Raw genomic sequence first — 144179 nt, 5'->3', positions numbered from 1 at the left:
TTTATATCTTGAATACATAGTTAGCATAGCAACAATAATGAAAAAAATCGGACTTATTTGCATTTGTAATTGATATGGTCATGAAACCCATTTGAAAAACTTTTGTTGTAGGGTGGAGTGAGTCACGTGCGTTTTATCTGAAGTTATGTGCTGCTAAGGAAAAGACAGGATGTTTGCACTTTAAATGAACTTTGGCCCATTGCTCTGATCCATGCAAATGTGTGTGAGAAATTCTCACTCATAAAGTTGATTATATTCCTACTGTGAGCATTTGGCAATACTTACTCGCTCTTCATCTGCAGCACCTGCTCCATGCTAACGATGCCTGCCATGCTGAAGTTTTCGCTGTACTGGCTCATCTTAATAGACTCCAGCCATTCAGACACAGACCTGAAGGGAGAGCCGTCAGAGCCACTGGTGCTTGGAAGCCGGATAGAAACTCTAAGAGAAACACAAGAGAAAGTGAGCAGACCACATCAGGATTTTTTTTTTTCTGTTTGTGTATCTGTTCTTATTACAGGAGACAGGCTTTGAAACAAAAAACCCGTTTGTTCAGACACAGAATCTGATAAAATCCTGTTTGCATGAATGCATGGATATAGTATGACGTTAAAAAAAAGCCAATTTAGTTTCATCTTAACTTTGCCACCACCCAGTTTCTCTTTGCTATCAGATCTAATTCCATAGCTGAATCACTTCTTTAAGACATTATGTACGTCTCCAGAACCCCAGCACTCTTGTTTTTTTTAATGCTCATTCTGTGAGTTTTTAGAAGAATATTTTATGAATACTGAACTTACCGGGGGTCAAAGTCCGCGATGGTTTTGAGAGATTCAGGACTCTTTAGGAGTTTGTCAAGTAGGCTGAGGATATCCTGGAAACGAGGTCTTTTTGAACGATCCTGCAACCAACACTGTAGCATGAGCTGGTACACAGCAGAAGGACAATCCATCGGAGCAGGCAGGCGGAACGCTTCATTAATGGCCTTCATCACCTTTAGCGAGATGTTGTCGAGGGAAAAAAGGTTTTGCTAGGATGAAATCTCAGATAATTGTAAGGACACTCAGTTACTGTTCAAAACTAGTGATTTATGACTGTGTGTACCTCGTGGTTGCTCATGTCCCAGTAGGGCCTCTCTCCAAACGCCATTACCTCCCACATGACTATGCCAAAGCTCCAAACATCACTGGCCGAGGTGAACTTCCTGTAAGCAATAGCCTCTGGAGCTGTCCAGCGAATGGGAATTTTTCCTCCCTGTAAAAGAAACCACAAAAACGCTTCAGACTGAATGTTTCTCTTTAAGAAATGTCAAGGAAATAATAATTATAAAGTCTAGCTGTTAAAATAAAGACAACTGCAGTGAAGACCTGCTTGTACAAACAGTCTTCCGAAAATATTTCATTAAATTGCTAGGTGAACTCTACACATACACTAGTGGTGTAAGTGCCCTCTGGATCATCCTCCAGAACCCGGGACAGACCGAAGTCGGAAACTTTGCACTCCAGGTTGGAGTTGACCAGGATGTTTCGAGCAGCCAGGTCTCTGTGTACATAGCTCATGTCTGAGAGGTACTTCATGCCTGCCGCAATGCCACGGAGCATGCCAACTAACTGGAAGGATGACATTTCACCATCGTGGTCCTAAACAATAAGATAAAAAGGTTTGATAAGAAAAGAAAGGCACCATAAATGTATTTCTGTTCTAGGGTATTTCCAGTTTCACAATCTTACCCTCAGATATTTGTCCAATGCACCATTTTCCATGTACTCAGTAATGATCATAGCATGTTTGACTGAAACACATAAAAGAAAACAGTCACGCATTGACCTCCAGAAGGAAAAAAAATTAAAAATCTGTTGAGGAAATCAAAATGTCTGATGTCTTACATTTGGTAACCACACCCTCCAAGCGAATAATGTTTTGGTGAGAGAACTGGCCCATGATGCTGGCCTCACTTAGGAAGTCCTGCCTCTGTTTCTCAGTGTAACCTGGCTTCAGCGTCTTAATGGCCACCGCTGCCTCTTTTCGTCCAGGAGCTTTCAGGATGCCTCGGAAAACCTCTCCAAACTCACCTACAGCAGGGCAGCCCCCATTCATTATACATATGGGTATCAGATAAGACTTTCCGCACTACTGATTTCACCGTTTTCCACAGAGGGGCATTATGTTACATTCTTTGAAGCCATCTCAGATACCATAGAGAGGAAATGGTAAACAAGGCACGTGTTTGAAAGCACCTGGAGGTGCAGCCTACCACGAAACTCTAGAGTGGTCAGTATTTGGTTCTGGGGGAGGGAAAATGTATGTGTGTGTGTGTTATGAGGGCCTGGGAATCAGCTGTCACACACAAAGTAAAAAGTGAAAGAGGGCCGTGGGAAGGCCTGCGGGGGAGCTCACAGGGGAAAGGTGACCACGCTGCCCTAATCTTCTCCTCTCAGGGTAAAGGAGGCCTGACCATTTAGGTATATCCAATAAATACACAGAGTTTAGTTTAAATTTACTGCTGTTTTTGTGGAGGGGCTCGTATAAATAAACCCTTGATTAATTGGTCTGTTTTTCCACCATTAGCACTGAGTTCAAACTAAAGCAAAAACAGGGTCATGTAGCAGGGTTAAAAAAATAATGGCAGATGCTCTCGTGGGAGGAACACACTTCCGTAAAAACTCTATTCAAAATATGTCTAAACATGCAGAGCATGAATCTGATAAGCAAATTCTTTTATGTTGCAATTCTCACTTCAGGCAGTGTGTGTGTGTGTGTGTGTGTGTGTGTGTGCGCTACAGTGCTTGAACATCTCAAAATAAATAATGGATAAATCTACGGTTTTCTGGGATATTGCCCAGCAGTGTACCAACCTGCTCCAATGACTTTCTGCTTGGTGATGTGACTCGGATGAATCTCGCTGGCAAACTTAAGCACAGCCGTGTTGGGGTCTTCGTATGTATGAGGATCAACGTAAGTCTTAAGAGGCTTCAGTTGCTCTGGAGGGGAGAAGATTTACTGAGATTAGTAAAGAGATAAAGAAAGAGGAACAATAGGGTTGGGGAAAAAAAAGCTTTCAAGTTTTTAATATTAACCTGAGCTGGAGAAATAAGCGTCCTCCGGTCCTTGCCTTGTGTGTGATTTTTTTCGGCTGCAGAAATAAAGACTTAATGAGTGAAGCATTTCTTTTCATACTTTAAACTTAAAAGAGGGCTGGCTTCAGGGCCGGCTCCATTCAGTCGAGGAGAGCTTTGATAAAAAAATAAAAATAAAAAAAATCTACCAAGTGGTGACAGGGGTCTAGGGTTATCAGAGACAACTACCGACGCTTTGGGTCACCTTCACATAGCCACTCCAGTCTTACACCTAAAAGGACCAACCTCCTCTTATCTGGCACAATGTCCGGCCCCGATTAATTTCTTTTCAAAATGTGTGTCTAGTTAAAGCACTTATTGAGCAGTTGTATTCAACACCACATTCTTTACTCTGAGTGGTAAGGAATAGATCCAGATAAAGAAAGTACTATGAAAAGGATGATTCTGAATGGGTTTGGACATCTTGGATCATGCAGAGAAAAGAAGAGGGGGTCAAGAAAGAGCCAAGTGAAAGAAACAAAGCAACAGTGTAAGGAAAAGAAATTGTTTCTGACCGTTTGCACAGGAGCAGGACTACCAGCACGATGAAGAGTATGGCACCTCCTCCTGCCACTGCTCCAAGAATCACTGCTGTGTTTCCAACTAATAAAAAAAAACAGAAATAATTTAAAAAAAAAAGACATTTGTGGAGGACCAACATTAACATAAAAATGCAAATTAAGTTTTGAAAACACTGAAAATTCCATTGGTTTAACCTTCTGGCAGTGTTGAAAACTCCTCCTCGACACTATTGCTGCCCACGTTGCTTTCATGGCTAAGAGCTTGAACTTGAAAAAGATAAACTGTGGATGGAGAAAGATCTTTGATGTCAACAAAGTTCTTATCCAGAACCAGCACAGTGTACGTTTTACCGGTCTTCGCCTCATCCTTATCCTGCAAAAGTACAAAAGTGTGTTAAAAGGACAAGCGCACTGATAATCAAAATTATAATCTGAAATTGTTTTGCTCCTGACCTTCTCGCAGTACATGAGCTTATAGCGGAAGTTGCTGGGATTGGCTCGGCGAGACACGGACCAAGACAATGACAGGGTCTTAGAGCTCCTTTCTACCAAATGCATTCCAGTTACACTTGGAGGGCCTGTGTGAGACATTTAAAAAAAAAACAATGACTGAACCAATATATTAACACCAAATCTTTTCATAGTCTAATGAGAAAAAGGCAGCAAACCATTCTGTTAATTAACCAAATCATTGTAACTTCTTGTTTTAGAAACAGTTACTAGTTTCACAGAAAGAAAGGGTGTAAAAAAATTTATAAGATTTTCCAACAAAGTTCTTTTTTAAGTCTGTTACTATTATTCCATATGACTGGATATTAAAATACATGCAACAAAATAACGCTAGCTTTAATTCTATGTTACTGAGAATACTTTACATCTGTGAAAGGTACTGCAAAATCATGAAAAGTCCACAGACAACAATTATTACGAGCTTCAGATGATACAAGATGCATATGTGTTATCGTCATCACCACCACCACTTCTACAATGCTGACCTATGTATTGCAGGGCAGTTCTGATGGTGCTGGTGGCTCTCTGAGAGCTGAGCTGGGAAACACCATTCCGAGCCTCCACTGTGAATGTGTAGTTCAGATGTGGCTCCAGTTCACCAACGATCACAGAGGTCTCCTTTATGTCAATATTGCTGGGATCGTAACGTACTTTATCTCCGCATGGCTGACACACACTGCCCTCGCAGCGTTCGCATTCCACGTTATAAGTAATATCAGAGCGTCCTCCTGTATCTCCTGGTGGACTCCAGGACAATTCCAGCTTCCCAGTGGCCATCTGAGTTGTGGTAGCGGTCAATGATTTAGGAGAGGAAGGTAAGCCTGTAAATTATAGAATTATGGTTAAAAAAAAATAAAACATCACCCATTTAGTGAAGCTCTAACTAATAAAAATATTAGGAACAAAATGTGAATATGGCAAATAAAAGGGGCAGACAAAGGGACCGGCAGCAAGGTCAGTTAAAGATAATTTGTTGGGGTGCAATGCTGTAAAGTCTCACCTGAGCACGCAACTGTCAGAGGGTCCTCTGGAGCTCGATAAAACCCCTCCAAGCAGGGACAGCTCAGAGCGCCAGGACTCGAGATGTGGGTGTTCTCTGGACATGGCTTACAGGCTTCATTGGACACTGAGGCCTTAAAAAAGCCTGCCTTACACTCTGTAAAAAGACCAAACCATACAAAACTTGGATAAGGAATAGAGCAATAATCCTCCTTTGAGACACAACATAATATATAACTTCTCAAATTCAATCTCTTTTGAAGTCTCTCCTCCCTCTCTCTAGATTTGCTTTTGGATGAAAAGTACAAGAGTGTATAAATGAGACAAAGTATGACTACAGCAAACATTCAAACCATCCCCCGTTTTCTGCTCAAACACGACCAGTCATCCCACATTCCAGGCTTCAATATTAGACAAGTAAGGTGAGAGAGCAAACAGAATAAAGCCAGCAGACGTGTCTATCAACACAGATTTGCAGATGTCAAAGTTTCTGCACAGTCAAACTATTTATTTTCTCAGTACAACTAAAGAAAACTAATCATGACCTGACATAACATGACACAGATGGTCAATTGTACATTTTACAAACTCAAACTTAGTCGTACAGTACAACCATACGTTAAACCGTACAAACAGGAAGAGAGAGAAAAGTCTCTGGTATTCAGTCTAAAACATTCCATCAAGTTCAGGTCATGTCCTTCCTCTGTCCACTTCCACAACTGTATCCCCTCCTGCACACACTCCTTCCTCTACTGTACCACTTACAGGAAAACTCAGTTTAAACAGTTCTCTGACTGTCAAGTTTGCAGAAGCCAAGCCAGAAATCAGCAACCGTATCGCTACACAATAACAAGAAATCATGGTTGAGTCATTTCTGTGTGCATATGAGTGTATGGCAGTGGAACACCTCAAAGATAAAACAGGAGTTGGCTTCGACATGACGGCAATTTAAAGAAACTCGACTAAAAAAAAAAAAGTGGTAGCACCAAGAGAAAAAGCGCTGAAAGAAATAAGCATTGTTTTAAAAAAAAAAAAAAAAAAAGAAAAAAAAAAGAAAAGAAAAAAGTAGAATAAGCAGCTTACACCAAATTACAGTTTCCACTTCCAAGTGCTTTTTGTTTAAACAGCAAACAATATTAATTACAAAGTATGCCATCACTTCCTCCTCCAAAGCATGGTGTCAACTGTGACTTTGTTCTGGGTTGGGCCACTTGCTCAAACAGGAGCAGAGCTATACTTTACCTCCACTATACGAGGACGTGCGTTCTCCAATTTCAAAAGATAATTCTCAGCATGAAAAGAATTCAGCCTGGCAACCTAAAGCCAGTCAAGGTGTTAGTTTGCAGCTCCTCCTTTTAAGTCCAGTCGTTGTCTTGTTTTTTGTGCCAGCTGTTCCTGAGACTTTATTGCAACTTGTTAAGGTGACCCTGTGTGGAGGTGGGGATGGAGAGAGACAGAGGGGTTGACGGAGATGGATAGAAAGGATAACGATCCCTGCTGGGACTGAAGTAAAAACTGTGGTTGGGGGAGTAGGTGGTTGAAAGAAGAAAAAGACCCGACTTATTCACCACCAAGGGGGCAGAACAGCTGCTGCTGTGAACCCCAATTCACACAGCTGCAGCTTCTACCTCTCTAGCCGTAATCCCTTGAATTCTTGGGTCCCCCTTGCTTGCTTGCAAGGGTCTGGCATGGGCATTCAGCAGCCTTTTCAGCCCTGACAACAGGCACAGACCGTCGCTCTATTCAGCTTGAAGGAAAACACTTGTTGCAAATAGTGGAGATGCCACATGCCACATGAATACGTGGGCTGCCTTCTTAACAATGTGGAACAAAAGCCTGATTTTTTTTTTCTGTGAGCAGGTATGAAGGGTTTAAGGTGGAGTTTTTAACCCATTTATTAAAATTCACTGACAAAAGAAAGAATATCTTGAGCTTTCCTTAAAAATGGGCAGTCTAGGAATTAAATTTGAAATAACATTCCTTTCAAGTCCAAAATCTCAGGTCTATGACCTGGCATAACTCTTCTCATAACTATTCACTTTCAAATCTACAAGTCTGAGCGGGGCTTTGTCTTTGTGCACTGGACACAACAGGAAGCAGGAAGCTTTGCTTCCTTCCGAGGGCAGCCAATCAAAGCATGAATACGCTCAGGAGTAGAATGTTAGCCAGACTGGAGATATGGAAATAGGATGAATTTATTGGCAAAAACAGAAGAAGAGGGCAGAGGAAAGTACAGAGGAATGACTTTTGAGAAACACAAATGACTTTTTGTGTAAAATAGTGTAAGAAATTACAGAAATTGCACCCAAATTCCACTCCAAGGTACACATCTAAAAGAGCTCATTCCTAAAAAGGTTTAAGTATCATAAGGTAATACGTTTAGGACTCTAAACGTATAAAGTTGATTCAATTATAAATATGGGAACGGCAGCAGGACATTAAGCTTCACCACGAACAAAGGGTCTATGTGACTGCGATTACCATTTAAAGTGACCACTTGGTTGATAACAACTGTAACAATACCAAGCCAAGGTCTACGTGGCCGCGATTACCATTTAAAGTGACCACTTGGTTGATAACTGTAACAATACCAAGACAAGGTGTACGTGACCATGATTAACATTTAAAGACAATCAGCTAGACAACAAGGTGTAGCCCAGCCATTTGGGAGACATTCAATTCTTACACTCAACACACATTCAAAGCGGAACTTCATTTAAATTACCAAAAGGGAAAACTGTATATAATGCTTGAGCAGGATTTGCTCTGGGTTCTTTCTGACTCCGATGAACCCAAAGTACTTGATGTATTTTGTCATTGCTATGCTGGAATAAACTTCTTGTTCTTCATTAAGATCTTCAACCTCATCGTTTTATTTTTACACTACACATTTTGTTATTTCTTACATTGGCGAGCCACCCAGCGAGGATTCCAAAAAAAAAAAAAAAAAAAAAAAGTGGGGAAAGGTAAGAAAAGCGGAATTTTCTTATTTTACGCTGTTTTTGATTCAGGGAACTCCCTCGTTTAAAAAAACCTAGAAAAGAAATGTTTTAGTGTAGAATAGAACATAGAGTAGAGTTTACTGATCATAAGCAGGAGGAGTTATTATTATTATTATTATTATTATTATTATTATTGTTAAGCCTATTCTGTACATTTCTGTTTAAGATTCTAAAGGAACTGAATTAACCCTAACGCAGTGTGGTGACAGAGTTGTATGTGAATCGTTGTTTCTAAAGTAACTGAAGCAAAGTGCTTAAGCTGATAGGTTTCTAAAGGAACTGAAACTTGTTGTGTGGTGGTTATAATTCTGTTAAGATTCTAAAGTAACTGAATCAGCCCGACGCAGTGTGGCAGTTGAATTATAGCTAAAAGTGTTTCTAAAGTAAGTGAAACAGTGATAGTGTAAAGAGCCCGACGCACCGCGGCTCTGTAGAGTTTAAAGCAATAACCCGAGGTAATTGCTTTAAACTCTACAGAGCCGCGGTGCGTCGGGCTCTTTACACTATCACTGTTTCACTTACTTTAGAAACACTTTTAGCTATAATTCAACTGCCACACTGCGTCGGGCTGATTCAGTTACTTTAGAATCTTAACAGAATTATAACCACCACACAACAAGTTTCAGTTCCTTTAGAAACTGCAGGCAGTTCTTGCATCGTACAAAGTCACTAGAAAGACTTTAAATGCATTAAAGGCTGAAAATGAGCAACTGCAATCTAGACTAGATGAAGGGATTATCTCTAAAAGAGATTACCAGATTAATGGAATACTCTGGAAAGAAGAAAAGATTAGGATGCAGACTGAAATTGCACGCCTTAAAACTAACAACAGCATGCTTAGTTCATCTGTGGAAACATTGTTCAAAGATTTAGAGGAAGCAAAGTCTGCTTGTCAATTCCTGTTAAAAAATAGCGCAACTGAAACTAGCATCAGTAAGACATCTGTATGTGGCATGTGGAGTAATCAGGTTCCTGAAATGTTAGACAGTGATGAGAACTCAGAAAGAGATTCTCATTCAGTCAGCAGTCAATACTCTGACTGTACAGTTAAGTTCCCCATGGCTCCAGTTCACTTGACTACAACTATGCGTGCTAATGAAGGAGCGGAGGAACCAGTGACCTCTACTATGGTCAGAGGGTTTAAACCCAATGAGCTCGAAGCTGTGATTAAAAGTATTGGTAAATTTGATCCTGCCAAACAAGATCCATTAGACTTTCTAAAGGTTTTCGAGCTATATGTTGACATTTACAGATTTACAGATGGTGATGCGTGTGTGTTGTTAACTGTGTGTTTGCCTGACACTTTGTCTGGAGCGTTAAATCAGAAAGTCAAAACTAGAACTGCCAATAAGTTAGAGAGGAAACAGGCACTGCTTGAAGTCCTAGGTGTAATGTCAGTTGACTGGGATAAAATATCGGATGTGCACATGAGGAAAGGGGAGCACCCCATGGCATTTTCAGAGCGATTATTGGAGACATTTAAAACTTTCAGTGGCAATCCTGACATCACACCGAATGATGTCAGTTTTAAATCTGCTTTGATTAACAAATGTGATTCACTCACCCGTTCTGCTGTGTCAATGTTTGTAACCCATCTCTCTGATTATAACGACATCATTGCTAAAATGACACAGTTTTTCAACAACAATGCTAACGCAAAGAGATCCCATCCTGTGTCAGCAGTAGGTGTCAAAAATCTCAATAAGAATAGAGCCAGCCAGGTTTCCTGGAAAAACGAGAACTACACTACTGAAGATAGAAAGGAAAGACTACCCTCTCGTAACCCTGATAACCCCCTGGTGTGTTATTCATGTGGCAAGGAGGGACATATTTCAAGGGAATGCAAATTTTCCCTTAAGAAAACAGGCCGCAAAACAGATTTAAACCAGTTACAGGCTACAGTAAACAGATTGAGAAAGGAGCTCAAAAATCTGTGTAACTCGTTGCCTGCTGTTTTTCACCAAGCCACTCAACAAATTTGGCAAAGTCAGAAAAACAAAATGCATTCTGGTCAGAATGTGCACCATCACAAATTTGAAAGTAGTGAAGACGTTGTGGTAAAGAATTTCCAAAATGAGGGCCCATGGTCTGCTCACTGTGAGAGACTAGGCAGTGATTCACATCATAAGCTCTGCCACAAAACTAAAAACCAACAACCTGGTAAGAGATCATTCCACATAGATCCATTAATATCATAAAAATCTGATGTCAGTCATATGGTCCATGTAAATAGTCATTTATGTTGTATGTGTTTGTAATGTTTTTGTGTGCTGTGTTAAAAAAAAGGGGGGGGGGGGGTATAAATTCATTATGTTTTCAAGTGTTTTTCAGGTCAAAAAGAAATAAAGATGTGGGGATGGACAAGAAAGGCAGCTCTCGTGACAGCAGTGCCCAGCCCAACGCTGTCCCAAAGTGCTTATCTACAATGGATCCATGTTCCGGTCTTGGTGAACCTTACAGCATGATCTCCAAACCCAGATGAACAGGGTAACAGGAATGTATAAGGTCTTCTTGACAACAGTGTTCCTAAGGTATCACAGTGCTGTTGCAAACAGTTCATCACCTCTTCAGAGAACATCTTCAAGTCGTTCCTAAGGTATCACAGTGCTGTTGCAACCAGTTCATCACCTCCTCAGAGAATATCTTCAAGTAAATTATCTCAAGGATTGGAAAGGATTTGGAAAATTGTTTGAAAGGACTCTAAGCATGGACAATTTGGGAATATTACAGAAGAATGTATTAAAGAATGGACATTAAGGACTTTTAGGTTTATCACACAGTTACTATCAAGAGAATGGCGAGGACTGGACATAGAACGCTGGGACAGAACTACATTGGTTTAATTTGCACATTTGATGCCTTGGAAACCATTATCTGGGGCACCCCACACTAATTATGAGGCTCGTGAAATTAATCTAACACGTCCACAATAATTTTACAAGAGTAATAGTTTCAAACAGGAAAACATGTCACCACAACTCTTGATCACTTTTTTTTTTATCTTTGTTAATAATAACCAAATGTTAACACTTTGTCCGAGTAATGATGCTTTACTTTGTATTCGGTTTGTTTCATTTCAATTTGGTTCATAGGAAAATTACTTTCCATATGTAAATTTCACCCTACAGACAATGTAATTGATCCAGAGGAACAACTAGGTTTTGTGGAAGATATCCCAGAATTTGATTTTGAGTTACCAAAGTTGGATAATATGCTAATGTCACTAATGCAGAGAAAAGACGACCATATTGTTAAAGCTCAACAAGGTCTTGTGGGAAAAGATAATGTTTTGACTAAACAAATGCATGGTGGTGATTTGGTTATTGCCTATTCTGATCTGATTTGGGATGTAACTTTCAAAACTGCTGTGTGTGTATGCATCTTTCTCATTCTTTGTCAATGCATGATGTTAGGTTGTATGTGTACCATATTGAAACGACAGATTGCAGATAATTCAATGATCAATGTGGGACGTTCCCGTTGGCTGTGATGGTTTCTGAATGTCTCTGCTCCAAACCCAAGTAATATTTTACATAGAACCAAATTTTAAGAAGAAAACCTGTGATAAGTTTGCCTTATGGAATGGAGCTAAAACCAGTGTGCGTGAGGTGAAGTTTCTATGACGGATAAGATTCTCTGAGGGCCGAAGGGGAACAACCTAAGGCAGGGCTTCACCGACACTGGGCACCTGCCGAAAAATGGGAGGTGTGATCTGTATTAAGGAAGTGATGTGATGCTTCAGGGCCAAAAGCATCAAAGGGGGGACTGTAAGAAATTACAGAAATTGCACCCAAATTCCACTCCAAGGTACACATCTAAAAGAGCTCATTCCTAAAAAGGTTTAAGTATCATAAGGTAATACGTTTAGGACTCTAAACGTATAAAGTTGATTCAATTATAAATATGGGAACGGCAGCAGGACATTAAGCTTCACCACGAACAAAGGGTCTATGTGACTGCGATTACCATTTAAAGTGACCACTTGGTTGATAACAACTGTAACAATACCAAGCCAAGGTCTACGTGGCCGCGATTACCATTTAAAGTGACCACTTGGTTGATAACAACTGTAACAATACCAAGACAAGGTGTACGTGACCATGATTAACATTTAAAGACAATCAGCTAGACAACAAGGTGTAGCCCAGCCATTTGTGAGACATTCAATTCTTACACTCAACACACATTCAAAGCGGAACTTCATTTAAATTACCAAAAGGGAAAACTGTATATAATGCTTGAGCAGGATTTGCTCTGGGTTCTTGTTGACTCCGATGAACCCAAAGTACTTGATGTATTTTGTCACTGCTATGCTGGAATAAACTTCTTGTTCTTCATTAAGATCTTCAACATCATCGTCTTATTTTTACACTACGCATTTTTTATTTCTTACAATAGACTTCCCTACAGGTCAGGGTAAGGGTGAGTTGCAAATCTGGTTTCAGACTCTCAGCCTGTTTGGCATCGGGGAGGATTAGGCCTTAAGAGGCTCTGAGTGACTGTTTGTTTATTGTGACAGTAGCTGAATCCTGTTCTCCGGTGGCCTATCAGGATCTGGGAGCTATGTGGGTTGATTTGGGCGGTCACGGTGAAGACGGATGAGCTGGTGACATTAACGGATGGATGCACGGACGGATGGCGGGTGGGAAAGGGGTGAATGAATGAGTGTATACATGCTGGCTGGACAACAGGAATCCCTCCAGGACAGGAGTTAAACGGGAGTGTTTCGCATAAGAAAAAAAAAAAGAGGGGAAACAAAAAGCCCAGTCATTCGAATCTACACTCGGGGGGCTTACATGTGGCCTAAGGCAGCAATGAGTTAAAGTGTCCTGCTTTACCAGGAGCTGATGGCCAAGTAAAACAAACAGAGCAGAGGAGTGAGTGAGGAGAGTGGCCAGGGGCTTGGTACATGGTGGGAGAAGGTTACATTCAGAAATACGGGCAGTGGGGGGAAAGAAACACAAATATACAGTGAAATGGACTGAATATATCGCTCTGGTAAAGAAAAAAAAAAATGTAGATTAGGACAATAAACAGAGAGATAAGAATTTGACTTTCCTCTCTGAGACAATGAAAATAAATACTGAACTCTGTTCCTTTTGAGTTCATTATCAGTTAGATTCTACTTTTATGGTAAAGGCAGAGAATTCCTGATTTCTGAAGTCTTAGATCATCCTTGAGGTTCACAATTGTATTGACTGTGCTATATTTCTTATCTTCTCTTCTGTCAGTATGGCCGGTTAGAGCAGTCAGTTGGTCAGTGAAGACAAAGCCATGGCTGTGGTGTGGGGGTCAGCTGTAACATGAAGCCAGAAGGAGGTAGGAGATTGAGGAAGGTGCTAGGTATGTTGAGAGCATTAGTCCAAAGGATTACCAGCCCAATGGACCAGCTGTAAGAGAATTACATCTACGCTTTACAATTCCACTCGGTCTTTCATCTCGTCGTTAACAAACACAATAAATGCTCTAATCCTTTTCTTTTCACACTTATTACTCCTTCTCACTGAGGGGAAGGAGTGAGAGAGAGGCAACAAGAAGAAGATGAGTGGGAGCAAAAGGCTCAGGTAGAAGGGCTGGAGGATTTAGTAATTAACAAAAGGACTTAACACCACCTAAAGAGATGACTGAATCACAGCAGAAATAAGACTTCATTAGAGCCATCTTTAAACAGATCTTTTAAATTCCTCAGATTTAGACAACAGGACAGGAAGATTGTGTACCTACAGGAAGATTGTGTACATATCTTCCTGTGCTAACAACAAAACAAGTAGCTGATTCACTATACACACTGTGGTTTAAAAGAGTTTGCCCTGTTTTCATGAGATTAAGTTTCATTGTTTACTTGGAAACATTTTTCAAAAGCCATTTGCTCGGATTTAAGCGTCTGCTTCAAATACTAGTGCAATTCAGAGTACCAGAGTAAAGGCCAAGCAAACAAATATGCAAAATTCCTAATTGAAAAATAAATCAGAGAATGAAAGCGGCGTACAGGTTCAACAATAGAAATCCCTGAGCCGACGAGTCTGAGGGTCAGGGAGGATTAGCGGGCCTCCGGTTTCCGCTGTAGCTCGTCCTGTTGGGGCCACGCGGCACTGACGTGGGGGCAGGAAAGTGCTGATCTCACACCCCAACCGCATAATGCACTCTATGCATACACACAGTCTACCCCCATTATATGGTTTCCCACACAGGAAACATGTCCCAAAAGGACTCACATTTTAAAACCCTAAACTAAATACTCTTTAATACCCTAAACAATACAAACACAACACACATTATTTTCAAGACACACTCAACTTGCAATGGCGTTTTTGTACAAAGCAGGAAGTGCCGATGAATCAACACTGCCAAATGTTATCAAAACTATCTGCTACTTCAATAGAGAAAAATCCGGACACTTTTTTCCTTCTTTCTGATGACTCATTTCAGGACAGAAAATTCTTCTCACCTTACACGTCATCCAAAGTAACTGAATCCAAATAAATATGCTTGTATTTACTTATTTATTTTTGTTATATTATATACATATACATATATATATATATATATATAAAAATTTCATCATGATGACTCTTTTGCTGTATTGCTGAACATAAATCAGAACGATCATTATGAACAAACATGTACTTTCATATGAGAACCTGCCACTCAGTTGGAGGGGGATCAAAGACTGCATTTGAGTTTTCCCTCATTATCCTGTCAAAAGAAGTTCAACATTGCCTCAATCTGAAATGTTTAAGCTGTGAGCTTGTCGTATATCAGAAATTGTGGATTTGTACGCAACACATGGGTAATTTCCACTTGCTTAATTGGAGAAGAGAACATTAGCCTGAAGGAAAGGTGGGAGTAATTATAGGTCAAAACAAGAGCAAAAACCTTAAGCATCAGATCACCATTGTGCACGACTTCTTTCCCAAGCACACTGAGTGAGAAGATGATTATATTTACATGCTAAAAGAAGCGCAGGCAAATCCTCAGATTTTAGCTCTCCTCCGAAGAACAAAATGCTATTCAGACTCATCTCTCCATCGTCTACGCGGATCCCTCACCTTTCACCTCCATAGATCGGTGAAACAATGTGCTCTCTGGGCCGGTAAACTCTGCAAACAGCCCAGCATGAGGGCTGCACTTAGGACCAGTTTCGGGTTCATTTCTTTATCCCTCTATTATGCTGCAGATCCACAGCTCTTCTCGCCACAGGGCTCCAGAAAAAACATTGTATAAAGACTTCAGGGAAATGGCGGAGTCAAACCGACTGAAGAACTCAATAAGTGAAACGTATTAAAGTTATAGTTAGATGTGTGCATCTCTAAGTCCGTAAAAATCACTCATGATTTAATTACGGTGTTGTATATTCCCTACATGTTAAGAGTATAATAGTTGATGCATAATTTACACTTTGCCTAAACATAAATAACTATAATCATCTGTTTGTCCTTGAGATGCAGATGGATACGCAAAGCTGTTTATTGCACAATATTTGACTTTTCCAGGGTAGACATAAATAATGTAAACAGGGCCAAATAAAACCAGATTTAAAAGTAAATGCCACGTGCAGGACCTGAACCTGCCCTCAAAAACCAGACAGACAAACAAAAACCAAGCAAACAACTGTATATGTCTTAACCCTGGTTCTCAAAACAGAGTTAAGAAAGCTTGGTCACCTTTGTCTGAGGTCATGCGACTTTTATAGGGCTTGTGGAAAAAACAAACAAACAAAAAAAAACAATAAAACTTTTAGCATTCCCACACAGCACATATAGCTCAGAAACTGTCTGGAAAAACGGACAAGTCTGTTTTAACTGTATTTGAATGGACTGCTTTAGTATTTTGCCGGTCAATGCTGAAACTCTCTTTTAAGATTTTCTGGCTTAAAATTGTCACAGAGAGAATAACATATCCAAGCGAGAAAAGTTTCTTTAAAATGGGATAAGAGTAGGGTAGAAGTAAGGGTAGGGGTAGGGAACCTCCACCCCCCCTTATGGAGGACCACTGAGACTGTTAATATCGATTCATGTTTGATTTACGTCATTATAAGGATGGGGAGTAATGAAATTTATATTTGAAGGTTAATATGGGTGAGTGGTGGGTGTAGGGCATAACAAATATGACAGAAGATGTGATGGTTGATGTAACCGAAGCAACAGTAGACGTAAAACATATTGGATGGATGGAAGAAAATACTGAGATTGTAATAAATGAAATAATCAAAATGTAAAGCACCATCATTCTGCTTTCTGTGTATGGTCTGTGTATGCCTATGTGATTTAGCTGCATAGGTTTGTATAAATGAAAACCACTAAAAAATAGTTTTAATCATAGAATTTATAGTAGTAACAAAATTATCCAAACATTATTTGCTGATAACCCAATAATAGAATAATATTTCCACCACAAAGCTGTGGACTGTGGAGTAAATGTGTGTGGATTTCATTCATCAAGGGAGTTTTTTTTTTAAACTTTCTGCAGCAAAATTTGTATCCATCAGTAAAAAAAGTTCTTTAAAATAAAATCAACACTGGTTCCTTTATGGAATTGTGGTCATGTCTTTTTTCCGTTTTAAACCGGTATGTTAATGTTACACGCCCTTCGGAAAAACCGATAAATCCTTAAGGGTTCTTCAGTTGGTTCCCCTGGGGGATCCATTATACTTTATATATACAGTATACACAAGAGTGTTTCTCTATTAAATACATTTCCTTTAGGATGCCAAAAACCTTCCATACAATTTTTTTCTTTTGTCTATTGTAATTTTTTCTTTTGCTCTTAAACTTCTGAAGTATTTCGCTGTAACGTCTTTCGAATAACCAAACAATTTTGCAAATTTATTACGTCAAACAAAATATGTCAACAATATTACTACGAAAACTGAGATGAAAGAAAATAATGGTTACAGTCTGCAAACAAACCTAGCACTTAGTGTTCTTACACTTATATCCGCACCCAAGTCGATTACAACCCGACAGCTCACTAAACCACGCATCAGAGTTTCCACTTAGTCACCATCCGCTTTAATTCCAGTAAAAAGAAGAAAAAGAGAAAAAAATAAATTAAAAGTTAAAGACCTTCTTTAAAAAGAAATACAAATAACAGCCTGAAAGATTGTGGATCATTATGCCTAAACCGCTTGCTTTATTCCTCCTTGTGCACCTACAATACGGCAGCCAACATCCTTCGGTGGCTTCCAGAAACTATAGTTATTTGTCCAACTGAGCATCAGAGGGCTTTATGGCCTGCGACAGGGCGTGGGCACACTCTAGTCCGCTTGTGCAATCTAAGCAGTAGGTTGGGCAGCAAGGCTTTGTGTGGTCAACTAAGGTATGTGTCTTGATGCCAGGGAGGATTATGAGCATGGAATAGTGTGTTTTATTGTTGGAAAAGTGTTAGTGTTAATACTAAAAGGAGTGTGGGTTCACCGCTACTCTGTTTGGGTTTATTCTACCATCTTGTTTGACTGAAGGCTGTCACACGCCTTTCTCCAATCTTGTTTTTAGTGCCCTCTGTTGCTTGCCCTTCCTCGTAGATCCATCACAGAGTGGCGGCACTGGCCTGCAGCTCTCCATGGGGAATTCCTCAGGCCTGCAGTAATCAGGGAGGCTTCTTGGTAAAACTAACAGGAATGTACCACAAAAGGTGGGGCCAAGTGGGACCGATAGCTGAAGCTGAACACTGAACTACATTGTTCTGCAACCTTAACATTCCATTCCACAACCTTTCCATCATTCCCTCCCTCTTGGTCTGTGTCAACCTCCATATCTCATGATAGACACCAGCACTATGTGCTTTTCTCCTTTAAATTAACTCCATGACTCTGCCCAAAGACAGAATTACTAATGGACATCTCCAAAATTGAGAAATATCTCAATTATCTGAGTAACTGTATTGTTAAAGCATTATTACCTGCCTCCGCACGAGTCACAGTTACAGGAAAAGCATTGTTAAATGCTAGGGTTTGCATACATTAGTAATGGAATCATTCTGAACAGGTCCTAGCATGCCAAGACTCCTGTGCACGTTTCTTTACTTACAGAACACCTGAATGTCAAACAGCTAAGCTCTTTCTAGAATACAGGACCATGAAAAAAAAAAAAAAAAACACACAAGGAAAGACAAGGAGAAATGCTCTGAAGCAGGTTTTAAGCCAATGAAAAGAACTCCTGCCTTGAGCAAAAGCAATTGCTTAAGTCTGACAAAGAATGCTGGGGTTAAATAGGTAAGAGCTACAACTGTAAAGAGAAAACTTGTCTCAATGCTTAGCATACTTTACTTGCAAATAGTGAACATATTTTTTACAAAATAGAGTTATAAAATTGATGTGTGGTGTATTCATGGACGAAATATGAAAATCTCAAAACAATGTGTATTTGAAATACATGTTTTTGTCTTTTGTGTTGTTGCAATATGTGGGGTTTTTTTTTATCGTCAACTTAGATTTACCTGAAAAAAAAAAAAGATATATAGAGTACAAAATAGAAAGAGTTATTAAAATTTTTCAGTGTGTATTGTACAACAGTAGAAAGCCTCGTTTCTGTCTAAAACAGCATAAATGAAAATCAGACTTCACAGCTGGCAGTTGAGAAGAGATTAAATTATTCAAAACCAAAGGTCTTACCATGGCATGTGTCGTCTACAACTTCATAACCAGGGCTGCATTGGCACTTGCCCACAGGCACCACCCATTCTCCATCCTGAGTGCAGTAAATGAGTGGCTGGTCCTCACTCACAGCATTTTCCACACAAGCCCCCACCACCTCACGCAGTGTCTTTTTCTCGTCCTGAGGCACCGCGACTGTCTCAGGGAATGTTGCCAAGCTCTTCACTGTGGCGGGACATGTTTTGTAATAAACCCTTACAGAGAAGATAGCTACACAAGCCCCAATGTCCTGGAAGGCCAAATAAAAGCCTTTGCGGGAAAGATTCTCCACCGGCTTTGTCTCTATATTGATCCTCATATTTCCTAAATCAGAGACTTCATCTGGTGCAATAGTTGACACCTTGCGAAACTGGCCCTTGCGGAAGCTAGTACCGATGTCAGCATCAGCTTCAGAAGTGTATAGGTTGAAGGTTTCTTTGCAGGTAAGGGAGTCTGCACTGAAAGAATTGCAGTCCCGCACGAAAAAGTGAATCTCCACAAACACCCGTGTGGCGGCGGGGTGACGCTGAATGAAGGTGGTACGTAGCCAGTTGTCCTGCTCTCGGGCTTCCACATTGCAAACGAAGTAGTTATAGCGGAAGGTGCCATTAACTGGCTGCTGGCTTATCTCCCACTGCAAGCAGAAAAAAGGGAAGAGTCAACTAAGAAATTTTCAAAACCAAGATTGCAGAGGAGTAACGGATGAGGGTAAAAATAACAAAAAAATGGTCTCAACATGGAATTTTAAGTACTACCGAGGACATTGGATCATTACCATCATTATCATCCTTTAGCAGGAAAAATAGAATTTCATTTCACCTACACTAAATAGACTGATGAAACTTGGAGTAACAAATTTTTCCAGAGGCAGTTTGTGGGATTTTTTTCCCCCTCCACATGTTGCCACTATGCCATTAATTACAGGAGAGGTGGGTTATTTTCACAGTGTGTGGCATCACAATAAAATGGTCCATACCATGAAAGTGCAGAACAAATGCTTGTATAAAATGTTGTTCCCTTCATCAACACAATTCATAGATATAAATCACCCTTATACTCTCTTTAAATGCCAGGCAGCTCATTAAGTGTGCAATTAAGCCTCTATAAGGCCTAACCTTGCTAACTGCTTGCCATGTAAAATCCTCCAAGAACCAGAGCTTTTTCCAAACAATTGCATTTGTTCTAAATTTCTGTTCAAGAGAGCATGTAGAGAATTTGTTAAGAAATACAAGACAAAACTTGTCTCAAAATCTTTAGGTATGAGAACAATTTGAATTTGTTCAATATGATGACACATAAAACATGGTGGCTAAAGGATATAGATATATAATCTTTATATAATCATATATAAAATTGAGAGTGATTGCTTGCCCTTCTTAGTACAAAAGATAACAGAGTTATAGTTAATACCTACAAGTCATATAGGGTGTAGGCTATCACAGGTGTTTCTTCATTAAGTCAGTAATTTGTTTTAAAAATAAAAAAAAAAACTTCCTTTATAATCTGATATGAATATTCCATGTCTTGTCTCATATAAAATCTTTTATTGACATATCCGGTACAACTCAAGCAGACCACATGCCCTGCCTTCTGAAGATCAGGTATAGAGACTAAAAACATTACTGTGATTTTTTATTTTAAAGATGATTTTGTTCTATAGATTGTTGTTCCCGGATGCATACACATTTCGTTTGATTCCTTGGAATGACTCGTAGATAAGATGTTAATTAGAATCTACAAACCATGAGGAAGGAATTTACCACTCAGATGTGCATGTATAACTTGACAGTAACCATTTAGACGTAGTATATGATCATGGCAGAGGTTTCCATGAGCATTTTGCTTCCTCAAATCTGTTAAAACTCACGTTTTAAAAGCACCACATGCGCTTGACTCTGAATGTTAATGACACCCTTATAGCTCTGTTCAACACAGGGCTTTAAAACCACAGCCAGTATGGAGCAGTAAAACTCCAGGCCTGCTTTCTTCTCTCAGGAGAAGTACAGACATGTCTGAGAAGGAGAGGAGCTATAGCTCAAAACACACACAACCCAATGCTTAAAAGCCCGGAGAAACCCTAAAGGAATAACATTAAATCCGAATAAACATCTATTAGTGTTTTGCCCCACGTTAAGGTGGTATCATATTAAATCAGTGCTACTCACTCCGTTCTGGTCGGGCCATGTCAGCCAGCCCAACTCTCCTCCAGATTCCACCATGTCCAAAAGCACCTCTGGGAGAATAAAGAAGAAAAAAATCAGTGGAATAAAAAAGGAGATAAATCCACAGCAGGTAACAGACAAATTTTAATATTAAAGGTTAAATGTTAAAATGCTTTATAGGAGAAAAAAGAAGAAAAAAAAACAGTGGAATAAAAAAGGAGATAAATCCACAGCAGGTAACAGACAATTTTTAATATTAAAGGTTAAATTTTATAAATATTTACTGTTTTTATTATTATTATTATTATTATTATTATTATTATTATTATTATTATTATAACGACTTATCTATTTTGTAGAGATTTTTGTGCTGTGATTTTTCTTTTCTTTTTTTTAATACAATAACATTTTTTTCTCAGACAAACAAGCAGTGTAGAAGTCAAGTCGAACTCTGGATAAAACTGGATTCAGACTTTAAACAGAAGGAACCGAGCGCACGCTTCTGACACCGAGCTCGATTCAATTCAACTCGTTTTTTTCTTTAGTAAACTCGATTGAGTCAATTACGCTTCACGTCTTAGCTCTAATATTTTACCCGGAGAAAAGAGCCGAATGTGGCAAAGTGACTCCTAATCATGTGAATCAACTAACATTTACTCAGAATTTTTTTTTTTTTTTTTAAACAATCCAAAATGTCAACTTACTTTCTTTATTTTGAAGAGAAATAAATACGCAGTTCATAAATACATTGAGAAAAAAAATTGGTTTTATCCACCGGTAATCCATTCTGTGTCCGGAGTCAGTAAATATCTGTGAGAAACTCCACGCGGAAACGAGCTGCTCTACCAGTTGCGCTTATCGGACACTCATTGAGAAACGCTCACAGAGAGCCACAAACTCCGCCCCTGGAATGTTAAGAACGTTTTTTTATGGTAAATGGGGTGTGGCCCCGGGAAAGTTCCACGCCCACGATCTGTCAAATTTAAACTACCTGTAGCCTGTAATTTGCACCATTAGCCGCTGGCCAAGTTCAAGGAAGGTAAAACTGAACAAGAACTTTGCTTGAGATCTATCTAGTGCAAATGTTGTAGCATCCCCCAACATTTCTGAGGGGAAAAAGAAAACTATCTATCTATCTATCTATCTATCTATCTATCTATCTATCTATCTATCTATCTATCTAACTGACTGTATTTCAATATCTATCTATCTATCTATCTATCTATCTATCTATCTATCTATCTATCTGTCTGTCTGTCTGTCTGTCTGTCTGTCTGTCTGTCTGTCTATCTATCTATCTATCTATCTATCTATCTATCTATCTATCTGACTGTATTTCTCTATCTATCTATCTGACTGTATTTCTATATCTATCTATCTATCTATCTATCTATCTATCTATCTATCTATCTATCTGTCTGTCTGTCTGTCTGTCTGTCTATCTATCTATCTGACTGTATTTCTATCTATCTATCTATCTATCTATCTATCTATCTATCTATCTATCTATCTATCTATCTATCTATCTATCGATCTGTCTGTCTATCTATCTATCTATCTATCTATCTATCTATCTATCTATCGATCTGTCTGTCTATCTATCTATCTATCTGTCTATCTATCTACATAAGATTTTTCATCAAAAGTTTTTTGAAATAAAAAGAAAACTGTGGGTCCTTGGAGAACTAGTGGGTAGGCATTGGGTCAGGGAACCAACTAATATCTCACCAGACAGAACAACCCAACAGAACACCTGTGGGACATTTTTAGAATATTTTTCAATTTCAATAACAGCAACAACTTCTTTATTCTCTTTATTTTGTCATTTAGGTATGCAAGCATTCAGATGTATTTCCTATCTAAGTCACTTATCTGAAAAAGTCTTTAAAATTCAGCATAAACAGCTGTTTTTTAATAAAACCGGTGAAGAAGGTTACAGACATTTTTGAAAAATCAATGTATCTCTCTCCGTTTGATTGTTGGAAATAAACATCTAGTTTCTCCATCTAATGAATAAGTTGCACTACTACTGTACACTGCCTAGGAGGAGTCACAAGATGACAATGTGCTTGAGCTTTAACACAGCTGAAGTTGTGATAAAGGCTTCCCCTAGCAACTCTGAGGAATTTCAGAGTCAAGCTCCCTATGTTTTGAAACCCCCACTTTGCTGACTCCACAAGAGCCTCGTACACACTGAAAGGCATCAGCACACAATAGCCCCGGTGACAAGAGGGTTGGCTACTTTAAAGATGACAGGATCTTACAACAATCCTTTCATTTGTTTTTGCATCATTTTACACAGGAAGCAGCTCATACAGCTTGTACATTACAGCCCAAAAGAACACATAATGCAATTGATGATGAAACATCAAATAAAATTTGCAATTCTAACGGAGTATGAAATTCTATATTTTTATTCAAACCTACAACATAAATCTGAGGAAGCGTAATATAAGTAGGTACCCACAAACAATCTGGGCCACACTATTTTGGGTTACAGCTTCACGTGAACTGGATCCTTGCATAACAAATTGAACTCCTTTATTTTCTTCCACACTTTGTTGAGACTCACCTTGGGGAAAAGATTTAGAATTATTGCTTCTGTCACAGGAGCACCGGTGTTTGTCAAAATATCCATGGCTCACGCCTCCAGCCCCCAGGCTTAAGCCTTTACAAAAACCCTTCACACCAGGCACTGCTCCTGAGGTTTCAGCGGTCCATTCAGCAAACAATGCCATGTCATGAACATCCCCGCCCCTCACTCCTCACTTCACTCACACCTCTTTTTCACACATACATATGAATACATTGACCAAGAGAGATTGAGAGAGCGAGAAAAAGAGTACTATTTCCCTGAGTACAAGTACCTGTGTAAGATACAAGTTAATAAAGGAACAATACAGTATTTTTAAGTTTTGTACCACTCCCTACCAGGCAGGAGAAGGAAGGAAGGGCTGGTCAACTGGGAGAAAAGTTTCAGACATTGAATTGTAGTTTACAGAGATTTGCGCTTTATTAAGTATGTAACTGATGTAGTTTAGATTCTCCTACACATCTTTTTTCCAACTTATCCACTCAGAGAATATAATAACAGAAAAATGTCAATGTAACTGATATGGAAAAGCAATAAGTGGGGCTTTGTGTGGTTTGTTGCGAGGGCTGCCAAGCACAGGTGCTAGTCAACTCAACAGCAGTGTGGCAAACAGCAGGCCCATTGTTAGCAACCCATCAACATATAACATATGTGGCTTGGAGACGCAAGTGTGAGCTAATGTATATCACAGTGCATGCACTCTGGGGGTATATCATTGCTTCCTGTTCTAAATATGGAGAAACAGAATCTAAAAAAAAAAGCAATAAAACTGTATATATTGTTCATTTTGATTTTATGTTTTTATTTAAATAAAATTTTTAATTTATCGTTTTTTTTATTGATTTCATTTAGGTAATTTTGATGTTTATGAATCCATTGTTTCTGTATTTATTTCTGCATTTTTTAATTTTTTGGATTTGTTTGCCTGTTTGTTTGTTTGTTTGTTTGTTAACTTAGTGAATGGTACAGTTATTAAATTCAGTCATAGCATGCAAGACCTGAGTGGTCTGTGAGAGTAAGACAAAAATCCCTCACATTGGTTAAAATTATTGCCACTGGCTCATTTGTTTTGTAAATGTGCTTTTCTGGTTATCACAACTGTAAAAGGTGGTTGTTTGAGTTATGGTAGACTTCCTGGTTTAAAGTTTGGCTATTCTCCTCACTTCTCTCATTAGCAATCAATTTTTGTATGTTGCACTGGATAAGAGCATCTGCCAAATGCTTTAAATGTAAATGTAAACAAGGTATTTGTGGGTTTCTTTTTTTTTCGTTGCACCATTCTATGGTTTAATGTGAACCTTAACACAATGACTTAACCTTTATCTGCTTGATTTTATGTAGATGATAATATGTTCAGCTACAACTTGGAAAGACTGTCACAGAGGACCACCCACAGTGATGAAGACTTGTCTGTGCTTAGTCTTGTGACAGATTTTATTAAAGTACCACCACCAAGTCCAATCCACATGGACTGAAGGCAGTCGCTACATGTCATTGTAAATGAGCTGACGAAAGAGGAGAAACAGAACAATAGCAGATCAAACCACATCTCTGAACTTTGAAACTCTGAATTGCACCGCAAAGTGCATAAGTTGAGGTTTCTATTATATTTCAACTGGTTGGCCAATGCCACTGTGTGTCTGATAGTTCTTCATGTACTGGGAATAAGTTGTTAGTAATGTGTGCACATGGCCTTGGCCCCTTTAAATTGATGTGGTGTTCTAGCGTCTGGGCCAAGCTTCAGGATAAATTCTACAATGTGTGGTTGCACATGAATGCAGCCATGGGGTTGGGGGTGTTGCCATCGTTATCCATACTCTAAAATTACAGAGTAACCTTGTGGTTGGTAGTAAGAACCCTAAAGTGGCATTCCTTTGGCCTTTTGTATCCACAGACTATTTTTCTTATGCATTTCCCCATTTAAAATAATACTGTCTTTATCTAACTGGTGATTTTGGAGTATGTGGATGGAGAAAAGTCCTTTAAATTGTTATTTTCATTAATTATCAGCGATTTGTTGTGAGAACAGCACTTTCAATATTACTGAGGTTTAGATATTTAGCCTACAGTAATCTTTGCATTTATAAGGACAGTGAATGTGAGCAGAAAATAAGATGACAATTATCATTAAAAAGTAATCATGCCCACATTTTAGTCACTCCTTTATAATCCATGACACAAATATAGATCCTAGTATAAAGTTGAGACATGAATCAACAAAAGGGTGAATTCATCATTTAATTTCACCTGGCAAAAATATATTAAAAAAAATCTACATCTACACAATTAAATAGAAAATTATACATTTTCATTTTCGAATTTTAAAAATGATATTGTGTGTTAAAATTTTAAATCTTTTAAAATAAAAATAAACAAATATGGAAGCATATACTATACTCATACACTAGAATGATATATAATTAAACGTTAAAATGCTTCCACACTAAATGTGTTTTAACCATTATGTGTCATGTATGAATATTTATTTGTAATGAGTATATGAAAGGACTTGAAATGAAAACTAAAAAAGTATAGTTTGTTATTTTCCAATACTTGGTAATAGCAGATATTTGGTAAGAGCTATCACAGAGTGTATCCCATTTGACTAATGCTATTAAGTTAAAAGTGCATTTCCAGAGTAACCCTGCTGTATTCAATGCTTACAAATTCAATAACATGCTGTCATCCAGCAGACAGACTAGCAGCCATTTTCCCTCTGGTTTTAGACCTTTGTTCAATTGTGTTTGATGCAGTACATGTATTTCCTGTTGTCATTATCACTGTGAGCAAGACACAAATAAAAGGGCTGATGTCATTAGCCAGGATTGACAGGTTTCAGCAAAATTTGCAGCCCAAGTACAAAAGAGCTGAATGTAGCCCCAAAAGCTTGGGCACCAGAATTGCTTAGTTTCTCTTTTTCTCTGCCTTCGCATAATAAATAAGGTCAACGTGGTGTTTACAGATATACAAACATGATCTAATTAATAAACCCCTTTCCCTGTTCCAATCTTAGCAAAATCTTTTGTACACCATAGACACATATAGGGATACTGCATTTATGCATTGAAAGCGCTTGTTGTGGGAGTGTATTTTGTAATGATTTTCAGGTCATTTATACTTTGATTACAGTTACTTAACTGTTTTTATATAATTAGTACTTTAATTACATATTAAGGGGTTTGAAAACACCTCAGCTGAGTGAACATAATGATAATATGTACATCCAAATACATTCAGGATGGTCATTTGATTTGATTAAGAGTTATTAATGATTAGCTGCCAGGCAATTCTTGAACTCAAAATGTTGTATGATCATACCTAATGGAGCATACTGCATTTTCCATTTCTGAATTGCTGAATCAATGCTCTATTCAAACTGAAAGCTTTTATCACAACATTCCAGTCCTCTGAAATGAAACATACCCATATACCACCGGTTCAAGGCTCACTTAACACAGAAAGGATGCTCAGCGGAAGACAATGACCTCATCCTTGAAGCATTCTTCTTTCAACAAAAGCAAATTTATGGGCAAGTTCTTTAAATCTTGAACTGAAAACTTAGAGCTAAACTGTTTGCAGACTTGATTTGAGTGAAAAGAATGACTCATACTGTTTGTCTTGCAGTTATTAAGATGGCATATATTACTTTTGGGATTACTAGTGCCATAATAATGTGAAACGTGTTGAATAGCCAGCTGTTGATTCAGTGCATTATGATCCACCCTACTTTGACTCTGTTCAGTCATGCATCATATCAGATGAACTTGGCAGCAGGATGGGAGGGAAAGAGAGTGGGCTGTGTGTCTGCATATAATGTGCATTTTTGTGATTCCATGTGTGCCTGTGCCTGTGCATTCTGGCCAACTTATGGCCTCTATGTAAGAGCACACTTACATGACTTTGTACATAAGACTGTGTGTTTACATACACATCACTAGATTTCATTGCCTGGACTGTGTTTGCCATTTAGAAAGTAAACCACTATGAAACACCTGTCTACATATACAGAACTCCAGGAGTCTTGCAATGGCTTGCTGAGTTTACGTGACAGGCACGTCAGGCATGTCAACCCCCCTCACAGCTGAGTAACCCTTGCTTCCTCTTTTAACTTGCCAAGGAGGGGTTCAATACCCAGTGCAGGTGGGGGACAGCTGTTTAAAGTGCAGGATTGAGATTGGGGCAAAGCAAACAATCCATGACTGCAGCATAAGGTCAGGAGGAAAGGGAAAGGCAGAGCCTGGATAAAAAGTAATAAATGTGATGAGAACAATTTAAATAACATTTTAATTTAAAACATTTAAATAAGGTTTTTAGTCAAGAAGCATCAACAGCAACAACCATTTCTCTGTATTGCAGTGTAATGTCTTGCAGTGTCAGTCTGTGTCTGGTTGAATTTGGAATCTGTTTAAACAGTATACCAAACTATTTTCTGATAATCACCTGTGTAATTTGACAAGTAATTGTTGTGAAAAACAAAGGTTGCAAATAAACTGTCTTGGTTTGCTGACAGTTTCTGCATGTTACACAGAGCTGTGAATCTGTGGCCCATCATTTTCTCAAGGGGGCTGGGAAATAAGTGTGAGAACAGCTCTGTTCCTCTCATCATGACCCCAAAATGATTCCCCAGGTGACAACAACTCATTTCTAAATGGCTAGTTCTGTAGAAGAATTTGTAGATACCGCTACACACACACACAAACACACACACACACACACACACACACACACACGCACGCACATTCACATACACATCTAATATATACAGCTATGCAGATATTACAGGCCTGTCATACACAGGCCCAGCACACAGGTTTCACATTTTATATGACTTATATGAGGAATAACAAAAAATCAGGGAAGTATCAGGCTGCAAAACAACAATTTCAAATTATATGGAATTGTTTGAAAAGAGGACATGAACAAGGTTGGACACATTTAATAAAGGTAAAGCGTATGCATTCAGGTTATTACAGAATATTTATATTACATTCAGAAAAAGATTCACCAGACTTCTATTAACAAAAACATTTATTTTATAACATTTTGTCTTCTTCAGTGTGTCCCGAGACTATGCAAAGTTTTGCCTTCAACTGTATAGTCCGCATGTGTAAATGTAAGAAAACCGAAAAAACATATAATAAATATAAATAAAGGATTACATATTTCAAAAAATACTATAATAATAATAATAAAGTATACAGTATATATATATATATATATATATATATATATATATATATATATATATATATATATATGTTCATATGGACATTTGCCTTACATACCATACATACCACCAAATTTAATGATATTTTTTCCTTGATCACATTACCTACAGGTCATTTTACCATTAGCATGGGTGCTGCTTACCTATTTTAGTCTACTTTAAGTAAGCTTATAACCGTATACCTGTCTTATGTTGTTGGTATTACTTAATAAAGCTCCCAAAACTGGTAAAGGAACTCATTCACCTTCCCTAAAGCAGGCTTGGGGAAGTCCCTGGATTAAATAAAAATCTTAAGATGTTGCAGTGGAAAACGTTTTGTGGTAAGAGACTGTGAGAGCAGGCGAATAAAACACTAAACAGGTGTCCCCTACTTAAGTAAGTCCTGTGGTTGAAGCTGGCAGTGATTGTGCAACAAATCAGTACATGTGACAGCTGTGCCTGGGAGGATCCGCCATAGCAAAAGTAAACTTCGTTTCTTCCATGTTATCATGCCTCAACATGCCCAACACCACAGATTCTACCTGAACCACAGTTATGTTTTAAAAGGGTGTGAGAGATGGGGAGCAGTCTAGAATGACTTACTGTAAGCAATGCAACATTTTTCTTTGTACCGTTCTTCATGACTACACATGTCTATGACTACACGTTAGCTCAGAATTCGTTTCAGAATTATGATGAATCAAAATCTTTGTGGTATTTGAAATGTCATTTATTAATACAGTATCACAATGACAATGTTGGATCAGAAAATCTCTAGAAATAGAAATTCTTCAAAGAAATTCCTGATGAGCATGAGCAAATGAGCATATCTCTTCATTATGTCATGTATACTATACATGTAAAGCAAATATAAACCATTGTAAGCATAAAAATACCTTAGTAAAGAAGAAAAAAAACAGTTAGAAGTAAAGTATCATTAGTGGTTGGTGATGTTAATTTGTGGTTTGTGAAGCAAATAACACAAATTCCAGTTTTTTTTTAGTAAGGATGCAAGCCTTGTGCTTGTAACATTCATTGAAATCCAACGGACTACAAATAGATTTAAAGCTTAAAAACTTTCCACAAATGGATAAAGAAACTTTGAATAGATAAATTAAAGTCTGTTGTCAATCCAGGAAAGGCCTGTGATTCCTGATTGGTGAGGTTTTAACTGACAATTGTGTTAGCTCATCTTCAAAGAATTTCTTTATAGATTCTTCCAACATACAGAAGCCAATAACTGTCTTGATCCAGTGTTTGAAATCTTTCTTAATCTGTAATTCTGAAAATAGCCAAATATCCAAAATTTGTATAGAAATTCTCTCTATGAGTAATAGTTCAGAATGAATGGGCTTGATGACACTCCCAAAAGAGAGAGATTTAGTATTTTTTTGCATTATATTACCAAAACGCAGCATAGTATCATGCTATTTTCTTTCATTTCTCTGTTGACAACACATTCGACCATTATGGCATTTCACCATTCTTCAGTTGTTATCAAAAGGGAATAAAACGTATCCATAAACTTTACTCAGTAGAGTAGAGTCTTAATGTTATAAAACATCTGAAATTCCTAGCCTTGTTTTACATTAAGTCTCATTACAGTGTTCTCAAATTTGGGGCTTTCATTCCCAAGCCCTGCTTCAACTCATAGATCACAGAGTAATCCAAATTCAGCACCAGAGTCTTAAACCCCAGATTACAAGGAAGTGCCGTCATCTATCACAACCACAAAACACAACTAGCAGACCATCTTATGCTGTAGAAATTCAGTCAACCTCCAGCTTCTGTTAATTCCTTTTGAATTTGTGCCAGTATGGGCCTGTTATGGCAAAGCAAACCTGAGGAAAACATTAATGTGGTGAGATACAATAATGAGCAGATCTCTTTGTCACAGATATTTGTGGACTGTTTCATCCTAAGAGCAGAGGAGATGATGTAAGTGTAATGTAACACGAATGGCTTAATTGACAAGAAAGACTCTCTTGTTCTGATCTATTGCTGAACGTTTTTGGGTAACAGAGCACAAAAAAATAGAACATTATCAGTCGTATGTATTAACGTATTTGGCTGTGACTGAAACACAGTATTGGCAGTATGGCCTGTTGACATGGTGAGATATATCCAGGGATAGATATCCAAGATTTAATTATACCACAGCACTTTTGAATTCTTAAATCTGATTGGTTCGAAGGTGTTGACTTTATTTTTTATACCCTAAACTTTGACAGAAGTGCTGATCTACTAAGCAAATCACAGGTATATTAATGTGCTTATAAATGTGCGAATACATTACCATTCTGATAGTAATAGTTCATTCACAGTGACATACCACTTTTTCTTTTCCACTACAAATACTGATACTGAACACTTGAGTATGAGCCGAAACCAAGACCCATTCAATAGTTTTCTTAAAAGACAAATACAATTTTTTTTTTATTGAAGCACTTCACAATTAAACCCAAAAACCACCTACAGTGTCATTTCTTTACACTTTATTTTTGTATTTTTAACTCCAACTAAATTAAAATCATATCATTCTTAAATAAGAACAGTTTTTAATCTTTAGATCTTCCCAACATGTATTATTGCTTTCTTTATGGATAGAGCAATAATCAAATACTTAACAACATTTATGATCTGTGTTTATGTAAAGGGGGCAAATCTGTTCACATATAATATAAACTCTAAATCACTGATTATTTTTAAGATTCAACTGAATTTCTGTCAGTTTTATGTTTCTAGCCTTTACTTATTACTAGTATATTTTATGCATAGTATACTTGTATCTAGGAACGAAAAAAGGAACCGCTTGGAAAAGGCTGTCAACATATAAATGAATAATTTCATCCAAGTGTAACGATCATAGACATGTTATTGAATGTGCTGAAAAATAAAATAAAGATGTGGGATTCCACATTGTGTTTTCTGAAAATCAAATTAGAGTGTATTGCCTGACTGAACATGTCTAATAGGTCATGAAGAGATGCCAATTCCAAGCACATGACTTCAAACCATAATAAATAACCTTTATAAGTCTCAAATATATTTAAAAGCAATTTTCTATAGCAGTTTTGCCGGCAAAAAAAATGACTGTTATTTTATAAAATTCCATTCCTGCATTGAACCTTCTTTATCTTTGTACATCTACCTGTATCTATATATCTGTGGGTACATGTGGTTTAAGTAGAAAGGAAATGTAAGCTATGACCCAGAATGTTATCTTGTTAGTGTGATTTAGGAAGTGTGAGAAGCTCCAGTATCAGTAACAAATCCTCTGTCACTTAAGGTCTGGGATGGGGGTTGGGGGGTCTCTCACCCATGACCCTCTCTTTACCTTATTTTAATGAGGTTAACTCTGAGGCTGACCAGAACTGACCCACACCTCTTTCTTATCTTGAGCTTTTTTGAGACAAGACTGGTAAGATCCAACAATTTTTACACTTGCTTAGAGAATGTGAGGCTGATATGTGAGGGTCACAAATTCTGTGAATTTGTAACCTCTGATTCAGCCCAGGCTGGATTTACCCACTGTATATATTTGTGGAATATTCCTGTATGTGTCTGTTTGTGTGTGTGTGTGTGTGTGTGTTAACACTCTTCATTCTCATGCTTAAATGCTATCTTTGAGATTAAGAAGCTTCTCTTACCATCTCTCTTAACATGTTCTAAATCCTTTTTAATGTCAACATCCCACCACAACAAATTTATCAGCTCTCATGACCATATACTTTATCTTTTTAAATGTGATTGACACGGGTTTGCAATGAATAACACAAATTCCCTTCATTCCTGTGTATGGAAAATGCAGACAAAAATGCATTGTTGAGGTGTTGGATGTTCCAGAAATGCTGCCCAAAAGAGGAGTCTTATCAGAGAAAGAAAAGCCAACCCTGTATTTTTGGAATTCTTTCCATTTTCTTTTCTTTTTAATTTGGTCTCTTGGAACGTAAGCAGTATGGCTGTTGCCTATGCAATTATGGAAAACTAGAAAAATGGTCAGCACAAACATAAGGTTTACAGAGACACTAGTCTTCGGCTTTGAACCTACGACCCCTCCCCCCAACACACACACACACACACACACACAAGGAAAAAACATTGTGTTAGAAATTATTAAAAGATAATGCCTTATCTGTTTCATTTTTTTCTTGCTTTTTTCTACAGTTTTAGTCAATTCCCCCTCCTTATCAATTTTACTACATACAACTTTCACTTCCCTCTACTAAAATTACCAGGTCGCATGGTTAGTAATTAAATGCCAGCTGTACACCTTCTGATTGACTTTTAAACTTGAAATTACTTACCAAATTATAGAGCGTGTCTGCAGTGCTCCTTTAAATTTACGAAGTACAAAGATGTACAAGGAAGAATTACTAGAATTACAGTTTGGTATTATGGATAAATATTTGATTTCACTTCATTTACAGTTAAGTGGGTCAAAAGTTATCATTATAGAATGCTTAGTTGTGTAACAATATATTTTATCAAATAAAACAACTGTTAAAATGCTGTCTTCTTTAAGTTATAATAAGTAATAAGCATCATATCATTTTAATACAACGATTCCATATAAAATCTATTTATTCTCTCCAGTAATGCCAACAAATTGGTTACCAAACTGTAGTCAGAGTTTATTACTTACAGTTCCATGGGAGGTACTTAGTACCATAGTTACCTTTGCTTGGCCCTGTAATAAAAGAGAGGGAGGACAGGACATAGAGCTGCTTCTAAGGATTTTCCTCTCTCCCTTCAATCTTTCCACATTTGCTTGCACCCACTGTGTGTTGCTTTTCTGGGAGTGGAGTGTCAATTAAAATTCCTGGCCTTGGCCTGTCATGACAATGTAAATCCTCTGTGCTTCACCTCTTTTCTCCAGTAACATTAAACTCTTCCTGGTGTGATAAAAAAAAATGAGGTGGGCAGACAGAATGGTGTGTTTGCACACTTTAGAAGCCATTAGATGCCATATTCATACCCAACTAAACTGAAAGTTAACCCAAAAACACCTTTATTTAAATGCAAGAAAAATACTCATAGCTCCTTAGGTAAAGTCTGTTTAAAGAAACCATGAAGTAAGCTTAAGAGAAAACCACAGTTCTGGATTTAGACAGTCTTCTTGACAGATATACACTGTGGTGGGTTTCGGGATAAAACTTGATGATCTGCGAGAAGAGGCCCTTTTGTCTATGATGCGTCTCCCCATGTACCGTATCCACAAATCTACTCTTTAGAGAATCCGGCTTCATGCACCCTTCACTACCAGCACTGTCCTTGAGGATTCCATTTCTCTACCGTCTCTATGGAATGTCTGACAAATATCACAAACAACATACCGGTCACCCATCACAAGATTCTTCTCACAAGTGCACAGAAACAAAAATGTTTCAAAAAATCAGCATCAAGGGGTTTCCAGTTGTTTCGTTCATTTACTTTTATGGCTAAGACATGACGAATAACCACATAAATACATACTAGTCTAGATATTTAACTGTGCAAAGACACGCACATTTTTTCCCCTTTGAATAGTAACAAAAGGGAAAATATCAGTGTCTGCTAAAGTAGTGCCCTTAAACACACAGCAAATAGGGTGCTAATTGCATTGGGCAAAATAAGAGCTGTATTTTCTTCCATGTCCTAATGTGGAAAAAGAGCAGTTGTGGATGCATAATTTGATTTTATTAGTTCTGTCTGTATTACCCACAAGACACATCTTTACCATTTGATCAGCTGTGCAGCACTTTAGGTAAACATTTTAACCTCACATACTATGGAATTATTCACACAAATGACAGGCAAAAAAGCAGTATCTCACTCACATCTACAGAGATCTACAACTGTTAAACCAGTTGCTGGATGCATAGCTGGTCAGTAACACTAAAAGCAGTGTGAGCGTTCTTCCTGGTGGACTGAGCTGCATGCTGAATTCCTTACTATGCCATTCATTAAGAAATGACATATGGATATTCATGAGCAGCTGCTACATTTGGATATTGCTTATGCTACGGTTGTTTTGGGAAAATATAATAATAGCATTGTTTCGTGGCACACAATATGAAGAGCTCTTTAATAAAAAATATCACCGTCCGGTATAGCTGTCCTGTAGTTTACAATATATTATGGAAAGAAATATGAATTTTAGTGACAATTATTCATATATTTCATAAATGTATGCAGTATATGCTTTTATAGGGAGAAATATATTGACTATATACTGTATGACAATGTACTATAGTATACTTATTTATGATGATGACCCTTTTTTTTACTCAATTTAATCAACCAGAGGTTGCTTTATAGTAGATGTAATTGGAACATTAATTTATGTCAGAAAGAGTACATCAGTAAAAATTTTAAGCATATTGTAGTTCTCGATATTTATATACCGAAGTACAGTACATGCTCATTCACTGTAGAATGGTGGCATTATTTTAAATTACAATTAAACATCCTATATACCATTAAAGAACATTTCTCAGACCTAGCACCTTTCTCTTTAATCCCATCAAGCTACTAAACCTGTCATGCCAATTTGTAGAGTGTAAAGGCAACAGGAATGCAGAGGTGTTTCTTTTGCAAAATTCACATCTAAGAAAATTTAGGAAAGGAAAGACTTTGGTGCCAATAAAACACCACCTGGCACGCTACTGTAACATTCTGCATCGTCCACTTTCTAGAAGTAACCATGCTGATTCTGCAGCAAATACTGTATATTTTTTATGTACCACAAATGCACATAGATATTGTGTGTAAGCAATAAAAAATTATAGGACATGTGGTTATATGAAAGTAATCCAGAGCATGTTAGTATGTTGATGCAGTGATGTAATGAAGGATACATCTTACCGTCAAAACCATATGAGGACCTTCCCCAAACGTTTGTTCAGAGTTGGACACACAGTTGTATAGAATATCTTCTGTGCTGTAGCATTACAGCTGTAGCTGAATCCCCACAGCCACACTCCAAAATGTAGTGGAAAGTCTTCTCAGAAGAGTGGAAGTTATTGGAAGAGAAATGGAGGACCAAATCTGAAATGGGATCTTCAATAATCACATATGCATGTGGTGGTCAGGTGTCAAACAAACCTTTGGGAAAATGTTATATGCTGTACTATAAATAAACAGTCATATCCTCACCAGTCGTGCCAATCAAAAGCCAAAAAAACCCAGCTTGTCATTTTTCAGATAAATCACATGGCATTTTACATTTACATTTACATTTCTGTCACAAAGCACAAAGGCCTCTGTCCTGAAGATGATTCCATATAGGAAAATGTCAACATATCAATGATTATATTTTTTTCTTAGTTATATAACACACCATTTTTATTTATTTATTATTAGTCTTGGATTATGCATTGTCTGATACAATGTATTAGCACAAGCACCTTAACTTAAAACTGAAGTTAAGTATGGCACCCAGAACTATTTACAGAGATGCTGTTATAGAAAATTAATGTACACATTCTGACCAACTTTTAGAATCCACCAACACAGTCAATGTGAGATAGTTTACAAATAGTGATAGCTAAAGTGGTTAGGGTTACTGTCTGTTAGGGTAGTTGAGGTTGTTGCATATTCACAGATCTGAGTTCCTTAGGAGGAGATTTGTATAAGACTGCCATCGAGTGGCTGTTGTTAGCAGCAAAAACCAGTCATTTTCCACAATATACCAGAACAATAGAACAGAAGGGGAAAAACCAAGGTAAAGGATCTTGGCAAGGAACAACACAAAGATATATTACAACATAGCTCATAGCCTCTTTGGTGAAACTCTGGGTATAAGAGTTAATGTAGGAACTGGAGCAATAGCAGGAGGAAAGTAGACATGGTTGCTACATTAGGAAGAAATACATCCTTGGTGTGTCAAGAAGCATAGCCTAACTTTGGAGGTGGGGGTCAGAGCGCAGGGACAGCTATGATACAGCACCCCTGGAGCCGGAAGGGTTAAGGGCCTTGCTTAAGGGCCCAACAGCGGCAGCTTGGCAATGCTGGGGCTTGAACCCTGATCCACCGATTAACAACACAAAAGTTAACCACTTGAGCCTCTCCTGCCCAAATGTTGTTGCTGTTAAGGGGACAGCCTTCTCCTGGCTCAGATCGAATTTCACTGAACGTTATCAGTTTGTAGATCTAAATGGTTTTAGACATACTAAGGTTATTCTTGGTGTTCCACAAAGTTCTGTTTTAGGCACACTACTTTTCTACTTATATATGCTAGGCCTTGGTGCAAGTTCCTGCTTAACTCTGACAAGGCAGACGTGCTTTTACTAGGACCACATGCAGCCACAAGTAAGCTTTCTGGTTACAGAGTATCTTTGGATGGTGTAGCAGTAAAAGACCTTGGTGTGAATATTGACTCTGTTCTCTCAGGAGAGTGTTTAGGATTCAGCCACAGTCTCAGCATTGAAGTCCAGGCTTAAAAGTCATTTGTTTAGTCTAACATTTTATAATTAGTTTTTCTTAGGTGAAGGAGCAGATCTGGAGGGTTCATGAGCATTGCTGTTTAGTGGTTGGACGCTTCTCTCTCTCTCTCTCTCTCTCTCTCTCTCTCTCTCTCTCTCTCTCTCTCTCTCTCATTCTGATTCCTCTCAAGGTACTAACTTAATTTGAAACTTTTTTCCTCTTTCTGTGCTTCTGTAAAGCTGCTTTGAGACATTGTCAATTGTTAAAAGTGAAATACAAATTGTAAGGGATTATAAATTTAAGCAGCTCAGATGTCAAAACAAACAGTTACAATTGACTTGTACAATTGAAAATTGTAAAATTACTATTTTGCATTGTCTAGACTCAAACTGCTATTCAAAGTTTGTTTATTAATCATCGTATTTTCTCCTTATTTTTGTTTTTCTAATGTATCTGAATACATTAGATTTCTTGCAACATACAATGGGTGCAAGCAAATGTGGAAAGATTAGAGGAGGAGAGGAAAATCCTTAGAAGCAGCTTTGTGTCCTGTTCTCTAAAGATCTGGAGCAAAAAACACAGGTTCAGTTGGACAGATGGAAATTAGAACAAGACAAAGCAATGGTCTCTGGTTGTCAAATCCTACACAATAATTATTATTATTGATATTAAATATTATTACTTCTTTAACCTACTACAGCGGGGGGCACGGTGGCTTAGTGGTTAGCATGTTCGCCTCACACCTCCAGGGTCGGGGTTCGATTCCCGCCTCCACCTTGTGTGTGTGGAGTTTGCATGTTCTCCACGTGCCTCGGGGGTTTCCTCCCCGGTCCAAAGACATGCATGGTAGGTTGATTGGCATCTCTGGAAAATTGTCCCTAGTGTGTGATTGTGTGAGTGAATGAGAGTGTGTGTGTGCCCTTCGATGGGTTGGCACTCCGTCCAGGGTGTATCCTGCCTTGATGCCCAATGACGCCTGAGATAGGCACAGGCTCCCTGTGACCCGAGGTAGTTAGGATAAGCGGTAGAAAATGAATGAATGAATGAACCTACTACAGCCATCAGAGGCACTTTGCTTGTAGTCATAAAAGTGCATTATCGCCACCATCTGGTGAGTTCACTATACACATTAGGAGGACAAAATAATGAAAACCCAAGACTACACTTTTGTGTTATCAGTTGTTTTGTCTGTTCTCACACTTCAAACCTTAATCCCTCACATCTTAAGCTATTATTAATGCATAAAAATAATGATCGTGTCAGTAAATTTCTGCTATGAGAGACCATAAAAAATGGATCCCCAGTTTAACATATAACGAGTTAGATTAATGTACTGACATTATCACTTTATTACTCTCATTCAGTATAATTATTCACATATAACCAACCCCCTATAAACTTTAAGGCTTTAACAAAATATTAAGCAAACACTCAACACACAAAATAGTAGATAATGAATGACCATTTAATGATCTGGAAAAGTTTCCCAACAATGTTTTTTTAATGTCCTCACAGAGGAACAAAAACATACATGAACAACAAGGAGAAAAAAATTACAGGCGAAATTTTAAGAGCTGTTTGGGCATTTTAATTTTTTTTTTTAAATTTACATAGAAAAACTTTAAGTGCCTTCATTTTTCATGAGCCATCAATTTGCAGTTATAATGAATCTGCAACATGAGACACATGGTTTAATTTCTGCATCGCTTTACTCTTAGTTCTGTTTCGTCATACTTTTGTTTTGTTTTACAAAACAAGATAACAACCCTGAAAAAATAGAAAAATAAAATCACAACATACATAGAATAAATGAGTATTTACATCTTGGCTCAGGGAGACAGGCAGCAGAAGAAAAGGCATGTGAGAACGTATTTTATACAGTTTTTTTTTGTTTGTTTGTTTTCTTTTTCTTAGCAAATAAATTTTTGACCATCTTCATGGCACAGGTCAACATTCAGAGGCATATCTGAGGTCAAACGTGATGCAAATTGATTAAAAAAATATGAATACACTTTAAGGAGTCACATATTTTAAAGTAAAAAAAATATATATATAACAGAACACAACAGATAGGAGACCACAAATATATGAAATGAGTAAAAGTGAAAGCAGAACCATAAAAGATCCAGTGACAAGTACAAAGTATTAAAAAATAAAATTTGTTTTTTTTTTCCCTTTAAAAAATTTGGCACTGAACTGATTAAAAAAACAATGCAATTCGATACTGATGAAATTTAGTTTTACAGTCAATGGCAACTTTGAAAGTATTTAAATATTTATAATATGTACACAGTCCCACTTTCCAAATTACCTCAAGTTTTGAATAGAAAGAGAATAATGTACAAACAATCCCCTATTGAGGCATCAAATGTAAACTCAACAACCCATATTTACTCTATCCCTTTAGGAAAAAAGAGTGTAGACTGGGAGTTGTTTTTAAAAATGTCATGGAATTACCGACTGGAGTCTGGACAAAAGATGCAGTACATACAATTCTCAAATAAATTTCACAAAATGCCTTTTTTTTTTTTTCAGTCCAGCTTAATAGTTTTCATTTTCAAATACACATGGCTGGTGAAAGAAGCATGTCAAAGTAATATGCACCACATTAATATTCAAATCTGTACAAAGTCTTACATATTTGATTTCTGTTTTTTTTTTTATTTCGTTAACATAGTGCAATGATTGATCTCTTCCAACTTCTTAAGAAGTTTAAAAAAAAAAAATAAAAAAAAAATCACAATCATTATTTCAGTAAAATAAAAACCAAACTGTTTCTCAGTCCAATGTCCAATGTCTTTAAAAGAGTTTGTCTAGGTGTTGTAAAAAATCATAGATACACTTTCAAAATTTTCAAAAAAGCAGTTTAAACAATAAAATGATCAGAAAATTGATCTATAAAAGCTCCATTTATGACTGTGCACACTTGACCTTGAGTTAAATGGATTGTGAAATCACATAATGAATACAGGATTTGGTGAATGAACAAAAAAGAATGAAAGCATGAGTAAAGTCCACAGAGTAGAAAATCCAATGCGCATTGTCCAGAATGCTGTTTAGCTGGTGTTGGCTTAATCGTTATTTAAGGAATGGGTTCCTTCTGGAAGGTCTTACACAGATGCAATAACAATCATGAGATGCGGTGAGATACTGGAAATGCTCTTGAGGAGATCTGGAGCGAGGTGAGACAAGTGGCTCTCAGAAAACTCACAAGGAGGAAATATTTGGACAACATAGGCTGGCTACAGGAGAAAAGAAAAAAAAACCTTTTTATTAGTCAAGAAGTATTAGTACTGGATTTAGTACAAGAATTAGTATTGGATTTTTATAAATATTTGCTGGTGAAAATTGTAATGTTCTTTATTGTAAAAATTAGTGCTACAACAACTCCTAGCTAGCAATATGAAGAAAAATATTTCCGAACAGCCCGACTTTAGATGTATGCAGGCAGCTCTTCAGCTGATTGTTTACCTGATTGGAACCTGGGTTGGGAACATTGATAATCCCAGCAGCTTGTTTTGCCTGCAGGTACGTGATAAAGCAGGTTTTGAGAGCATGAGTTTGAATGAGGACATCATCTTGGTCCAATCCACATGGTAATGCCAACAGGAGGCAGTAATCATCCTCAAGCTAGGAATGGAAACAGTAAATTATATTGTCAGACTACCCCATTTAACTTATATCCTAACTATCAAGGCCTTATATATTGCTTTATTTGGGTGCTGGAAGAGGGAAACCGCAAATATAAACAGGCATGCAACCTGGATTTTGATAACCTCTATTCCTCTATTAAACTGTTTCCTCAGAATAAATATTTACAGTGACTGCATAAACCAAAAGGCATACATGTGCTATTTTAAATACTTTCGCTATTTTAACTAATAAATACATGTGCTATTTTAACTGCAGTTGTTAAAAGAACTAAAGGTGCTTACCGTCATCCTCCTTGCAACTCCCTCAAGTTGGGAAGCTTCTAAACGCATTCTCTGGGCAATGCGAAGAGGGGGACCTCCTTCTGAAGGAGGCAGTGAACGGTGAGCCAGGACATTATTACCAGAAACAAAGTGTAACTGAACTGCAGCACTATCATTCTTGAGTGCCAGATGACCTTGCCATACAATAGGATACTTCTGCTCAAACAGAAAAAGACAGAAAGCGACAGTTTAATTTAAATATCAGAATTTGTTCTTAAGGCATATATTCAACATCCACTGAATACTCTTTGATCATTTTAATTATTGCTAATATAATAAACACACCTTCAACAGTTGAACCATATCAACCACTGGCTGCCCAGCATTGTCAGGTTTTATATCAGGTCTTATATTGGGTGGTGCTGAAGGAAGTAATGAAACGAGCCCTGATGAAAGACTCTGAGGTCCTTTCTGTAAAGAGTGAGATAACTCCGATTTGGATGTAATGGAATTTGGAGAGGTGTAAGACGGAGATGTGTTCTCGCCCTGGATCCGATGTGCGCGAGACATATCCATTGAGCCTGGAAGCCGAACATGCGGCATGCTCAGTGTTGTTTCCCTAAGTGGACCTCCAGATGCAATATGGGCAGCTTTAGATCTGTGTTCACCCTCCAGAGAACTCTGATAAGCAGAAGTATAGGTGCAATTGTTTTTAAAATGCATTGGTTTATTTTTCTTACTGAAATCTTAAGTTTATGAAAGAAATCCTGCAATTTGTGAACACAACAGAACAACTAAAACACTTTTTCTATCATTTAATTACTCTATGATTACTCACCTGAGATGGTGCAATGCCATAATTAGCAATGTTAATCCCAATTACTGAGGAACCAGGTAATTGGGAATGAAAGCCATGCATTTCTCTATAAAATTCAGGCATGGAGCCAGGACTGCCAGGATGTATCCGCTGTACTCCTTGAGCAGAAATGACTGAGCCAGGAGTATGACCAATTACTCTACATTCTGAATGAGGAGAATGAGTAGACTGCGGCATTTTCACCTCCAGTGCATTTGGTGAGTCTCTCAGTATCAGTGGAGGATTCTTAACAGAGGGTGATTTTGAAGATGCTGAAGATAAATGTGGCGGTGATGACAATGACGGAGGCTCTGGCGTTTGAGCCTTGTGAGCTTCAAGAACACCTTGATGCTCTGTTAACTGTTTGGGCATAAGTACTCGTAGGTCTCTGTTGTAGTGATCCAGATGCAACCCCGTATGATGTATTGCTTTGTATTCTGGCTGCATTACCACAACATCTGAGTGTAACTGGGCCAAAGATGTCCTGCGTGTTCCGTGATGGAAGTGTCGTGCATCATTTTCATGTGCCCCACCCAGATCACCAGCACTTGCATGTTGTTTCAAAAGTCTATCTGTCATTATTGCTGGTTGGGGAGTAGTGGATCTTTGTGGAGGACCAGATGTTGGGGAGGAAAGAGAATCTGTACGTATTCCATAGTTAATTCCAGCTAGAGGAGGAGTATTCATTCTGACATTTCCTTGGGACAACTGACCAATTGTGACAGATTGTGGGGCATTGTGAGGATGCATAATGACAGACTGCTCAGAATGATGCACGTTTGTCCCATAGTTAGGCCCACTTGCCCCCAGGCCTACTGAGGCACTAGGTGGACAAACTTTAGAGAATGGAGAGGCCAATGTCCTTGGACAGTGTAACTCATGTTTTGGATGACAGACCAATCGATCATTAGGAGTAGTTGGACTTGAAATGTGATTTCCTGGCAAAGGAGAGGGGTGTGGACTTAACACTGGGCTGTGATTGAAGGACTGTTTAACATCAGCTTTCACTGAAACAGATTCTGCAGATGCTTTTTTAATATGGTGTTGCTGTAACATAGGTTGATTGTACCTCAAGACATGATGTCTGGGACTCAAGGGTTGGAATGTTTTCAAGGGAGCACCTTGTGAACCAATATTAGGAGATGATTCAGGTTTGTCAGAAACGGGACCTTCCTTTTTTATGGACGAAATGACGTGCTGAGTACTGAACCCCTGGTTGCTTAAAATAGCACCTGTGTGTCCTTGAGCTGTGGGTGTCTGGGATGTTTTAGGAGTAGGTGGCTGAGTTTGAAGTTGTTCTTGTTTAATATGAGATTTTGAAACAGACTGCTGAAATTCAATGTCCACTGCACTGGCTGGGGGGATTTGGCTAATTTTAGCAACAATACGCTGGGGCCCTTCCGTCTTTTGCCCTGAATAACTCAGTACCATCACGCCCTCTGAGGTGTTTACTCTCAAACCAGGACCTGTGTTACTAGGCGTATTATCAGAAGACCGTCCATCATCTAAATTTGAGAGTCCATGGTACCTAGTGCTGTCACTCATACCAAAACGATACTTGTGCTTGGGCTGAGATGGTCCAGAGCTGCGGTTGCTCAAAGATATATGAGGGGTGTTGTCAAAATCAAAGGGCATAGGAATTCGACTAATGACAGAGGTAGCAGTAGAAGAGATAACTGTGTTGCCCATTTTTTCCTTAAATATATTCAGAGATTCACTGTGTTGTGGGGGAGGTTGTTGTGGAAACACCATTTGAGGTGTAACTGGTGTTACAGGATTGGGCCTATCCTCAAGCACTGTGGATTTTATAAACGGGGAACTCTCATTCTCTGAGACTCTAGGGTCATTTATTGATGTCGTGAGCAGTGTGCTTGGCACAGAACTACTGTTTAAAGCAGACACATATTTTGGCTCCATTAGAATCTTCCTTAAAGTGCTAGAACTAGGATCAATATCCGAGGCTTTTGTGTCCGGGGGATTTGCAGTATTTGCCGAGTGACCCCCTAATACCACAGGTGATGCTGATGCAACTACAGCAACTTTGTGTATAGGAGGTTTCACTTTTTCTTCTGTCCTGTTCACCCAGTCTGGGATTGTATGAGGTACCTTAGCTGAATGAGATGGTGTTACATTTAGGCAGGTTGATGGTGGGGTAAGAGCAAGTGCTACTGTTTCTGACAATCTGTTTGGTGACCTTAAATATGAAGGATTATTCGTTCCAGAATGGAAGGCTGATTCTTGAGGCTCAGGCTGGTCTATAGCAGGTTGTTCCGCCTCCTTTGGAGTGTTTAATGTTACCACTGATGCAACATCATGTTTACATGCAGCAGCCACAGTGACTACAGTAGCTGCTGCAGCTGAGGTGGCTGTTTTAGGATTGGTAGTTTGCATGTCTTCAGGAATTGACTCAGGTAGTTTAACTGCTGTCAGTTCGGCTTCCAGAACTACATGTGATACCAAGTCTGATTTTTTGTTGGCAGAAACCTTTCGACCTTTGTACTTCTTCGTTGTTTTAAGTCGAGGTCTTCCTCCCTTCTTTGGTACCTCTGATGGTGGACGTTTAGTAACAACTGTTGGTTGAGATAACTTTGTATAAGGAGTACTGCTTGACTCAAAATCCTTTACATTCTTTATTACCAAGTCTGTCTCTGGTTCTATGACTTCATTTGAAGTGGGCAAAACGAGTGTCTCTGATGGTGGAAGGAGTGATGTGTATGTTGGAGGAGTATGAAATCCATCTGCATCAGCAGAAATATTCTCAGCAGTAATTGAATCAATTGCTGCAGCAAGCTCAGTTTCACTTGCAGGATTGGCAGGCTTTTCTACCTCAGGTTGATCGGGCTCTGGTGCAACAGGTGTTGATACAACAGGAGGTTGACAAGATGGTTCCTTGTAGGATGGTGGTTGCTCAACTGCTAGATTAGAAATATTTTCCACGGCTCTCTCTAATTCCATCTGACGGGCAAGAAACACTGCCTCTGGCCCAGCAGAAGTCTCCACATCGGAGACAGCATCTTCCCTCTCATCTGAGCTAAGATCATCTACATCTTTGAAGTCTTTCACAGTTCTAGAATCCTCTTTAATAGATACATCAGTTTTAGTTTTCTGTGAAGGATCTTGACTGTGTTGACTACTCTCATCACCAGAATACAGTGCATCTTTAACTGCATCTTCACTAAGATCAATAACAAGGTTTTTAAGATTAACTGAATTATCAATAGGAACTGTTTTGGTATTGCGTGTCTCTCTTGGGAGTTTGACCTTCACACTTTTTTCAGAAATCTGTGGTTTGTCCATCAGATCTGGTTCTGTCTTTTTAACCATTTTTTCCAGGGAGGTTGTCTCACTTTTCGCTTTAACTTGAGACGTTAAGCTTTCAGAGGCATCATCTTCTGCTGGCTTGTCTGTTTTAGCTGGTTTTCTGCTCTGCCCAACTCTAACTATTGCTTGAACCTTTTGAGAGCGAGGTGAACGCCACCCCTCTGCAACTTTAGTAATTTCACCGCTTTTTCCAGACTCTTTGATATTAGTATCATCAACTTCAGATGTATTTGTCTGCTCTCCCTTCGATAGAGTCACACCATCCATTCTTTTGCGTGTTTTTGGTGGACGGCCTCTCCTTGTGTTGGCTGGTGGAGTCAATACATCCTGCTGTACAGATTCTTTATCAGCACGTTTGCGCATGGAACGTGAAGATTCAGCACAATCTTTGCCTTGCTGTTGTTGCACCTCATCCTCAAGTGGTGTGGCATAGACAGAACGAACATTCCGACGCTGCCGTGTTCTGCCATTGGGCATAGATAGGTCATTGATTTGCTCTAAATCCGTTGTATAAACAGGTGATTTTGAAGAGTTTTTTGAGTCAGATATGATTTTTGGTGATGAAGTTCTTTTCAGCTTTTCTCTGTCAATCCGTTCACTCTTTCGTATTGCTGGTTTCTCAATGCTAGTTGGTTGAGCTGGCAGCATAGGTAATAATGCTGAAGGGTTTGCTTTGGTTTTTTTATTATTCTTAGTTTGTTTCCGTGCAGGCTGTGTTGGTTCAACCTCAGGTTCAGAGACCACTAATTGCATCTCCAGAGATGACTCCACATTCTGTTGAGAATTACAATCACTATATTCTGTTTTCTCTTCAGCCTGTTCTACCTTATGAGGCAATTGTACCTCTGTTACCTTAGCTGGAATAGGAGCCAGACACTCAGCAGGATCGGACTCGGCTTCTAAATTACCGGTGCATGCACCTGGTGTTGGAGGTTTTACATCAGCATTCTGCTCCTTAGCTAAGGTGCTCACTTTGTTCTCATAAATTTCTTCTTCGGGCTCCACTTCAGTGATGTCCATGTTTATCAGTGGTGGTGTGATTACTGCAAGAGTTGCTTTAATGTCATTCATGGTGCTAGTGAGTTGATCAGAGACTATTTGAGTTTCGTCAAATGTTTCATCTTTAATTGGCAACAAAGCTGACTCAGAACCAGGGCAAGCTGGCTTATTCTGGTGCAATAATGTCTCTGTGGGACCAAGGACAGATTCAGATAATGAAGGGCTTACTGATTTTGAACCAATCACAACATCAAGTTTTTTAGGGGACTGAACTTGTTCTTGATCTGACACAGTAATTTTCTCTACTGACTCGGCTTCTGTGTTTGTTTCAGAAGAATGTTCAGAAGACTCTTGATCTTTGTCTTTTTTTAGCTGTAGCTCCAAAAATCGGTTATGAAACAACACTATTGGTTCCTGCACAAAGTCTGATTTGACAGTCTCTGCTTTTTCTACAGCGATCGTAGCCTTCTCTCTACTGATTCCAATCTCAGGATAACTGTCTTTGCATTCAAGATGTCGAAGACGTCTTGAGTCCTGCTCAAAGATAGAGCTGTGCATAAAACGAGAGGCAAATAGTTTCCCACTCTCTTGTTCTTCTCGCTTTGGATCTTCTTTTTTATCAAAAAGCTTTCCTTCAGAGTCAGACCGGATTTTCTTTTTTTTCATATACCAGGATGGAATGGGTCTAGGTGTGGGCTCAACTTTCTCTTTGTTTGTGCAATTTCGGAAGTTTGTGAACTGTGAGTCATAGCCAAGAAAGGACCAATTATCTTCCCTTGATGAAGATAGAGACTTAGCCCGCTCAAGCAAGGCTTTTGTGTCTGGTGTTATTGTCTTATCCAATGCAAATTCATAGAACCTTTTTTTCTCTAAGGATCCTGAGAGCTTAAGGTCCAAAATGTTTTCCTCGCATTCTCTTTTGATAAAAGAGTCCATCTTTGGTGACAAATGTGTGTAGTCATCATAATCATCATCATCATCATCATCACAATCATCATCACCATCAGAGTCTGAGCGAACCTCTCCAGGCTCCAATTCATGAACAGGGCGCTTCCTGATGCTGTCACGTTTCACAATGGTGCTTGGAAAGCTCATTTCTTTCAGTGTGTCCTGTTTTGTTTTACTTTCCCAACACAGACCCTCTTTACCAATCAGTGATTTCTTAGCCTTGAATATCTCTATGTCTGTGACAGTGTTGTGATTATTGCATTTAAATCCATCCCAATGGGAGTTATTTTCTGGTTTAGGTATGTTTTTTGCTTTATCAGCATTCACATGTAATAAGTCAGCAGGCAAATCCTCACCCACTAAGGCAGAAGTAACATTCCTTTCAGAATCATCTTTTAGTTGCCTGGAACCCTGATTATTGCACTCTTTATTAGTGGCAAAATGGTAATCAAATGCCTCTGACCTCTTACGTTTTAGAGGCGGTGAAACATCAGAAAGATCCCGAGAGGGTTTACTTGACACTTGATGATCAAAGTCTTGTACATCAGTGCTTTGTGTAGTTTTACCTGTGTTGTCACAGACTTGTAGCTGCTGGTAGAGACGACGACTTTGCTCCATTTGTTTTCTACAGCTTTTTGAGTGATCCAGGTCAAAGGGCAACCTTTCTTCACTATTCAGTGCATCTATTTGCTGTAACGCAGAATGCCTTTTAAGGTCAATTAAGTGCTGTTCTGTTTGTAGGTTTCTGTCATCAGACACCTTAAGACTGAGAAACTGCTGATCCTTTGCTCCAAAACCATGCATCCTTTGGTCAAGATTGTTCACAGACTCTGTTTCTTCCTCTACCAGTTCCTTAAGTTGCAGGTCTAAATTGTTACCAAGATTTTTGCTCATTTCTGCATCCTGCTCCTCACTTGTGGAACTTATATAAACCAGACTCTCTTTCTTATCAATTCTGTTCTCTAGTTTGGGCGTCTCAAGTTGAGCAAATTTCTTGTCCTCATCCAGCCCCTTTGAGAAGCGTATACTGCCCAGCCACTTCTCTCCAAATCTTCCTTCATCTTCATCATGGGTTATTCTTCTCAGATGGTTAGATCTCGATATTTCTTCCTCGAAACGCCTTTTTCGGGCCGCTAAGCGATCGGCATCAGAATTGCTTTTTTCAAATACAGGCTCTGCTTTAAGGTATTTTCTGCATTTGTTTTTTGCTTCTTTGTCTACAGTCTCCAATTGGCTAGACAAACTTTTATCTTTTGGGATTTTTCCAGGTTTAAAAACCTCCCTACTTTGAATTTCTATACGATGCAGCATAGTTTTGTGATCAGCCAATAGTGGTGGATTTGGAGAATTGACATGATCACTGGCATCCTTTACTCTTTGTTTCTCAACAATAGCATGATCAATAAACTTTCCTTCCTTTTCTTTGACACGTGTTAAATGAACAACACAAGGGGGAAGATCTAGCCTCCCTTTTCCAGATTCTTTTTCTTTGGCCAGTGTTTTGCCAGAATTACTTTGGGCTGTATCAGGGCTAATCTCCCTGTCAGGTTCAAGGTCTGTCTCAGATGATGGAATACTAGGAGATGAAAGTTTTAACTTCCTTAATCTGTGCTTCTCAGTTCTATCCTTTTCTACTTTCTCCTTACGTCCAGCACGCCTTTCTTTTTCTCCTCCACTACCACGGTCTGCATCAAAAAGTGGCCTTTCCTTCTCAAGTTTATCACTTTTACTGTACCGCTCCAAACGAATTCTATCCGGCTTTTCAAAGCGTGGTGGAGAAATTGAACTGCAGCTGCCACTTCTCTCAGATGAGCGACTATAAATATGATGTTCAGAGTCATTAACTAGGCGTTCAGATAGAACAGGGGAAGCAGTTGGGCTAGAAGGACGACGTGGATGAGTTGGGCTTTGATTGTGTTCAGCTGTCCTTCTGCTATGATCACGTTCTCTGTCTGTTTCAAAGCGCTCTCGGTCCCTATTGCGTTCTCGTTGCATGTAGCTGTATTTTCTTATGTCTTGCTCATAAGGGTCTCGGTAGTCTCTGAATTCACAAGGTTCATCATAATATCTTGGGTCATAGTACTCAGTCGTGTAGGGATCCCATTCTGTGTAAAATTCTCGACTTCTGGCAGAATATTTGCGACGCAACTCTTCTGTGTAGGTTGGAGGTGTTCTTACATTTTCATAGCACGCCCGTTCAGTTGAGAATTCATGATAGAGCGGTCTCCGTTCATCTCTGCAAAAAGGAGGAAAAGTGTGCTGTTAAATGTTTTTCTAATAATAATAATGACCTAAAATAAAAGTCAAATAAAAACTTTGTAATGGTTTGAATAAACCAAACAAGATCACTAACCTACGATCAGAAAGGATATCATAAAAATCTCTGATGTCTTGTCCCGATGCCTGCATCGAACGATAAAAAGCCATCTGACTCTCATGGTTGGCAAAGTCAACCTAAAAATATACACATATTGACAGTTACTATATTGTCATAGATAATTGTCAATAAATATTGAAAAAAAGAACACTAAGAACACAAGTAAGAAACACAATCAAATTAAATAAAAGTAAATTGTGTGTATATATATGTGTGTGTGTGTGTGTGTGTGTGTGTGTGTGTGTGTGTGTGTATGTGTGTGTATGTATGTAAAAGCCAAATTTGTTTCCGGACCTTTATTTTGTTACCCCCAATCTTCCAACCTTTGGTTTCCTTTACTGCAGCTTGTGCACATTCAATATTGTTATAAAGGACTAGGGCCATTCCCTTCAGTCTGTCAAATACTACCTAGTGGAGCCAGAAAAGAAATATGAGAAATGAGAATGACTTATAAAAAAACATAGGTTGAAATTATTCTTTGGAAGAATGAGTACCTTTACAACATGTCCATAACGGCAAAAATGTCTTGTAAGGTACTGTTCTGTAATGTTGGAAGCCAGGCCATCCAACCACACACATGTGGTAGGCATACTTTTTCCAAATCCTAACTGTAAATCAAAGAAATAAAATAACAATAAGAAATGAAGGCTGTGGTCAAAAATCATCTGCACATTTCTACAAAGACCAATGATAATTTGGAACACAAACAGTAACACAAACTAAAATACACACCCATGCTTGAACTTGACCAGCACAACAACAAAGCTCATGTAGATTCATTTGAAAAAAGTTCATAATATTGCATACATGTTACTCCTCACCTTTAACCTATTACTCCCAAGGTACTCGCCATCCATTTTCTTTATTGCTTTGCAGACACTAGCAATGTCGCAATATTGCAGAAAGGCATACTGTGGGGCACCGTTTACCTTCTTTATATCGATATCCTGTAGAGGATGGATAAACATATATCATATACTCTTCAGTTTCAATAAATTCAAGAAATCGATAGCCGTTAAACTAAAATGAGACTAAAAATACAACAACAAGCACATTCATCAAAACAATTTTTCCTATTACTTAAATTCAACTTACAACAATGTCCCCAAAGCGCTGAAAGATATTAAGCAGGTCGTGGTAACTTGTGGTCTTCTCTAAATTTCCGATGAACAGTGTTCGCGTAGCTTTCGGGTGAAATTCGTCTATCCGTTCGTCCAGTGGCCGGAACTCATTCTCGCTTTCAGTTTCTACATGCCAAAAACATGGATATACAATTAGCACAAAAGTAGCAATCTTTTACATAAGATAATGATGCATTCATTCTGTTTAATGATCGAAAGAACAATATGTTAATGTGTGTAAAATATATCAGGTGTGCATGCTTATATATTATCAATAAGTTTATAAAATTAACTTTATATAGACTTGGGTATGAAACAGATTTTCAAGACATTGCAAGTTATTCATACAAATATTATATTTACAGTGAGTAAAACAGCTCCAAAAACAGGTAAATTAGCGTAAGACAAAAGAATTTCTGTCTGCATCCTTTTCAAGTTACTCCATTATAAAAGGTAAAGGCTACCATAAAAAAAAAAAAAACCTCACCAGGACCAGTCCAAGCAGTAACATCAATTTGCATCCCAAAAAAGAGCTTCCCTTTTGATGCACTAAGAGCTTTTTCTTGGTCCTCTTGCTGACGGAAAAAGACAAGTCCATATCTTTCTTCAGAGGCACCATGAATCTGAACTGACGTAACTTTTCCATGCTTCTTAAATTCATGGAAAAGTCCATCTTTCAGACTTGTATCTGATATTTGCCAAAAAAAACAAAAAACAAGTGTCAGATTGTCACAAATATGGTCACAATCAGTACCATGATCAAAGAATAATCCCAGAAGTGTACCTGTTGAACGAACAGGGAGGTTCTGTACTTTGATACCAAAACTCTTGCGAGGCTCATCTTTATCCACTGGAGGCAGAGGTTGAGAGGAAGGAGCTGGTACAGCGGCTGACTGAACAGATCGTGCTGGAGACTCGTCACTGGAACTGCTACTGGATTCACTATTTATAAAGTAAAAAATACTGTAAATACTTACACGTGACATTTACTAATTTCACTTTTTTCATCAAACTTAGTAATAAATCTGTCAATACAACAGACCTTGGGGAAACCTAAAGAAACACCTGTGAATCCTTAATAAAAGTTAACACAATATGAAAAGCTATTTTTGCCATCTTTCTCATTTACATTGAGTTACTCTTTATTCTTCATTTAATCAACAACAATCGCTTTATCCTGTTCAGGACAAATACACCCTGGAAGGAAAGACAGTCCACCTGCTGGGATGTTTTTGAGAAATGTTAGAAAGCCTATCAGAACATGCAAAACTCCACTCAAACACTAACTTCAGGATTAACCCAAGGACCCTGGAACTATATGGTGGAAATGTATTATACTGTTAACAAACAACTGAAGGAGGTTACATTAACCCTCATCAATGTTCATTACAATACCCAGCATGCATTAACTAAATACCTCAAACTACTAGTACGCGCTACTTGTGGAATATTGGTGGTTAATTTTAACTTGTCATAGATAATAATATAAAATGACTGTTTCTGGGTATATTACACCAATGAAACCGCTTACACACTTTACAGTTGGTTCACTGTAGCTTTCACTTTGACTTGCATGTTTGCTTCCTCAGGCACAAGTTGTCAGATTGAATGTGTTAGTTTCACACTGAGCTAAAGTGTGCAAATTCATGACTGCTGAAAGTGTGTGACAAAAAGTGAAAAGGATTGAACATGCTATAATCTAACTGCAGTTGCATTGGCTAGGTTTTTTCTTGTTGCACCATGATCATTTCTGACTGTCCACGTGACAGAAAAAACACAACCTATGGGATCTCAGTCCTGATGCATATAATACAAAAGAAAATCGCATACTATGGAGGCAACCTGATATTTCTGAAATCATAGTGAAATATGTGAAATATTACTTTCATTGTTTAACAAGGCATCTTGGGTTAATCTGGTTTTCAATTTTACTGCTAAATTGGTTATTTTACTTAAAACACTGATAAAAAAAATAATTTGTGACCGATTTTTTTTTTAACCTTATTAAAAGGTAACGAGTAGAAAAGTAGAAGAATGTTTGCAAACTGTCGTGTTAGTGGTGTTTGAAATACAAAATGTGAAAGCTAAAAAAAAAAAAACTTTCAGTTTCTAGGAAAAATATAAACCACAGTACAAAAGGAGAACATGTTTATATATATATATATAATATGTGTGTGTGTGTGTACAGGCAACATTGTGAACAATTACAGTGATATTCCATTCCAATTCCATCTATTTGTCAAATAAAATAGACACCAGTGGCAACTTACTTGCTTCTGGCTTGCAAATGCACCATTTCTTAATTCGTATTTACAGTTGTCGATGTGGGTCTCATCAAGTTTGGTAAATCTGCCAGTTATCAGTAACCCAAAAAATTTGTAAAGCACCAACAATACCTCTGTGCATTACCTTGCAGTGTAAATCAAATTTATTTAGTAATTCTAATATTTGACTCTGCGATACTTTTAACAGTGTTGCTGAACAAGACACGTAAGCTTTTGTTTGAATTGGTGTGTAGTAGCATGAAGCCTTTCAGATTATGTAATCTTACAATCTTATGTCCATAAACTTATATGTTATGTGAATTTCATACTGCTTTTGCAATATATGAAGCTCACTAAAGGGCTATAGAAATACTGCTGAGTATTTAATTCATTTCTATGTTGATGTAAAACCACAGCAAAGCGTCAAGGGAGAATTGGGAAGTAAAGGTCAGCTTCTTTGTGGTGATGATGTGGCAAGAACAAAAACATGCAGAAGACTTTGGTGATAAGATCCACAGAAAAGTAAGACCAAATGCTGTCGCTGGATTGAAGCAAGCTTTAAGGATTTGGCAGCATGCACGTGGCAAATACAAGTCCTGTTAGCAGGAACGCAATGCTATGAAGGACAGAGCAAAAGAGAGTACAGCACTAAGTGGCTGTGTGTTATTCTCTGAATTTAAGGCCCACTTTAGCAAGAAGTTTTGTTAAGTCGTTATCAGAGCAGTTATGATTTTTGTAGGAATAAATGTAATGGAGTTTGGTTTTAACGCTGCCTTAAAGCAGGGTCTGTCACCTAACACAGAGGGACAAGTGTATTTTAGAGTTTATTCTATTTTACAGTATATAAGTGAATGGGCAATTTCAAGTGACCGGGCTATTGTGTTGTATTAGCTATAGCACATTAGCACGAGATCACAGTCGCAATTTGACGACTATATTGTGAGATCACTTGTGAGATCGTGTTCTATAACAGAAACGTGTGTTCAGACATATTTTTTCAAACTAGCCATTGTCTGAGTAAAAGTTATTAAAATGTATTATAGTTAGTAACAATCTTAAATACCATATTGCTTGTAAAAAAAAAAATATTGTAAAATAATTAGACCAGATATATATCATTTTGGTGCATTATATTTAAAGGCAATTCACACATTCTTTTACTGATAACATTAACGGCTCCCCAAACATACTGAACTAAATGTAGCACTTCAGCATTAATAATTTAGAGAAAACTGCCTTTCCTGGATATTGTGCTATCCACACAGCTTCCTTTTGTCATCTCTGTTACATCTCTCTGCATTGCCCACGAACAATCTCCCTCTCCCTCCCTCTCTCGCTCTCTCCCTCTCTCTCTCAGTCTCTTGCTCTATCCCTCTCTCACTCCCTCTCTCTCTCTCTTTCATCCGGAAGCGATGCTGACGGAGGCTGGGCTGTGGGAGTGGGCAGTGATCCAGCGGTAGCAGGAAATTTCCAGTTCTGGCTGGATCTCACGGGGGTGGGGGTGATTTCACACCCACATGGCACAAGTGGGCATCAAAAAAAATACGCCAGTCTCAATCATGCATCGTACAGTTTCTTGACACGACAGAATTTCTTCCTAAGCAACAGCAGATGCATATATGAAAGCAGTCAGAAGCCACTTCTGGTCTATTTATTTTAAATGATATAAAGATGAGAATAGTATTTTAGAACCTTTTGGTGAAGTATGGTCCGTAATTGAAGTTTCGATCATGGCATGTACGTTAATTAACTATGTTGTCCAGAATCGCTCAATCCAGTCATACCATAATAATGAACATAAACATCATGATTATGGGGACTTAAAGCACTTGTATGCGAATACTAGCATTATTTCTCAGTATATTCATCTAAGTATCTAAAAACAAGATGATATTAAAGTATTCATGCAAGATTTATTTTAATCTAGAAATAAATGGAATCCTATTGTTAAAATGCCACAACACTGATCATTCACAATGAAATTATCACAATAGATAAACTGAATTTTTTGCAAACTGCAGATTAGTGTTAATATCGGCATAGTGTAATTAGCCAAATGTTTAAATTAGATTATCGATTGATTTTTATTCATGTTAGTTAACTGATTAATATGAGTTATTTAGATATATGTCTAGTGTGTAAAAAAACAAACAAACAAACAAAAAAAATAAATGAGCAATAATTACACAATTCTTTGGACATAAACAAATTTTTAACATTGGAATCCATCCACATTCAAATTGAATGGACAAAGTGGTGTGTGGCTATTGTCAGCAAAAAATAATCTTAACTTTTATTTCCAGTGTTAAAACGAGACTGAGAATTATCAATAAACTTTAGACACATAGAACTGCAATGTGCCATTTTGGTATTGGTGAATCTATGTCTTTGCTCAGTAAGCCAATATTTTTACTGCATAATAAATGAGATATGTGATTACTGCAAAAGATAATTTTAGCAAAAAAAAAATAAAAAAGTAAAACATTTCAAATCTTGTAATTTAACACTGAAGTAAAGCCTAATGTACATAGCTAAAAAAAAAAAACAGCTAATAACCTTCTAATAGAAAAATATAGGCCAGTTTCTGAGAAGTGCAAAAGTACTTTTAAAAACATCAGAACATTCGGAGATGAAAAGTCACAAAACCACACAACTTTAAAAACAAAAAGATAGAGAAGTAACACGTTACCACTCCTTATAAACACGAGTGGCTAAAGCACACCTGCCCAGTTTGGGCTTTTTTGGGTGGATTTTTTGATTCAACTTTTTGTCAATGGATAGCAAGTGAAAGATGAAGATATTTATTAATAAACAACACTGATGATAAAGTATATTCATAAAAATTAGCAATTTGCATTAGCAATTTGACTTGACCGGATAGTCATGAAATACTTATAGCTAATTTTAATTTTTCATTGTAACATTTAATATAGGCCTTAATGCACTTATGAAGTGCAAATAAACTGGTAAAAAAAAAAAAAAAAAAAAAAAAAAAACATGCTAATAACATATATATTACCTTAGCTACATAACTAGCTAGCTTATCTTAAATTATGTAGTAAAGATGTTCTTCTCTTAAACATGGTTCGTGGGAAATAGATGCACGAAATTCTTCAAAATGCTTAACTTTTAATTTGTTTTAAATGTGATTAATGTTACATTTCAGATTCAATTATCTGTTTTTATATTTATGCATACAAACAGAACTCCGTCCAGGGTGTATCCTGCCTTGATGCCCGATGACGCCTGAGATTAGTTGGGATAAGCGGTAGAAAATGAGTGAGAGTGAGTGAGTGCATACAAACAGAAAGAACCTGGTGAGTTAGCTTGAGCAAGGCTGCAAGAACTATGCGAGTGCCCAGTCTTAATGAGATCAAATTTGCCTTGCAAAAAAGCCAGGAATGCAATGAAGGAACACAATCATTGACTAACTTTGGTAGCAGATAATGATGATTTTTACATTTTTAGTGCAAGTCAAACTGAGTTGCTGTCTCTCTACAAGCTCTAACTTACATTTGCAAAAACAATTGTGCTTGCTAAGAAACATTGGCTTTTAACTGAACCACAGAAGGCTGGTGTGTGGTTTCCTTAAGAGAAACTTTGATGCTTTTATTACTACAATAACTCATTAAAAGATTGATTATCTAAAAAAAAAAATCTATCACTTGATGTACAATAGTTAAAAAAAATGTACTTAAGATTTACAAATGTTATTTTAATCTTACTAAATTATCTCAGTTCCTTAAATAGATATACGCTATACAAAATGCACCAAACATGTTACATGTTCTAGATGTTTCCTACAACCACCATGACCACACTTGTCAAACAGGAAAGGTTTATTATTTATTATTCACCTGCAACATTATTACCTCATGTTACTAGCAGCAAAGGAAGAACTATAGAACTATATATGAGATAATATATGCTTTCTGACTGCTAATTCCAAAAAAAAACCAAAAAAAAAAAAACAAGAGTGGATACACCTAATAAATGACACAGACAGCAAGTATTAAAAATCAAATAAGCAGCTTTCAACACGAAGTTTACAGCTAAATGTTTTATCAGATACTAACTGTCGTCTGAGAAAAACTAAAAAAAAAAGATTAGGTTTTTCACTGACCTGCCACTGCCACTGCTGCTGGTGCTGCTTGCTGATTCAGAGCTAGAAGACCGGCTACGAGATCCAGATCCACTTGGGGAAGGAGGGGGTCTTGCTGCCGGGCTGGAAAACCTCTGTGGTGAAACATTGTGTGATTGTGAAGTGTGTGGAGACCGGCTGCGGCTGTGGGGGTAAGTCCTATCTCCTCGTCTGCCTCTTTCATCCCGATAGAGATCACGGTGCACCACGCTGGCCAGCGTATATGATTCACGTGCACGGGCCTCATAGCGCGTTTCTGTAGTCTCAAAGCGACCAGGGCTCCGGCATCGAGATCCATAAAAACTAACGCCACCTGATGTGGATCCCCCGCTTCCTGTTCCAGTAGCATTACCACCGCTTCCACCAACAGCACTGCTGCTTGAACCTGCGCCTACAGACCCTCCGGTGACCACCGAAGAGGCTACTCCTGTACTTGCACTAGAGGAACTAGCACTCCCAATACCACCTCCACTAAGAGTTCGGTCTCGAGGGTCCCGAAAATATTCCGTTTCGTAGTGACGTTGGCGATCAAAACTACTGCTGCCACAGCCACGCTCATGGTGTCCATAGGCACTGTGATCATAACTGCGTTCCCGGCTTTCCGAAGCCCTACGGAGACATGGAGAAGGATGAAGGATGGATGGAGAGAATTACAGGAAGGTTATTATGATGTGATCTACTAATTTATGCCATTTGCGTCTCAGGTTACATGCATTTTACATGTTATTTCATTTAATCCAAATATAGGCTGTGATACTAGTTTCACTATTCCTTTATGAGCATGTCATTTTGTGAAGCTGTTTTCACAAGAACATTTCTCAGAACGGGAAAAGAAAACACAACACAGCAGATTCTGTAATGACTAAGCTCATATATTCAGGCCAAATATTTTATGGTAATATTTTAGTCTAACATAGATTTACTTTTTACTCTTAATTCATTTTTAAACTCTCTATATCAGTGCAGATATCAATGCAGCATTTGCATCACATATATTATTAATACTACATTGTTTTCTAAGAATACAACATGTAAATGATTTTTAATTCAAATTTGCATTAGAAATGTGTATCTGTGGACATATCGTGACATTTATACATTATTTAACTTTTGGAGGAAAAACAAAGTTTCACTAATTCACTAATCATATTTCTGATTAAGTCTTTCTGACTTAAAAACAAACAAAAAAAAGTTAATAATAAGTCATATAAACCGAGTTAATATAATGCACTATTCAGAGTCAATTGAAAAAAGTTCATGCTCATGAAATCTTGTTAAAACTTGTGTGACAGTTCGAGCCATAAAACATGCTGTCAGATATACGCAAGCATTATTTCAATGTTGCACTGAAGAGATTAAGCTGGCGTAGCACATTAGTAATTTAGCAAGCAAAGTCTAAGGCTTTTTAATAACCTTATTTATAGCAATAAAATACAGTTAGTCAAAAAACAATTATGCCCATTAAATATAAACTTTTGCTGGTCATGCCTATAGTTTTAGGGTTTAGGGGAACATGTTAAAATAAGAGGGAAATGCATTTTTAGAATATATATTTTTAAATACTGTGTTAATAACTGCAATGAAATTTAGATGTAATGTTAACTGTTCCTGCTGTGCTTTGAAATTGCTAAAAAAAATATATTTAAGTCAAAGACGAATTATAAGACAAATAACTAGAGTAACTATGTAAACAGCGGCAGCCTGCTAAAGAGCGACAACGGAAAGTCAACCTGCTGAATATCATGTATAGATATGCTTTTAGGAATATTGTTGCTCGCTGTACCTGGCTATTAAAGTTTTTTTTTCTTTTCAAACCCTTTAAAGACTCTAATTTTATTAGATTATCCCTTTAATATTGTTTTTAGTAATTGTACTGGACTTGACTGTAAACCTGACTGTGAGCAACCTTTACATCATAAAGTCCACTCTAATTAATTAATTAACTAATTATTTGATTGATTAATTGAATTATTAATTAATAGGAACGAAACTTAAGTAAGGCGTTGTGCCAATCACCCCTCCGCAGCCTTTAAGTTATTTTCTCCGTTCACATCCATATACATTTTAGACTAGCCATTTAACTAGCTATTTTTATTCCATTTATTTTAATGTATATGGGGGAGCAAAGGGCAAAGAGCCAGGGAGCGTCACAGAGACAGGACAAGCAAAATGAGATGACAATAGCTAAAAAAATAAATAAAACAGCCTGTTAGTGGGGAAAAGGAATGAAAGACACAGGATTAAACTAGGAGTTAGAGAACAGCTAAAATACACAGGGCAGAACATACCAACCTTTTCAGACAGTGGTAACTCGACCTACAATTCCAAATACAATTTAGGGAGACAGAACTTTGTGAGCAAAAAAAAAAAAAAAAAGTAAAAATGTAGAATGTTTTTAAAATGGTAGAAAAAAAAAAGAAGATAATCCTTATCTTGGGGCTGGGTTAATCCAGAAATATTCCATATACTGAGTGGGTCAGTGTTCATAAAGGCAAAAATGTATGAGGTCTTAAGAAAGAATAATAAATCCACTCTGTAAAAAAATGACTTGAATTTCTCGATCTCTTTGTGTCTCTGAGCACTTTATAAATATGTCATATATTCTATCACTCCATTAGGCCACAGTTTTAAGTTTTTCTTCATTGACTCAAAAAATAATAATAATAACAATAATATTAATAGAGGTCATTGGTTTGTTTTTTTTTTCGTTTGACTCCAGTAAGTACATCCTTTTAAACATCTGGAAAAATATAATTATAAAAAAGGATAATCCGAGTACTTTTTTCAAAAATGTTTACTAATCCCAAGGTAATATTTTCTTTTGGATGGCTAGCAATATATCCACTGCCAAAGTATTAGTTCCGTAGGGAACTCAAACAATCCTTGTTTTGGTTGACTTCTGGTGCAGTTTGTTTTTTTCTGTATCCAAAGTCATTCGTAGTTCCAGATCCAGCATTGGAGACGTAGTAATCCAAATCTGAAATCCATGGTGATATGATTAACTTTACCCAGTGCAAAACCATCCCTCCATCTTCAGTTAAGTTTCATGATCCAAATATGCATTATGTTCCATCTTCAGTTGGTTGGACCGTAGACTCCTTTATATCCAGTATACAGCCTTTCACTCTTTGGAGATTATCAACAAAAATGAACAAAGCAGAAATAAAATGAAAATGGTCTAAAAATAAAATAATAAAAAAAGATGTTTGCTCACTGTTTCTGTCAGTTTCTGCCATGATGACCAATGGCAGAAGTCTCCCATGTAATTAATGCCAGAATTCTAATAACACACGATTCCAAAGGAAAAAGAAAAACATGGTACCTCTGTAGAGATAAAATATCCTTGTGCTTGTCTGCATTAATCCAATGTAAATCCGTTGAACATCATCCAGTGAGTCCAATCATTTAAGAATCACCCATTTTCTTGTTTCTTTAATCCAATTACCAATAATAGGTCACCAAATGAGTACCACAATATTCTAAGTTGTGTCATAATAAAATACAAAGATAGTAAGATATTAATCCATGAAGGACAGTACTGTACTCCAGGTCAGGGAAATCCAAGGTATGGGCAATACAGTGGACTTTCCCTTTGCTTGCAGAAGTCCTAGGATATCATGATATACAACATATGCCCTTGAATCTGTCCTCTGTAATATCCAATGCAGAGCCACATGATTCAGAGAGAATACTGTCTATGCCATATTCTAAACACTGCATAACTATGTAGCATAACTGAATGATAATCTTATACTTAAACTTTCTAATTACTATACTGAGAATAATCAATTCTCTTGCCCTGCCCTTAAAATGCTTAGAATAGATATACAAGCTACAAACATGTGGTTCCCTAGGCTTCAGAGAAACTATGTCCACTTACCCGTCTAGTCTGCGTTCATATCGTCCCTCTCTGCTGTGAAGTGACGCAGGAGGCCCATAAACTGTGGCCCCTGCCCCCCTTGTGAACCCCGATACATCGCGCCCGCGTGTTGCTATAGACAGGCTATCTTCCAGACCGCGTGCAGCACTTGGAATAGTCCCTGGCTCATTGTAATCAGTCCGCAGGTCTCTGTCCCCCATCTTGTTGATAGTATTGTGAGCCTTCTGTGCACTTTTAATGTCCACAAAGTCCACAAAAGCAGCCACTCCACCCTCAGATCCACGCTTTGGAAGGACCTTGACGCTCTCCACTCGTCCATATCTATTAAAGCACGAGAAACATTTTTTTAGCTTTTACATTTGCTATACATTACAGTGAATACATAACATTGCACTGCACTGTTGACCCTCTTATTTTTCTTTGTAGTTATTACTCATTTAATGAGCCATATTTTTTTTTTTCAAAATAATACATTTTCTCTACTTGTGTATTCAGAACTAATTGGTATTAATTTGACTCCAGAAAGTGTCCATTCAAAAAAAAAAGTAAATAAACAAATAACATTCTTAAGAATTCAAAAGATTAGATACTGGCCAAAATATTGGTTTATTGCCATCTTAGATGGTCCAAAATGAGTACTGATGGTACAAGGTAGTTAATTTTAATACTATAACTAATAGCAATCAAACCTGTATGGTATTTAAGAATTATTTCCATTATTGCTTGCTAAAAAAAAATTGCAGTGGTCATTAATGTTACATCGATTTCAATAAATCTGACAAAGTGTATGTATGTACATTGGGTATGTGATACATTCTATTTTATTCCATTTTACAAATCAGTGATTGCTAACTCACTTGTCCAGTCTTGGTTTATTCTCATTTATAAAAAATACCAAATCTTGTAACTAAACCATTTAGCACAAAATTTAATGGACTATCAATATATGCTTTATAGCTTGAATTACATAAAATGATTTCAATCTCAATCAATTAGTCTCAAACTTTAAATAATGAGTTAAAGTTAAAACTTTAAATAAGTGTTGAGGAAAACATTTGAGAATATCCTGGATGACCTCTGGAAATCTGAAAATCTAAAATTTAACATTTTTATTTACAGTTGATATTGACACTAATTGATAATTAACACTTCATTCCACTTTATTTGTTGCTTTTTAAACACTAGACTTAAATCTCCACTAAGTCTGTCATTACAACTCGGCTGTAATAAAAAAAATAACACAACCAGAGAGAGGATCGATTGCAATATGTAAATTCTGTAAGAGTCAAATGACATCTCTGTTAAAGGTGCGACCTGGAATCGATGTTAAAAAACACAGCCCTGGTAGGAACAGCTAAAATAAAAAAGAGAATACCAAGTAAGGGAAAAGAGAAGTGATCTGTGTTTCCAACACAGGGGTTACTTCTGTGTGAAGGCTGGTATGTATAATTCGTCCTAGTTAAAAAAGTGAAAATCATGGGAGTAGAGAGAATATGTCGTTCTCAATAAGAGCATATGCCAAATGCCTTTAATGAAGAGAGACACATTATTCTGTGTGGAAAAACCTTTTTTAAGTAAAAAAAAGAAACTGGAGAAGCCCAATCGTACGATTTAAACCGTATGCACCCAGCAACAGGCAACATGTGTTTCTGCCCTTGGATCATGTACATTTTGGCAAGGATCACACAAATAGAAAGAAAAAAAAGTAACAGCTACGGTAAGAAAACAGCGAGGCAAAAGACTGGAGGGACCCCTACTTGATAAGAAGCCCTTATTTTCACTGACCAAAAAGATCAGCGTCCTGATTACGCAGATGCTACAGGTTTATAAGATCATGGTGTGTGAATTCTCAGGTCAAACTTCACAAAGATAAAAGCAAAGAGTAAAAACTGCTAGCAGAAGCAATTGTGCATCTTATACATGCCATATCTTTGCCCCTTCACTGAACTGCCTTTCCTGCTGAGTGAATCCTTTTTGCAATTTTTTTTTACCTCTGCTTTAGCTGAAAAAGCAAAAAGCATAGTATGCAGGTGTCTCTTGCAGTAACAAGGGGACAAACATGGCAAATACTATGGCTAAACAGTACATGCTGGAATCCCTGTGTATATATCAGACCATGACACCCAAATGTAGGCCCCAAATTGATGTGAACAAAGTTTGAAGGACACATTTGTATAGAATGTCTTTGTTTGCTATAGATGTCCCTTCACTGGAACTGAAAGGCCCAAACCTGTTTCAGCATGACAATGGCCCTTTAAACAAAGTGAGGTCCATGAAGAAAAAGGTGATGTGGAAGAACTTGAGTGGCCTGCTCAGAGCGCTTTAACCCCAGTGAAAACGTCTGGGGTGAACCAAAACTCTGACTGTGCTCTAGGTCTCCTCACCGAGCATCAACAAGAACTGACTTCTTTAATGCTAAATGGTAGAAGTTTCCACAGACAAGCACCAAAATCTACTGGATAGTCTAAAACTAGGGGACACTCAACTAATTCTGGAATAGGACGTTCAAAAAGCAAATATGGGGGTGAATGGTCAGACGTCCACAATCCACATACTGTTGGCCATATAGTGTATATAATTTTCACAATATATTTCAAAAACAAACTTTTCTGTTTAATTCTGAACTGTATATTGATCTATATAATTTCCACAAAAAGACCTTGAACACAAAGCAAATATAGATATAACTGGGATGCTATTCAGAGCAAGACTGTGTTATTAGATTAGATTAGATTAAATAAGCGGCAGAATTCCCTCCTTTCCCTTCCAAAACCTCTGGAGAGATGTAATGACTGTATGGCACAAGTATTTTCTAATGAAAAACAGGTTGTGTTATGAAATAAGGTTATGCGACACCTTGCATGACCATGTTAAAAAAAAAGCATCAGTGTAACTTCAGCCTGTTATTGCATAGTGTAGTCAAAATACACCAAAACACAATGACGCTCTTAAAGCTGCAGTCTGTTCATCTTTTATATTCATTTATTTGTCCAACATGCCGCAAGTGATAAAGAATCCAATCCAAAATAGACTTAAGTATCTTTATTTTCCAAATTTATGGCAAATTAGTCTGCATATGCACACTCTCAATAGCTGTGGCATGATCACAATAACGAGAAATACGCTCTCTGTATATAACATAACCCTTGAAGTGTGAGGTATATCAAAGATTCTTGTAAATCTACCACCTGTCAAAGAACATAAAGCCTCCTCACAGCTGCACATCACAGATCTGATCTGTGAAATGATCTGGTTACAGCCATTAAGACACTGGTTTGTACCTCTGCCCTGCTCTGACACGTATTCTAAAGCAAAGGAGCGACTAAAATGTACCGGACAGGATGCACTACAGGACCAAGTCTGCAATCCTTTGCATTGAGACATGATCAACTTGGCTGCACCTTTGACAACTGGGTCCTGTAGTCAGGTAAATGAATGATAGAAAAATAGACAAATAAACATAGAAGTACATGAATGCACAGGCAGTGTTCTGTGAACTGATGATGACTGCGTTATAATCAATGCATAATAAAGTTCACTTATAGTCCTACTTTAGCACTAACACTCTTCACCCCAATATTCTATATATAATATATAGAATAATATATATAATATTACTAGCTCTGTAATTACTAGTTAGTCAGATACTTAATCCAGTCTATCTGTCTGTCTATCTCCATGCTGCCAGAGTTGAAGCTGAATTAGCATAGCATGCTAAACATGCATTATACTATTGCTGCACGCATTGCTCATTTTTACCCGATTTGATTTGACACGTGAACTGAGACTCAAACGTCAGAAAGCTAACAAAAAAACAAAACAAAACGCTGTAGATATTTTTGCTCTGTCACAAATTCCCAGATATACAAAACCGTGTCTGAGGTAAAAGAGCGAGTTTTGTAGCCAGTGTTATTGATTTCTGTAATAGCTGTGCGTGTAGACACGGCGACGTGCTGCTGCTGCTGCTGACGTTTTTGCTTTCTCAGTGTGCTAATTAGCAAGCTAACAGACGTTTGCGTTACTTAGGATCAAGCTGGTGAGTTTGTAACGCGTTTAAGTTTCTCAGTTGGACTAAAACACAGTAGTAAACGGCAGGTATTTAGGAGTCGCACCACATAAACGCAGCCTCTGAATCCCGATGGGGATCTTTTTCCTTCACATCGCATCACAACACAACACAAGCTGCACCGCGTTATGATTTCTGATCGTATTGCACAATAAATAAATAAATCAGCTCACCGTTTGAAGTGCTCGATAATTTTCTCCTCACGTACATTTTCAGGTAAATTCCCCACCCATAAGTGTCTGGTTTCCCGGACCATACTGCGCGTTTTTTTTGTCCCCCGATCATGCAGATGACTTTTTATGCTGTTAAATCCGACCCGAGTGTGTTGTTTGTATGAGTTTGCAGAGACCGATGTTAAGAACCGACTCCCGAGCGGTTCACCTCTCTGCCTCGACACTACTACTGGAGCGGCTCTGCTCTTGTAAACTGAAGCTCGCGCGCGCGCGTTCGTGCGTGCGTGTGCGTGTGTGCGTGTGTTCGCTTTGCTGCGCTGCTCGTGAGACGCGCGCGCCTATGTGCTTGCACGAGAACGCGCGTTCTGTATGCAAGCGCGAGCGAAAATGTTGCAGATAATAGGATTAATAATAAGCTCGTAAGAGTAAGAGCTACTTACTCTTGTTGTAAATCAACTATCAAAGTCGAATTTCAACGTCTAATAACGTGCACTTGAGAAATTCCTAGCAGCAGCGTTAGTGTTAGTGAATATAACATAGTGTAACACGATTATTGATGCATTTCATATCTTTCAGCAAAAAGAAAAGTGTTTTGCTATAAAACACGTTATATCTTATACAGCTATATGAAACAGCTATATAGAAGAGCAGTGATATAAACAATAAACTCTGCCTCGCCTGTATAATTATACATAGTATATACAGTACATTATACTTAATATTTACTGCAACGTTTGCAAATCAGCCAACAATAAATAAAAACTGACGTGATGATGTGAAGCAGTTTTTACATACCAACATTAAGGGATAATGGCTCCATTGCTTAAAATAAATCATTCTAATATTGATAAGACTATAATGAAATAAACTGTCTCTACACACGCCTTTTATTACCAATCTGCACTAATTAAGATATTAAAAAGAAGCAAAAACATGGATTATTATTATAATCAATTAATTATTATTATTATTATTATTATTATTATTATTACTGACGTAAATGACGCATTTTTTTAAATTCACTATTACAATCTGCAGGATCTTTTGACTGGTTTGCATATTTTGCAACCATATTTTCGGCTAATATAACAGAAACTGTGACCGACTGATAACACATGCTGTTGAAGAAAAGCAACATCACTTTTGACAACCCTGAAATGAGTCGAAACGCGCATGCGTCAAAATGCGGCAAAGCTAAAGACCGCAGTGGATAAACTGCGCATGCGTAAAAAGCACGCCTACAACAGGACTTGACAAAGAGCAATTACCTTTCTGCAGTGCAGAGTGGCAGAAATGTCTGGAAAATATGTTCGGGGTGTGAAATTTCGTCGTTCGTTAGAGAATACAAGCCATAAAACACAATAGCTACACAAGATACAGACTACAGGACTATATTGAGGATTATGTGGAGCTACAAAATGAAGGAAGGAAGGAAGGAAGGAAGGAAGAGAAATAAAGCAGTAGCTTACTTTATTGAACACACGGTTCTTTTGGGATTGGAAAACATCTTTTTTTTGGTCTACCTTGGAAATACAAATTTGTCTACTGCTGTTCTGTGAGGACAAAGTAGAGGACAAATAATCGAGCAACAATAAAATTTGACCTGGATTTCATTGCTGATAACATTCCCCTACATCCGGAATAACTACGGATTAAAACATGATTTATTTATTTATTTATTTATTTATGAATACTAAAAGTCGGATTAGTGTCGGAATGGCATCAGCTTTTTACGTCAATAACAGCTAACGTTATATTCTAACGTGATCTTGATGGTAAAACGTCGGTCCTCCTTTGTTTAGCTTAATCATCTTCGTTGTGTAATTCTAATATCTTAATAAAAGGCGTGTGTAGAGGCAGGTATGCTGTTTCTACGATGTTCAAGTTTATTTCGATTTATTGTCCCAGAAAATCGAACAATCCCAATGATCTGAAATATGACGCCATTTTGGAAGGAAAAAAAAACCCCAACAACAACAATTTAGCTTCAGTGAGCGGCGGCCATTTTGTGTTTACAAAAATATAACGTGTATAGGGTTAGGATGAAAAGATTAGAATGATTTAATACTAATAGGTTATTTATTTATTTATTTATTTAGATTTTAACAGGCACAGATTGTTGTTTCATATTTATAAATCCTGTTTGAAGCCACACTATTAGGGTTACTACCCTCTGTAGAAATTTGCCTTTTAAGAAAGATTTGAGAAAAACAAATGTTAGTATTTTTATATTAAATGAGAATCTGATTTATTTGATTAAAAACGAACGACTTTTTGTAAGAACGAATGTACTTATACTGTGTAAAAGGAACATGAATTATTGGCCCTTGCCTTATTTTGCCTGTATTTTTAGCTTTAGGTTAGTATGACTAATATATGGACACATTACCATGTGATGTGTGTCTTTTGAAATAAAGATTTTGAAATAGTATTAAATTGTTTGCCATGAATAATAGAAAATAAAACATACATAAAAAATTGAGGCAATTTGGGCAAAAGACTGAATGTGTTTTCAATTCAAATTGATGTGACTATACTAATGGTTTAATCAGAACTGCATATTTTGAGTCATATTTTATTTGCAGATTCTCAAGTAAATATCAAACAGTTTATCAAATCTAAGTAAATATCAAATCATTTTTACATTACAAATCTGTCAAGCACATGCATGCTTGTGGAGGCCTATATTCAACAAAGCATGATGGATGTACTGTTGACCTGCTGCCATATACAGCTAGCAGCTTTGAGTTTGGACTGAATGGCTGGACTAGGAAATCTTGTTTTCCTAAAAAAAAAAAAAAAATTCTCTTCTTTAGTCTAATTTCTTCTCGTCTCCCTTTTGTGTCTTCCCCTTTAGCATTTTATGCCTCAGTCCTGTTTGTCTAATTTATTTAATCTTCTCTTGTCCTCTTTTCTTCATTAAATGTCTGGAAACATCAGCAACATCCTGTATGAATAAATATAAAAGGTGTGTAAATATTTACACAGCTCCGTACGTGCATAGGCTATACTGAGGTTAATTCCTAATCACCTTAGTGTTGCTAGTCAGTAGATCCTGAGCTGGTAGCAGACAGGCAGCTTCCCCAATGAAGCACAGTAGGATGTGGAGCACATCTGTCCACCTTCCTACAGTAAGCATCAATAATAGCAAGCCGCCCAGGCGTACCATCACTGTGTTCAGAAGAGCCTGTCCGCTAGCCTGCCGATGCTGCTCCTCTGAAATAAAGTAAGCGTAGGTTTGTTGTGTAGTCATCTTTTACACCTGAAATGGCCACCTTAATAGTCAACCTACTGTATTTGGTGAAATGTTACCAAAGGTACTATAAATAGAAGGAACAGATATGGACAGATATGTTCTGAAAATTTTCAAACAGATTGAAAGTGTTTAGGAATGTAAGAATAAGCTATCGGTTACTTAATATTTATAATTTTTTTTTAGTAACTACTTCAACTGCACAAATATATACAATTTTATATATATATATACAATTTACAAAAAATAATTATTGTATATAATGAATATATACAATAATATTCATTAATTTTCAGTAACTACAAAATCAGTACCGATTTTCTAGTGGTTCTGGAGTCTTAGGGACACTTGGGCACACACATCCTCATACATATTACAAGTATTGGCATGTTTTGGACAGTGGGAGGAAACCAGAGAAACCCAGGGCATAGGGAAACCTTTCGAAGCATCTCGCAGACAGTAACCAATGCTCAGGATCAAATCAGGTTCCCTGGCTCTGTGAGGCAATAGAGCTTCCACTAGCTGAGGGAGCTGCACCAATGTGTTTTACAATTACTTTATATTTCAAATCACTTCAAACCTTTTTGTACAATGCTACTAGCTATTTATTCCATTATCATGTGGAAACGGTTGAGAAGGAAATTCTCTGAACAGACTGTACAAATTGAAAATGTTAACTACATTTTGCTCTCCTTGTCTGTGTTGATGATGAATTTGTTGTAGTTGTTAGGTATGGTGAATTGATAACTAGCCTGACATAAAATTGAAGCTCCTGTCTAGTTCTGATTTGTCTCACCATGCATATAGACGATGAGAAGTGTGTAGCAGATTGTGAGTGGTGTCCAGAACCTCAAAGCCTCAGTAGTTGACAGAAATTGCTGGTTGATGTTTGATATGGCAGCAAAGCCAGCCACGCAAAATGTTAGAATCAAAGCACTGCAAAGAAAAGGCAGTATAGATGTTCCAGAAGTCAGGAGGCCAATACAGACCCCACAGTACCGCTGGGTGCTGTGTATTCTGTACATAGTGATTACATGGTGCCATAATCTGGAACACTGTTGGGCCAAAAACCAGCTCAGTGCTGCAGCAAGGAGAAAATTTAGCCAAGCTTGTGGTGACCCCTCATGGAGAAAGTAAAGACTGCAATTTAATGCACAACCCAAAGAGAACTGGCACTGGACTAGTAGCTGCAACAATTTATCACTGAGTGGATCCTAGAACAAAAAAGAAGATGCTGTTTTTGATTTAATATACAATGCAGTATTTATATTTTCAGCAGATGAGTAAATAATTTTGTATCTTACAGATGAAGTCGTGAAGTGTGATGAAATTGCTCTGAGAGAGAACTCAAGAACCACTAGTGATGCAGCTCTCGATCCCACAAAGGTGAGAGTCACTGTCAGGATCCAGAATTGGAGTCTGTCTGTGAGACCACCAATAGGAATGTGCTTGTTTTTAATATCATCTATACTGTCTGCTATACTTTGGAAGCAAGAGAAGAAGAACTATTAAGGCATTATTATCTCTATTATTTCCAAATCCAGCATGTGCATATAATTAGGTTATAAGGCATCTATTTGTATACTAATTTGCATATATTTTTCTCTATGGAAAAATCACTAAAAGATAAAAAAGAGATCATTATAAATGGTCAAGTAAGCATTACACTGAAGACCCTCTTACAGTCATATTGACCTACTGCATGCAGAATGTTCAGTGTTCAGAGAACAATTAATAGCACAATTATGGCTCTTACCAACAGACTCTTACCTCTGTGCTTCAACGAATAAATGAACCCTTAAAAGTTTGGAAAGCACTGAGATCCCACATGCACCAACAACTCCTGTCATTAATACCATCAGAAACATAAGTCAGTACCACCATCACATGCAAACATACAGGGCAAACATGTAAAGTTAAGACAAATATGTACTTTTCAATAGTTTGAGGCCCTAAAAGACTTTTTTTAGAATAAAACCAACTGAGACCTTAGAGAACCAGTGATGGCAGCTTGGTGGACCTGGGTTTCAAGCTCACAACCTTCAAATCAGTTGTCCAATGCCTTATCCACCAAGCTAGCACAACCCTAATAAGGGTTATTTAAATAATATTGTTAAATCTGTATTATATAGCAAAGCAGCTACGAGAATAATAAAGTATCGTCTCATAATAAATAGCAAACAAGCTATTCATATTAAGGTAATATGTAATATGTTCAAAATCTATTTAAAAAAATATGAATTTGACTAAAAAAGTGCTAATGCACAAGCAGGAGAATAATACTGGGAGAATTGTAGTTGATAAATGTACTGTAGCTTGTCACTAAGCCTTTAAAATTTAATTAGACAATGCCACCGCTGTGCTGATGAGTATTTTAGGAAGAAGACACAGAATAACCCTTAAAGAATAAATGCACTTCATGCCCTATGTAACTTCACTGGAACTAATCTAAACTGATTTTTTTTCAAATACCACCAAAATACAGCTTTTGGTTTCAAGCCAAGTCAAGAAGCTTTTATTGTCATTTCAACCATATAGCACTGACGCATTATATAGTGAAATCAAAGGACTAAAATAGATGTCATCATCAGAGGTATCACTGGCATCATGGAACCATCAAAACCTACAATTCAGTAATCTATGAAATATTCATGGAGCAAAATAAATCTTAAAATAAGCAATAGTTAAAGAAACTGAACCTTTTAAAGCTGCACCAACTAATCCCTTTAAAACCCTAATGAAATTCTCAGGGCAAAACTGAAGGAGAAGTAAAGTAATAGATTAAGATTAGTTTCTTGCGGAATTTGGATAGATTTTCCATGGAGATCAAAGTATTATTGCAGAAAAATATAAAGACTTAAAATACAGTATTTAGGTAAAACAGCATTTTAATACAGTTAAAAAAAACATCTGTTCAAAAGAAGAATATACTCTTGAACAAATCAAAGATTTAATTAAAGATTAAAATTACCTTGTAAAATACAGTCTAGAGGATTTGTATGAGGTATTAGCCAAGTGGGTAGACTTGGTATGAACCAGGAAATGAAGGACAACATCTCACTTTATCCTGTCTTTAAAAAAATCACTTCATAAATATAATATGTCTGAATGCCTTCACAAAAAATCATATACAGTTAAATTCAAATAAATGACATATATGTTTTGCTTACCTTATAGCTATTTTGTGGTAGTGTTTGAAATTCTCTCCTGTTTAAAAGCATTATCTGTAGCTGCTGTGCTAGCTGTAGGTCAGATAAGCACTGTCTCAAAGGTCAATTTTCAGTTCTCCATTGCTTATGTAATCATCAAGTGAGTAAAGACTATCATTATTCCTAAGGTTTTTCTTTCTACTGGCCCTGACATAAAGAGCTGACACAATGATCATTTTAGTTCCAAGGTCAATAAAAGAGTAGATTGGTGTTAAACACAGAAACCATGTATAAATTGAAACTCGTACACAACAAATAAGTAAAATGTCGTCTAAACTGTTTATGGAAATCTCATTCCATGCATTATTTTAAAATAAAATCACAGCCCAGAGTGTTTTTCTACTTGCAACATGAACCAACATGTCTATTAGACATTCCTCAACACTAAGTCTAATTATAAGGTATTCAAATGCATGGTGTTTTATACATTAAACTTTCGGAAACGTCTGAGGTCTAAGCTGAATAGCACATGACAGAGTTTGTGCTGTTAACCAAAAACAATGCACAACATACACAATACATTATTACAGTACATCAGCATGCTCTGTCATGTGTTACTCCTGTTTATATATAACGTGATGCTTTTCTCTTTACAATGGTGTGTTGTTGTTATTTTTCTTTACATTATAACATGGTTATTATAAGAAACCAAAAAAACCAAAAACAATGCACAACATAAACACACACACACACACACACACACACACACACACACACACACACACACACACACATATATATATATATATATATATATATATATATATATATATATATATAACTTAATGCTTTTCTCTTTACAATGTTGTGTTGTTGTTTTTCTTACATTATAACATAGTTATTACAAGAAGACACCTTGTTATAACAGAAAGTATAAACAAGAATGTATTTGGGGGTGTTTTGTCTCTTGCATTGCAGAACACAGCTTGCATACTCAGTGTGGGTGAACATGTTTGTATGACGTAAACAAATAATTGACCCTTCCATGATGGCGGAACGATCCTACATGAATGAATGAATGTTGTGCTCCTTTCGGCAGGTGGCGGTAGGGTTCAGGATTACGATCCACACACGAACTGAAGCGGCTACTCCGGCTATAGAAAAAGAAAATGTGCTTTCGCACGTAGATGAGTAAAGGGAACCCCCTGAAGCTAGTGACTAGCTAGCAAAGTGTGGGAACATGGAAGATGACGAGATCGCTGAAAGCTGGGAAGACGCTGCCGATACTGGGGTAAATATGAGATGTTTATACAGCTGTTTGACTGAAAACGGCTCTCTGGGACGAGGGTCAGTTAGCTGTAGATCTGTAGGGCGTGATATTGGAAGGGGAAGAAAGTTAGCCGTTTAGGCCGCAGGGGAAAGTCTCCGTATTGTATAACACTAAGGCTCAAAACATGCATTTAATAAAAAGAGTTTATTTATTTATTTATTTTTAATTAGTTGTCATATTTTGGGTAATACATCGCGAAACATGCTGAGGTGCTTTAATAAATAGTTTTACCTTCCTGGTGAACAGTTAGCTAGTTAGCTCGTAGCCGTGTGTGTGTGATTTTAATAAGAAAAACTGGACTTTCTTCGCTGTAACGGAATAATTCGTTGGATTGTGTCTTAGGAGTCGTTAGATTGTGATGTTGTTTACTCGACGAATCTTTTACAACACTTTGACGTGAAATATAGCCGTTTAGTTTGATAGAAAACAGACAAAAAAATAACCTAGCGAGTATCAGGACTGTGTGCCAGTGTGGCCATGACTACTGCTGCTGCTGCTGCTGCTAGCAGAGCTTAGCGACGGTTTTATCAATGAGTTTATAGATTAAATGCACCGAAATAATTCAGATAAAGTTTTTGGCTCTCTCCAGGCTTTAGAGCAGGGCTTTACAACTCGAGTTAGAAAATTGACACTTCAAATATCAGCCATATTAAGAAGATATGTGATATAAGAAGGAGGTGGTAGCCTAGTGGTTAAGGTGTTGGACTACTGACCAGAAGGTCATGAGTTCGAATCCCACGTCCCACCAAGCCACCACTGCTGTAGGGCTCCTGAGCAAAAGCCCTTAATAAAAACCCTCAATGGTTCAGTTTTGTATAAATTGTAAGTCACTCTAGATAAAGGGTGTCTGCTAAATGACAGACATGTAAAGATAAAGATATTTACCGTTTTCTCCTCTCTGTTTATTTAATTAAACACTTTCAGTATTGTGCGTTAAAATGTTCGTCAAGAAGCTTTTATTGTCATTTCAACCATATATAGCTGTTGTAGTAAACAGTGAAATAAGACAACGTCTCTCCAGGATCGTGGTGCTGCATAAAAGCTGATGAATGCTGATTCATATCAACAGCATGTTTCCTAGTTAAAGTGATTTTTTCTTTTGTATGTCTTTTTTTTTTTCAAGTTATTGAGCTTCACATAGAGAAAATGAACAACTTAATAATATGAAACGCATTAGTGCGTCTGGCTTAAAGCAAAGATGACTAAAAATAATCGGGACAGCTTGTATAGTAGTTCATAGTAAGCTACTGTACTGTCAGGTCATTTTATACACCACAGGTTTTGGACTTTTATAATGTTATATTCGTATTATAAGTATCTTGTTGTATTTAATAATCGCGTTTCCTACACAAACCCAGGTCTATTTTAGATGTGTAGCCAGATGATGTGCCCTTTTTTCCATAGAACTGACAACATTTTAGTTTATATGCAGTGTTTATAAAATTGATGGGGAATTAGGGTGTTGTGAGAAATATTAGTGTCCATTGTTTGGTAGTAATACTGTAGATATTTGTCAGTGTATGTGAACTGGCCTTGTTAGTCAAGCAGCTAAATCTCAACTGAAATTCATCCCTGCTGTTAATTTAGCTGCTGTACTAAGCATGTATAAATAACCCAGTGAAACTGCGATACTTGATACTATGGCACAGAGGCTCCTTGTGCAAGCAAATGCTAGCCTTAATGTTTTGAAAGACTACTCTTATGCCTGTACTTAGGGAAAGCATTTATGCAACTTGAAAACTCTTATTTCAGGAAATGGAGAGACGGTTAGAGGAGAAACTACGCATCAGTCAAAAAGAGAGGCAAGTCCCATTTTAAGACGTTCTGTTCCTACTCGTCGGGTTTCCCTCCATCCTAAGTAACTCTTGCTTTCCCTGCAGACTCTCGAGTGGGAGTTCCAGTCGCTCACCAATAAAGACTATCATGATCCAAGACGACTCCCTTCCAGCTGCACCACCTCCACAGATCCGAATTTTAAAACGACCCACCAGCAACGGATCCTTGGGGCCGTCTGTAACACAGAGCCGACCTTCACCACAAGTGAAGTCTTTAGCTCAGAGGGAGGCGGAATATGCCGAAGCCAGGAAACGGATCCTAGGCAGTGCCGATGACACACCTCAGGAGAGACCCACGTCAGAGAGGTCATTTACGTTTTTTTATATCTATTTCTATGCATAATGTAATTTGTGCATATTCTTGTCTACTATTTCTTACACCATACAACCAGCTGTGGGTAAATGTGTGGTGCTCCGGGCAAACTCTTTAGATGTTATTGCAGCTATAAAAAAGTGTAATGTTTTACCGCTCCTAAAATAATTTGACGGACGTGCTCTTATAGTTGGATTCTTAAATGTGTTTGTGTTGAAACGTATTTGTTACATATTTAATCTTCTTGAAAATGACATGGTAAGAAATCAGTTTAACCAGAGCAGGAGTAAAAACAGCCAGTCAGTCTGTAGCCTTTCTAGGTGTTTCTAATCGAACCCTCAGTAGTCACAGCATCAAGATATCAAGTTGTTGCATAGTTACAGTCATGTGAAAAAGTTTAGTAAAGACTGAAGGAAGTATGAAGGGTTTTATCTGGCCACCGAATTAAGAATTTTTGTAAAAGAGACTTATGTTGTGTTCAACTTAACTTGGAAGTGAGATCTTGAAATGATGTAATTTTCAACCTTAATGCATTTAAGCTACAAAAACATAGATGCCTCAAAGTTTCTCGCTCTTTTCTAGCAGTGGCATGTGATGTATATTTTCCTGTTCATATAGAATCTGTATTGTCAGATTCATAGAAACCTGCAAATATGTTTGGATGTTGGTTGATCTAAAGAAAATACTTGTGTGTGTGTGTGTATACAGTAGAACTTGATAAAATTAGTCTACTTTGTTTGCTGCTGTTGATGCTGTTAGCAGCCATGTTGCTTTAGCAGTAAACCGTCCCGACTTTCCGACTTGGAATTCCGAGGTGAGAGAGGCATTTTATTTGTCTGTCAGAAAGTTCAGAGGTCAGAAATTTAGGGTTCCAGATTTTATTCAGCTTTTTGAGCTGATTTGCATTTTATTTGCTTAATCAAACACATTACTAGCTAAAATGCAGTAGCTGTGCTTAAACTATCTCTATATTTAGGTCACCACGTGCAGGAAGCCATACACCTTCAGAAGATACAAGATCAAACAACCATGTAGTTCGGCAGCCAGCAGGTCCAGATGGTACACAAGGCTTTCGCCAGCGCAGATAGGAGTAACGAAGGCCCGGGAGAAAAGGAGAGCTTTCGGTCGATCTCCTACAAACGGTTCAAATTTGGATAATTTTTAAAACAATATTTAGGATGTGGGATGTTTATGAAATGAGAAGAAAACCTCATCCTCACCCATCAGGTCTCCTGAGCCAGTGTGGAATATAAAAGGGGAGGAAATATAACATGGAAGAGCAAATTTACACTGTGATGAGGACGACTTCTAGATACTGCTCACTGTGATCCCCTCCTCCCTCCAAAATAAACACTTAATCACTTTCCCTCTACACCTTAACTTACTGTGACTGGTGATCCGTCTGCCAACGGACAGCTTTTGACCTTAAAGCGGTCTCGAGATCAACCATGGCCCGTCTTTAAGGAAGACTTTTGGAGCGGTGTGTGATGCCACATTATGCGTTGGCTGTGCTGGAGGTGTTGTAAGACGTTGCACAGGTCACCAGCTCTTAGCAATAATATTAAGGATATTTCTTTCATTTTTCATTTAGTTTCTTTTCCAGCTCTTCCCAAGCTTTTGTATTAGTTATGTTTGGTCTATTTCGTTTTAACCTTGTCAGATAAATGCCATACATTTTTAATGGGGAAGGGAATGGTGAGGGTTTTGTGGAAACAAGTCTCTTAAGTTTTGTTTACAGTTATTATTATTATTATTATTATTATTATTAATAATACCATTATTTTAATCTTGGGTCTTCCTATGGCTGTTCTGGTTTCTACATAAAGGAAATGAAGAATAAAAATAACAAAACTAATAGAGGAAAAATACATTTCTGCCTTTTTATATTTTTTTGGGAAAGTAGGAATATTCAACTTTTATCAGTTTAAAAATGAAGAGAAATGTAAATGCTTGTGGTGCTGGTGCGAATCAAAGGGAGATGTGCAAAAGGGAAGGTATTGCTGGTTCCTTTTTTGCTTCTTTTCTCTTGTATCTGCTGATAATTATTAGTTTATTTGCTGAAGTAGGAACTCAGGACACTGACTGAATCAAATATCTATTAATTAGCTTTTAAATTAGCGGTGGTGCACATCACCTCGACCTGGAGTACTGGAGAAATGATTTAACTTAAATATATATTTTTGAAAGAAAATTAGACCATGCACACCACTATTGGTTCACTAAAGTGTTAGTGCTGTATTTCAACAAACAATAAGCACCATATTAGCACATTGCATCTCTCTCTCACACACACATTCTTAATACTGTCATCCTTTGTTTAAAAATAATGTTGTATGGGAATATGCCCTTTAATCTGTGCAAATATCCAACTGTTCTACTGTATCAGACGAACCAGAACGATTTATAATGAGCTGTGTGTGAACATGGACACCTACTTGTAAATACTTTACAAAATGCCCATTTAATAAAGACTTTTTAAAATATTGAACTTCAAAGCTTTAAATTTGTATATTTTAGAAGTGCTAATATTCACATTTGCAAATATAAATAAAGATTAGGATGAAAAACATCTTTTAAAGTGCTTTTATTACATTACAAATGAGTCCTGTGTATATTTGGGTGTATACACATACACACACATATACATATTGTTTTATGGTAACAGTGCCGTATATAATAGGCGGTAGACATTTAGATCAACATCTCAATTTTCATAATGAGCGCATTTCCCATTAACAGGACTGGATGCCATTGCAGTGCAAGACACATTCTGGCATCTGATTCAATTCTTCATTTAATCCTAAATTTTTTATCTATAAACATTCAGTGCTGCAACTATATAATGATGTAGTCAGTAGCTTCATCCCAAATGACCTACTACACACAATGTATTGCATCATCTGATGTATAATATTTATACTGTCATTCTCCTCTTAAATGGATTTGTGAGACGTCTTTTTCATTTTGGTCATCTTGAGAATTTCTTCTCATCCATCCTAGTAGCCCCTGACGTCTGCGGTCATTGGGTGTCTGAAGCGTCCATGGTTACATTTATGTGTCATATCGTATTCCCTAGTGTGTTGGAGGTTACTGCCTAATGTCAAGGTGAAGGTCTGGAAAGGAGACGGTCAGGGTGCAGGTAAGAGAATTGTAGCTTGTTTGAAGACAGTAAGTGGGGTGCTGTAAGTAGCGAAAAGTTTCAGGAACATGTTTATTTCTTCAAGAAAAAGTTTCCTAGGGGACTACGATGATGGCATGTGTTTTACCGACAGCTGACAAAAACATGAGAATTTCATCAAGTATTTAATTGACTTCACTATCTATGCAGTAGGAGGTAGTCGATTAGTGGCACTTTTAGCTATGGAAAAAAAAAACCTATTTAAATGATTGTTGCTCCAGGAGGCTTATGCTAGCTAACTCCGATTACAGTACACTGTGAAGGGTAAAGCAGCTGATCCAGCGGTGGCCACAATGGAGTTTCTGCTAGCTGGGCATCCAAACGCTTGTACTGCTTTTTCGACTCACGCTTTCCACGAAGGGTACGGAGGCAGTTTGGAACAAATGTGTCAATTAGAACCTAAAGATGGAAAAACATCACGGTTAAGAGCAAATCCTCTATCCAACTATGCAACCCTTAACAGGAAATTAACAATAATACATGGTTACTGGCAAAAGCTGGTTTGGAGTTTTGTTTTTTTTTTTTTACCTCCAGCAAGTAGCATGTGAAGAAGTTGAGTGCAGCGAGTGCCAGCAGCAGCAGTTTGTAGTTCATGTCGTTAATGTTATACAGTTGCATTACATTGAGAATAAAGTTATTGGGGACCAGAACCAGCAAAATCGTGGCCGCAAACAGGACCAGCAGCACAAGTAGAAAAACAACTACAAGGAACGACAGAAAACATAGAAAAAAAGTTAAAATGCAGAAACTCATGCAATATGTAGTAAATAAAGTTTAAAAAAAATTTGTGTTATAAGCCGGCTGAAGACTAAAACATACTGACAAGGTGTTTTCCGTGTCAGAATAAATGCTGAAGATATTTAAAGACAGAGCTATAATTACAGAAAATGACTGATGATTCAGTGTGATCTAGCCTTGTGCAGAAAATGGGCTCGCATTAACACAAGCACAACAGAAGGATTTTATTTTATCCATTACCTTCAGTTATTTACAGTCCCTCATTTTCAGGGCAATCTTGAGCCTGGTGTCTTTAAGACGAGAGCTATAGCACTATTCACATACTTACATTTTAATTCAACATTTCAGACACAACTTTATTATTGGCTATCTTTGATTGCAATGGCACTAAATCAGCCTTCATTGAGAATTTCTTTGACAGTAAAATCAGACTAAAACTCGTACGCTGTAATGCAGGCTCAGATGCCAAATTGTTCTTTAGATTATATATTACCATTTTTGTAGAGCGGTTTCTTGTAAGGGTAGCCTTTTGTCACAACTATACACATGATGATGTACTGGAACCCAGAGAGAGTAAACACACTCGTGTTCTCCATGTTTGGCAAATTTTCTTCTCCATCCACAGTGGAATTGAGAGGAATGTACCTACAGATAAGCAACAAAAAAGCAGAATAAGCCTGAGAACTAAAAACGATCAACAGCTATAAAGCCATTTCTCAGACTCACCATTCCTGTGATTTAGTGATGAACAGAGCAGCCACCTGGCACAGAATGAGCAGTAATGTGTGGAGGAGTAAAGCAGAAAGAACAGGCAGAGCTAGGAGGCTGGCGGGGGGGCGCTTGGGGTGAAGCCTATCGCTAGGGCCACCTCGACCCATCACTATAGCGAGCACGGTCACCAAGGCCAAGTCAAAGTAGAGGAACTGCAGATCACCCAAGTTTGTTTTCACCTAAACAAGAAAAGTAAATGAATAAAAATAAAAAAAAATAAAAAATAAAAAAAGACATCGCACATCAAATACAGGAGACTGTTAAGTGTTCACATTATAATCTCCCCATCTCTTATTTATACTCTGGCCTCCAACCAGAATGTGGGTTATAATATACTATAAATTTATACTATAAAATTAATTATATTAATTATATTAATTATTTATATTAATTAATATTAATTAATTGTATTTATATTATTAATTATATTAATTATAAAATTAAATTTATACTACAAAATATAATAAATTTCACCTTGATAGAACCAGAAAAATGGGCAGCGCATGAGATCATGAGTATAATGGGCTTATGGAACTGGTGTAAAAATGTCAATATGGTTGGTTTAATAATGTGTTGTTAAGACTAATATACACAGATTAGGCTAATAGTGATAAAAGCTAGTAATAAAATGAGCATTAAAGCACTCACGGTGTAGAGGATGAGTACAGAGGAAAACTGGATCAGACTGTACAATGCCATATATTTGAAAAGACTGAAAGACGTCACCAGCGAGCATCTTCCTTCTCTGTTTAAACAAAGACATGTTCGTCATTAAAAAGAATAGCATTTGGCAGACACCCTTATCCAGAGCTAGTTACATTTTCTCTCTTTTTTTATACAACTGAGCAATTGAGGGTTGCTTGTTCAGGGGCACAGCAGTAGTAGCTTTGTGGATTCACAAGCTTATGATCAGTGGTCCTACACCTTAAACACTAGGCTACCACCTACCATATGAAAAAAATACATGCCTGCTGTATTGGCCGAGAGTTTCAACATGAGGTGTATTCTGCAAAGAAAATATCTTTGCATACATGAATCAGTGACAAGAACAACTCTTCTTTCTAACCTGATCAGCAAAGGCACGCAGCTGATGTTGTCAGATTTGGAGGTAAAGGGAGAAGCAACAGAAGCCTCAGCCTCAGACAGAGAGACTCCAACATCAGCAGCCCTCAACGCTCCACAGTCATTAGCTCCGTCCCCACACATGCCCACCCTGTAACTGGAGAGGGAAAGCACAAAAGAGAAGATAGTTCACAGCCACAGCTTCACAGTATAAGTTTGCTGACATGATAATGAGTCACTTGTTATAGTTCTGACTAAAACTGAAAGAAGAAACGCTTCCTTCGGTTGGAACAATTCAACAAGGCTTGTGGTGATTCAAACTGTGGTTGTTTTAGAGAGCTAAACTTTTGTAAATTTTTTTTTGCCTCCCCTGATAACCGTCATTAACCTGCAACCATGACTGGAAGAAAATCCACAATTAGTTGTTGTGATGCAGAACAATGTCTGTGAAACAAGTTTGTTCCTGTTATTACTTATGTTATATACACTTATTTATTCAACAGTCTCTTTGTCTGTTGAAGTCAAAAAACCACAAGGAAAACCCAGTTTCTCATGTAACTAGAAAAGCAGACATCAGTAAAATTCTTGCTGAATCATGCTGAAGATTCTCCCATGACACAAACATTTCTCCCATGGCATGTCTCCAAATTGAGATTTCAAAAGCTAAATGTTATATAGTTTAATATTAAATACATTTTTCACACATTTTCAGTATTAATCAGCTTCAATTTGTGAAGAAAAATACCATGGATTAATCAATGGTCTCACTATTTATTGGAAAAACTGAACTTTTTTTTATTATTATTATTATTATTCCACAGTAGGTTCAATCGGACATTATTTTATAGGGCTACATGTTACTCGGACCCAATAGTAAATAACATTTTGAAAGTAATGGTTTTTGATGTCTTGCCAATATCTATTAAAATTACAGACTCCTGACAATGCTTCACAGACCCAACTTTGAGAACAACTAATGTTAAGATGTAAAAACCGACATAAAGGCTTAAAACAACGACTACAGAATATAACAGAAAGGTTTATACGGTTTAATACATGTCTGGTGTTTAAGCAATTACTTCATATAGCTTTTGTCCTCTTACTTCAGTTTCTGTAGAGCTTTAACCAGCTGAGTCTTTTGGTCTGGAGACATCCGAGCATACACGGTTCCTTTCATCAGAACCTGCAGTAAGCACACACCAGATTCTGTTTCCATCCTATTTGGAAAGCAATCAATCTGTGATGAATGCACATCCAGTTTAGTAATATACCTTAGGTAGTTGTTCTGGAAAATAATCGCACAGAGCTGCAAACGACTTTCCATTTATAGCCAGTTGATACTTAATACTGTTCTGGTACAAGCCCTATTGAACAGAGAGAAAGCTTTTAGGAATACACACTGCTTTGGCTATCCAATTCAAATTATAAAGAGTATAGCACAAAATGGCTTTCTATAAAGGAAGCGATACATGATAATGTTGTTCGTTGCTTTAAAGCAATAAAAATAAATGAAGTCCTGTATAAGAACCTGTTCCAGAATATTCATGGTCTCTTGAGTGCTGACGACAGCAGGCGCGCCATCACCTTGATGAAATCGTAACAATGCCATTGAGTTGGCAGTAGGGGGAGACGCATGAACAAAAACAACCTGCTCATGCGAGGACATCATTCCACATGCTCGTGCTACATTCAGGGCTGTAAGAATGTTATCGCCTGCGGGAAAAAGAAGTGAAAGTAGCACAATGTGAATAGTCACAGAACGCATGATGCTTTTGTTTGTGCCAGAGTCTGGTACTGTAATACTAAAAAAAAGGAATAAACTAGTTATAAGCTCTAGCAAAGTAATCACATGCTCAAAATACAGGAATTTGCAGATAATGAAAGCCTGGTACTGAAAGCCTTATAAATTGCAGCAAAAGTTTACACTGATCATAGTTTTCAAGTGGAAGATTTGTAATAAATAAACATTTGCAAGAAGAAGAGGAAGAAGAAGAAGAAGAAGAAGAAGAAGAAGAAGGCCTTTATGGATTTATCCATTGTATATACTTTACAGTACAGTGACATTCTTTACTTTTCACACTGCAGCTTGTTAGGAACCCTGACCTGAGTTATAACAGATAGGATGTGTCAAGAAGAATGTATGTAAGTAGGCTTCAGGAAGCTAATTTAAAAATTTGTTCTGAGGAATAAGAAAGTAGTTGGAGGCGCTTGTTAAAACAAAGTGTTGGCTTTGTTTTGTTATTATTATTAAATCAAATTAAATCAAATTAAATCAAAGTTATAAATCATGCACTGCCTACCAGTGACCATGACAGGGCGGATTAGTGCTTGTCTCAAAATGTTAATGACTCCTGCACTTTCAGGCTTCACCTTGTTCTTCATTACTAACAGCCCCAGGAACTGCAAGTCTTTCTCCACCTCTACCCTATGAATAAATATGTTGAAAATTTTGTACAGTCCAAAGAAATAAAAAAAGTATAATATATTTATCTTATCAAGATTCTGAAATACATAAAATACTACATAAATATAAGGAAAGGTAAGTTCACAGAACTTACCTTTCAATACTGCTCAGGTCTGTATGGGCATCAACCTCCTTGTAGGCAAGGGCTAGGACCCTGAAACCTTCACTGGCGAACTCCCGGAGTGTGTTGGTAAACTGAGAAGGTACTGTCAGGTGTAAAGTAAAGGGCAAATAAATCAGATGACCACTGAAAGCCAAAATGCAAGAAACCAACAGATTTTTTTCTACACTTTTGTTCATGTTCTGTACGAATGCCCATTGGTCGGTACTATCTTGTGTTACTGTTATCTTGTTATCCTGTACTGTCTTTTATCTTGCACTGTTTGCACTAGCTTGAACTTATGTGGCTAGGACAACTTCCTTTCAATCCTTAGCTCTGTGTTAGCACTGTTTTGTTTTATGTAGCACTCTGATCCTGGAGGAACGATGTTTTATTTCACTGTGTACTGCATCAGCTATATATGGTTCAAATGACAATAAAAGCTTCTTGACTTGACTCGAATCACAGTTCTTACCGCTTTTACAGTGGCTGGCCACCATCTCAGGTGCCCCTTTGAGAAAGCTGTAAGCCGAGCCTCCCCCCGAGACCACCGCCACCACACTCATCCTCTGTAGAGAGGAAGAAAAAGGGAAACGGCGCACTATTGCTACCGGCTGACTAGCAGACTGGAAAATGAAACAAAAAAAAGGAACAAATGATTACTTGAAATAGTACAATAAATACATATGTGATGTGGAACTTACAAGTTTCTTATTTTGGTTCAGTTTCATTTCCTCAGTGTGTACTTACTATGCCTTCAGACTCTAAAGTAGGTGGCCTCATCACTGCGAGGATCCGATGACTTCCAAACTCAAGACTTGTTTCCGTTTCGTTAGTCAGCTCCTCCAGTTTCTACCATTTTTACAACAAAGATCTTCACAGACAGGTCCTTGTCTCTTCAAATATACATCATTAGTTTTCTCTAACATCTTATCAAGATACTGTAGTAAGCAATAAACCGTGTTATTCAAACTAAATCCAAGAAAGACACCATGAGTTTATCTCTTGTATAATCTAAATACATACAGAATATTAATTGTTACTGAGCTCCCGAGTGGCACAGCAGAAAAGTGCTTGACCTATAGTTGGAATAGTGTTAAGAAGATACACTCGTCTGGCTTCACGCATTTCCTGATTGGTCCAACAGAAAAGCGTTCATCTTGTCATCATAAATACTAGCAATGCCACAGCTATTGATGGCCAGGAGCAGAGAAAGCAAGATTGGTTGTGCCCTTTCCTCGATGAATCAGTGACACAAGCCCACTGTGGGAGTCTGTCAGCTCATATTCAGAAGACACCGATGATCTCATTTAAGTGTGTACAGTTGCATGATCAGCAGTTTGCTTGTTTCATGCATCTTGTAAGAAACACATGCAAGCCTTCACTCTCCCTGTATGGTACTTGTGTGGCGGTCATGCGATAGGGAAAAGAACTAGCAAACTGCCAAATTGGTAAAAAGGAGACGACAAATAACAAAAATGGAAGAAAAATTATGCATCAATAAAAAGAAGGAAACTACTTAAAGAAGCTTGAAATGGCATTTGCCTTGCCACATGCAGAGTTGTGACATCCCAATGTGAAATTTAAACATTAGTTTAAAATACATGAGCGTCAAAGAACATCTACTGTATTACTCAGGATAAGACGTATGAAACAGCGCCACATTGTAAATATTTGCACAATGCTAAGCGCAAACTGGCAAGTCGTATGTATAAATATCTCCTCACCCAACCTGTAGACTCAATCATTTTTAGTTCCAGTGGGTCTCCGATGGGTTGATCACCAAGCAAAGCTACTGAATGGCAGGAGGCCAAGGCCCACAGCATGGGTCCAGGTGAGAGAAGACAAGGGTCAGGTACCAGCTCATGAAACCCTGTACCATTTCTGCTAGCCTCCTTCACTCCCCACACATCCAGACCCTCCTCAGTCAGAGTGCCTGTCTGAAAAAAAGTGCATTTTAATAAAACAAATGGCATACTAATATTTTCGATTCATTTTCATTTCCATACTCCATTCAGTGACCAGTCCTGAAAGAGACCACTCCCATTATGACAGAAATGTTCCAACATAGGACTAAAGGATTTATTCAGACATTTCTTAAATTCTTTCCTTAATTGTCACCCATCTATAGGTAGACAGATACACTTGTATGCAGAAGTTTGGGCACCCTTTGCTAAATTGCAAATCTTATTACATTTTTTAGAAATATATTCAATAAAATGTCATGTAATTTTGTAAACAATGTAATGTAACAATTCCAGAGGATAATAAATTCTCTCATAGTAAATTATCCTTGCAACAGTACAAGATCCTTGAAACCACAATGAATCTACTTAATGCATTTAAAACAAAAGAAGGCTACAATAAAATTATGCTTCACGGATGTGTGGCAGCCAATGGCAAAGAAAACATTTTCAGACGAAAGACGATTCCAGCAAACATCAGCCAACTCCGTAACATACAAAGTCAGCAAAGTGAGACTTGTACAACAGGACACAGCTCAATACCCAGCATTAAGAAAATTACTTCAAGAAACACAAGCTAAAGCTGTTGGAATGGCAGCAGGAGATTTGAATGTAGTCTAATACACACATGCTGCAATGCGACAAAATGAAATACTAAGCAATGGGTTATGCATTATCCATAGTGGCTGTGTGATAAACATGAATATACAGTATAATGTGCATAAATAGTATGCAATTATTTATTCATTCATTTTCTGCTTCATTCCACTAATTTCATCTAGTTTTTCTTGTCTATTTCTGCATCCAAAATATACAAGGCTGTAGGTATGTAGGCAGCCAAGAGACTTTTGTTTGACATCAAATACTACTGTAATTTTTTTGCTATTTTTTTCCTCTGGCGATCAGGTTGCAAAGCAGAATAGCCAAAAAGTGTTAATAAGGAAATGCTTAATACATTCGCCTAATGTCTAATCTACTTTTTTACTTTCTAGCTTTCCTTTTTTAGAAAGTGGAGACTTTCTTCATCAATTATAAAAACCCTAAGCCTTTAATGACTAATTTTTCTTATTTACACATTTACCATTCATCTATCAGAAACTTTCCTCACTCTCCACCTGACTCCACTCTTTTCTTACCTTGTCAAAGCAGAAGAGAGAAACCTTTCCACAGACATTGATGCGAGGTGGACTTATGCAGAACACACCATTTTTCTTGAGGCGCTGCTGGGCATAAATTGTGCCTGTTGTTAAAGCAGCAGGAAGAGCTGGAGGTACAATGATGGTTATAATGTCCAGAGAACGAATCACAAGCTTCCCCCATGGCGTCTGAGAACAAAAATTTGACGGATATCTATAATAATCTTTTGTAATATAAATACACAGCCACATACATTAAATGTTACTTCTTTTTTTTTTTTTTTACACATTATTTATTCTACTTACATTGCTCCGGTAAAGTACCACTATGCTGTATACTGTGCCAATCAGCGCTGCAACAGAAAGACATTTATCATGCGAGTCTCTGATAACCAAATAGTACTGACTTGCCTACACAATAGGTAACAATCTATATAAAGTGTTATTAATATTAGTTTACCAAGGACTCCTAAGAAAAGTAGAAATTTCATGGCATCTGCGTAAAAACGGAAGTTAACTGGCTGTGGGTAGAGAATAGAGCTGATGAGGTCACCTTTAGCAGTGAAAAAGCCTGAGGAAAAAATAATAAAAACAACAGGTCTAATGAATTCCTAAAAAAACTGGCACTCCTATAACTCATTGCGGTAATATTTTGTGTTCAGAATTACCTGTCTGTGTAACTACAGCTACGGCCCCCTTCCCGCTTGGGCAGCCCCCTTTGGCTTGGATGATCTGGGTACCACAGAAAAGTGTGTGTCTTCGCTGAGATTCAGGACTGTACTTCACTTCTGAGACTGGCAATGGGGTCTTCATCACAGGTACGCTCTCACCTGACAACCAAGGATGAAAAAGAAGAGGTGTTTAAGGAAGAAAGAGAAAAAGAATCACACATACATCATTGGCAAATCCATCCATCCATCCATCCATCCATCCAGGTGAGCCAATGCTGACACACTACTCTACACTCAATGTTTCTAAAAGGTTCAACCTGGGATAAGATGGCTCTGAATTGTTTTTGTGCTCTCTAGCTCTCTCTCTTTCACTCCCTTTCTCTCTTCTAGCTCTCTTCCATCCTAACATGCTCTATATACATTCCTAGCTCTCTCTCTCCCCCCCTCTATATCTCCTTTGTTACGTATCAACACTGAAATTCAATAGTGTTCATCACCTGACAGGAACATTTTAACAATTGTCTGTGCCACATAAAAAAAAAAAACAAAAAAAAAAACAACAGTAAGTGTGCCATGTTGATTATTTCATTTCCCTATAATAATTCATCCTATACATCAGAGCTAAGGGAAGAGAAACATAGTCCAGTGCTGTTTGCTCAGTCTTGAGAAATTTCAGTGATGTTAATCCTTTACTTGCTTGTTCAGCTGTACAAAGGCATAATCTGTACAGCTATAATATATATAAAACATTTTTTCTTTTGGGCTGCTTCTCTTGGTTTTGTAAAGAAAAAATATTAAGAGTAAAGAGAAATATTTTGGCACTATGACACTGTAGCCTTTCTCCTACGCTAAAGCATGTCTGTGAACCAAAAACATTTTTATATTCAAAGGCCTATTTTTGCATGCTGCTCTTGCCTGTGGTTGAGGATATAACCTTTGCACTGCTAAATTGTTAGATAAATAGGCAAAAGTAAATAAGTTCTTTAGGTGTTTACCGCCACCTCCTCCAAAGTAAAACCAAAAAGAGGAAATAAGATTGGATTATTATTGTTTTAGTTATAGTGTTATAACCAAATAGACATGTGCATAAGACTCATTCATTTACAGTGGGATCCAAAGGTCTGAAAGATCCATTGAAAATACTTCTATTCTGCATTATTTTCTAATTAAATTCATAAATAAAATCATTACAGATTATATGACTGAAAAGCTGACTGGAAATCTTTGGAACAATTGCATATATTTCAGAGTCTCTTCCAGCATCGATGCTACAAGTTTGTGCAAAACCTTTTTAGGGTCCATTTTAGATCCAGATCATTGGAACACTCACGCATACAGAAGAGATTAGGCATGAGGAAAATCTGTTCAATGCGAGACCAATATAACAAAATTGCTCAAATTTAAATTGGGACCTGGAAATAATATAATAAATATACAAATTGTAATTAGAAATTAATTAAATATACACAGAATGAATCATTTACTTTCTTTCTCTTAAATATTTCAAAATTCTAAAATATTCTAAATTATTACAAAAAAAAAGATCTTCACTGTGGTTTCAGCATTTTTGACCCTATTGTACCTGCATAACCTGTGTCGCACTACAACAGAGAGTGAACATATAAACAGAGAGGAAAAAGTTTATGTTGGTTCGTTGGTGTGTTAATAACGATGTTATCTGATAAAGGTTTCCTTCACAGATTTATTTGTTATTAGTCAGAAGTCTGTCCTAATACCCTCTCATTAGATGTTGCCTGATGCAAATTCTCCCTATGGGTCATAAGAAGAGTATTTGAGTGTGCTTACCAGTCAACATGCTCTCATTCACCAAACACTCCCCGGCCAGCAGGGCAGCATCGCATGGTAGGTGCAGACCTTCTGCAGGAATCAGCACACAGTCTCCTGGCACTAGTTCAACCGAACTCACACACTCCTCCTCTAAGTTGTACAGAACACACACATACACATAGAAAAGTCATACATAGGCAGGTACTTAAACAAAAAATTTAGAAGTCAATAATGTACATGTAATATACATAAGCTGGTATGTGACTGGCTGGTGTAATTATAAAGGCTTAGGTTTTAGTAAAAATCACCTCCAGTGGCTCTGCGTACAGTGACGTTCACTATGAGCTGGGCCATGCTGCGCAGAGTGCTGCTTTGCTACAGAGACACACAAAAACCTAGATAAATGAGTATGTCATTACAAACATAGGAGGGAAGCTTATACATCTTATTTATCTTACATAAGCTTGTGTGTGTATAAGAAGTGCAGATATGACATATTGTACTTGCCTTCCGGATCTCGTACAAGGATACAGCGATGGATAAGAAAGATATTACAAAGATGCAAACAGCATAAAAGTAGTATTTATCTGACATCCACAGGACAATGCTAAAGACTTGAAATATGTAGAAGGGGTTGAGGACCTGCATGAAGATCAAGATGAAACCAGATTTAAATGAGGATCAGCATCCAGGTGGAATGTATTAAACATATTGGTAAGAAGTAGAAAAAAAGTTGAAAAATCAAATAAAACCATAACAAAAATAATAATCATGAATAAAATTCAATTATTAAATAAAAAAAAATTACAGCACAGACAAACAATTTGAAACATTAAACATTTCAAATACTAAGCAGTCCAACCACAATTTTCCCTCCAAAACTTCACATTAGTTTTTTTAGATTGACTTTTGTGCTTTTTTTTGTAGAAAACTTGAAATGGCAAAACTGCAAGCTCAAGATTCTTCTACTAAACTGCTACCAGTGAAGAAGCACATGCAATTACTTTCTGTGATACTTTTTTGTACTCATGATTAACGGGAATCGAAGAGGTCTCAACCTTTTGGCCCAAATCTGTAACTTTGAAGAATTGTAAGCTCTTCAGAATACTGTGGAGTTGACTTGATTTTCTGTTAATATCTCTGCTTGCAAAATCCTGGAAGGACTGATTAAACATAATTTACAGATCTAAAATATTCCATAGCAAGCTAGTTAGAAATCAATATGAAAAGTTTAAAATTTTTGAAGATCACAAAATTCTTTCTGGTGAATCCGCCTGTAATTAAGTATGCTAACCCGACATGTCCCTCAGAAACTAGTGCAAGTTTTCGTAACTTCTACATTGGACTATTTATTTAATGTTCTCTAAAGAAGCTTAAGTCTACTCAGCCAGAAACATTATACGGCCAGTTCTGTGACTTTTGTGTTTGATCAATCAATTGTCTGGACTATTTCTAGCTCTATCCGCAAGTCTTGTTTCATCTCACATGATACCTGGGAAGAAAAGTAACGGAAAGAACAGTGCCACTAACATGTTTAGTGATCTTAATGTTTTCCTTCCATTAAATGAGCCCTGAGCTTTTACAAAATATGTTTTGTAAAAAATAGCTTTATGCCTTATCTCATGACCAAAGCTACTTTTCTGTAAATCAGCATAAAAATACGATAAAGCCAAGGAAAAATAAGGTACCTCTTCAATCAGCAACTGCAAATAAGACTTCACAGGTACATCAATGATATTGTCCCCAAAAATCTGTCTCCTAGGGGCCAAAAAATAGGATGAGAATTAATTTAAATAGGAACGGATGGAGCTGGGTGACCTGATTTAAATAAGCGTCATGCAATTAAACAATTTAATACCTTGAAATTTGGTCCATTTGACTAAGTCCTTCCTGTCTGTGGTGCAGATCAGCACAAGTCCAACCCTCACTAAGAATACTGCAAAATAAAATAAATGTTTTTTTTTTTTTGTTTTTTTTTTTAATATTGAAATATACAAAACAAATAAATAATCGCACTATAAATATATCTACTATATCTCCTACCTAACTTTGCAGAAAGCCCCCTTTTTGGGCAGCCACACATACCGCATGCCCTCAAACACATAGTATCTCAGTAGGGTTTTCTAAGGAATAGAAGCAATCCTTTATTAGACAAGAAAACTTCATTAAAAACAATTTCAACTGTTATCATTTTGGTCGAATTTACCTCATCTTTGTGCAGCTGGATATTGTCTCTGCACTCATACTCATCCAACTCTCCTCCTGTGAAGCCTAAACTGGATGGAAAAAATGTTTGCAGTTGTGGTTATCTAAGATAATTACAATGCTAATTCCAGTAAGAAAAGTATACAGTAATTAGCAGCAAGTAACATTTACCAACATTCAAACGACGAAATATGACCTTGACATATGGGCATATGGGACATAAAAACTGCTGCTGAATTAATACGTCATGTATCATCCACATGACACATGACATGTTATAGAAGATTTATCCAGCTCTTATTCAGATTTTCTTCAGCTGTGTTGTGAAAGCTTTCACAAACTGTAGCTTAGATTTGCCCTCAGGCTGAAGTCAACACCCAGTATGCCAAGTCTGCAAAATCTGGCAGTTTAAATTTCCTGGTTATGGGGGGATTTTCTAGGTTTAATTTGCAATTTGCAAGTCAAATTTGCAAGTCAAAAAGAAAAGATTAAGCTTTTAACAGAAACTTTGATTACATTATCTGTAGTGGAATAAGAGGTGAACTGAAATACTGTAATTTTGCTTATGAGGTAAAAATAGACTTCTTTTAATGTATGAATGTGCTTGTGCATGAGTATACTGTTCCTTAAAGATGTCATGTGAGACCTTTTTGTGACATTGATGAAATGACTGTTTTGGAAAACTAGATGATTTTCATTAAAAATGAATGGTCTGGTCTGGGTCCATCACAAACGCCAGAGTAATCTGGTCAGGACACACAAGGACATTTTATTTTATGTTTAAAAATTTTTGATCATTTGCATTGTCATTTAAAAATGTGAATACTCTGTGGTGATGATTCAAACTGGAAAAAGCTCTCTCACATAATTACCTCAGAGTGTTTCTGAGGTATGCTCTGCATTAGTTGTTCACATGGAACTTTAATTATTAGCCAAATGCTGTAACTTACATTTGACACAAATACCTTTCTGTATAGAGAAAAACATCGATACGACTCTTAAATCTCTCATGATTTTCAGCCTATGTAGTGTTTTCCATCAGCAGACCAGAATTTCTGAGGCTCAATCTACAGTCGTATTTTTCTAAATGATGTAACATCCAAAAATCCAGTAGCTACTGCTTTAGGCTTCATTTTGTGGTTTTACATGTACAGCTACTCATTTAGCATACACTTTTATACAAAGTGTACTTAGTAAACTATATCCATGCTTATAATCCTCGAATATAAACCTGTAGGTTCTATTAGTTCACAATTAATAATAATAATAATAACAACAGTAATAATAATAATAATAATAATAATAATATTACTATTATTATTATCATTATTGTTATTATTATTATTATTATTATAATAACAAAAATACTAAGTAATATTTGAATGAATTTCGACCTCTGCAACAGCTGTGTTTGGAAAAAAATATGTTTACAGCATTTTAAACAGGTAATCAATATGGCACATGGTCCATCACCTGAATTCAAGGTAAATCTGTTTTAAAGCAACATATACTACATAAAACAATGAGATTTTTAGGTGGCTCATCCAAGAAAAGCGGGTAATTTATTCAAAATAAAAGGAAATAATGATTACAAAACCAAACACACAACGAGTCAACATATTTAGTGTTGAAAGTTTTTAGAGCTTCCGATTAATAATACATTTTCAAAGCAATTTTATTTGTCCAATCTTGCATATATGCCCCAGCAAAACAGGAAATACTCATAAGCAATGCTGGATTTTTTTGCAGAAAATGAGAACAAGTGACAAGTAAAGGGTGTGCCAAAAAGTTTGTCATGCAGTAAATTCCGAGAAAGTTTTTTGAAAGTAAATTTGAAAAAATGTTGAAAGAGTCAGTAATTATGGAAATTACTATGACTACTATTACTAGTCAAACTGGCTATATGAGCTATATGAGTCATTTCCATCAGCATCAGTCAAGTGCTGAAGTAAACTGCTGCTGGAAAAACAATGCAGTAAAAAAAAGTTAAATTATAATTATAATAATAATAATAATAATAATAATAATAATAATGACAATAATAATTATTACTGTTATTGTTATTGTTATTATTATTATTATTATTAAAGAGCTATGCTTAAATTCTAACATTATTCAGAAATAAGAACATTAAACAGTCTTACCTCCCCTCTTCAATCTCTTCTGTTTGTACCTCTATGACAAAACTCTGCCCATAACTATCCTTTATGATAAAAATGAAAACATTAAAATTAAATCCAATAAGTCAAATAATTCACTCTAAATAATGTGATGAATTGCAAGTGTTAAAACCATTTTCAGGATTTCTTTTATAGAACAAGATATTAATGAATTGTTAATGAACTCTTAATCCTACCCTCAGTAGTAAGATATCTGCCCTTGGAAGGGGGCAGGAAGAACAACAAGCCAGGACGCTGAGGCGAGGTCGCCACTTGAACAACAACAGCAGCGTACCCAAGGAAAATAAGGCTCCAATGTGGCAGAGACACACCTTCCAGCACACTCGTCTATAACCCTGCACATCCTGTCACAGAGTAAACGCTTCCTTCAGGTTATGGCAAATGATCTGGAGAGAAACTTTAAAACTAACAGATTTGTCTTGATTACAAATGGCTAATGTTTTTCTTGCAAATCCTCTTAAAGTAAATTTGCAAAGTCAAAATTCATTATTTGTTACTGAAAATGTTCACTGCCTTGTATTCAAAACCTTCACACTACTTCTGCCACAGTAACAGATTTATGTCTGTAGGGATTCAGCCCATTCTTCTAGGCAGATATCTTGAAGATGGTTGTGCTTTATTTTGACTGTACATTTCAAACAGTGCCACAGATTCTCAATGGGCTTCACCCTATCCTCAATTCTATCTATCCTCAATTCTATCTTCAATTACGCAAAGCTCTTTAAAATGGTGCACTATCATGCCATTCTTAGTCACTGTATATTGTGTACATTGCACAACTCCTTCAGAATGACCTTTGGCCTCATTGTGGCTTCAGTTGCCAATCTCCCCCTTGTTTATGTGTATAGTTTTGAAGGACAGCTGTATCTGATTAGTGAAACACAATATCTATTTTGCTTTTAGATTTTTTTTGTATTACTGTAGTAGTATTACTGTCATTTTTCTTGGAGATCTATTTCTAGATCACGTGCAAAACATAGGTTCTAGTAGTAATAATAAAAGATTCAGAGGAAAAGGTATTATGATGTTCATTACCATGTGACAGACAGAGTGGATGTCTGTAGTTCGAGAATCCAGAAATCTGGACACCGGATCTGCGTGGAGAAACCCACTCGGCTGCTGGCAGCAGCTCCCTGCAGACAGAGATTTAACACTTTAGTAATGTACAATAGTAGAAGTGAAGGAAGCAAAATCAATTCAGCACTGAAGAAACATGGCCTACACACCCCTTGTGTACACAAAAGATGAGGAAGTGCCCACCAAGTGGACTACAAGTGTCCAAATGTCAAATTTGAATAAGCAAAGAAAAGAATGAAGTGAATTACCTCAGCCATGTAGTATAATATAATAATATAATATAAATGAAAAAGAATGAAGAAGCCTATTTTATCTGGGCCTAATGTTTTTTCTTTCATTTTTCATATTTCAGCCATCATTAACTGAATATAAGCTAAATATTTCAATGTAAAAAGCATGATAGAGGAATAATAAAGCAACTTGTAATGTCAACATTGAGTCCCATAAAGACTATTTAAAACCAGGTTTAATTCTGTTATGAATATCTTAAATATAGATACTGTAACATGTTATCGATTACATTACAAAGATGGATAAGGTCAAGTCTAATCAGAAAATCAGTGTTAATTACTCTTCAATAAATTAACTTCTAAATTAATTAAGAAAATAAAAAACACCGCAAACATTTGATTTTAAATTACTTTGTTAGAGTTTAAAGTCAAGTTCTAGAGGGTTTGTCCCAGAAAAACCCACAGTCATTTTCACCCTTTTATAAACTGAAGGTTGAAAGAGACTTTTTCGGTTATACTGGTATTGTAATTGTTTATATTTTTAATTCTAGAGGATTTTTTGAGAAGCATCCTGGATTATTTCCAGAGCTACATTCTCTTTCCAACCATAGAGCTACACTTTCAATGGGATTTTAAAGATCATTCAACTCAGAACTCCAAGTCACAATAGTATATATACACAATAGACCTACGACGTCGTAAAATATGGTACTGTAATCCCTGGTAAACTGAACTCTCTATTCATCATCTACTGCTTGAAGAACTTGTTTTATTTCTTGATATGCAACTTTTATTTTTAACAACTCTGTAAGTTGTTAGACTTGTTACTGTATTTTTTTTTTTTACATAATTCTAATTACATAAATACAACAGAATATAAAACAGAATTTTACACAATTTCTTTCGAACAGATCGCTTTTACTAACCTGATAAATTCACTGTGAAATCATTTTTTTGCATTTCTCTTCACAGAAATTATTTCTGTACAAATCCTTTATATGATGGTCAGTCAAATAAAAACCTTAAATGTGCAACATAAGGAAAAAGAAATAGACTTCATTTCTAAAGAAATCTGTACACTTGTGGGAACACTTACATATGGGAACACTTGCACTGAACAAGAAAGAGATTACGGAGAACACCGACATAATTTTTTTGACACCCATTTGCAAAAAAGCCACAAACTTATTAAAAAATACTAATAAAAAAATACATGCTTTTGTTTGACCCTCAGTCATTATCAAATATAGAGAATACATGTCTAAGCAGAAGCACTGGAAATGGTAAGTAACCAAATCTCCACCTTATTGTGGTAAATTATCTACATGTCAGTTAAGGCAGCTCAGTTTCAATTACAAGGCTAAGAACCAAGATTATAACTTCAACAAGACAGGCACAAATTTCTGCTAACAATGTATGAATGTATACTGAGAGATTGAAGCCTGAGGCAGGAACACCAGTTAAACTTTGAATTTTGAATGTCCTATTTAATATTTGTAATTTGTTCCTGCATTTGTATCATGTTATAAAATACGTAAGCTTTTTTATTATTCATTCATTCATTCATCTTCTACCGCTTATCCGAACTATCTCAGGCGTCATCTGGCATCAAGGCAGGATACACCCTGGATGGAGTGCCAACCCATTGCAGGGCACACACACACACTCTCATACACTCACGCAATCACACACTACGGACAATTTTCCAGAGATGCCAATCAACCTACCAGCATGTCTTTGGACCGGAGGAGGAAACCGGAGTACCCGGAGGAAACCCCCGAGGCACGGGGAGAACATGCAAACTCCACACACACAAGGTGGAGGCGGGAATCGAACCCCCAACCCTGGAGGTGTGAGGCGAACGTGCTAACCACTAAGCCACTGTGCCCCCCTTTTTTATTATTATTATTATTATTATTATTATTATTATTAATTACATTACTAAAATAGCACCATTGTAAAATAAGTGTCATGGTGGACCAGGAGCTTATTCCAGAAACACACAAGATGAGATGAAGGCACACCCTATGAGGGACGTATGAGGAAACCAGAAGAAACTCACATGCATACAGAAAAGAGTATATAAAATTACATGCAGACAACAACCTCAGGATCAAATCGGAGAGCCTTAAGCTGCAAATACCCAAAGCATTTGCCTTTAAGTTCTTTGTAAGAGTTTAACGTATTATTTACAGGGTCCACAAAACTCTGCCAGTAATCTGCACCCTGCTTTTATAATATCAGTGGTTTTATAGTTTCCCTGTTATTCAGATAAAGTCTCATTGTTATTTTAATTCCTATATAATTTTTAGAGTTGCCATTAGACTACACAAATGCAATAGACAAATTAATTGAAATGAAAACGACAAAACTGACCACAGAATAGTTTAATTCCGTGGTCATATACTAGACAGCACAATACTGCAAGCAATCATTCAAAATCATTTCTTCATTACTTTTTGCAACATAAGCAGAAACATTTAAGCCACTTTTTCCATCTCATGTGAAAACCCTAACTGAGACAAACACAAAACACAAACATGCTTGGTAAAGGATTTTACCAAAGACATAAACCTGTTCTTCCAGTATCGCTGCATTCACCTTACACTTGTTCTTCTGTGGACTTATGTCTAAAGCACTATAAAGGTGATTAGTAATACGAGTAATTCGATGTGTAAGTTAAAATTCTGGTTGTTACACTAGTGTTGTACACTATGGATTTAGCCTACATGTGTAGACTGGATTGTGTAAACTCATTCTGTAAAAAGTTTCAGCTTTGCTTTGGATAAAACCTCTGTTTGTATGTAAACACAGCATGACAAAGAGAAATACTTAGAACGATATTAAATAAAATGTGCATTTTACCTTACCCTTACTTTTCTCTCCTTTCCTGAAATCAAAACCAGCTCATTTCAGTAAAGTTTGTGAAACGGCGCATATCAAATCCGAGAAACACTTTTAGATTTGGACACAAAAGAGTGTGTGTGTGTGTGTGTCTGTTAAAAAGAGACACACTCAAGCCACTGGCTTGATTTAGGAGACTTACCTCCGTGTGCAAATACAGGAAGTAAATCCTACTCTTCTCCACACCTACATCCTTCAACAGCCTTTACAATCCTTTACAAACAGCCCACAGGATGTCCCTTTATAAATGCAGACTTTTGTAAAGGACCTGACAGTCTGATAGCTGATGCCGGTTATTTCAGTCTGACATGTTCATGGGGCTCATATTATATTAAACCTTATGTTTAAAGGTGTAAAAGAAAGTGAAAAAGCCATAACAGGTTATACAGCTGGTTATGCTCAATGGATTAAAATATGATCTAAATGCAACTCCACCTAGGGCACATATTGAATAAATGTTAATTAAAGGTGTGTCTTAACAAATCTAATATTTACTATCCATATAAAGAGATCCACTGCCTCTTCGTGTGCATGTGTATTCTTCATGCAACAATTCTTTTCCAGGCTGGACACTCAGTGATGTCTGACAGAGCAATGCAATGCTCCAGATGAGCAGAACAGAATAAACTGCATGCTTCACAACAGCAGTGAAAGGCAACTGAACACTTATCTAATAAGCAACAGCAAGTGCAATCCAAGTGCAGTTACAATACTGTCAACACTTAAGATACAAAAACAACACAGTCTGCTGTGTAGATTAACCCTGACACTAGTATATGTTCAGTAAACATCTTCATTACACTCACCTGATGTATCCATTTCCCAATAGAAGTAATCACCTTAAATCCATTTTGTTTTATTCCCCAGCTGACTGTTTCGCTCCACCACTCCACCCTGAACACAGGCACAGGTCTGTTATCTGCTTTGCTTTGGGTAGATCTAGGTTTCTTAGCATGTGACGAGGTTTACTCATCTTCTTCTTCCGTTGTGTGCAAGAAGGGCAATGAATGTGTTTACACTGCCACATGGTGGACACGTGGTGTACATGCGCACGCGACACATTCGTTTGAATGGACCAATGACTGTAGAATTAGAACGTGAAGCCGAAATGTCTCTGAGGCCCTCTAGTGGCTGGTTGAAGTACAGTTTTAACCCTGCTGGTTTTCATGATAATTAATGGGATAGATGTTTCATTTTAAGTCACAACACAATTCATTTTCCATGATAGTGTTCTGTCGTTTTTACAAGTTCACTCGATCCTGATACTTTATTTTATTATAAATAAAAAATATAAATACATACATTTCTCACATTTACACTGGACTCAGACTGATATCAGACTCTGATTGTCCAAGTCAAGTCAAGTCAAGTCAAGTCAAGTCAAGTCAAGAAGCTTTTATTGTCATTTCAAAAATACATTTCAACTGTTTGCAGTACACAGTGAAATGAGACGTCTCTCCAGGATCAGGGTGCTACATAAAACAAAGACAGAGCTATAATGACTTAGTAAGTAGTCCTAGATACATAAAGTGCATCTGTGTGACCTGGTGCAAACAGTGCAGGATAAGACAGACAAGACAGACAAGACAGTGCAGGACAAAAGACAGTGCAAAGAAAAAATCACAAGATAATACACAAAAGACAATAAACAGAAACAACACCAACCAGTGTAAATACTGTATGTTCAACAATATTTCACAGTGTTATAGCAGCAGTTACATGTGGTATTTTAAAGTATTGTGCAAAACAGCAAACGACTGAAATGTGAGACAACATGTGTGCAAAAAACAGCATGTAAACAGATTGATGGATATATAATGGAAGTGTGTGTATTTAGTGTATGTGCAGCTACCATTATGACTGCATACAGTACATTTTACAATATTTAGGTGTACTATTATTTTTTAGTTCCTTAAAATAAAAAACAAGAAAAACATATAAGTGCTCTTCTCTGTTCAGATAAATATCTTACTGCAGGTGTCAATTGTACAACACAAAGTGTGCAGTTTTGTTCCCTCCCGAATAAATAAAATTTGTTGAGTGGAAATGTTTACTGCTGTTAAACAGTACATTTCACATTGTTACCTTAAATCGGTAACTTATGGTTTTATTATAAGCATTAGAACTTGGAATGGATGGCAGTTAATTTATATATTTATATATTATATATAAAATACTTATTCGCATTCCATCCCATTCACTGCACATTGAACAGATTTGTTTTTTTCTTACTTTTTGTATTCATCCTCATTTTCAAGATTCATTGCTCTATGTTTATTGCTTATTTATCCTTTTATTGCACCTTTTCTTCTCACTACAAGGAACAATCGTAAAACACATTTCACTACATGTCATACCGTTTATGTTTATGTATGTGACTAATAAAATTTGAAATTTAGTTCACAAAAGCTCAGTCATTATTCAGAGCTCTATTATTGTTTCATGAGAATGGTAAAAATAAACATATATTTCTAGTATTTAGCAGAAATGTATATTGATATACATTTACCTTGAACTTTTACCTTCATATCTTCAAAGAATATATGACTACAATTTAGCATTTGTGGTAGTTCAGTAATTAAGCCAATGGACTTCTACTCAGCAGGTCATAAATTCAAATCCTTGTATCACCAACTGCTATCATTGGGTCTTTGCTCAGTTCTCAATATATTCTCAATTGAACCATAAGAAGCAAGTGATGGAAATGTAAATGATGCCATCCATATATAAAGTTACTGGGTATTATACAGATTCAAATAAGCTAAGAAATGACCACACAGCTAAAATATTTCTGTGGAGAATAGAAATAAATGAAAGCAGTAAAAATAAATGATAGAAATGTTGACATTGTCTTCTCATTATTTTCTTTGTTTCAAAAAAACCATCCATGTTTTATATAATGCAAGCAAATGGTAGTGTTTGTTCAGAGAGTGATTGTTGTTGTTGTAGTAGTTATAATATTTTATTTATCTGTTTTTTTATCTGACTTATCTGCATGTACAATGTAACTTTAAAATGAATTTGCCCTGTTTTTTTCTACTATTATAACATTTGCATGTATTATACCTGTGATGACTTGTGGCAGTCCAGTACTGTGAGGTGGCAATACATCCTAGGAAAGGATTTCCATTGCAATCTTTGTAAGACTCAGAAAATTAACCAGGCTGGATTATCAGTTTATCCAGATCAGACTGTTAATCCAGTATGGTACATCATCTTAACCAGTTCAATAAAAGATAATCAAGCTCTCATATGCCTAATAAGCTCTTCCGGACTGGAGGAAAAGACATATTGTCTTTTATTGATTCAAATGCTGAAAAAGCCCTTTGGCTGTTTCCTGCCAAGGTTTGTGTAGCACCAAAGCATTAATTATTACAAGGTTATTCCAAGTTTACAGCGTTTACACTTATGACATTTGAAAGACAAATTGTTGCTGAAACAGTATAGTACAGTTATTGCTGAAAGCTTTCGACTTTATTTACTCTGTCCATGAATGGTTGTTGAAAATAGGAGCTGCTGCAGCAAAGAACCTTGGAAATCAAAGGGAGACTGCGAGAGATTTAATGGAGACAAATTCTGCTGTAACAGACGTGCCAAGGTCAGCTTTTAGTAGCAGAAGCACAAGAGAGCACAAGAGAGCCATGGCCTCTGGATACTCACACTTTAACAAAAACTGATGCAAAGGCTGAGAAAATTCTCTAAGAATATTAAACATAAACTCTTAAATTTGAGCAAGAAGAAGTCAACATGTCTACAAGAAATCAACAGATGCTGTATTGAGATACCAACCAGGACTAATAGAAGACATGGTAACATAGGCAAAAACATTTACAAAAGGTTTAGATTGAAAGCAATGAAAGATTGGATTGGATCCAGAGAAAGCCAATATTTGCCATTTACTAGCACTTGAAAATGGTAGACAATATCTGAAGGAGGCCTTGAACCCCACATGTCAAAATGGCAAAAAACAAGAGTATTCAAGAATTGGGAAAAAGACCAAATAAATTGGAACTTGAATTATTCAATTAAAGGAAATAGCAGTATATTTATCTAACTACTGTATAATAAGTATTCATTTTTTAAATTGTATATAAGAATTCCTTTTCTATGATTAAAAAAAGAGCTTAATTCTTGGAAGTCATATGGTTTGGCCCTGTAATTTGATGTAATTTAACAAGATGTAGACAGGTTAAAACAAGAGACACTTGAGCCTCACTTCAATTCATCAAGCCATAGATATGAACATAACTCTTTCCCAACTTTCTTACATAACATAAATATCATTTCAGGGCTTCACCTGGCTATTTTCATGTGTCTTATTTATCTGAATATTTAAAAGCACTCAGCACTAAACCTGATGCAGCACTCATTGAGGCTTCACTACAGCAAAAGCAGGCCATGCAGGAGTTGTTTGTCTCAGATTGCTCACCAAAGACATGTTAAGAGTTCAGTGGGAGGACAGCTTTCACAAAGATGACAGCAGATCATAATAAATCAAATCTCGATTTTTTTTTTTTTTTTTTTAGGTGTGGGTGAAGGATGACTGGCTTTTCCTTACTCACTAGGGTACACACAGAAGATATACTATCACACAGAGCCCTAAAGAGATCACACCAGATTATATTTTACATTTTCTAAATTAATACCCCAATTACATTACAATTATATTACAATTACTTGAGTGAAAGTAGAATCTTTTAAATATTTAGGGAAATATTTACATTTTTCTTTGAGTATCTTGAGTTACATAGAATTTGATATTTCCCATTTTTGCATTAATGACAGTGAGTGTCTAAAATATCAGGAGAGCAAATGAATTTCATTGTGATTTATTGTTGTGACATTCTCCAGACCATCAAACTGAAAGGTTCAGGCATGCTGGTCTTCTATAATATAATTCCTAATAGCACTGAATACAAGCACTGTCCCAATCCATAATGTTTACCCGGCTCTAAAGAGTTTTAATATATAGTATATATTTTTGGCTTACAGATGGTAAATTTTCAGGGACGAGTTGATGGATGCATTATATTAAATATATATTACAAAGCTCATCAACTGTCGTACTTGTCTAGAGCATTTGAACCCTGACTGAGAAAGCTATTGATTTAATGTTAAATCACTTGACATGGCAAATTTCTAAATATTAGCATGCATGCAACAAGACAGTGGTTGGATTTTATGACACAATTGTGTGATAAGAAATATTCTGAGTATTATTTTTTCCCGGTTATATCTGTATTGGTTAGCATCACGCTGTTGGTATGAGAATGACTTTCCAGCACAGCTAACATGTAAAGGAAAACATCTTCTGATATCAGGAATCCTCGGTGTATTTCTAGTTTACAATCATAGATTATTTTAATATACCAAAGACTATAAACTAGAAATTTTAAGTTTTTACAGGGACGTCAAACCTAGACATGAGAAATGGTCATGGGAAATTATGCTGGAAAAGGTTTTGAGAAATAACACTTCTACACAATAGGACCCAGTTGTGCTTCAACTGCACTTTTAATAAAACAGACATTTCATCTTCACAACAGCAATGTCTGGAGATGGAGAGGAAAGGGAAAGTGGGTCAGGGCTCTTTCTGCTGCCAGGCTAGATGAACTCATTTAACTAGAGAGTCATTTAAAAGGAGACCTGTAAAGGTTATTGGACAAAGCCAAGGAAAGACAAGGCAAGTGCTGAAGACTCTGTAATTCAACCAGTCATATTCATTAGAGCACAAAGAGTCCTGGCCACTTACTTGTTTCCCTGCCTCTCCTTTATTTACAGATAAAATTAAATACATTCATTTATTTCACTAAGTAACAAATCTGTCAATCTTTATTTTACAGAGATGTGTTTTTATCCAGTCAAACAATTCATATCATACTTCTGTTTTCAGACTTTTTCCCACAATCAATTACTCTATTTTCCTGTCACATAATTTATTATTCATTTCTAACATTCCCTAACCCTGTGTTGACGTAAGTCCCATAAAACAATATGCAGAACTATTTACATGAGCAATCATCTTGAACTATGCTCTTGCAAAACCACAATCATCATCCCTTCCCCCTCCCATAGGGGATTCTAAATCCATTCCAACAAAACAAATGACCAAAAAAAGAAAATGAAGTGACACAGTTCAGTCTCACTGCTCCATTTAACACTGCATGTATTTGTTTACCTCCACCCGCACCAATTTTAAAAGTGCATGCCAAGATTGAATTTAAAAAATGACCTGTACAGATAAAAGACCCTCAAAAATTTTCCAGCACCACCACCAACAACAACAACCGCCCAACCTACCCCTCACTGACCCACCCCAATGAACAAGGTGTGTGGAAAAAATTGTGATTTCTTTGTTCTTGAGTCTCAGTTTTTGGAATCCCAAATATTGAATTGCAACAAATGGCTGTAGAAAGTCAAAAAGATGGTTGGGACTGTTGTGGGACTGTTGAAGAGGGTCTCTGAGGCAGCATTTAGTAATGGGGCAATTAAGGGGATAGTGTGGTTCAGAGTCAAAGGTGACGGGGGCTGGGATGACCATTATGATAAAGCTTTTGCTTGATATGCACCATGTTTCCACTGGAGTCTTCCAGCTGTCGTAACTGTGTACGTCTACGAAGATCCCGCAAGTTACAGAACTGTGGGAGCCAGGACCAAGATGGTGTGTCTGTGAAAGCAAATGAGAAAAAAATATTTTTTATTAATATGCACATCCATCATCTGCCATTTCATAATTTACATACCTTGAAGAGTTCAAGCATCATATGGGTGTACCTATCACTTAGAATTCATATCTAGAACCCTTAAGGGTACGTCAGATATGAAAGAAAAACCCTTAACTCAAAAAAATCCAAAAGTAAGATATATTTTGTAATATTCTAATAAACAAATGAGAGCTAAGAATGGTGACACCATTCACCATTCAACATCGACATCAAAAATCTAATTGGTATTTAATGACAAAATAATTTTTAGATAATTATTACAATTTAATGCTATAAAAGCGAAATAAATCAGGTAAAATAGCTATTCTGAACCGCAGCCCAACCAACAGTCTTTCGATTTGGAAAAGACGCTGCTTTAAAACAGTTAGCTTGCTTACTCAGTAACATTAGATAAAAGATAGAAAATTTGTCAGATTGTTACACAGGGTGTGGTTCAGGGTCGGAATGAAATTCTGTTCTACAGATTGATTTTTTTTTTTGTTATAAATTGACTTCTGGGATTTCTGAGTTTTTCAGGATTGTTAGTGTTTCCATGGTATAATGGTTAAAAAGCTTTCCAGTATAGACCACTAGACTACACCCACCACTAGACTACACCCACTTCATACTTGTTTGCAGCGTTTACCAGATACACATACAAATATAAATACTGGCATTGTTTATACATGATGCTGAATAATACCTCAGAAATATACAATCTCATTGTTATTACAATAAACCTTCGGTCAAACTCTCAGCACTGGGTGTGTTTGAGCAATTGTGGAATAACTACATTTACATATTATTCAGGTCAGGAAGAGAAAACCTACTTAGCCTAGCTATAAGGACCTTTTCACAAATGTCCCATGTAATCTACATCACAAAGATTATAAGACTAAATTTATCCTTATCATAGTAGGCATAAAAATCTTTCAGCAGGGCTTGGATTGTAGTGCCAGCTAGAATTTGTGTTTATATACATAGATTTATATATAAGTATACACTTATTCTAATGTTATCTCTTCAATATTAACAGATGTTGATCATCTAAACTTAATGATGAATAGATTTTTAAAACAGGCTGTTGTTTAGCAGAAAAAACATCACCAGCGAGTCTTCAGGAGAGAGAGCTGCGTTTTCTAGTTTCTAGTTTTCTAGACAAGCTGCATTTTTGTGTCTGTAATGGTCTTAAATTGTTTTGAATTGATGCCATCATTAATTCTAACTATAAAGAAATAAAGATATGACATTTTCATTAATACATTGAAATGTCATTTATTAATTTACTATAAGAGTATGCCCTGGTGTGTTTTATTCCTTACTTGCTAAATAGAAATAAGCCACAATTATGTAAAGAGTTCATTGTCCAGCTTAATAATATAATAGCCTAAGATATTCCACTGGTTTTATCTGTAGTAATCACTTTTGTGATTTGTGAAGATTATTAATAGAACATTTTAAGAGATGTTCTGTACTGATACATTTAATTTTGTCATTTTAACTTTCATAAGGAAATATGTCTCTATCTTAGCTGCTTTTCTTAGTGAGTAAAACACTAAATAGTAAAAACAGGAAAAAACATTTATACACAGCACATATTTACATGACTGATGATTGCTATTGTAGATGAATCTTCCATTGATTCATATTCAGTAATCATGTCAATCGTGGTCAAAACAAAAGCCAATCCCAGGAACATTTGGAGAGAACCTAGAATACACCCTGAGTGGAATGGCAGTCTATAACAGGGGACCCCTATGCATACACCCATTCACACTTATGAGTATCTTAGCATATCCAATTCACCTACTGGGCAGTTGCTTGAGTAGACATTTTAAGATATTCAGCGATATTAAATGTTAATATCTAAATTTGGTTTAACTCTAGAACGGCTTCTAAATTGATTACAAGATACACAAGTAACACACACACACACACACACACACAGAGAGAGAGAGAGAGAGAGAGAGAGAGAGAGAGAGAGATCAGTCTGCCCTGCTGGAGGGAGGGGGTAGTTATTTATAGCAATCTAAGGGTATGCCATCCACAAGGACTGTTGTGAAGGGTATCCAGAAAAAGCCAAAACAGAGGGCCATTTTTCAATAAAGCTTCATACACCAATTAACAAATATTATTTAAATCCCATTGACGGGCAGATGATGGTATGGAGGCAAAACAAAGGCTCTGGATCAACTGGAATATGAGAAAAACTGGAATATCAATGTCAAGTCACTGGCTCATGCTGTTTTATATTAGCAATTTTAATTATCAAAATACTCACAACCTAAAGCTCCAGAAATAGCTCGATTGTTCATATAAGAAACAAAATCACAAAATGGTGAAAGGTGGTGAGTGGAGGAATGGGTGGGGGGAATTTAGAGAATTGGAAAACTGGAAACAAAAAAAATCAATGTATCTCTCAATGTTCGGTGTGTGTGTGCATGAATGTGTGTATATGTGTGTGCGTGTGTGGGGGTGGGGTTGGTGTTGTGGGGGTGGGGGGGATGCTCACTCACACATGTCTCCCTGTTGCTTGCCTTCTCTTTCCAGCTGCTCTCTTTCTATTTATAGCTCTCACGAAGCAGGAGCATGCAGAGGGACCGGAGGGACGGAAAATTGTGTGTGTGTGTGTGTCTGTGTGTGTGTGTGTGTTTGTGCTCCAGATTGGGAATGGGGATATGACCGTGTCATTTCCCCTTTCCCTTCAATCCTCACCTTCACTCCCCATCTCGGAGAGGCTAAATGAGGTTGACCTGCCATCAGCATCATGGAAAGCCTTGGAGAGCTCCACTACAGGGGCATCCCCACTATTTTTCATTAGCTTCGACCATTTATAGAATTTTTTTTCCCTCTATGCAGACAGAAACGTCATCCCATTATAATATCTGCTATTTTAAGCCTTAACGCTACTGAAGAAGAAATCCAGGAGTTTTCATTAATGTGGGTTGTACCCATTTTTTCCATACTTTTTTCCAGACTATTCATATCGTGGGCAAATTGCTTTATGACAGCTGGAAGCCTGACTTCCCCTAAAATTTCTTTAAAATGTTGCAATGATATATTTACTAATGTGTCTATAATCTTTATCATTCTTGGTACAATTTAGAGTTTTAAAAAACAGATATCTCACTGCAGTATCATATTGTTTGTTAATTTAATGCATCCTGTTATTGTTAGACAGCTCAGACTGCATGAAAATGACTGTAGAAACCAATAGATGAAGTTTTAACGGACTTCTATAAAACATACAAGTACACTTTTTAAATAGAGAAAAAAATTATACTCACTGGACAAACAGAACATAATATGTCATTATGGGACCTGGCAACAGCTTCACTGGGGGTCAATGAGTATGTGGGTAGGTGGATTTTGCATAGGAAAATATCTATCTTATTGGACAGTGCACTCTTCATAAATGCATTTTTTCCTGATTGGGTACATGGCTTTTCCAAGTAATGATTGAGAGAACCTATCAAACTTAATCATATTGGTGCCAGTCAGTCTTGGGGCATGTTTGATGCTGCAGTATACGGGTAGTTCACTAAGGTTATTTATAACAATTTAACACAATTAGTATATCTTATTATTTTTGCAATTTGTAAATAAGTATAAAATATATAGTAAAAGGTCTATGTACACCTGGTTGCACCTACTATAATTGGTGATGTACAAAAAGAACCAAAAACATTCAATCTCATGTTTAAAAGTAATTATCTTACATCTGTCATCAATGAGATTATTAAAATTAACCCCAAATTAAGATCAGTTGTTTCTGTTTCTTATTTTCTCCACATATAATTGTTTTCGCCAGCAAAGATCTTACAGCATGCATGATATACAGTAGGGCTGCTTTTCTTCAGCCAGATACCTACAGGTGTTTGCTACTAAGCTGAATATGAGAAATTCCACCTTTCAGCATGATAATGACTCAAAGCATAGATCAATATCCAAAAAAGACTTTGTTTAACCAAAAGTAGATCAGTTTTTGAATGACTGAAACAGAGCTCAGACCCAGATCCAGCTAAAAAAATCTGTGGTGTGACCTAAAGCAGGTTGTGCACAGTAGATACCCTTACAATTTGGTGGATCGTTTCTGATTGTTTTTCACTTCATTTTTACATATTGTAATTTCGTATAGAGGGTGGAAAAAGTTTGGGATGGTTTATCTTGGTTTAAATTTAAACATTCTTTTGCCACTTATCAGGGGAGAGTATAGAGTTTTTATATCCATTGAACATTTCTCTTTGAATTTTTGCATTACTTTTGGAATTTGTTTATATATATATAGGACCTTTATATATAGGACCAGCTACCATCCTGTGTAAAATTTAGACACTGCTAATGTTATTGACCTGATTTTGGAAAAGTCTTTCTTATGCTCATATTTATGAATCCACGGCAATGTTTTTTCTATTTAAAATTCCACAAGTCACAACTGACACCTACGTACATCAGTGTTATTCAATATAAGTTAAGCCTAGTCTCATAAAGAAACCATAAGTTATAAGATAAGGTACAAACACTAACCCTATTTCTAATCTTCACCTTAATCACTGGAAGGCTTCGTACGAACCGAGTCACAATGTTTAAGAAATTTGCAGGTCATTACTCATTATGTCTTTTTTATGTCTACCCACCAAAGACTAAACATAAGGGGAAGTAAAAGGCAATATGTAGAACATATGTGTATGATTGCTACAGATTGCAGCAGCATGCTTTCTTTTTGTTTGACTGTTATTTTCTTTTACAATAATGAAATTTGATAAGCAAGACTCAGTGGCCCAGCTAACAATAACAACTTGGCTGCTTGGTGCTTTAGCTACATTGACTAAACATGTTCTGTTCACTATATCACCATATCTTGACAGCATAACTATAAATGCTGGGTAGGAAAGGCACTCTCTTCTACAGTATATAGCCTATGTACATGTGTCATAACAGGAATATAAATCACTCAAAAAGGAATATAAATCTCACTGCTTTATAGAGCTAATCATAAATAGCACCCATGTAAAACCTTTGTTAACCTACATAATTATATGTACTCTCAGTCATTTTCAGAAGAAGATCTAAGCTACAGTCTTGATATGCGTTGTCTAAAGGTTGCATAGTGTAAGAAATTACAGATTGTATGCACCCAGATTCCACTCCAAGATACACATCGGAAATAGCTCATTACTAAAAAGGCTTAAGTATCATAAGGTAATACGTTTAGAACTTGATGTATCTTGAATAAACTTCATTAAATTGTTTGTATGGGAGCACCAGCAGGACATCAAGGACCGCCACTAATAAAGGGTCTACGTGACCATGATTATCATTTAAAGTGACCATTTGGGTGATAACTGTAACAATATCAAGCCAAGGTATATGTGACCATGATTAACATTTAAAGACATCTGGCTAGATGACAACGTGTATTCCAGCCATTTGGGAGACACTCAATTCTTATTCTCAATACACACTCAAATCGAAACCTCATTTAATCTATAAAGAGGGAAAACAGTATAAAATGCTTGAGCGTGATTTGTCCTGGCTCTTACTGACTCAGATGAACCCAAAGTACTTAATGTATTTGGTCACTGCTATGTCAGAATAAACTTCTTGTTCTTCGTTAAGATCTTCACCCTCATTGAATAGTCATATATTCACATCATTTCACATCATCACACACTTTGTTCATGGTATGGAAGACCAACTGTAGCCACTGTTACTAGATAACAGTTAGGACAAAGGTTTTTAATCTGTGCCATACTATGCCAAAAATGGCATACTTTACTGATCAGGAATTGTCTAGATATTCATCAACCCATTCTTATGTGACCTTAAGTCACATTTTCCAGTGTGTATGTATGTATGTATGTATGTATGTATGTATGTATGTGTGTGTGTATGTGTGTGTGTGTGTGTGTGTGTGTGTGTGTGTGTATGTGTGTATGTATGTATGTATGTATGTATGTATGTATGTATGTATGTATGTGTGTGTGTGTGTGTGTGTGTGTGTGTGTGTGTGTGTGTGTGTGTGTGTGTGTGTGTGTGTGTGTGTATGTATGTATGTATGTGTGTATGTATGTACATATTTAAGCCAAATACATATCTTAGGATACATTCAAGCATATTGTAATCCCCATCTTATGTATGAACAGTGTGTTGAAGTTCAGTCAGCTTTTAAGGTTTTAAGAATCATTTACATCACTTTTTGATATGTGTATTTATCTAAAGCCAATGTAGTGAAATAACCTAAACATGGGCATTTTCCTTACACTAAAAGTGTCACATTGATGTATGTAGGAAAGGCTTTAAAGCACGACTATGATTCCACTCAATCTTAAAGTAAAAATAACGCTGCTTTTAAGAAGCTGCTCATTGATTAAAACTGCCTATTTCTCATACAGTACTGACCAAACATTAGTTAATCTCCAAACACTGTAGAGAAAATTCTCATTGTAAAGTTATTGAATGCCTAATGACATCATTTGCTCGTCTGTTCTCCTACACACTCTTGAAGACCTTGTACTATAATACAGTAATGATGAGTAATAGAAATCTTTTGTATTCTTAGGACTTCATTAATCATGACACTGGACATGAGGGGTGTCAGTTTCAAGCTTTTAATTTATTCTCTACTAAGAAGAGGTGTTAGAGTGAATCACTTCTCACATACAGTATATTCATTACACATTAAACATCCTATACCATATACATTGATGGACATGCGTCCGTTAGTCGTTATATTGATAAATGTATACAGCACATGACTCCTTTTCACTCACCATAGTAGCGGCTGGCTCTCCAGGCCCGCACAGCACAGTGTAACGCTCCATCCAGCCACAGCAATAACCAGCTGATGCAGAAGCCCAACAACAGCCCCAGCATGAGGTCCATCTCCTGCTTGGTCACACTGTCACTCACAAAGTAGTTCTCAGATGAGTCCACCAACGAATGGTCCCCATCATATGGAATTACATAATGTACATGGTGTCTGAGAGAGAAAGAAAATAGAAAGTATTTGAAGTTGGAATTTGAAGTGTCCACTGTTATAAGAGTCACTCCAGTAAATAAATTGCTAGTAAGTAATTTATTGGAGTTATTGAATAATATGATTTATGATGAAAAACTGAATAATAAGTCAAAATTTTGAGTAAAATAGATATATTTGATTAAGAAAAAAAATCAATATCAGAAGTCAGAAAAAAACATCAGGTAGCATTAAGATCAGGTTCTGTCTGGGTGGAATTTCTTTGTTTTTTTTCTTCCTGTATCAAAATTCATTTCCTTTGGTTTTTGCCAAACTCCAAAACACACCAGTAGATGGACTGACTACTCTAAATTGCCACTTGTTGTTAATGTGTGTGTGTGTGTGTGTGTGTGTGTGTGTGTGTGTGTGTGTGTGTGTGTGTGTGTGTGTGTGTGTGTGTGTGTGTGCTGCCCTGTCTGGCATCCCATTCAGGCTGGGTTCCATTGCAACCCTGAACATGATAAAATGATTACTCAAGATGTATAAATGAAGCATTATCTACTGTATAAACTATATATATAGGAATATATATGAAGGTCAAATGTACAAAATATATACAATTGTGTATATCAGAGTTTCAAAAACAATTGTCCCTAGGTGCTTTAAATTCCTTATAATTTATTCATTCTCCTCCAGTAGCTACTTTATCGTGGTTAGCAGCAACTTATTATTATTCAGTTCAACATTTCAAACTATGTTATTCATTAGTCATGATTAATTATTCAGTTGTTACAGTGAAAATGACTGAAGCCACTGAGGAGACTGGGAGTTTCTGTTCTGGTATCTATGTGGAATGAAATGAAAACAAATTAAATATTGATACATTTTTCATTTAATACATAGCAATACTTGTTTCCTGTACCAAGGCACAAAATATCTGGTTATTTACACCATTAACTGAAAGCTAATCCAGATTATATATGTTAATTATTTATCTTTCAGCTGTGTGATACCTGTTTACTGAAAATTAGTACACACTGTGTGTTGCTTTAAATTTCTCAGGTGAGAGGGAAAGCAGTGGCCAAATTATTCATTGCTATATTGTATTTTTATGAATATGTATAATGTTGTGTAGCATGTTGTTGTGGTGGGTTATGTTGCCACCTCACAGCTACAGAGTCCCTGATTCAGTCCTGACCTAAGGTTATTGTCTGTGTATAACTTGTTCTTTCAGGATCTCCAGTCTCCTTCACATCCAAATGGCTATATTTAATTGTACCTAAATGTGAATTAATATCTGAATGTGTATATGAATTGGGCCCTGTGAAAGATTTGTGTCCGGTTCTGGATGTGTTGCTGCCTGATCGCCAGTGTTCTTAGGAAAGAGATCTGGAAACTTACCAAAATAAAACTAAAAAATTCAAGATGAATAAATGAATGAAAATAAAAGGAATGAATGTTTAGTTTACTTTAGTTATATAAAATACTTTTATATTGGACACATCTTTATTTACTGAAGAGGTTTCATAAACTACAAAGCACAGGAATCATCACTAAATTGTAAAGTGAGAACCACATTACACACTTTTAATATACTGCTTTTAAGAAAATTGGCCACAAGAAGTCACAGTATTTTTACTGACTAAAATCCCTTGACCTATTTATATTATCTGTGTCTGTATAACTGGTAAACTGCTATACACACTTTTACCTGTGGAAAACCATAGCAGAATATCATGGGTGTTAAAAAGTATAATAAAGATCCTTCTCAGGAATAATCCTTGAAATTTCATAATGGATTATACAATGTGTGGTCTGAGTTATGTCAACAAATTAGCTGTGCTGTTGTGCAGCAAGTGCAACTAGCAGGTCAAAGTTGGGAATAATTTTAGGCTGACCTGATTCAGTACCCTTGAATACAGAGCACTTAACAGAGAATTCAGTCGAATAGTTTGCAGAGATAACAATTCTAATGGTAATATATCAGATATACGCTATATGGCCAAATGTTTATGGACATCTGTCAATCACAAATCACGACATTCTATACAATTGTTTTTCCGATTTTGTGCCATCAATTTAGGGAGAAACCACATATGGACAGGTGTCAAACCTTTGGCCTGATAGTGCAACACCTTGTATATACTTATATACACTCTCAGAAATTAAGGTACAAACTGTGCTTGTTGCTGAGGTGGTACCACCATGGGTATACCATTTGCAATTTTAGTTTATATCTCTCACTTTAGAAATAAATCTATGGTACATAGCTGGACCTTAATGACCACTGGTGTATTCTTAAAGCTTTACTATTTAGCTAATTCAAGGAATACTGCATGACCCTTAATTGGTGAAAAATACTTGCTAAAGGAAAAATGATGAACCCTTGATGGTACCATCCCACTGAAAAGAAAAGTCCAGTTTCGTAGCTTTATTTCTGAGAGTGTAGCTTATCTATGACTCTTACAACACCTCTGTAGAGGAATCCATGTCATGTCAGTTGCATGGTGCACTTTCTTCACTTTATTCAGCTATTGAGAATAGAATGTATTCATTAGCAGGTTAATGTTGAAACCCTTGATAAAAATTAACTGTTAAAAGGGAATTTTCTGCTCACTCCTCGCAACCTTTTGGTCATGAGCATTTAATTCTCTAAGCTCAAAAGAGATCAAGCCTGTACGTTGCGCATTGTAGCGACCGCGAACGCACTAGGCCATTAAATGAACTACATAGCCTACTATGTATCATATGGTTGTGCTTTGGAGAAACACACACCTTGATACGCAGAAACCAAGAATCCCCCCACCCCCAAAACGCCACAGACACTGACAGCAGCTCAGCCCTGTTAATATGCCAACGAATCGTTAAATCATCAAGCAAAAAGATCAGACAAATGAGGCCTGTAAGCAATCATGCAGTCATGTATGGAGATATGTGTTACATTTAGATTAGGGAAAAAACAGTGTTCCGGAGGTATGAAAAATGATAGGCAGTATAAGAAATTCTCACAGGCCCCTTCTCTGTTTTAATAAATAGGAAACGATTAGAGGCTATGCGATTGATGACAAGGCTTCTGTAATAAAATGAATCATTAATGAGCTTTTTTTTGTTACCTTCCACAGTTGCAGTGGCAGACGCGGTCCTCCCCTCGTAAATGCGGTAAGATGTAGTTGTGAAAGCGGTCCAGCAGCGCGTTCATGTCCATTAGACACGCTATCGCCTGCAAAGAAGCATTCGAGTCAAGCGGAACATCATGACAACATAAGCACCAATCTGCTTTTGTGAACAAAATACTGTAGGCTAAATAGCCTACGGGAAAAATAAACAAATTTTTCCAGGCCAGAGCCGACTCGAGCTGCTTCTTATTCCTTTAATGGCTGTGCGTTTATCAAGGTTGTGAATGGACTTTCCTCGGTCTATGCGCCTCTACTTTCTGGTGCTCTCAAATTATTTTTCTCGCCCTTAACTTGTTAACTTAAATAGTTTTTGGGCATGCTGGTGTGTATTTCTTACCATTACAACAGACGCACCAAGGATCATAAAAATCATGGTGGTTGTGATCATATGCATCCAAACTTCAAAATGCGCCGCTCTCTCTTTCAACCCAGAGGAGCCTGTCTGTTCAACAGAGCTGTATGTTTAAAACACTGAACACGCAGTGCTAAAAGAGTCTGTCCCGGGAGAAGACGCTCATGGATGCGCCTTTACCGCACCTGCCTCTCAATTCTGAGCGCGGATCGGCGCATAAGGTTTAAGAGTGGCCCGGTCTCACCAAACCCCCCTATATTACCCACGGTTTTATTGTCCTCTCCATTTAGCACTGCGCTGAATCGAGCCTTGAATTTGCTTGAGGTTCAGGACTGATGTTGAGCAAACTGTCCTGCTCTGTCTTTGTAGCTGCTGATGCTCTTTCGGCGTTCCAGCACCGTTGAAAATTTCCCAGCGACGATAAGCAAGATCAGGGTGAGCTCTAGAGATTTCCCCCCGCACAGATCTGGGTTGCAGTGCCGCTTCTTAAGAAAGCGTCTGGTAGATTCCACGTCTAGTAATCCTAGTAATCCATGTCCGTCTTTCACTCCTTATCACATGCAAGTTGATCAAGTTGTGGCGAAAAAGCTGATCGATGCACCAGTGATTCCGGCCCAGCATTGATCTTGCTTGATAAGACAGGCGACTCAAAGACAAGACGGGTCTTGATTCAGCCTCTCACTCCCACCGCATCTGCATCAACCACATACCTGGTGCCACACACATGATTATACAGTCCTCTTTCAGCCGTCGTGGTAGCCAGGGGCATTTTAACGATATGACTGTGTGTGTGTGTGTGTGTGTGTGTGTGTGTGTGTGTGTGTGTGTGTGTGAGAGAGAGAGAGAGAGAGAGAGAGAGAGAGAGAGAGAAGGCGGGGGACGTGTGAGTAGCCTACAGAGGTGACTAAGAGGTGGCAAATCTATCTTATTCGTTTGCTTTGCTCGGACTCGCAAATCATTCTGGAATAATGCAACGGTTTGTGTGGGTTTTAGCTATACGACATGTTTTACAGGAAGACCACACAGCCTTAACCCGCTCCATCCGCCCACTGGCTCGCTCTGCAGTTCATATTGCGCCATTTCAGTCGGTCTGTAAAGGAGCGTGTGTAGCCTCGCATTCTTTGCTCTGGCATTCAGCAAGACCGCTGCATAGGATGCTCAGTATTTCACTGAGTAACCAACGATGAGAAGATTTACTGTTTTAGTCCTTTGATTTTTTTTAAATAGATTGTTTTAAGAATGGCACCACAAGGTTTGTGCTGGATCAGTCGAAAAAAAAATATGCATACTGTTTAAAATACCGATCTTTATCTCTATATAATTGACGTTAATTTTTAAATGTCCAAACATTCACATACTGTATATGCTACATTTCGTTAAGGTCAGCGACCTTTTTTGCACATAAGATGCGAGAAGTGACCACTTGCATTTCAGCACCCTGGATAGCAGCTACGATAAAGATTTACTGCATGATGCAGTAACCTACCTCTCTCTCTCTCTCTCTCTCTCTCTCTCACACACACACACACACACAGATGCACGCACGCACGCATGCATCCATCCACTCACAAATAGTAATACCCTTTGTGTCTCTTTATCTGGACCATGCACTCAAAAAAATGGTTTTGCAGCACTGTTTGTTTTACCCAAATATGTTTTGTTAAAATAACACACATACATTTCATTCCCCACCAAAACACTATTGTATTGCGTATAATTAACTTAAAAAGTGTCATGTTCCACTATACTTAATAATCAGTCGTTAAACTAACATAAAGCGTTTAATTTCGCGATTCAAACCGGAAGTGACGATTTCCAACGTATTGGATGAAGACGGCGCGAAAGAGGGAAGGTTTTCAGCAGAGTTCTTTTGTCGATTTTGTCTGGGAAAGAGTTCCGATGTGCAGACAAAAGAAGTTTGGTCCGCTGCATTCAACATCAGAGATAAATATCTTCATAAAGATCATGTAAATAATGCACTGGAAACTGGCACAAGCTATTGTGGAGTGAAAAGAGAATGTGTTTTTTTCTAAGCACCTCTCTCATTTCAATGTGCTATCTGGTTATCCACCAGATGTGCTACATGACATTTTTGAGGGTGTAGTGCCTGTAGAACTTGCACATTGCTTGGCTTTGCTGATATCGAAGAAATACTTTTCTTTAGAAATACTCAATAAAACAATTCTCCAGTTTCCCTACAAGTGGGAAGACAAAAAGAACAAGCCTCATGAAATTCCTTGTACATTTTCACGGCGTAACACAATAGGAGGGAATGGCCATGAAAATTGGAGTTTGATCAGATTGCTTCCATTCCTGATTGGGCATGTGGTGCCTGAAGGTGAGCCTGCGTGGCAGGTGCTAATGGACTTGAAGAATATTGTTGAGTTGGTGGTTTCCCCTGTACACACAGATGAATCCATATCCTACCTCGAGATGAAAATTTCTGAACACAGGCAGAGGTACCAAAAACCCTTCCCCAACGTCAAACTTCTGCCAAAGCACCACTTTTTTGAACATTACCCTGGGATGCTAAAATTGTTTGGTCCTCTTGTCAGTCTATGGACAATGCGTTTTGAAGCAAAACACAGCTTTTTTAAGCAGGTTGCACGACACACAAATTGCTTCAAAAATGTTCCCTACTCACTCGCTGTAAAACATCAGCTGATGATGTTGAAAAGTATAGAGACAGCAAAAAAAAAGTATGAAAAACATACACTGGAAGTTTCGACTGCCTCAACGAATCCTCTTGATGTTTTGCATACAGAAGTTGCTCAGATGATCAAAGATAAATACCCAAATGTATCAGAGGTCCATTTGGCTAAGAATGTGTCTATCAATGGCTTGAACTGCAGAAGTGGTATGATCCTGGCACATGGAACTACAAGTGGCCTCCCTGACTTCGGAGAAGTTGTTCAGATTTGTATAGTTCAAAAGAAATTGTGCTTCATAATGAAACGATTGTGTGGTTGGTACAGGGAACACTTCAGGGCTTTTGAACTTTGTGCATCACCAACAAGAGAGATGTTCTTTGTTGAACATCGTGATTTAGCAGACAAATATCCTTTGGCTGACTACATGGTTGGTCCATTGCGTATGGTGACTTTAAAAAGACAAGTACATGCATAAAAGATGACTAGCTGTATTTACATGTATTATTAAAAAACTGCTTATCTGTTTCCTTTGAACCATTAATTTTTAAATGATAACTAACTACTAATTTATCTCCATTTTTTATACAGAATTACCACAATGACTACTTCAATCCGGCTAAAAATTATCCTTGGAGAAAACAACTCTCAGAAGGTGATCCTTCAGGATGGCATGCCTGCTTCTGTTGGTGATTTAACAAAGGAAATTGCAAAGCAGTGTAATCTCCAAGGAAATTTTAGATTGCAATTCATGGACCCTGATTTTGACAATGACTTCATGAATCTCATGTCCACATCCGAAATCCAAGACAAAAGTACCTTAAAGGTGGTATTTCTGACAGCATTAAGTGACTGTAATGACTTATCCATACCACATGAGAACGCATCTCAAAGTGGAAGTGCGTGCTCCTCATCAGCTCAGTCACTCTCATCCTGTGATGCACTTATACTTTGCTCTTCTCTGTCTACTTCAACAAACTCTGAACCTTCTGTGAGTTTTTCTTCTGAGTCATCCTCTAGCATGAAGTCCTCCGCATGGCCTGCTGTTTTCATGGTACCTCGTTTCACATATGATGCAGAGCTGAAACTGGAACAAGGTAATGCAGCTTTCAAAACTCAGGGCATTTTTCACAGTCCTGACCCAAAACTGAAAAGTTCCATCTTAGATGGACTTGCAGAAGAAATGGTTAAGTACAAAGTGTACCCTACTGATGCAGAATACGATCAGGTAGCTGCTGCACTCATTGAAAAGCACCCTTGCTTGAAAGACAGAGGTTCTGTTACTGGATACAGTGGATGGAAAGCCAGTTTAAAATATAAACTTGCCAACTATAGAACAAAATTGAGAAATCTTGGTTGCACAGAAGTGACCGTCAATTCAGTGAAGCACAAGCCTGATGGTATATCCAGTCCTGCATACCATGTAAAAAAACCGCGCAAGGCTGAGGTGAATTACTGCCCTCCCCATCCACAAGGTGAAACTGAAGAAACTCTTGAGGAAGTCAGAAAAACACTTCTGATTGAAGTAAAAAAGAAGAACAATGAGAACAATGTAAGAATGCTTATGGACAAGACTTTTTTCAATTAGGAGGCATGAGGTGATCAAGGAACCACTTATTTCAGACTTCAAAATCAGGTGGCCTGCTCTTTTCAAAACAGAAGCGGTAAGTGAAATTTTTTAAGTGAAATTTGTTTGTTCGACTATATGGGTGTTTTGGTAACAAATTACTTTTCATGTGTTTGTAGATTTGTGCAGAATTTGAGAGAATTACAACAATTCCATTGGCATCAACATTCTTTTCCAAGCTGGATGGATACTCCGGAAAGCTGATGAAGATCTTTGCAAACAGAGGAGGAGTAATTGGACAAAAAATTAAACACCTCTTGGTGCCCACTACACAGGTATGGAAAAACTACGCTCAACAAAACCATAGGTTTAAAGGGTTAGTTCACCCAAACAATGAAATTTCTGTCACGTGTTCTGTGTTCAAATATTGAATTGCATATCTACGTCCAAGAGGGTCCATATTCAGATGTTCAGATATTGAACCACTTTTGCATGTCCACAGACGTCCATAAGGTGTCCTAGTCAGACGTTCAAATTGAACCCATTTTGCACGTCCACATGTCCCAAAAGGGTCCTAGTCAGACAGATGTTTCATGTATAACACTACTGTATATGGACAATGTTCTGCATAGTTTAGCTCAAACTTACCCCAGCACAACAGCCTGGAATTTTAACACTTTGTTCTTATTTGAAAATCTTTAGACTGATGACATCGAAGTGAAGAGAGAGTGCGTAATCAAAGCTCTTTGTGCCTACCTAAATGAAGAACCTACCCGACTGTTTCAGGAGTGTTTTGTGAGTATATGCTTTTTAAAATGGATTCTAAATGCTTTTTTTAAAGCTGATAAACAGGAATGTGTAATGTGTTTTTTAAATATATCCACTCTAGGATATAGACAACGCCACTGCACAGGAGGCGATCCAGGAGACTGTGATGGGGATTTATATCACACGGCTTAAGGGGCAGAAATGGAAGATAGCCTAGGAGATGTTGGAGTGGTGTTGGAGGGGCATAAGGTTCTTCAAAACCTTTGCAGTGTCCCATATGCAGCAGCCATGTTAATGGGACTAATATATGGACTAAATCTAAGCTACCCTCCTGAATTGAGGTACACTTTTGAAGCACTTGATGGCAATAAGTTGTCAAACAAAGTGCAAACACTAAAGAACAAGCTCTTCTGTGTTTAAGGACTGTTCCTTGGATGCAAAAATGTTAATGTTGTTTATGTACATGTTCAAAATTGTTACACTTTCAAGCTGCCTATTTGGTGCTTAGTTCATCTGTTAATTTCCATAAAAGATTTCTAGTTCATTTTAGCAGTGATATGGCATTTAATAATTGTTAGACATTGTTACACACACTACCATCTGGACATTTTGGTTGCATGTTGGATTTATTTTTTTTACTTCTTGTAAAAGTATTTTATTTAATTGTAGTTATCTTGTTAGCAGAGTTTTAATTTTCACCTTCTGACTTTGTTTTTGAATCAAAAGACTGCAAAGTTATTTTAGATAATCTTATATTTTGCATAAGAATTTTGCACATGTTTAAAGACTCTTTAATATACAGTATTGACTGAGCAGGCTGTTTAAAACTGTAATGAGTCTGTCTGTGTTTCTGTCCTGTTTCTGTCTGCTGTCTTTCCCTGTGGCTAATTGTTTGCTCCGCCCACTCTTTGGTTTCCATGGACATTAATTGTACTCATTCATCTCCTCAGGTGTGTTGTCTTTGTCTCTGATTGTCTCTGCTTTGTCATTGGTTCCTGTCAGCTATATATACTCTGTTTGTTCACTTCCCTGGTGTTGGTCGTTGTTGTATGTTGGATGTTGGTGTGCCTGTTCCCATTTCCTGTTAGACCTGTTTGTTGCCTTGTTCTGTCTGCCTGTCTGTTCAGCTGCTTTCTTGTGTTTTGAATAATTAAACTATCTGCATTTGGATCCTCACTCGCCTTTGTCCTGCACCGTAACAAAAACACTGTTTGATGCAAGTTTGGCAAATACAGTTTTATAAATTGTTACATATCTTTGTGGGTTTTTTTTACTCTACAAGACAATCACACACAAACAAATGCTGTTTTGAAGGGAGTAACTTTAAATAGAAATCACTGAGTAAAAGTAACAAAAATCAATTGGATGGAACCACTGTCCATAATTTAACTGAGTTATTTGAAACTAATCTCCTTGTGTTGGTTGAATGAAACCTGTTTGGCCAATTTTAAATAAACAAAATTATGTCCAGTTAACTTAACCAGTTTAAGTTACAAGGAAGCAATTCCATTGATTTGGTTGGACATTACTATTTTACATAGATTCATCCCCATTCTGTTGTGTTGTCACAACACAAGAAGTTTACATAGATTCAAAACATTCCATTAATGTTAATGAAACACAAGTTGCTTGTGTGGAACCACTGTCCATAATTGAATTAAGTAAGATGAACAAATTATTTTTTTGAGTGTGGGGGTCAAGTGAATGAAAGTATTTAAAAGATGTATTTAAAACATTTATCCTTCAATATGCCTGACAAATGGAGAATTTAAAATTCATTTAAAACTTTAAAACATTTAAAATTGAATTGAATTAATAAATACCTCTTTTAAATGATTTTTAAGGGTTGCTATTTGAGAAATATAAGCAGATGTTTTATTGATTTGTTTGCAGTTTTAGATGCAATCATGGGACAGCACTCTCACTGCCCTATTTATTTTTAGTTATTACTGGTAATAAAAAATGTGAACTGCAACAAGCACTAATAGGGGCCCATTGAGGTAGGAATCACACTGCTACTGAAGGAACAGTAGATGGGGTGATCAGATTTTAGATGCCGTTTGGCTGTGATATTTGTGGAACCTGGCAAACTGTTTAATGGTATGTGAAACACACCTGCTGTATCAAACATAGTTGATAAAAGGTACGACTAAAACCGCTCAGGCTACTGGATTGTATGTTGGATGATGTTAATTCTTTTGGTCCTTTGCTGTCTCTTGGTTATGTGTAGAATCCCCCCCCCCACACACACACACACACACAAGCCCCTAATTAAATTAAATTAAAAGTGAACCATACATCAGTTAATTTTCTGGAGCCTTTGTAAGGAGACTCTTGGACACCCTGAGAAGGGTACTAACCTATCGCAGGGCACAGTTCCACACACACTGGACTGGGGTAGCAAACTTGTGTACCTGCAGGATACCCCATAATCACTGAGAGTACATGCAAAATCCATGCAAGGTAAACTCCAAATTCGGAGGTGGAAAGAAAATGTGTTAACAAATAATCCAACATGCTTCTATTTAAACAATCACAATCAAAAAGAAAGAAAGAAAGGAAGAAAGAAAGAAAGAAAGAAAGAAAGAAAGAAAGAAAGAAAGAATTATAGAAAGAAAGAATTATAGAAATATAGAAAAAAGAAAGGGGGGCTTAGTGGTTAGCACGTTCGCCTCACACCTCCAGGGTTGGGGGTTCGATTCCCGCCTCCACCCTGTGTGTGTGGAGTTTGCATGCTCTCCCCGTGCCTCGGGGGTTTCCTCCGGGTACTCCGGTTTCCTCCCCCGGTCCAAAGACATGCATGGTAGGTTGATTGGCATCTCTGGAAAATTGTCCGTAGTGTGTGATTGCGTGAGTGAATGAGAGTGTGTGTGCCCTGCGATGGGTTGGCACTCAGTCCAGGCCTTGTTGCCCGATGTATCCTGCCTTGATGCCCGATGACGCCTGAGATAGGCACAGGCTCCCCGTGACCCGAGGTAGTTCGGATAAGCGGTGGAAAATGAGTGAGAGAGAGTGAGAAAAAAGAAATAAAGAAAGAATTATAGAAATATAGATAAAAGAAAGAAAGAAAGAAAGAAAGAAAGAAAGAAAGAAAGAAAGAAAGAAAGAAAGAAAGCTTGATATTGTACTTGGTACCAGACATTTCGTTACAGAAATAATTTTCTTTCGACCGTCAAAAAATTGTCCCATTAAGGCTACCGTACACCAGGAAGTACGAGTCTGTATTCAGGTAAACAAAATCAGCTGATCGTTTTTATCTGTTAAAAAGACTTTGTAAGGAACGTAATATCTTATCATTAGGCGATGTAAGTATAGCCTTTTAGAGATTTGTTGCTAAAGTCATTGCGACAGAGTTTAATTGCGTCTAAGCTATAAATACAGTTAGTTTTGTTTAGCTAGCTTCGCTTAGCCTTCATTAGCTAAACGGTGCTATGCCTTTATTTTGATTATTTCTTTATTTATGAATGAATAAAACAAAAAGGTTTTTCTTTAGCCAGGTTTAACTACATTTTATTAATAGCATAAATACAGGCAACTTTTATAAACTTTGTTTCTTATATTTATGCTTCTTCTTTATTATTACTATGCACCAACACACCAAGACAAATTACTGTACATGTGTGTATATACACACCCTTTTAAAATATCCGTTTTATAAGGGATTATATAGTGTCTCTTGGCACAATCATATTGCCAGATATTGTGACTTTGAAGGAAAATTATTAAAAAATTCCACAGTAAAACACTAGATAAATAGATAGATAAATAGATAGATAAACGATATTACAGACGTGGTGACTTTGAAGAAAAATGTAATTCTACAGTAAAATAAATAATCTTTTTGGTTAAACCCTATTTTCCCTCATTATGAGAAGGGCTATAAAAAAAGTTTAGCCTTTATATTGTGTGGTTTATTTTGTTACGTATTTATTGCATACGATATTTTTCCACAGTAAGGACAATCATTTTTTATACATTAATAAACACAAGAGGGGGGCACCGTGGCTTAGTGGTTAGCACGTTCGCCTCACACCTCTAAGGTCGGGGTTCGATTCCCGCCTCCACCTTGTGTGTGTGGAGTTTGCATGTTCTCCCCGTGCCTCGGGGGTTTCCTCCGGGTACTCCGGTTTCCTCCTCCGGTCCAAAGACATGCATGGTAGGTTGATTGGCATCTCTGGCAAAAATTGTCCGTAGTGTGTGATTGCGTGAGTGAATGAGAGTGTGTGTGTGCCCTGCGATGGGTTGGCACTCCGTCCAGTGTGTATCCTGCCTTGATGCCCGATGACGCCTGAGATAGGCACAGGCTCCCCGTGACCCGAGGTAGTTCGGATAAGTGGTAGAAAATGAATGAATGAATAAACACAAGAGTCGACGTTCTACTGTCGCAGCCTGCTTTACTTCCTGTATATCTTGAGTGGCAGATGTATCGTCTAATCAGCAGTAAGACTTTTATTCGGGGAAACTATACCTTCCTTTTCCGGTGTGTATGAATTGTCAGTGTTTTCTGATATTTTATTTTGTTTTTGGAATTTTTTGGTTTTGTTTTCTGAATTGTCATTGTGTTTTATAATTTTCTAAAAAAAAAAAAAACAACTTTGAAACTTTTTAATTGTAACTTTGAACAATGATTTAAACTCACACTTATCTTAAGTATGTAACCTAGTGAGCCAGCATTAATGTATCCAATTATAGAGATTTGTACGTCACTCTGGATAATGGCGTCTGCCAAATGCTGTAAATGTAAGTTATTTTGTTTTTGAATTTGTTTTGTTTTCTGGTTTGTTATTTTGTTTCCGGGTTTGTTATTTTGTTTTGCACTTCTCGGCCACCATATGATTCTGAACTTCGGGATTCAGGCGATTCCACCAAATGAGTGTTCACTCAAACTGCTTGTTGCAAGTGTGCACAAGATTCTCATAACAAGCCGCTGCGGCTGTGGAAATCGATCTTGTTTCTCTAAGAACGAAAGCAAATTTTCCTCTGATGTTTAGGGTATTTAGTTAATATTTCATGATTAATAACTTGTGCCTATATCATCAACCAGCGACCCACCCAAAATTAATCAAAATGTAATTCTGTTTAGTTTGCAGTTGTACGTGGATGTCCGATAGATTTGATGAACTCATCAGCCATCACACTGAAGTAACTGAAGTCAGTGTTGCCAACAAAGCATCACCATGTCTAGAAAGCAATCAGGAAAGTCTGTACGTGGAAACAGGAAATGTGAGCTTGAGAGGAAGAGAGGTGAACGTGCAGCCCGCAGAGCTTTGGCCAAAGATCGAAAAAACCGACCACCAGGGGAGGATGAAGGAGAGGAATTTGTTAGTTTCTCCAACCAGCTCAAAGCACTTGGTCTAAAACTGAGAGAGGTTCCAGGAGATGGGTATGTTTAGGATTTTATGTCAAATTGAGCCTCATTCACACTCAAAACCCAAATCATATAAGTTGACTTTTTCTTGTAATGTCTGTTGATGAATTTCTTCACACAAATCTCTGTGCTAAACATTCTCTCTCAAGCCTACACAATTTGTGCCTTTAGCATTTAGTCTTTACTGAAAGGTTGCACATAATGTACCTTTAGCATGAAAGGTATTTATGATCTGATTATGTATCCTAATTGTTTATTAAATGTAAACAATGTCCACAGTTCTTGCTGAATATTAAAGGTTCAGAAGATAAGGCTTCCACCAAGGCAGAGTTTAGTACCCTTTGTTTCTGAGGGTGCATGGTATTTTTACTAGGATCCACAGATTTAGGTTAATATGAACTTTAATTCTGAATGATAAATGTTTCAAAACTGCCTTAAAAGATGCATTTTCTAAGAACAAACATGCACTTTTTTGTCTTGTTTGCATTATAGAAACTGCTTGTTTCGTGCTTTGGCGGATCAATTGGAGGGACATTCAAGAAATCACTTGCGTTTACGTCACGAGACTGTTCAGTACATGCAGTCTCACCGACAGGACTTTGAACCTTTTGTTGAGGACGATGTGCCATTCACGAAGCACGGTGAGAAATAGGTGGTGAAAATATTCTACTGGGATTATATAATAGGTGCAAAAAAACACTTGAAACTGTCTTGTGAATAGAAAATAATCCACTGTTCTGTGTAAGACTATTATTCTGTACTTTTGCCTCTCCTTATTTGAAATCACATTACTGGACATAATGAATTTTGGCTATGAAAATATAACACTAAATTGCCTGAAAATTGATAGAAAATTGGCCTTCTTATTCAAGTACAAAAGTGATAAGCCTCTAATGAGTAATTACAGAGATGTAACCCCTGCATGAGTTATTACTCTTCCAATATCTTTTTTTTTCCACATTAACAAATGGCATGTGCTGTCACTTGCATCCATAGTGTATTCTGCATAATTATCCCACCTTGTTAAGGAATGTCAGTAATGTCATACCAGTTGTAAAATGCTTTATACATGCTAGAAATCATTTAAAATCAAAATTCTCCTTTTTTTTTTTTTTTTTTTTTACAGTATCTGTTCTGCTAAATGGTGTAAATAAAAATATATTATTCTCTTCTCATCCTCTAGTGTCAGACCTTGCAGAGCCAGGCACCTTTGCAGGGAACGATGCAATAGTGGCCTTTGCTCGAAGTCAGCAGGTGAAAGTGGTCATCCATCAGCTGAATGCTGCATTGTGGGAGGTGAGTTGACTCTTATTTGACATTTCTCTTGTTTAGATATTAGCATCAACAGAATTTAAATGATTTTGATGCAAACTGTAGCTTTTCCAAAATACAAGCAATGTTAATATGATGTCATCTTTTAGATAAATGGATCAGAGAAGCCATTATGTCAGGAGCTTCATATAGCATACCGTTACGGTGACCATTATGACAGTGTCCGGCATCTGGGAGACAACTCTGAAAGCCCTGCCCATCTGCGTATTGCGGTTTGTAAATGATTTAATTATCCTTTATTCTGTAGGTTCACAACCTTGGTCTTGAAGTACCATTTGTCCTGCATAACATCAGCTCAAGAAGGGCTGCTAATTAGCTGATTAGTTTAATGTAGGGAATGAGCAGTGAAAACATTGCAGAACAGGGGTACCTCAGAACAGAGGTTGGGAAACTGTGTTTTATTCAGTAACTAAAAAATATCAAGCAGTACAAGAACAATTATGTTGCGTATTACAGTTTGTATAGGTTATAGTCTGATCTTGAGTGTATTGTTCTCCTTTATGGTAGAATCTAAATAATTCAAGGCGGTTTGGTGATGGTGAGAAGGGGAAACAGAAAGCCCCTCCCCCCAGCCACTCTCCTTCTGACGATGAAGATGTTATCCTTAATTCCCTAAAGACCGCCAGCGTGAACAGTAAAAGAAACGCCCTTTTTTTCTGTATTCTTATCTTGTCCTTTGTGGAGCTCTTCACTCCCCATTCAATTTCTGTGTTTGGTTTGTCTCTCTCAGATCAAGAGATAAATCCATGCCAATCGAGTGCCGCCTCACAGAAGTGCCATGCAGAATGGCTTGAAGCTGAATCAAGTATTCTGTCATCACCTTGTGATATTGGAAAAAGGATACACCCTGAGAATCAAAGTGACACCGTGTGTCCGCCTGAGACCGGTACCGCACACAAACCCAAGGTTAATACTGGTTGTATAATTTATGTTTAAAAGCAATACGTGGGTTTATTGTTTGGGGAAAATATGTGTTAACTGCTATTCCTGATTTTGGATTCTAGCTGTCTAATAAACAAAGGAAAGAGCAGCATCGTCTAGAGAAGAAGAAGAAGCAGGAGGAAAGACACAGACAGAAGGTTCTTCAAGGCAAAAGTTCACATCACCAGGATCAGAATCTGCTTGGACCGGTTACACTTGTGCCAGCACTCAGCACTCTTAGCATCTAAAATAGTCATGAACAAATGTTCAAAACAATTCTCTGCTGCTTTTTATTTCGTTTTCCAAGTATGACAAGAAATGGGTCATGTCTACAATGTGCATATCTGGAGAAGTGCATGGAGATGGCCTAAACACTGCCATCTTCACAGACAATAAGAGGAAATTCTCTCTTTAGGGTAAAGTCATCATGGTATGTGCTATGGATGCCTTAGCTGAACTATCATATCTTCATTCTTTTTTTTAAGTACACTGTATTATTTAGAACCAAAGAACAGTCCAAACTGTCAAATTTTGTTGTTGATTATGCTGGTGAATTGAAAGAAATAGTTCTTTCCTTTGATTTAAAATGTATTATTTTCTGATTCTGTTCAATGCTGCCAATGTTTATTGAAATTTGTTGGGTTTTTGTTTGGTTAATATGTTTGCATTCATTTACATAGGATTTGCCATCTTTATATTTTGAAACAGTTACATATTGAGAATATGGGCATGCATTCAGTATTTCATGTGAGAAATAATGAATTGCACATTAATAATCTGAAGATTTGTTCTGTAATTATAGTTAATTTTCCTGTTTGTGTTACACAAAGAATGAGCATCACATTTTTATACAGAAGTGGAAATTTATTTATTTAAAATTAATAATAAAGTTTGAGAGAGTCTTGTACAAGATATTGTGTATATAATAAAATATTAACAGGCATTTTTTGTAATTTAATACACCTGTGATATGCTGAATCATCTACTGCTTAATATATTTTGACAGCATTCAAGCATGAGTAGTTTGGCAAACAGTAGGCTTTAACTAAAAGTGCTAAATTCTGAGTCATCTTATTTACATGTATATTAAACTTTTTAAAGCAAACTTTTCAATAAACGGACATCACACCAACTCATCAAATAGCTTGAAATTATAGGATGTACTGTATGTAAAAGCATCGATATATCTGATAATCCACATGGAGATAGTAGATCACTTCTGTGACGTATCCCATACTTTAAAATGTGCAAAGCAAAATACACATCCTGCAAGGACAAGATACAGGAGAAAGGTATAAAAACAATACACAATTGCTTTCAGGCAGTGGTTTAAATGTGCAACTTTAGCTAGCTGTGTGACCTTACTATACTAAATGTTTCTGGGGTAGTAAGACAAGATATTCAATTTTATTTCATTACTAAAATATGTGCACAATACACAAAACTGCATGCTTTTATTCAATGTTCTCAATGTATTCATCACCAAATTAACTGTTTAGACTACCAGCATTTAATTTTTGTTTGTGTTTAATGCATACATAGTGTGTCCAGATTTAAATAACTTTGGTTTGTCTATTCAATGCAGTTTGAGTTGGTGTATTACTTTATAGCACCTCTCAATGGCCAAAAAGTGCTTTACCCATATAAGTTATAACCTTTTCTCATTCCCTTTTTCCATCTGTGGTAAGGTTTTCAGCTCTGTATCCATCTGTTTGGCAGGATTACAAGTTGTGACTCCAAGTAAATGCAGCTGTAGGAACAGTTTCAACAGAAAAACAGGATGCTCATTGAGAATACAGACACATTGTTAAAAATGACACATTACCATCGTGAGCCGAAGGCCTTCTCCCCGAGCTGACTTGTAAACAAGGGAGACACAGACGCGGGCATTGTGGGGTACGTGGGTGAGTGTTGTAGAAAGGAGGTGGGGTGGCAGATACAAGAAACGCTGTCTAGAGGATTGTACAGACTCGCCTTCCCATGTCAGCCAGTAACCACGCAATCCTTCAGCACAAGATAGCAGAAATTTAACTGACAAAGAGGTGAAGAAAAAGTCTGGGAAAGTTATTGGTTGCAGTCATATAATGTAGGTTTAAATGGATAAGTTTCAATGTCAACAAACTAATACATGCCTTCTTTGATGGACATGGCTTTTTCTTCGCCAGAGAAGTAGCTGGCGCTCACAGTGACCAGGTACTGTGTCCCAGGCTGCAGGTTTGTCAGTACTGTCAAGTCCTGCCTGTTATTAACCGTGAGCACATGGAGTTTCCCTGTTGGAAGGGTGGAGTACTCCACCTGATAAGTCTTTATAGACTCAGGCTGCAAAGGCCCCCAGCTCACTTTCACACTGGTCATGGTCGACTCAGAAACCGTCACCTGTGACCGGCTTTGGATCTCTGTGGAAGTAAAAAGTGAAGATGTTTAGAGAGAGGGAATTTGGAATGTAAACAGTTTTTGCACAGACACTATTTATCACTGTATGTAAACTTCTTGAACCCATCACTTTACTTTCATCAAAACACCCTGTGTTCATTTTTACTGAAATTACACTACAAGTCAAAAGTTTGGACAGAAAAAGTCAATGAAATCCAATTATAAATCTCTGCGATGAAACAAATTGATGATGTACAGTATACTCTGACTGTTCGTTAACATGGCAACACAATTGAACGCGCTTAGTTCGGTTAATTCAAATGTAACACAAAAAACACACACAAAATACTAAGAATTACAGCAAACGTTTACTGATTTATGTTTATCAAACCTAATTAATTGAAGTTAAAACAACTTCAGGGTTAACGGTGTTTATCTTTATTTCAATTCCTAGTCAATATAATGTCGATATATGGGGCTGCTAGGTGAAAATGGCTTTGTTTTAGTATTGGTGTACTCATAGGTTTTGTTGTCATCAAGCTTTCTGTTTTATTTGCAGTTGTACGTGGATGTCCGATAGATCTGATGAACTTATCAGCTGTCACATTGAAGTCGGTGTTGCCTACAAAGCATCGCCATGTCGTTAAATGACTCAGGAAAGTGTGTACACAAAGGTTTGGACAATGATTGGAATAGCCGACCACCAGGGGACGATGAAGGAGAGGAATTTGATAGTTTCTCCAACCAGCTCAAAGCATTTGGTCTAAAACTGAGAGAGGTTCCAGGAGATGGGTATGTTGAGGTTTTTAAATCAAAGTTGAGCCTCATTCACACTCAAAACCCAAATCATATAAGTCGACTTTTTTCCTGTAATGTCTGTTAATGCATTTCTTCTCACACACTGAGAATAATCTCTGTCCCACACATTCTCTCTCAAGCCTACACAATTTGTGCCTTCAAGGTTGCACATAATGTACCTTTAGCATGAAAGGTGTATGATCTGATTATGTATCCTAATTGTTTTTAAATGTAAACAATGTCCACAGTTCTTGCTGAATATTAAAGGTTCAGAACATAAGGCTTCCACCATGGCCGTGTTTAGTACCCATGGTATTTTTACTAGGATCCACACATTTAGGTTAATATTGACTTTAATTCTGAATGATAAATGTTACAAAAATGCCTTAAAAGATGCATTTTCTAAGAGCTTTTTTGTCTTGTTCGCATTATAGAAACTGCTTGTTTCGTGCTTTGGCGGATCAATTGGAGGGACATTCAAGAAATCACTTGCATTTACGTCACAAGACTGTTCAGTACATGCAGTCTCACCGACAGGACTTTGAACCTTTTGTTGAGGATGATGTGCCATTCACGAAGCATGGTGAGAAATGAAATAATTATACTGGGATTATATAACAGGTGCAAAAAAACACTTGAAACTGTTTTGTGAATAGAAAGTAATCCACTGTTCTGTGTAAGACTATTATTCTGTACTTTTGCCTCTCCTTATTTGAAATCACATTACTGGACATAATGAATTTTGGCTATGAAAATATAACACTAAATTGCCTGAAAATTGATAGAAAATTGGCCTTCTGATTCAAGTACAAAAGTGATAAGCCTCTAATGAGTAATTACAGAGATGTAACCCCTGCATGAGTTTTTACTCTTCTGATATCTTTTTTTCACATTAACAAATGGTATGTGCTGTCACTTGCATCCATAGCGTATTCTGCATATTCATCCCACCTTGCTCAGTAATGTCATACCAGTTGTAAAATGCATTAAACATGCTAGAAATCATTTAAAATCAAAATTCTACTTTTTTCACATTATGTGTTCTGCTAAATGCTTTAAATATAAATATATTCTTTTCTCATCCTCCAGTGTCAGACCTTACAGAGCCAGGCACCTTTGCAGGGAACGATGTCAGCAGGTGAAAGTGGTCATCCATCAGCTGAATGCTGCATTGTGGGAGGTGAGTTGACTCTTATTTGACATTTCTCTTGTTTAGATATTAGCATCAACAGAATTTAAATGATTTTGATGCAAACTGTAGCTTTTGCAAAATACAAGCAATGTTAATATGATGTCATCTTTTAGATAAATGGATCAGATAAGCCATTATGTCAGGAACTTCATATAGCATACCGTAATGGTAACCATTATGACAGTGTCCGGCATCTGGGAGACAACTCTGAAAGCCCTGCCCATCTGCGTATTGAGGTTTGTAAATGATTTAATTATCCTTTATTCTGTAGGTTCACAACCTTGGTCCTGAAGTACCATTTGTCCTGCATAACATCAGCTCAAGAAGGGCTGCTAATTAGCTGATTAGTTTAATGTAGGGAATGAGCAGTGAAAACATTGCAGAACAGGGGTACCTCAGAACAGAGGTTAGGAATCTGTGTTTTATTCAGTAACTAAAAAATATCAAGCAGTACAAGAACAATTATGTTGCGTATTACAGTTTGTATAGGTTATAGTCTGATCTTGAGTATACTGTTCTCCTTCCCTTATGGCAGAATCTAAATAATTCAAGGCAAATTGGTGATGGGCAGAAGTGCAAGCAGAAAGCCCCTTCCCCCAGCCACTCTCCTTCTGATGATGGAGATGTTATCCTTAATTCCCTGAAGATCACTGTTTGTCCGCCTGAGACCGGTACCACACACAAACCCAAGGTTAATACTGGTTATATAATTTACGTTTAAAAGCAATACTTGGGTTTATTGTTTGGGGAAAAATACGTGTTAACTGCTCTTCCTGCTTTTTGGATTCCAGCTGTCTAAGAAACAAAGGAAAAAACAACGTTGTCTAGAGAGGAAGAAGAAGCGGGAGGAAAGACACAGACAGATGGTTCTTCAAGACATAGGTTCACATCACCAAAATCAGAATCTGTTTGGACCGATTACACTTGTGCCAGCACTCAGCACTCTTAGCATCTAAAATAGTCATGGACAAAAGTTTTGAAACAATTCTCTGCTGCTTTTTATTAAGTTTTCCAAGTATGACAAGAAATGGCTAATTTCTACAATGTGCATATCTGGAGAAGCACATGGAAATATTCTGGCCCAAATGCTGCCATCTTCACAGACAATAAAAGGAAATTCTCTCTTTAGGGTAAAGTCATCATGGTATGTGCTATGGATGCCTTAGCTGAACTATCATATCTTCATTCTTTTTTAAGTACATTTTTTAAGTATTATTTAGAACCAAAGAACAGTCCAAACTGTTACTGACAGTGTGGAAATAGCTTTAAAATTTTGTTGTTGATTATGCTGATGAATTGAAAGAAATAGTTTCTTCTTTTGATTTAAAAAGAATTATTTTCTGATTCTGTTCAATGCTGCCAATGTTTATTGAAATGTGAGAAATAATTAATTGCACATTAATAATCTGGAGATTTGTTCTGTAATTATAGTTAATTTTCCTGTTTGTGTTACACAAAGAATGAGCGTCACAATTTTATACAGAAGTGGAAATGTATTTATTTAAATTTAATAATAAAGTTTGGGAGAGTCTTGTACAAGATATTGTGTTTATAATAAAATATTTACAGGCATTTTTAATTTAATACACCTGTGATATGCTGAATCATCTACTGCTTAATATATTTTGACAGCATTCAAGCATGATGAGTAGTTTGGCAAAACAGTAGGCTTTAACTAAAAGTGCTAAATTCTGAGTCATCTTATTTACATGTATATTAAACTTTTTAAAGCAAACTTTTCAATAAACGGACATCACACCAACTCATCAAATAGCTTGAAATTATAGAATGTACTGTATGTAAAAGCATCGATATATCTGATAATCCACATGGAGGCAGTAGATCACTTCTGTGATGTATCCCATACTTTAAAATGTGCAAAGCAAAATACACATCCTGCAAGGACAAGATACAGGAGTAAGGTATAAAAAGTAAATCTTTATGTACATACCAAAGCAGATGTGTGGGTAGTGGATTGTGCCTCAGACATTTTGATTAAAAGGCCCTTTTTGACCACTAAACATTTGTTACCCCCTCTTATTAGTAGCTACAAGGAATTCAAAATCTGTTCCTTTTTTATCAACCTTACAATCTCTTAGAGATCTAATTATAGTGGCCTAAATGAGTGGATTCTAATCCTGATCCTGCAGGACCCATAGACTGCGCTTTATTTATTGTTTTTGATGTTTTCTGTGCTCAAGTACACCCATATCAACACAGGAAGGGCGTGTTAATTAGTAGCTTATTTGAGGCAGGGAAAACAGCACCAGCTGTAAGGCAGGGGTACTCCAGGAACATATATTAGCAACCACTGGGATAAATGGCCTTAAGCATAGTCCATAACAATACACAAACAATACACAATTTGCTTTCAGGCAGTGGTTTAAATGTGCAACTTTAGCTAGCGGTGTGACCTTACTATACTAAATGTTTCATTGTTCCCATTTTCAAGGACAAAATGTATGGGGTAGTAAGACAATATATTCAATTCAATTTCATTACTAAAATATGTGCACAATACACAAAACTGCATGCTTTTATTCAATGTTCTCAATGTATTCATCACCAAATTAACTGTTTAGACTACCAGCATTTAATTTTTGTTTGTGTTTAATGCATCCATAGTGTGTCCAGATTTAAATAACTTTGGTTTGTCTATTCAGTGCAGTTTGAGTTGGTGTATTGCTTTATAGCACCTCTCAATGGCCAAAAAGTGCTTTACCCATATAAGTTATAACCTTTTCTCATTCCCTTTTTCCATCTGTGGTAAGGTTTTCAGCTCTGTATCCATCTGTTTGGCAGGATTACAAGTTGTGACTCCAAGTAAATGCAGCTGTAGGAACAGTTTCAACAGAAAAACAGGACGCTTAATGAGCAGTATAATGCATGCTACCACAATTTACGCATAATTAAAGTAAGTATTTTTAAATCTAGTATAATCTGTGAAATACAGACACATTGTTAAAAATGACAAATTACCAACCTGAGCCGAAGTGAGCCGAACAGCAAAGGCCTTCTCCCCGAGCTGACTTGTAAACAGGGGAGACACAGACGCGGGCATTGTGGGGTACGTGGGTGAGTGTTGTAGAAAGGAGGTGGGGTGGCAGATACAAAGTGGAACGCTGCCTAGAGGATTGTACAGACTCGCCTTCCCACGTCAGCCAGTAACCACGCAATCCTTCAGCACCACCCTTCCATTTGACCAACACTGAGTCATTTCCCACCGTACTGAGATGCAGATCTGCTAGAGCTGGCAACACTGACAAAAAGATGGCAATTTAAGTTTTTCTTGTTCTGAACTGAAAAAGGAGGTGAAGAAAAAGTCTGGGAAAGTTATTGGTTGCATTCAAAAAATATAGGTTTAAATGGATAAGTTTCAATGTCAACAAACTAATACATGCCTTCTTGAGTGCATGCTTTGATGGACATGGCTTTTTCTTCGCCAGAGAAGTAGCTGGCGCTCACAGTGACCAGGTACTGTGTCCCAGGCTGCAGGTTTGTCAGTACTGTCGAGTCCTGCCTGTTATTAACTGTGAGCACATGGAGTTTCCCTGTTGGAAGGGTGGAGTACTCCACCTGATAAGTCTTTATAGACTCAGGCTGCAAAGGCCCCCAGCTCACTTTCACACTGGTCATGGTTGACTCAGAAACCGTCACCTGTGCCGGGCTTTGGATCTCTGTGGAAGTAAAAAGAGAAGATGTTTAGAGAGAGGGAATTTGGAATGTAAACAGTTTTTGCACAGACACTATTTATCACTGTATGTAAACTTCTTGAACCCATCACTTTACTTTCATCAAAACACCCTGTGTTCATTTTTACTGAAATTACACTACAAGTCAAAAGTTTGGACAGACCTTCCCTTAGAATGGTCTTAATAGATTTTTTCTCTTTTCTTATACTAATAACAATAACAATAATAATAATAATAATAATAATAATAATAATAATAATAATAATAATAATAATAATAAAAATAATAATAATAATACATGAAATTGTGGTTGAGACAAATGTTAAACAAATAGTAACTACATTATATTTTCTATTTATTTTACATTATTCTTAGTGAATATTTGCACACATGCGGCATGTTCTGAAGCAGCTTCCTGAAGAAGTTTCAAAGTTTAGAAATAGGAAGTACTAAATACTAGTACTAACACTAAATACTAAAAAAAAAAAAAAAAAAAAAAAAAAAAAGAAAGAAATTAACCCATTGATGATCTCACCTGGCTGCGTAATGAAGGTGGTATGTAGGGTGTTAAAGATACCCAAGTTGGACTGTGGGATTAGCGTGACATTGTATGTGGTGTTCGGACGTAGGTTCCTCAGCCTGGCAGAGCTGGTGTTGCCAGGGCGGGTGATTCTCTGATGGTGGCCTGGAGATGTGCTTGGAACAGTACGACTGCCTGGTGTATACCCTTCTGCATGTCCCGAGTAAACAGGTCCAAACCGGATGTCATAGTACCCAGTTCCCGCAAGCACAGGCCTCCAGTGTAACTCTGCACTAGTAGAGGTGATGTCTTGGACCAGCAGCCTCTTCGCTCGAATGATTTCTGGGTAATCAGAGAACAGTAATGAGAGAACAGAGTTTAACAAGGAGTAAGCCCGGAGGAATGTCACTTAAAATAGAAAGCTCAGTCAGAGGATGTTGCTGTGTCAAATAGCAGCGTCATGAGAGTGCCCAGTAAGGGTGAGAGAGTGTATCTGTTTAACTCTATTAGGGCAGAATGCCATGCCATTTTTGTTATATCTAACCTGATCTGTATGGTCTCGGCATGATGTATATGTAAGAGTCTAAAACTGGACACTTACGTGACACTCAATCAGCAAAGAGGATTACTTACTCTTAATTCCTGAAGGCTCTGAGAAGTCTCCCATGAGTTATAGAAAGAGCAATTTATTTTTATAATTAGCCCCTCTCTCCCATTACAGTGTATATTGCTCTGTCCCCTCATCTTGTAAACTAGTGTCGCTGTCTCAAGTTATTTGTGTCCCTGAGTTGTCTGGCCAAGGAGCATAAATTTCTGCAGCACGCAATGGTGAAGGCTAGGGGACCACTTGTCCACACCCATATAGTCTGTCTGCTCTTTTCTTATTATTTTTTCCTCAGATCTAAATTCAAATATTAAGCATTGTTTAGCATATTTAAAGTGACATTTTAATTTTATATTTTACAAAGTAAGATGCTAATTTTCATTGCTAAAGTCTGTATCTATTCCTCTTTATATATGTTTGAACTACAGTAAATCAGTTTTTCTTAAACTGCACTGCCTTGTGAAAGTATTTATATCCCTTCTTGTCTTGTTGTTTTACAACCTAGAATTAAAATGGATTTTTATTTTTATTTTTATTTTTTTTATAATGGGCCGAGCAAAATAGTCAATTTGAACCAAAATAAAAAAATAACCTAAAAACTTCAGAACTTACAATTCATTGATTAAGGTCCACATGTGTGCAATCAAAGTGTCACATGAATACACCTGTTATGAATGTCCCCCTGAGTCTGTGACACCACTAAGCAAGCCATGTGAAGACCAGTGAGCTCTCCTAATAGGTTAGAGTAGAGATATGTAGCTCAGGGTTCAGTTATAAAAAAAAAATCTAATCCTTTAACATCACACAGAGCACCATTAAATAACAAAATGGAAAGAATATAGCACTACAAATCTAACAAAAGAAGTCCATCCACTTGTACACCTGCCACAGAGATTTAAAAAAAAGACACCAAAAATAACACTGAAGGACATGTTAGGCTTTTTATCAGCAGGGACTGTAAACAGATCAGGATTGAAAGAAGGATGGATGACATTAAATAGAAGACAATTCTTGAGAAAAATGTGAAGTAAATACTTGGCATGTGAATCTTTGGCATGACTTGAAGATTGCTGTACACTAACACAACCTATCTAACTTGAATGAGCTAGAGCAGTTTTGCTTTAAAGAATGGGCAAAAATCCCAGTGGCTTGATGTGCCAAGCTAATCGAGAGACCTGCTGCAAAAAGTGTCTCTACAAAGTATTGACTTTTCTTTGTACCAAAGGGTGGTGAATACTTTTGCAAGGCACTGTTTTCCAAATGATCTCTTACCAATAATGGCATTCCTCAAGTCCTCAGTGATGATAGGCATGTCTTCAATATCCACAAAATACAGGTGATCCTCAGAAGGAGGACTCACAACATCCCTTAATACCTGGTAGTTCCCTTGACCAGTGGACACAACCAGCACATAGACACCCTCATCTCGCAGTTCAGCCATGAATTTCTGCACATTTCCAGGATCCACACCATCAGTAAGCCACACCAACACTCTCGGGAGTCCTTCTCTGGCTCCTCCTGGAATGCCCTGTTTCAATACCTCTTCCTTGGCAATGAGAAGTGCTTCCTCTGTGTTTGTGTCTCCCCCAAGTTTCTGAGTCCTACTCAGTGCTTCCTGAAGGTCCTGCTGACTGCTATAAGCCTCAAAGCCAAACTCCAGGTGAGGCATGGTGCTAACCTGCAGCAGCGCCATCCTTACTTGCTCATGGCCCAGAGAAAAAGGCTGCACAAGTTCTGACAGGAACTTTAGCATGTGCAAAAACTCAAACATCGACACACTGCCCGAAGAATCCAACAGGAACAAGACGTCGCCTTCACAGCAGTTCAAAACTGTGGGTGGAAAAGAAAAGATCAGAGGTTTATGATTATATTAGAAAAGATATTTAGATGATACTATCACAAACTAGGAACAGATTTAAAGATCAATCTTGGTCAAACTTAACATCCAAATAGTATAAAGTGGTCAAATTTTTTTCATTGATGAAGACCCTTGCATTGTTGTTTTGGAGTAATATTTTAGTTACGAACAAGGCGACAAATTCACTACCATGAGCAAAGTGGTATAAATTATAATGTGAAAGATCCAGGAAAATGTGAGATTTAATTTCAACCATCACTTTTATCTCAAGGGAATTGCAGTTAATTCAGCCATCTAAAGCACAAAATAAAATGTTTCCAGATAAAGAACAAGCAACAAATTCTGTATTCTCATTGGCATCGTATTCCCCTCCCGCTGTACTTTCCAGGGTTTTCCTCCATGCTCCCACGCACTTCTTGATGCACACACACAACTGTATGCTACTGCACAAAGGCTTCATTCCTTTGCTTCCCAGCGTTTTTGGAACAATATAGTCACAGCTATTAAAGTTTCACTGAAAGCAATAAAATGGACAAAACCCAAAATCATAAAACATAAAGTTAACTAGAAAATCCACACATTAAATGCAGACAAACAATATGACAGTGTCAGATTTATAGGAAAAAAAGGTTTTCTGCAAGGTTTGTTAAAAATATTTAGACACAAACAGACAAGCAGTAATGATCCGGCAGCAGCTATGGATTTTCTGGCAGAGAAAAGCTCCTTAAATTAGAGTTGAAAAATAAACATAAACAGATGGTGAGTGGTAGCAGCACGACTACTGGATACCATAAGGGTTAGTGAGGGGGGTTAAAAAGGGCAGTGTGAATGAGAAACACAGTAAAGGGGGAGGTGAGGTCTGTGAGTCTCATAAGAATGAAAGGAAGGAATGCACTTTCTATTCCAGAGACCACAGTAGGAAGAAAGAATGAGTGCTGTGTGTGTGAGGGAGATACATCATAATAAGAGAGTGAACCCATGCCCAATAAGACAATTCACTAACATCAAAAGAGCAAGTAATTTCTGCAGTGGGTATTCAGACTTGTATGTAAAAAAGATTTTCTGATGCCCACTGTGCCCTTCAATATTTTGAACAAAGCCGCATTTTAGTGTCACAATACAATCGTTCAATAGCTTGCAAAAAACTTGACTCCACATTGGCACAGTCAGTCTAACCAGTGACTCCTGAAGAATTTCCTAAAGCATTCAGCCAATTCGAGATGAGACCAACAATGTGAAATGTCATCCTAATCCAAAAAACAAGTGACCACTGCGTGGGTCATCTAATGATGATAATTAGGATCATCTCCGAGTGCACACATATTCCAAGCCACAATGTCTTGCACTGAATTATACCCTATGCTCTGCTGTGTGCTTTCTTCTCTCATCTTCAATTAGTATGTAGTGTTCACTGCACTGGCTCACAAACATATGGGTAATTAAACAAAACAAAACAAAAAAAACGAGACATTCTGACATGCTAAAACAGGTCACAAACCTGACAAGACGATCACTGACTTCTAATAATAATGTTTGGAAAGTATGTTTTTATTTCCAGACAAAATTAGAGCACAATGCATGTACATCTGGTGGTGTGTGCATTTACTTAGACACTTGTGCAGCTAAAATTATTTTAACCGAATAATTTCTGTGCACCAAGTGACCTGTAACTGAGAGGACAGCTGCTGTGATTGAGATAACAGTGAACAACGGTTAACAATTTACCAACAGTTGTTGCAGGTTGGAAGAAAGTTGAGTTTTTTTAATTTTCCCAACTATTTATATTTTTATAGTCAATTTGCCATACAATAACAAGTCTATTGTTGGCTTGTCAATGTGTACTATAGAAAATCATCTGCCCCTTCTTGGGGGATTAAGTCCAAAAAAGTACCCAAAGCCTATCCCACTTAAAGATCCCACCATGTGACACTTCACAGGTAGAAATTTTCACTGGATTAAGCATGTGGTGAACAGATTTTACTGAGCCATTGTCAAGTATGTAAATATAGGTAAGGAGACGGGATGTGCTTATTCTATTTCTCAAATTCATACAATGAAATCATTGATGGATGATTGATATTGCAGGTCAGTATGAAACACCATATTAAACTTTAAAACCATTTAAAATGTTGGTGTTGAGTGACTTGAAGATATAAAAAACTGAAGAATAAGCTAGGTATATGCTCTTTCTGTTGACATTCTTTTCTCTATTCATGTTGGGCCATTGTCTGTTTTCCATTGTGATGTGGATTATGCAGGTATTTAGACTTTGGTGCCTATTAATTACATATAAGACGAATTCACATTAGAGTATCTTTATTCTTTATGCAAAACAAAGATATTTGTTCAAGTGCTTTGGTCAGAATACCAAATACAATACAGCCACGAGTTATGTCTAACCCATTTAGTCTGTATGAATCTCACAGACATTTTCAGACAGAACTGGGGCGCCAATTAAGATGATGATGCTTATTTAACTCTATGTTTACCTTGTAAAAGGGTTTCAGTTTATTTGTTAATAAATAATTTTATTTTTAACGTTGACTGTAGTATGCAGCTAAGATTAAGTCGCAAAGAATTAAGTTCAGATTTAATTGGTGTAAAGTGTGATATCTGTGTAACTTACCTGAACTGGAGCTTAAGCCCTGCGACTTTCCCGCGCGTAGGTTAAAGCTGAACAGCAGGCACGTGAGCACAAGCCGAAACTCCATCGCTTGCTTCTCTGCTGTTTACTGAAGCGCAAAATATTGTATTATCCTACTGAAGACCTTCACGTTTACGGCAGGTAACAACCATGTTTTGCCCAGAGATTTTACACTAGCAGTCAACCTTGAAGATGTTGGAAGTTTCGTGCTGACTTCTTGCTTTATTACACGCCTCTATTTTTTTTTGTTTTTCTAAAGAATTCAAAAAGTGCACACCTGCAGCACTGAAGCCCGAAGTGCTGTGTCTTGTGGCAGGCTAAACCAAAAACAGATTGAGACTGTGAGAGCTAGAGCTACTGAATTTGCCCAACTCCCTCCCTCCTTCCCTCCTTCCCTTCGTTTTTCCCCTTCCCTCCCTCCCTCCCTCCCTCCCTTCTTTTCTTTCGTTCACTCCCTACTTTCAACTGACCGGTGATCACCAGCTTGGAGCCGGTCCCAGCTTTCCCTCTGACTTGCCTATGCAGTTATAACTGGCCAGTGCCTTCTGAAAACAAACAGGAGTCTATGCTTTTTAAATTAGTTGTTTTAACAGTGAAGTGGGAATACTTTTTATACAAAATCTTGTTTGAACACATGGACAGGTGTGGACGTTTTCCCAGTACATCAGAAAGAGAGTGAAACACAGATACTGCACATGAAAGTGTGAGAGGCCCCTGAAAAAATAACACACCACACAATTAAATGTATTTATCAGCAGGTTTCTTTATTTGTATTGTTCTGGGAGCATTACTGGACTCCAAATTTGTGTGTAGCGGAAATTAGTTTTGTAAAGTCTTGATGCTATAACCCCATATGCTATGAACGTCAACAAGGGGTGACGTGGACCAACACACCCAATAAGCAAACATAGGCTAGTTGTGAAAGACCAGCCTGGTGAGCATATATTGTACTCAGATTTCAGCTGTACTAACATATAACAATTAATTTCTTAGTCTACATTTTGCAGCTCTGTAGTCATAGAGAATGCTTTTACTATTCTCTTAGTTCATAGCTTACTGTGGCTTGCATATTGAGTCCAGAAGAAGCACCTGCTAAAACCTTGTCTTGGACTGTGTATTGCTGGTAAGAAATACTTTTATGTTAAAATGCACAGTTTAGATAAGATCCCTTGGGGTTGTGTGCTGTCTGAACAATTATATTAACATAGATATATATCCCTTATACAATGTATTTTAGGATCTGGAATAAAAGTTGCACCAAGGCTACAATACCATACAGCTAGATGTCAGATATCTCCAGGCTGTAATACCCTCTTACACCCTGGAAAGACCTTAACCATAAGTTGTAGGGGTTTGAGATCCATTTAGAGGCAGGTATGGACCTGCTGCGGAGGTGAGATAAAAATCTCCAACAAGGCATACCACGAGTGTATACAAGCAGTCGTGCATCTTTCACCACAAATTATGACGTAATGGCATCATATAGACATGATGTAATTGTGTTCCAGAGACGACTATGAGTGGAAATCAAGATCTCCTTTGCACAAAAAGGGATGTATGGCAGAAAATTCTGACATGCAAATGAAGTGTTGTATAAAATAATCCTCAAATTAAATTGATTGATTTTTACAGTAGGCAAATATTATATCCAGAACCCTTAAGGCTTATTTGCTTTGTCTCTTTGGGGGAACTTCTAAAGGTTACTTACAGTATAGAATCCTACACCAGAGTGTTTCCTTATTAGAGGGTTATTGAACCCCTTAATAAGCTAAGAATCATTAACTATCTATCTATTTATAAGAAACACTGAAGAATATTTTTCTTTGTACAAAAACAAAGACTACATTTGTTTTATAAGCTAATCATTGCAGGTTTGCAGTCAATTAGGTTCAGAAAGGCACTATAAGAATTAAATCTCTTCTAATAATATATTTAATAATAATGATATTAAATTAATCATGTATTCATTTATTCAGTACAACCTGGATGAACACTGGACACTCACATCCACAGCTAGGACCAATGTAGCATAGCAAATCCTCCTACATGCATGTTTTTGGGTGGTGGGAGACAAATGGAGAACTCAGAGGAAACCCACACAGTAACCTGAGCACAAGATAGACACTTTAGCAATCCACTGCACCATAAAGTTCACTTGATTACTCCATTATAGATTCCAGGATTCCATGAAATAAACCATTCCATAAAAGGCAAAATATTTACCACTAATATTAAAACCTGAAATGCATTTTCTACCATTTTGAAAGTGTTATTAAAGGCCAGTAAGTGGAACTGCATTGAGTTACACTTTTGCATCATTAAAGAGATTGTAGCAACATTCAATCTGAATATAAAAATAATCTCACCTGTCAGATTTATGGGACTGTGTCACTGAAACATGAGAGAAGTATTGGCAGGGATGGCTGTGGGCACAGTAGCCGAAAGCCCTGTTCAGTATTCCTGGCTGAGGAGAATGGAAATACATCATAAATGACAGAACACAAACATAAAAAATTCACATAAATGTTTGTTTTTTATTTATTTTGACAGGTTTAATGCTTGAGAATTATTTTATAAGTCTAATGAAAAAGCTCCAATTAAAAACTTCTTTAAAAAAAGGTCTTTTTCTTTTTTAAACATACTTTACCTCCAATACCCGATATGATCATGGACATTTAATGGGTCCTCTTGGTCCAGGTACTGCTTATCTGCATACACCTTGTCTAGTGTCAGTGAAGGCTGCTGCTCTATGCAGTTAAACCAAACACCTTATTTTTATTACCTCATTTGCATGACAAAACTTATACAGATATATTCTTAGACAAAAGTTTTTATTCATTCATTCATTCATTCATTCATCTTCTACCGCTTATCCGAACTACCTCGGGTCACGGGGAGCCTGTGCCTATCTCAGGCGTCATCGGGCATCAAGGCAGGATACACCCTGGACGGAGTGCCAACCCATCGCAGGGCACACACACACACACACTCATTCACTCACGCAATCACACACTAGGGACAATTTTCCAGAGATGCCAGTCAACCTACCATGCATGTCTTTGGACCGGGGGAGGAAACCGGAGTACCCGGAGGAAACCCCCGAGGCACGGGGAGAACATGCAAACTCCACACACACAGAGGCGGGAGT

At 37.2% G+C, this 144179-nt stretch overlaps 10 protein-coding genes across 15 annotated transcripts in view; 3 read left to right on the top strand and 7 right to left on the bottom strand.

The window, feature by feature from the left end:
* The window catches only part of epha2b (eph receptor A2 b), a 25434-nt gene extending 3625 nt beyond the window's left edge, over window positions 1-21809 (bottom strand). Inside the window, exons 1-16 of the mRNA XM_060893371.1 lie at window positions 21648-21809; window positions 20947-21014; window positions 18761-19415; window positions 5148-5303; window positions 4633-4968; window positions 4091-4215; window positions 3833-4010; window positions 3632-3719; window positions 3078-3133; window positions 2856-2981; window positions 1887-2072; window positions 1731-1792; window positions 1431-1640; window positions 1105-1254; window positions 801-994; window positions 286-441 (exon numbers count right to left, since the gene is read on the bottom strand). Coding sequence (XP_060749354.1) covers window positions 286-441; window positions 801-994; window positions 1105-1254; window positions 1431-1640; window positions 1731-1792; window positions 1887-2072; window positions 2856-2981; window positions 3078-3133; window positions 3632-3719; window positions 3833-4010; window positions 4091-4215; window positions 4633-4968; window positions 5148-5303; window positions 18761-19415; window positions 20947-21014; window positions 21648-21729 — 2828 coding nt within the window. The 5' untranslated portion in view covers window positions 21730-21809. The remainder of the gene's footprint in view (window positions 1-285; window positions 442-800; window positions 995-1104; window positions 1255-1430; window positions 1641-1730; window positions 1793-1886; window positions 2073-2855; window positions 2982-3077; window positions 3134-3631; window positions 3720-3832; window positions 4011-4090; window positions 4216-4632; window positions 4969-5147; window positions 5304-18760; window positions 19416-20946; window positions 21015-21647) is intronic.
* A 16785-nt stretch (window positions 21810-38594) lies between these two features.
* On the bottom strand, window positions 38595-65434 carry spen (spen family transcriptional repressor). The gene is made up of 15 exons (XM_060893504.1): window positions 65209-65434; window positions 60970-61290; window positions 57072-57698; window positions 51469-51626; window positions 51172-51372; window positions 50659-50810; window positions 50385-50510; window positions 50058-50171; window positions 49858-49971; window positions 49540-49640; window positions 41901-49422; window positions 41408-41743; window positions 41084-41278; window positions 40620-40778; window positions 38595-40390 (listed from the first exon to the last, which is right to left on the bottom strand). Exons 1-15 carry the CDS (start codon window positions 65289-65291, stop codon window positions 40259-40261), a joined length of 10341 nt encoding a protein of 3446 aa, XP_060749487.1. The 5' UTR covers window positions 65292-65434; the 3' UTR covers window positions 38595-40258.
* Window positions 65435-67841: 2407 nt separating this feature from the next.
* tmem82 (transmembrane protein 82) lies at window positions 67842-71781 on the bottom strand. 2 transcript variants are annotated; one of them, XM_060894477.1, is made up of 7 exons: window positions 71632-71781; window positions 71433-71532; window positions 70232-70304; window positions 69766-69943; window positions 69258-69675; window positions 68240-68424; window positions 67842-68155 (listed from the first exon to the last, which is right to left on the bottom strand). In XM_060894477.1, exons 2-7 carry the CDS (start codon window positions 71515-71517, stop codon window positions 68096-68098), a joined length of 999 nt encoding a protein of 332 aa, XP_060750460.1. In that variant the 5' UTR covers window positions 71518-71532; window positions 71632-71781; the 3' UTR covers window positions 67842-68095. The 2 variants fall into 2 exon arrangements, with proteins under 2 accessions (XP_060750460.1, XP_060750461.1); XM_060894478.1 differs by having other exon boundaries at window positions 71433-71528; window positions 71632-71751.
* Window positions 71782-72742: 961 nt separating this feature from the next.
* On the top strand, window positions 72743-77657 carry szrd1 (SUZ RNA binding domain containing 1). Its single transcript, XM_060895163.1, has 4 exons — window positions 72743-72901; window positions 74693-74742; window positions 74821-75081; window positions 76065-77657. Exons 1-4 carry the CDS (start codon window positions 72851-72853, stop codon window positions 76174-76176), a joined length of 474 nt encoding a protein of 157 aa, XP_060751146.1. The 5' UTR covers window positions 72743-72850; the 3' UTR covers window positions 76177-77657.
* atp13a2 (ATPase cation transporting 13A2) lies at window positions 77658-98515 on the bottom strand. 3 transcript variants are annotated; one of them, XM_060895160.1, is made up of 29 exons: window positions 98363-98515; window positions 94381-94478; window positions 93522-93689; window positions 93310-93368; window positions 91167-91236; window positions 91004-91083; window positions 90819-90896; window positions 90649-90718; window positions 89468-89602; window positions 89269-89335; window positions 88979-89110; window positions 87170-87331; window positions 86962-87072; window positions 86808-86854; window positions 86502-86690; window positions 85129-85341; window positions 84152-84253; window positions 83877-84027; window positions 83396-83507; window positions 83138-83262; window positions 82366-82550; window positions 82109-82201; window positions 81941-82020; window positions 80842-80994; window positions 80424-80520; window positions 79731-79954; window positions 79498-79649; window positions 78795-78967; window positions 77658-78665 (listed from the first exon to the last, which is right to left on the bottom strand). In XM_060895160.1, exons 1-29 carry the CDS (start codon window positions 98373-98375, stop codon window positions 78498-78500), a joined length of 3507 nt encoding a protein of 1168 aa, XP_060751143.1. In that variant the 5' UTR covers window positions 98376-98515; the 3' UTR covers window positions 77658-78497. The 3 variants fall into 3 exon arrangements, with proteins under 3 accessions (XP_060751143.1, XP_060751144.1, XP_060751145.1); XM_060895161.1 differs by lacking the exon at window positions 98363-98515 and adding an exon at window positions 97523-97661; XM_060895162.1 differs by lacking the exons at window positions 94381-94478; window positions 98363-98515 and having other exon boundaries at window positions 91167-91231; window positions 93522-93603.
* Window positions 98516-103164: 4649 nt separating this feature from the next.
* On the bottom strand, window positions 103165-115529 carry tmem240a (transmembrane protein 240a). The gene is made up of 4 exons (XM_060894335.1): window positions 114732-115529; window positions 114332-114438; window positions 111034-111242; window positions 103165-104223 (listed from the first exon to the last, which is right to left on the bottom strand). The coding sequence occupies exons 1-4, from the start codon at window positions 114786-114788 to the stop codon at window positions 104069-104071; spliced, it is 528 nt and encodes a 175-aa protein (XP_060750318.1). The 5' UTR covers window positions 114789-115529; the 3' UTR covers window positions 103165-104068.
* Window positions 115530-122833: 7304 nt separating this feature from the next.
* Window positions 122834-128260, top strand: LOC132862563 (OTU domain-containing protein 3-like). 3 transcript variants are annotated; one of them, XM_060894629.1, is made up of 8 exons: window positions 122834-122958; window positions 124813-125112; window positions 125590-125738; window positions 126281-126393; window positions 126519-126641; window positions 126937-127063; window positions 127160-127335; window positions 127434-128260. In XM_060894629.1, exons 2-8 carry the CDS (start codon window positions 124907-124909, stop codon window positions 127596-127598), a joined length of 1059 nt encoding a protein of 352 aa, XP_060750612.1. In that variant the 5' UTR covers window positions 122834-122958; window positions 124813-124906; the 3' UTR covers window positions 127599-128260. The 3 variants fall into 3 exon arrangements, with proteins under 3 accessions (XP_060750612.1, XP_060750613.1, XP_060750615.1); XM_060894630.1 differs by having other exon boundaries at window positions 122944-123034; XM_060894632.1 differs by lacking the exon at window positions 122834-122958 and adding an exon at window positions 123800-123885.
* Window positions 128194-129740, bottom strand: LOC132862564 (von Willebrand factor A domain-containing protein 1-like). The gene is made up of 3 exons (XM_060894633.1): window positions 129483-129740; window positions 129176-129354; window positions 128194-128616 (listed from the first exon to the last, which is right to left on the bottom strand). The coding sequence occupies exons 1-3, from the start codon at window positions 129703-129705 to the stop codon at window positions 128446-128448; spliced, it is 573 nt and encodes a 190-aa protein (XP_060750616.1). The 5' UTR covers window positions 129706-129740; the 3' UTR covers window positions 128194-128445.
* Window positions 129741-130247: 507 nt separating this feature from the next.
* LOC132862149 (OTU domain-containing protein 3-like) lies at window positions 130248-132669 on the top strand. Its single transcript, XM_060894030.1, is given in 7 exon segments — window positions 130248-130515; window positions 130956-131104; window positions 131611-131649; window positions 131652-131701; window positions 131827-131949; window positions 132249-132404; window positions 132505-132669. Coding segments are annotated over 7 exon segments (837 nt in total). The 5' UTR covers window positions 130248-130360.
* Window positions 132670-133633: 964 nt separating this feature from the next.
* Window positions 133634-141367, bottom strand: vwa1 (von Willebrand factor A domain containing 1). The gene is made up of 6 exons (XM_060894029.1): window positions 141014-141367; window positions 137802-138359; window positions 135941-136267; window positions 135115-135390; window positions 134697-134972; window positions 133634-134546 (listed from the first exon to the last, which is right to left on the bottom strand). Exons 1-6 carry the CDS (start codon window positions 141096-141098, stop codon window positions 134518-134520), a joined length of 1551 nt encoding a protein of 516 aa, XP_060750012.1. The 5' UTR covers window positions 141099-141367; the 3' UTR covers window positions 133634-134517.
* Window positions 141368-144179: the final 2812 nt, after the last annotated feature.

This window comes from Tachysurus vachellii, chromosome 19 (genome assembly GCF_030014155.1).
Source record: "Tachysurus vachellii isolate PV-2020 chromosome 19, HZAU_Pvac_v1, whole genome shotgun sequence".
Taxonomy (NCBI): Eukaryota; Metazoa; Chordata; class Actinopteri; order Siluriformes; family Bagridae; genus Tachysurus; species Tachysurus vachellii.
Note: the sequence above shows the minus strand (reverse complement) of the source record. Positions and strands in the feature narration are given on the sequence as shown.

Bases quoted from the DNA above. Each gene is read 5' to 3' on its own strand.
- szrd1 (XM_060895163.1), top strand. From the start codon at position 72,851: ATGGAAGATGACGAGATCGCTGAAAGCTGGGAAGACGCTGCCGATACT. The intron at 72,902-74,692 runs GTAAATATGAGA...CTCTTATTTCAG, and splicing joins AAGACGCTGCCGATACTGGG to GAAATGGAGAGACGGTTAGA. The intron at 74,743-74,820 runs GCAAGTCCCATT...CTTTCCCTGCAG, and splicing joins CGCATCAGTCAAAAAGAGAG to ACTCTCGAGTGGGAGTTCCA.
- tmem82 (XM_060894477.1), bottom strand. From the start codon at position 71,517: ATGTTGTCCTTCATTTCCTGGTTCATACCAAGTCTACCCACTTGGCTA. The intron at 70,305-71,432 runs GTAATTTTAATC...TATTAATGACAG, and splicing joins TCTAGACTGTATTTTACAAG to GAGTTGTTGGTGCATGTGGG. The intron at 69,944-70,231 runs GTAAGAGTCTGT...TTGCTTCCAAAG, and splicing joins TTATTCGTTGAAGCACAGAG to TATAGCAGACAGTATAGATG.
- tmem240a (XM_060894335.1), bottom strand. From the start codon at position 114,788: ATGCATATGATCACAACCACCATGATTTTTATGATCCTTGGTGCGTCT. The intron at 111,243-114,331 runs GTAACAAAAAAA...TTTCTCTCTCAG, and splicing joins TGCCACTGCAACTGTGGAAG to ACACCATGTACATTATGTAA. The intron at 104,224-111,033 runs GTGAGTGAAAAG...TTGCTTTCACAG, and splicing joins GAGAGCCAGCCGCTACTATG to ACACACCATCTTGGTCCTGG.
- LOC132862564 (XM_060894633.1), bottom strand. From the start codon at position 129,705: ATGACCAGTGTGAAAGTGAGCTGGGGGCCTTTGCAGCCTGAGTCTATA. The intron at 129,355-129,482 runs GCATGTATTAGT...CTTGTGCTGAAG, and splicing joins AGCCATGTCCATCAAAGAAG to GATTGCGTGGTTACTGGCTG. The intron at 128,617-129,175 runs GTAATGTGTCAT...TTGTCCTTGCAG, and splicing joins AAGGCCTTCGGCTCACGATG to GATGTGTATTTTGCTTTGCA.
- atp13a2 (XM_060895160.1), bottom strand. The intron at 84,254-85,128 runs GTGAGGAGATAT...TAAAAATGGTAG, and splicing joins TGATTGAGTCTACAGGTTGG to AAACTGGAGGAGCTGACTAA. The intron at 82,021-82,108 runs GTATATTACTAA...TGCTTACTGCAG, and splicing joins TTCCAGAACAACTACCTAAG to GTTCTGATGAAAGGAACCGT.
- spen (XM_060893504.1), bottom strand. From the start codon at position 65,291: ATGGTCCGGGAAACCAGACACTTATGGGTGGGGAATTTACCTGAAAAT. The intron at 49,641-49,857 runs GTCCGGAAACAA...GTATATTTTTAG, and splicing joins TTGGGGGTAACAAAATAAAG to GTTGACTTTGCCAACCATGA. The intron at 41,279-41,407 runs GTGTGTTTATTA...CTGTTTGAGCAG, and splicing joins ATATGGTTCAACTGTTGAAG to AAGTATCCTATTGTATGGCA.
- vwa1 (XM_060894029.1), bottom strand. From the start codon at position 141,098: ATGGAGTTTCGGCTTGTGCTCACGTGCCTGCTGTTCAGCTTTAACCTA. The intron at 138,360-141,013 runs GTAAGTTACACA...TTCCACCCACAG, and splicing joins GGGCTTAAGCTCCAGTTCAG to TTTTGAACTGCTGTGAAGGC. The intron at 134,973-135,114 runs GCATGTATTAGT...TCTTTTTGTCAG, and splicing joins CAAAGCATGCACTCAAGAAG to TGTTGCCAGCTCTAGCAGAT.
- LOC132862563 (XM_060894629.1), top strand. From the start codon at position 124,907: ATGTCTAGAAAGCAATCAGGAAAGTCTGTACGTGGAAACAGGAAATGT. The intron at 125,739-126,280 runs GTGAGAAATAGG...CTCATCCTCTAG, and splicing joins TGTGCCATTCACGAAGCACG to TGTCAGACCTTGCAGAGCCA. The intron at 127,336-127,433 runs GTTAATACTGGT...TTTGGATTCTAG, and splicing joins GTACCGCACACAAACCCAAG to CTGTCTAATAAACAAAGGAA.